The sequence below is a fragment of the Gambusia affinis genome, linkage group LG11, assembly GCF_019740435.1.
Source record: "Gambusia affinis linkage group LG11, SWU_Gaff_1.0, whole genome shotgun sequence".
NCBI classification, from domain to species: domain Eukaryota; kingdom Metazoa; phylum Chordata; class Actinopteri; order Cyprinodontiformes; family Poeciliidae; genus Gambusia; species Gambusia affinis.
Window position 1 is genome coordinate 9,497,982 of NC_057878.1, and position 144,179 is coordinate 9,642,160.

Below are 144,179 nucleotides of genomic sequence, written 5' to 3' on the forward strand. Positions count from 1 at the left end.
GCTCTCTGGGTTTTCATTGCTCATTGCCGGTTTCATCAGTTTTATCCTGTCCCATCCCTGTGCTCGTCTCATGCCTTCCCTGTAAGTTTGTGTCAGATTTTTTATTCAAACCTTCATCACCCTTGCTTGCAGTGGCTGCTTGAAGTTCAAATCATTTTATTGTTAAAAGAAACCCAGGTTCTTTTGTTTGACGTTGATTGGCTTGACTTTTAATTGCAGTATTTCTGTTTCATGGTACGTTCTTGTGCTTCTGTCCTTAATGAATTGAAGGGACGCTTACCTCATAAAGTCTGGTGAACTCCGAACTGTGCTTTTCTCTTTGAGCAAATATCAAACACCCCTACATCTTTTAGTCAAAAAGAGAATGAAACCAAGGTGACTGCTTCACATCCACTTTCTTCTGTAATCTCAAACACTTTTCAGATAATCTCCAAAAATGCTCACCAGAGGGCACTTTTACCCAAAAACATACTTTAAACTTTATAGCACAGTAACTTACTGTGAATGAAATATTTATAACAACAAAAATCAGCGTTACGAGATAACAGTTTTGGTTCAGTGCTTGTCCGAAACTCCTGTTGTCTGGTACTACAAACTGATAAGTCATTACATGTTAAGCCTCTGAGCCCTTCACAGAACAACAGGATTAATACTGACAGTAAATTGAACATGGATGGACTCTGTTTAGTAATTACGTGCCTTCTAGTTGAGCTTGATTTTTATTTAGGGGTGTCAGAATACAGAGAGATGAATACACAGCACACTTTTCAGATGTTGGTTTACAAAACATTTTTAGAAAAAAAAACGTGAATATTTATTCTGTACTTTGTGTCGCACACAATCCCGACAAGATACATCAAGGTTTGCCACAAAGTGTGTAAAAGTTCAAGGGGTAAGAATATGTTTGCAAGGCATTGTTTTCATAGCCCCGAATATCATAAATAAACTCCCACAGGGTGAATACACAGAGCTGAAGCTCACTGCCACGTCAGATGAGTAGTTCTCGTATCAGCACTGACATCTGGCGAGTGACATTTACTACTGTGTATTTGCAAGAGCTCACTTGTTCCACAGGAAAAAAAAAGATTAAAAAAACCCTGAGATTGTATCAGAGTTTGTGGCTGAACTGCTCCAAAGAGAGAAGTTAAAACGTCACCACAGGTATCAAGGGGGAAATTTATGTTCTTTCCTCTAAACATAGATGCGCAAATCAAATGATCAGTTCAAAGAATTATTTTTATCCTCTTTTTTTGTTCACTTTATTTCATGGGAAAATGAGTGCAAATGTAGTTTCACAGAGGAAACACCAGAAGGAGTGTTTCCTCTGGTCTCTGGTTATCTAAGACAGTAGATAAGGCAGCAATCTACTGTCTTAAAGATCAAGAAGCACTTTCTGTTACAGAGCGGCTTCCTGCTTATTGTTTTGTTGTTTATTAAAACCTATTTCTTCAAAAATAATTTAAGGAAAGATGGAGAGCATTAAAAGACACTTTTATCTGAATGTTAAGATTTTATCCAATGTAAACAACATAGACAGAAGGCTGTTTGAAGGGGATCAAATGTTTCTGTGCCTCTTTTAAAAGTATTTCTTTTCATAACAGATTAACTTCTATTATTAACCTTTTTATTAAACTCTTTCTAAAACTTAACAACATTTGTTTTCTGTTGTATTTGTTTATGCAAAGTCAAACTGAAATATTGTTTGAAACTGATAAAGATAAGATCATACTTAAATGTTGAGGTCTAAAAGCCTTGACGTGGAACCTGGTGTACTTTCATTTTTATCAGTACTGTATTTCCAAGAACATTCTTTGTAATGAGCATAACCCCAACATCTGGACTTTGAAACAACACCAATCAAAAATGTTTAATTTACATATTTTTGATCGGTGGTCTAGGTCTTAGAAAGAAAAAAAAAACATGGGAATAAAATGGGAAAAATAATTAAAGCATGTTTATATTTGATTAAACATATTGCTGCCTATTGTTTTGATCCTAGCAGCAGCTATTAAAACCATAATTAAGCTCTTAAGAACATTGATTCAGATTGTTTTTAAATTACTTTTATAAAATACAGAATCCAGGTGTCATTATGAGCACAAAAAAAACCCTCTGACTCTCAACTTGTCTTCCACTTTATCTAACTCCCAGTATCTTAACATGGTTACACAATCTATTTTTATGATACTGTTCCTTTACTGGGCCAACTGGACCAGTTATTATCTCCAAATGTGATTAATTGTGAGCAAGTGTGGTCCACAGCAACGCATTGTTACGTGTTTAATATCTTAACCTCTTTGTAAGCTTGCTTTTATTCTTTTTTTTTTTTTTCTGTTTGCTTTCATTCAAACGTGTCCCTTGCTGATAGTCTAGCTGCTTTGTTTGCAGTAAACACTGCATTTCACACATATAATTGCCATCTGCTTTATCGCCTTCTCTCTATCGCCTTGCCGTCTTTGGGGATTCGGTGAACCTGCTTGTTTTAAAGGAACAGCCTGAAACTATAAAAATGTATCAAAATATCCCAGGATTTAAATGGTACGACAGCTGTTTGCCGTTTTCCGACGCTGAAATATTTGGGCTCTCGGCAGAGGCGATTCAAGGTAAAACGGGGCCTCGAGAAATTTTTTTTTTTCGGCCCCCTTTGAAATTTTTTCATGCCTCATCGTTTTTGAACTTGGCCCATCTTGATTAACAGCAACTAGTCGGCCAACAATTAATTAAAATTTGCTTTCCAATGGCTCAGTTGGTTTGTATCTACAACAATTAAGATGAAGCACACATTTTGATTTTCTGTTTATATTTGATTTTAATATTACTTTTGTAAGGCTCTCTCTAACTTATCTAATTTAATTCCCACGTCGTTCAGTAGTTCAATGATGAAAACAAAACTTGAGGTCTGGTAATGTTTTCTATCTGCTGTTGATACAGTTTCATCAGTACTGCATCGCTGCTTCTGCAGCTGAGTTAAAGAGAAAAAGTTCAAATTAAAAACTATGAAAATGCATAGCTTCTTCAAACTTATACCAGAATGTGACTCTTAATGAGGTCTGAGCTATTTAACTCAGAAATACTGAACTACACCAGTGAGTTTAGTATTTAAAGAGAAAACTTAAATTCAGAATTAAATAAAAAAGAAGCATGTTCTGGTTTTTAATGAATAGTTAATATATGTCTTATCAATGGGCCAAAAAGTCAGAGATAAAATCTGAAACAAACATAAAGAGTTATTTCTCAGTAATCTTTTTTTTTATTTTTTTATTTTTTATTTTTTTTTTACTAATAGTCACTGTGGGAATGAGATGAAAAATTTCCCCAACCCACACAAGATTCTTATTCTGATTATTAATCGAAGGAACAAACCTTTTCATCAACAATGTGTTGGTTCAAATACCAGGGAAGCAATGTAAATGTATTTTTTTCCCCCGCAGTGCCTTAAGAACAAAAACCAGGTTCTATAAATGTTAAGTTCTGCTCCAAAGACTCTGTGGACATCAGAGGAAGAAATGACATATGTGACAAGGAGACAGAAGCTAATGAGCCACTAAGACAAAAAATAAATTCATTTCAGTTGTTTATTAACTCAGCAGTTGCTACCTGGAGGCACTTTGCAAAACAAGTCAAATTCATTGCAAATTATTTATTTATTTAATAACCATTAGACTCCCTCTAGAGATCAGGAGTTTAGGGAAGTATGAAAGCAAAGAAAGTACTTTCTGTTCTTCAGGCAGAAATGGAAATATATCCCAAACTCTGCTGGAAGTTCACCATGAACTTTGATTTTTTTGTCACCTGAGCAAATCACATTCCCTCCAAGTGGGTATGGCGTTAAAAAAAAAAAAGAAATGTGAATGTGTGAAAGACAACCTAATTCCCACTGTAAGTACGGAGGCGGATTTGTGATGCTGTGGGTCTGTTTCTCCTTTAACAGTCCTGGTCTTGTCCATGCAGATAAATTAATTAAAATAGGTCAATACTAAGCTTTTTTAGAAGGATAAACTAACATATGGCTAAATGAACAGAAATAATTCACCAAAAAAAACCTACATTGATTATTTCTGTCATGATATGTGGTGGTGGAATGGGGAGGTAGACGCTGTGGACCCAGGTTGTTGAGAAAATGACGGTTTAATGATGAAAAAACAAATCTCCACGCAGCACAGGTGACAAACAGCAATAGCTCTCACACCGGTTGTAACGGCTAAAATCCTGTATTTTAGGCTACTGGTTGTTGACTGTTGAAGGCGTTGGTCTTACGTGTGCTCTATTAAGAATTCCGGATGCCAGTCTTTGTTTTGATTTATAATAAAGTCGTTTATTGTTTGCATAATGTCCATCGTTGCTATTTCCATTGCAATTCACCTACATTCTGACATCGAACCTCAACCAAAACACAGTAGAAAACTGTTGCCCCTTCTTATCAACAACACCTGAACACAATCATGGTTGACCTTAAATAACCCATCCCCCATTAGACACACAGAACTCAAAATGAAATACGCCCCCTGGTGGCGATAAACACAGAAAAGGATAAATGGCTCCTACACCGGTAGCAACCGCCATTGACAGGAGACAGAATAGACGAGGACCCAAGAAGGAACAAAAGACACAGGTGGATTTCAAAACACAGAGGGTAATCAGGGAACACAGCTGGGAGCAATCAAGGTGTAAGACGGGACAACACTGAGAATCAACTGAACACAGAAACCTAAATAAACACACAGACAACCCAAATCCTCACAATTTCACCTTAATCCCAAAGTAAATCTGTTGGTTTGAGCTGAACAGCAGAGCGCATGAGAGAGGACAGAGTACGATGGATGATCTCTGTTTGTGCGGTCCAATCCTTCAGAGAAACCCAGAGCGTAATAGTGTCAGAACGTGGTCATACAAACTGATAGAAGAAAATAGTGCCAACCCTTTCCCCACCAATAATTCTGTTTATTTATTTTTTTTAATACAGAATATTTCCCCTATTAAATAAATGTTCTCCAACTAAAGATTAGATTTTTATCTTCTAAAAAACATGCAATAAATGAATTCATTTTGAGTGATTTTACACGTTTTTAAGCACTGTAAATATAAGCTCAACCAACATGTTTACATAAAAAAGAAAATACTAAGTAGTAACAGTAAAGAAGGATTCAAGGAAACAAGAATGAGACACTGATCATCTTATTTTTAGGCAGGAAAGGGTGTAATACTTCACGTCAGCCTCTAGAGGACAGTGTACAACAGGTTAAAAAGGTGATGATAAACAAAAAAAAACAAAAAAACAAGCTTCTAGTAAACACCTGTATCTACCTTTACTGACTGAATAACTACATGTGCGCGCGCGCGCACACACACACACACACACACACACACACACACACACGTATCGCGTAGTATGGGAGGAATTTACAGGAGCATTTTGTGAGGAGTGAGAGACTTAGTGAGGCAACATGACAAGTATCAAAGAGAGGAAAACATCACACAGACTGTTGTCATAACAACATATTGCAATGAACGCCAAGCACCATCTGCTCCGAGATTTTTTGAGACGCATCAAGAGGACGAGTCGATGGATAATTATTAACCGGGAATAAGAATTAGACTGAATGGTACAAGCGCTACTCTTGAAATACAGCGACGAAGTTTGTGTGCTGCGGTCTCAATTTTGAGAAGTTCGGGGGAGGCGTCTGATTTCTGATGTAGCATCGCATTGGGGTCAGATACTACAGTGGCCGCATACAGAAAACAAACAAAAACAGGAAGTCGTTCTTAACTCGCCTGGTTTATTTCACATGAACTAATAACGGGAATTGAAAGTAACTGTAGGAGCGGGGGGGAAGAAGTTATTTTATTGCTCAATGTTCTTTTGGGCCAAACGTCCTAATTTATGGCTGATAGCCGTCGAAACTCAAATTAATCACGCGCATTAATCTGCATTCAATTCTGGCGCGGGCTGACCTTGAGCGTTTCACCTGAAGTATGCGCTCTGCATCCATTAAGTCGACGCGATGTAAACCCATCTCACAGCATCAGCGTGAAGTGTCTATTACCACCGTCTTATTTCCTGTTTATATGGCAACTGCCTCAACATCCTGTTTTTAATTACTTCTCTCCGGCAGCAGATGCTTCTCGCAGCAACCTGCTGTGGATTACTCCCCTGAGAACTAATGTGCTGTGACAGACCCCACTTTTCCAATCAATAACTCGCCCTAAATCTGCCATCTCTCTGCCTGCCAAACACACTCCCACTTCTAATGGCACATCATTTTCTTTAAGGGGGTGTAATTGCGTGTTGTGGAAAAGCTGCAGCCTCTCTACCTCTGTGTGTGTGTGTGTGCTTTTCTGATTCTTCTCTGTTCCGACCACGCTCGTACTGTAAAAGGGAATGTAAAAGTGCAGAGGCTAGAGCACACAGGAAGTGATGAGGGGCTTTACACAGCGTGCAGTCTCGCCACCCCTGCACTCACATCTGACAAACGCACTCACTTCCCTGTTTTGACTGTAACAGTTGAGACATTTCGACAAAAAGAAGTCACTTTCGCTTCACAAACCTGTTGACGCGAACTTGTCAGGATGTTTGTTTGATTCACGCGGTAAGTTCAGTGGCCTCGGTCTTTCTGATTTTGTCCACATTTCGGTTGATGATGGGGCAGATTAATGGCAGATGTAGTTTATAGTACGTCCTCAATGTGTCTCCTCTTGCAGATTTAAATTACACGTGGGTTTTATGCGTACATCTATAATTCTCTCGCCTTTTTCATCACTTGTTATTTAGTATCAGGCCGTATAAATTGTGTAGTTCAATGCAAAAAAGGACCAAAGAGCGTAGAAAGAGGGCACAAAAAAGGTAAACGTTGTCTTGATCAACAAACTTTTCTGAGCCTTTGTTACTCATAGCTAAAGTGAATCTGTGTGTTTATTTGTTTTCTTTGTATTTTGGTTAATTTCTTTTCTAATTCAAATTGTGTTGTAGTTAATGGTAGTTTTTCTTACAGTATATGAAAATAATTACCAGGACTGACGGTCATGTTCCGCAAATCCAAAAAAAAAAACACCACAGAATTTTCATATTTAGGGGTGGCAACTTTCTATTTCAGTCACTGTGGGACTTTTTTGTACTTTTTTTGTTCCTCCATAAGAGAAACACTGACTAAACTCAGAGAGAAAATGTCTTATTAACTTTTTTCTTTCAAATGTGTTTTGTAGATTTGACCAATTTGATATCTAACGCCAACATAAGTAAGTTGAAATCCCTTTTCTTCTTCTTTTTCTTTGTTTCAACTGGTATTTTAGTTAATTGTCTTAGTTGATTAAGCTGAAGTCTCTGACTGAGGAAGGCCCTCTTGACATCACTCTAATTTTTAGCTGAACAAATTCTCTGTCAGATTTAACGACCACTCAACAAAGATTATTATTAACAAACATAATTATGTGAATGCACATAAATAATCTAAATACTTTCCCAGTCCAAACTGACCTGAAGCTCTAAAATCAGCGTTTTCTCATTTGAACTTGAGTTTAACTGCATGAGAAGTTCTCTGCTCTCCATTTTTTTAAACAGTGAGCTCAGTGTTTATTATTTCCAAAGGTATCAGTTCACATGAACACAAACCACAGGAAAGTTGTGATCCATCAAAAATTAAGATCTGGTTAATTAGAAATTGCAAGTGCTTTTTAAACATGCATATTATACTACACACTATTTGCTTGTTTATTAAAAAATAAACTTGCCACAACTCTGAATATTTTGTCAATGTAGACATTTTTTCCCCCTTCACTTCACAAATAATAGTGTTACAAGGCCTTTAGGGTTGAAAACAAAACCGCTCTAATTTGTATACTTCACCTGTTCTTGGCGATACAAGTCAATATCAACAATGTTAGAATTAATAGGATTTTGGGTGTGTGAGGGGGAAAAAAAAGACAATTAATGTCAACAGAATCATAAGAGAGAGAGACACATGTGAAGTACAAAAACCTTAGAAATAGCTCCATTATTGTTCTGGTTTCTAGCACAGGCAGGTGCAAAGTAGGCCACTGTGTGTCTCATAATAAGAAGTTCCTAAGCATGGCTGACGTAGTACTAAGCTATAGATTCATCTGAAACATTTGCTGTTTCTAAAATATAAAAATAAAAATTGAATGTTTATCTCAGTCTTACAGAAGAATTTCTTTGGTTAGCAGAAACAGAATCAATTCAAAGCAAGATAGATGTCTAGACTGTTCTTTAAAATTTCTCTGTTTGCCCAAAAAAGCTGCAGGTAGAGGGAGTGTACAGACTTGGTGTTTACGCCCTGTGTTTTCTGTTGCTACAAAGCCCTAATCAGGAATTTCTACTGAATAAAATACAGTCTGCTCTTAAAGGAATGGTCCAGATTTTTTGAAGCAAAGTTCTGTGTAATTATGGCCAACAACAGTTCCTTACCAGTGATGAAAAGAAATAATTTTGCCTCAACTAAATCCTGGAGAGGATGTCAAACAGCTAGTCAACAGGGTCCTTAGCTTAGCTGACAATAGGCATTATAAAGCGATTCAAGCTGAATAGAAATGCATCTGTAGCATTTAACTCTATATTGGGCATTTTTTGTTCTCTCAGCAGAACAACGCCATTACAGTGCTGCCGACTTTATTAATTTGCCCCAGCCAGCTGATAATGAGTCTACTGGGATAATTACCAAACAGCTCTTGGTGGACTTGCAACAGACTGACCAGGCGGATTGATACAGTCGCCAGTGAAATAAAACTGATGTTGTTTGGCTGAGGAGACAGCAATATGCTCTTGCAAGCATGAACCCTCAATATGCACCAACTAGTGTTTTATTTCAGAGATATGAACTGTTTCAGATTGATTTATTTTATTTTGAAAAACATTTTTAAAATGGCTACACTCTCTTTGTTTAGGTGTCAGCTTATTAATATAATCAGACCTATTTTTTACTGTTACTTATTACTTCACTAAACCCATAAAAGGTCATGGTCATTAAAACACATGGCTGATATAATTTTTTAGAATGTGTTGTTTTAACTAGCTTTCTTTAAATTTTTAGTTTTTGCATTATTTTTCTAAAATATATAAAAGATTTGTTTACATATTCATTTAAAGTTGATGCACTTGTTACAAGGTTCACAGCTATTTCCTTTTACCTCCAAATCTGTTTTTTTTAACCCAGATGTTAAAATGCAGCCGTGTTTCTGGTGAAACTCTGTGACTGAATCTTTAAATCTAAAGGTGTCTTGATGAAAATGAACACCTATATCTTCCTTTATATATATATATTTTTTTTTTTTTCAGCATGAATGTGGATCTGAACTCCTCCAACATGTCTGTGGATCCTCTGGCAATGAAGACGGAGCAGGGCCCAGTCGAGTATCGCATAGCTGGCCTGGTCTTCTACAGCTTCATCTTTGTCATAGGAGTGATAGTGAACCTCACTGCCTTGTGGGTTTTTGCCTTGACCACCAAGAAGAGAAACTCGGTCACCACCTATATGATCAACGTGGCGCTCGTGGACCTCACCTACATTTTGCTCCTGCCTTTCAGGATGGCTTACTTACATCAGGACTATTGGCCCTTTGGAGACATTTTCTGCCGGATCACAGCAGCTCTAACCATCTTCTACCCCTCCATGGCCCTGTGGCTGTTCGCTCTGATCAGCACTGACCGCTACATGGCCATTGTTCAGCCGAAACATGGCAAGGAGCTGAGAAACGTCCCAAAGGCTGTGGTGGGCTCCTTGGGGGTGTGGATCATGACTCTGGGCAGTAGCGTACCCCTACTCTTCTCTCAGGATGACCCCGATCGCATCTCCAATTACACTACCTGCATCAAGATGCAAGACATCATCTACATGCGCCGCGAGAACGCGGTCAACTTCGTTAGACTCATCTTCTTCTTCCTGGTCCCCATCTGCATAATGATTGGCTGCTATGTCGTCATTGTGGACAACCTCATCCACGGACGCACCTCCAAACTGAAGCCAAAGGTGAAGGAGAAGTCCATCCGGATCATCATCACGCTCATCGTGCAGGTGCTGGTGTGCTTCGTGCCGTTCCACATCTGTCTGGTGCTGCGCTTGTTGGGAAACGACGAAGACGGCGGCTTCAACACGTGGGCCGTCTTCACAACTTTCCTGATGAATCTGAGCACGGTCTTGGACATCATCCTGTACTACATTGTCTCCAAGCAGTTCCAGGACAGGGTGATCAGCGTGATCCTGTACAGGAACTACCTGCGTAGCGTCAGGCGAAAGAGCCGGCACACGCACACAGGAAGCGTCAAGTCGCTGAGCAACCTAACCAGCGCGATGATATGAAAGTCCGTGGCACAGATACTGTACCAACAATATGCACACTAGATGCATCACCGTGTACTGTTTATGTATAATTACCTGAAGGATCAAGAAACTGCAATTAATTTTCCCGAGTGCAATTTACACTCACAGTATGGAAGTGCTGCTGTTGTGGCGAAAACATCTGTGTTCAGAGCTGATTGACTCACCCATGAGACTTGAGTTGTTTCCATGCCTTGTTTTTTTTTTTTTTTTTAGTGTTTTTTTCTCTCTCTGCTGAAGAAAGCATATGCGGCACAGGTGTGACGTGTTCAGGTAAAAATGTAACTGTTTAGAACAAAGCATAGTTGTGCACAAGCGTCAGAAACCTCAAGAAAGCAACATGAAGAGGGTCTGAATTGTTCCACAGGAAGCAGCGGCGGGGTTGTTAAAGGTTGACGCTCGGTTGCTGCACCACATTTAACAGGTCCTTCCTCTTCAGCCTCTCGGCTCTGCAACGGCGGAGTGAGCAAATCTAAGCCATGAGTGATGCGTGATGTCACCTGTCTGCTTTGCAAATACAGCGCACGTGTTTGACTTCTGCCATTTCATGTTTGTTGAGTTGAAGATCGACCACTTGAGACAGGAGGCAATTTCAACACCCAGCACTGACAGTAAAGGTTGCTGTGAAGGTTGCTTTAAATGAACCGACCAGGTGATGGCAGCATGGCACAGCTTAGACGCTATCCACCTGCCAGAGCAACACACACACACACACACAAACACACAGTGCTTTTCAAAACTTTGGCAGAGTTGACAGCAAAATAATTTTGTCTCTGTTGCATGGCAGCAAAATATTTACCTTTCATTCATTTAGATTCATAAAAAACATTACTGCATCCGTTTTCCAGTTAACAACAGTCATAACGGCTTCCTCCACCAGGAATCTGACTAAAGCGTGTTTATGGTGCAATGTGAAAAGTATTGATTAGGTGTTAAATGATTTAGTTGCTTGGAGTGCATTTACAGTAACATGCTCGAGAGATGTCAGAGAGGCTATTTACAAGATTTACTGCAACCTTAACCTTTAAACAGAAAACCTTTTTCAGCACATGGATGTTTCAGTTTCAGATTTCTGCAGCAGGTGAGGGAGGTATTTTATTCAAAATGTCTCTTTCTCGTAAAAATACTGAAGTTGGAGCAGAATAGGGGGCAGAAGAGGCTTGCAGGCAACACCAAAATAAACATTTTAAATGTTAGGAGTTGCTGCACCAACGTCAAACATGCAAGGAGTCCATCTATGTTGATCATCCAAAATATATGCTATAAAAAAAACCCTCAGAAAAGAACAACTCTTAGTATATACTCTCTGTAGTAAAACTTGGTGATGACAACAATATATTTCTGAAATCAATAAACCTACATTCAATTCCCACTCTTCTTAATGAGGTGCCTAACAAGGCATCACCTAAACAAAAAGCATTATGAAACCCTGGTGGTCCAAATATTGATTTCTGAAATCTTCTTGAGCTACAACTCAAGTATTGTCTTGTTTTCAAAATAAAAAAATAAAAAAAATTCTGGAAACAGCATATTTCTTATTTGGACTTTTTGTCATATTCTGCAAATAAATACTCAAACTGAAGTTCGTCATTATATTTGGAATTTTTAGGGAAATGTCAGTAATTGGGAAACTGAAACATAAATTAGTTTAAAAAGACAAAAGTGTGCATGATGAAAGTTCAGAAAGTACCCCTGAACTTCATAAGCAGTAAGAACAAAATATCTGAAATAATAGTCATAAATAAATAGTCATCTGAAAGCACAGCAAAACACGTCTAAAATAAAGTTTTTGAAACAAAGCATTTAGAAAACAGCAAAACATAACTTTTTTTGTTGTTTTTTTTTTAAGTAAACACTAGAAATTGTCAGGAAACAATAGCATTTCCCAAACACTGTCAGTTAAATAGTTAACAATAAACTGAACAACACTGGATAACTTCAAACACCTTAAACACTGGCTGCAGGTCATTTTGTTCCTGTGCCTCTTCAGGGCCCCACCTTACACCCATGTGTTACCGCTGACTGAACATGTGCTTTCCATTACACATTTGTTCATTTCTTCATTTTCCTTAAGGGACAGTTCAGGGTTTTTTTTTTATGAATGTTTGTGAAAATATTCTTGTAAATCTTCCCTAACCTACAGTAAACATGTAACATGTGGCAGTAAGTTTGTAGAACAGTGAGATCAGAGGGGAAAGCTAACAGCCAGTCAGAAAAAAACAGCTTTACTAAAAGAGAAGAGGTTGTTAAATGTCTTTATCGGAGTAATAAGGTGTTGTGTCCAATGAATATAAACATTTTTTTTTAGCTTAGGATATTTTAAATAGATAAATGAGATAAAATAAGGGGTGCATCACTCTGAGAATTGCTTTTGTTTTCAATAACGTTAAAGAATAGACCTTTAAAATAAGCCTTTAAGGTATTTGTTACCGAAATTTGATTAAATTTCAAAATTGCAAACATAAGAAATGTGAAGGCACAACAGTGGGGAAAAAAAAACAAAAAACCCTCAAGCACCAGCAGTACTCAGAAGTGGCTGATCAGTGTAAAATAGTAAATACAAAATAAAAACCAAACTTCTGCTCAATCTGGTAAAAGATTCTGGTTTAATGGATGTTTTTCTGAGCGTGAACGCCGTTGTCTTTACAGTAGCTGCACCCTGTCTGCATTCTCTGGATCTCTGGAAGACATTTGGCTGACTTTTACAGTAGTCACAGGTGAAGACGAGGCCGCTCTGTCCGATATAAGGGGGATAGATTTACATTGTGTTAAATAAGAGAAGGCAGACAGCGGGATTTCCATTTCGCATGCGATATTGGCACCTGCACTCCATCATATGGTGATAGTTTTATTGGCTAGTGGACTACCGGTGGATTTATAGCTCGGGAGTCAAAGGTTGTAGGAAACATCAGAGGGTCGTCTATCTGTCCCACCTGTTAGACATGAAAGAGAGAAAAAAAACATCCACGCTGCTCAAAGCAACTGGCATTTAAAACAATTAAGTTTCCTGTCAAGTCCCTGTGATGAATTATCCGGAAGCTTTACCCGCTGTAATTCTAAATCTTCCCAACAAGTGCCTTTGTTGTAGAGAAATTAATGAAAACAAGATTGTCTTTCATAGGAGCTGATCTCACAGCGCGACAGCCAGCTGCTCTTCTTTGGGAATAAAAAAAAAAAAAAAACAGTCAGCATTAAACACAGCTCACACAAAATACTCTTTTTTTTTTCTTACCACTCGTGTGGAAAACAAATCAGGCGGCAGGCGCAGTGGCCATCTGTTTTGTTATTTGATATGTGTGAATACATGTTGTAATGACTTTGTTTGCGAATCGCTCTGCGCGGCGGAACACACGAGAGCTCTCGAAGTGCTGGAGTGTTCAAAGCTAATCATATAATTGGACACAATAGTCGATGACAAATGGAGACGCTCGGAGCCAGCCAGCTGGGGAAGTGAATATGTAATCATTGTAAAATCATATCATTTTTGCATATTTGAAGACAGCTTAATAGAGTTTGCGTGTCAGCGCGCCATCAAATGATGATCAGAGGCAGTTCTGCCGCATTTGTTTTCCCGAATCCGACTTTGTTAGGCTACTTATCTTCATCTTGATTAAAAGTGTTTTCACAAGAGTTTGCGTCTCCTGTGTTTATTTGTGCTCCGCTGTAGCCTGACTGTGGAAACAGACTTGGGACAAATGAGTCCCCTTTAGAGTTTCTGAAGACAACCTCAAGAAGAGGTAAACAGCTCCCAGTGATTACTCCTCGCCCGCGGTATTTCGTGTCTCCTATTTACACGTACAGAGCCCTGTGAAAGTATTCAAACTCATCAAGCTTTTTCCCCGCTTTTTGACAGAACGCAACATCAAAATCCACTGCATTTGAGCAAGATTTTATTCTATTGACCAACACAAGTCAGGAAGGAAATGAGACTTGTCTTTCAACTTTTTTGGCAGCAGTTCCAGCTGGATTTGTTTCTAACAGCTTTAGACATCAAGAGACTGATTTAATAGCTTAATCTCAGTCTGACTGAGAGCAACAATTTTCAAGTCGAGCCATACATTTCTTGTTGGAACTTCTTCAACACTCTCATGTTTTAGTTTAGCCACCTCTGTCAGCTTTTCTTCTAGGGTTTTCTGGTATTTATCTCCATCCATCTTCCTATCATGCTCTGACCGGCTTCACAGTCTATTCCAAAGAAAAGCATTCCCCAACATGCTGCCACCATCTGCATATTGAATTGGGCACTTCAATGTCAGGTGAGAAATTGCACTTCGGTCGTGTCTGACTAGAGCAGCTTACATGAATTGTCCAATATCTGCAAAAGGGGATGTTTTTATGTATTTCTTTTAGAAATGGCTTTTTCGGGGCGTGCTCTGGTGGCGTAGAGGTTAGCGCGCCCCACGTTTGGAGGCCCTCAGTCCTTGACGCGGCCGTCGGGGGTTTGATTCCCGGATCCGACGACATTTGCCACATGTCTTTCCCCCTCTCCTTCCCCCTTTCCTGTCAGCCTACTATGAAAAAAGGGACACTAGAGCCCACAAAAAGTCCCCCTGGTGGGGGAAAAAAAAAGGCTTTTTCCTTGTCACTGTTTTGTACCAGATTTGTGGAGCACACTAAAAGCAGTCAGGTCAACAGACTCTCCGATATGAGCTATGAATCTCTGTAGCTCTTCCAGAGTGACAATAGCCCTCTTGACTGCTTTTCGGACAAGTTGCAATCTTTCCAATTTAGAAAAATGACCAGTTCTCAGAAGGTTTGCAGTTAGAAGACTGCTCAGAGATAGGGATGCTACCTTATAACCTAACTCTGCTTTGAACCTCTCCACAACTCTCTCCCTGATCTGTCTGCGGCTCCTTGCTTTTCATGATGCTGTTTGTCCTCTAATATTCTCAAAAAAATCTCTGAGGCCTTCGCAGAACAGCTGGATTTATACTTGGACTGAATAACACACTTTTGGACTCTATTAATTAAAGGATCTCTGAAGTCCGCTTGTTGAACTGGACTTTTATTTAAAGGTATCATCTGTTATGGGCAATAAAGATCTCTAGCATGCCTCTGTTTGCTAAATAAGTAATGTCTGAATGTCTTTTATTCAGTGGCATCAGAGTAAAGAGGTTGAATACAAATGCACTTTTAAATTTTTATTTAGTAAACACTTGGAAAAACTATACCTCCTCTTCTACTTCAAAAAAGACGTCCTACTTTAAGTTTCATAACATCCTACTAAAATACTCCGACCTTTATACTTGAAATGATGCAAAAATGTGAAAATGTTCCAGCTGTATGGAGGCTTTTGCAATATGTTTTTTTAACTGATTACTTGCACCAGCATCACCCTGATTATTATCAGTCCAACGGGATGCGAAATGTCTGTAACGGCGTCGTTAAACCCTTTACATCTTTTTACACCCAAACCGGAGCTCACTGCCGTCCTGTTTGAAGCCCTGTTCCCCCCACTGTGTTCCCATACATCACACTTCATGCTGTTCCCATTAGGGACCACAAGGACATGAAAGGGAGCCTATAATGTTATATAGATACAGTACACGTCCAGCCTCGGCTGGGACCTCTCATCTACTGTATGCGCGGTGTTGGCAGCCTGCAGCTGCCTGCATTTACATCATTTAGTGTTTCTCTCCAGGGCACTTTAATACGCCCAACCTCTCCCCTGGTAAACTTTACAATAGGATGTTGAAGGATACTCCTGGACTGCCATAGGAAATGAGAGGCACATGTGTGTGAATGTAGCTTTGCAGCAGTGTGACTCCCCCTCTAAACTCCCCCCAATACACACATACACACACACGCACACACACACACCGTCTCTTGTGATGCCGAGCTTAAGGGCTCTGCAATGAGACTAATGGATTCCTTTTGTGGACAAAACTAGGTTAAGCACATGAGCTATTGTTTTTATCTGTGTTATCTGTTCACGGCGGTATCTTACAGGGGTGTTAAGTATTCCTCCACTGCGCATATTCTTCAGAGGCAGTCTCCTTCCACTCTGCGTTGTGTCTCCATTAAAAGGTGATAATCTACATCAAGGGCTTTAAATGCAGCCAAACTGACTCTGGTTGACCCCGCGTTCAGCGGAGGAGAGGAAAATAGAGGAAATGTATGGCCTCGATTACGACTGTGCCTCTTTTTCAGCAAATCCTTGTGCTGCTGATTCACACACAGCCAGCCACCATTAGTACATATAAATAATGTAAGGCCCTCCTTTCTCTCTCTCTCTGTGTGTGTGTGTGTGTGTGTGTGTGTGTTCCTCCCCAACCCTTCTCACTCAACTCTCTGCTCAACTAAGTGCCTGCATGGAAGCCTTGGCCTCCTCCTTGTCATGTTCTCCATAGATCAGATTTATTTTAAGTCTTTATAGTGGCACGTTCTCCGCAGCGTTGCGTTCGACGCACGTGGGGATGTTTTTAATTGTATCATGTGAAGTGGAGTAGGAGCTCCAGCGGGGGACCGTGTCAAGTTGTGTTAATATTTAATCCGCTCCCACTTTAGTTCCTCCATGATCCGCCGTACGGCGATGGGAGCCGGATGAGGACGCGACGTCGCAGGACGGGCGAAGATGTGATTAAAGCCAACGTGGCTAATAGAGGTGGTCTCTTTCAGGGGCGCCGTGTTGCGGAAAGCCGGTGTCTCTCTTTAGTGGTGAGGCCACACGCCGATGTGGGGGGTGGAGAATACAATGGCTGCTGACTAACTGATGCTCTTACCTCAGCTGATGTTCACGTAAACAGAGACAGAGATGCAGCGTTGCGCTTGTGTCTGGGATAAATATAAGCATACGGTTTTCAAGCCGGGGTGGAGTGTGTGTCTGCCTGTGTTTTGGAGGAAGAGAGGAAAGGAGGGGAAAAACAGGAATGGATGGAGGGACGAGGGAGGCCTTCTCGCGTCCTCTGTGTGCACGTCACGTCTGCTCTGCTGGAGCTCAATTACAGGACCGATACTCAGAGAGGAAACTTCATCATGTTGTACAGATGTCTTCACTAGAGGATAAAAACAAGAAAGGGGGGGAGGGCGGGAGGGGAGGCGACGCATGTTGTCATTTAAAGTGACACGGTTGGTGTTTGTTGGACACAAACAAAATGAGAAACAGTCGGACTGTTGGATTCCCGACAAACAGGTGAATGTAAGAGTGGAGCGGAAACCCACTTAGAAGGCTGGAGACGAGTCGCCCTGATGGGCAGAGCAAACACCTTAACCAAAGCAGAAACGCTTTACAAACAATGAAACCAAGAAAGAAAAACTGCAAAGCATTCATACAGAAAAATGCTGAAAACATCAACTCAAATCTGAGTAGTAACAGAATCTAATTTAAAACTGTGAATGTAAAAAATAAATAAATAAAAATGACGTTTGGTGAGAATGGGGAGAAAGTAAGATGAATCATTTTAAAATGGCTTGCAAAGCGTATAAAAGCAAATAGGTAACAACAGAACAAAAACAAAAAAAACTGAACAATGGATCATAACAGAAACGGTTTGTACTGTTTTAAACATCACATGAACAAACATCTTAAAATGCAGCTGATCAATGATTGAGTTCGTGGCTTTGGCACCTCGGGGGTCAGCGTGTCCCGCGAATAAGAACCATTAACCCTTCTGCTGGCTGAATTAATCTGAAACAATAACTTGTAAACAATAATACTCTTTCAGTGAGCCATTCAGTTCCATCATAGTAAACATCTTTTATAACCCAGACAGCTCTATAAAGTGCTTTAGGCATCATTGGGCACAGACCATCATTAGTCAGTTGCTGTGTGTAGCTCTGAATAAACCAGGCGGACGGTGATCTTGCGCAGACACCGGCCCGTATCTATTTTACGCTGTTTCATTTCAATCGTGACACAGGCGGCGCGCACACTCCACCAACAATGGCCGTGTTTTGCTTTAATTTGATTAGGTTTTGTCTCAGCGAATGCCAAGTCCTGTTTTGCCTCAAGAACATATCTCTTAATCACGTTCCATCCAGGCTGTGTCTTTCATCTAAATCTCACAGCCGTGGCTCACACCCAACTTTATTTCGCTGAAAGGTAGAGGGGGAAAAAAGAAAAATGCACGCACACACACGACAGCACATCCAACAAGAGGGAATACAATGACAAAAGCCTACCTCTCATCTCTGTCACATGAAATGATGTTTTGTGTTTAGCCGCGTGCGCGCGCGTCTGCGTGTATGTGTGTGTGTGTGTGTGTGTGTCTGCAGGGCTCAGATCCATGTTGTTTGGTTTGCTTCTCCATTAAGAGAGCTGTAAAGGAGAGGGAACAGATGGCTGCTGGCCCGCTCTGTCCTGCATCCTCTCACAACTGCCACACTTCCTGTGCGTCCATTAATCTTCCCTCACCAGTCCTGCAGCACAACTTTATTAAAACAACTCAGGAGAGAGGGAACAACAAGCCCGCGCAGCTGTCAGGAGCCAAAGACAGAACCATTCGTCCACAGAAGAACGGCCTCGGATTCCTGAGACGCATCTGTAAAACAGCTCGAGTGGAATCCGCCCGGCTTTCGGAGCACGCTCAGGAAGAGCAGGCTCACCGTCGTGGCGGTGAATGTTCATTTGGAAGCTGGTGCAGCCACAGACTCCGACCGTTTGCCCAAGCTTAAATACAAGAAGGATCAAGATCAATTGCGGGGAACTTAAGTGTCAGTGATCAACACAAAGTGGTCCCTAATTTTGAATATAAAGGAAAAAACGATAAATGGTTTTTAATAATATTTTTCCAAGTATAAAGTGAATTAGGCCTGTCTGTCTGGGACACATTAGAACTAAATTACATTTTCCTGGGATTCAGCATCTGTCCCTTTCTGGAGACATATGACATTTTCTGAGCTTCATATCAGGCTTTTCTCTCCAAACTGTTGGGGTTTCAGCTGTGTTAAACCTCTGTGTACATATTACAAATGCAAGCGATGTGATTAGATAAATTTGACAATATTTACAGAAAATGCTGGAGTTTCTAAGAATGTCTAAGGACTCCAATTCAATGTTGCGACTCCCACTGAAAGCTATAGCAAGAATAAAGACGCGGAGTTGTTAAAGTTTTCTCTTTTGCTGACTTCTTCCTGAATTAAAACCTTGCTGACACTACCAGCATGTCACCCTGGAAATACCGACTTCAAAGTGACCAACAATAGTGCAAAAACAATAGCACAAAAAAAAAAAAAAAGTTTTCTTCAACAGGTGTAACTGGTAAGAGTTGATGGGCAGTTGGACGGAGATCGATGCAGGACAATGATGGAAAGATTATTATTTGAGGCTGAAAAAGACTTGAAACAGGGGTCAAAGGTCACATTCCAGCAGGGAAATGTTCAGTAGAAAGGGTTAGATAATTTTTTTTGTGTCAGTGCACAGACCTGAATCCAACTGAGAATCCATGTAATAATAATAATAATAATAAATAAAATGAAATCCCTGTAATATCTTCCTTATGATACAGCCCTACTTTGGATTGGTCTATCCTATGGATGATAGAAACTGACCGAACCCTAAAACACTAAGAAGCATCGATTACTTTTTTTAGTTAACTGGCGGTAAGTCAAATTTGAATATACTTCCCTTAAAAAAACCCCAAAAAAAACAAACATCTTGGTTCTTGGATTCTGTAATCACACAAGGCCTTATTTTTCCCTTCCTCCTCGATTGTCCTCGCATGAGGAAATAAACTAGACTATTTACTCTTCCTGTTGAAATTTACATGGAGTGTTGTTCTGTCATGAGAAATACTCTTAGAACAAAGCTTTATTTGGTCCTGCACTCTGTGCCCATAACAGTCAGTGGGCAAATTGAAAAATCAATTTCAATTTAAATTATTGGAAAAAAGAACTCTACAAGCCCGAGATGAAAAAAATAAATAAAGAAAGAAAGAAAAAAGAAAAACTCCTTCTTCTAGATCCCCTTTAATTGGAAAGTCATTTCTTCAGGGTATTCTAATGGTTCTAAGAGAAGATTGCAAAAGAAAGTTGATGAGCTGGTGGAGGGGGGGGTTAATAGCGCGTGTGTTTGTGTGTGTTGCACTGACCCTTTGTGTTTTATTTGCTCTTCCACGCAGCTCTCCATCTCCTTCCCCCCCTTCCCTCATGACAGAAGAACCAAATGAAGACTAATCCAGCGGGCTCACACACACTCAGACATACACTCCCTCACGCCTGTGGTCACTCTTTTTTTTTTTTCCATCCCACTGCTATCTGTAGGGAGTGTCGGGGGCTCCTGGGTCAAACTAAATTAACCATGCAGCGCGCTCACAATTGTAAAAATGTAATTGACTTAATAGATCCAGCCCTGGTGATTTGGATGCGTGTGCTGTGAGTGATTCTGCATAAAACCGCTCAGACTACACTTGAAATGTAAAAAAAAAAAAAAAAAAAAGACTGACGTTTTGATAGAACGGGTTACGCAAATGTTTTGATTTGCTTCCAACTCCCAGTGGATTAAAAAGAAAATACAAGAAGAAGACTGCAAGGTGAGCGATGGTGAATACAGTTTGAAGTGAGCAGCCATTTTTATCCATCACAAAACTCAGTAATCATTCAGTCTAAAACAGCTAAATATTACTGTTAGTTTTTTCAAATTATTCGGTGTGATTCAAAGCAGAAGTTTTTTGGGAACAAGATCAACTTTTCTGCAAATGTAGGTAAAAAATATACCCACTTCTTCCAAATGGACTGAACTTGCGTAGCACTTTTCTGGTCCTGCTGACAACTCAAAGTGATTTTACACTATAAAACTCATTCGCCCCGCTGAAGTCACAACATTCACGCTCAGTCACCAACATGCAGATCGGAGGACAACTTGGGACGGAGTTTCTTCGTGCTGTAGGAGACATCGACATTTTGCGGGGGACTCGGCTTTCCAACCGCAAAACAATAATTCTTCACCCTGAGCCGTCCCCGTGTGTTACGACTGCGACTTGGACTGGTTTAACAAAAGCTGGTGCGTTGGATATAAACATTTAGCAATTACCCTACAATGAAAGATCCCACATTTTGTTGGTTTAGTACCTGTGAGCATCTATCATGTGAATGAGTCTGAAGAGAAGGTTAGTCCTGATTTCTTCTTTCGTTTGCAGTCAGAATTGTTGACATCTCAGGTCTATCACACCTGTTTCTGCAGATCCATGTATCACCTGTATGACTCGAACAGTTAAATCATTCTCACTGCTTTACCAGCACAGAAAAGCTATAAACAGCCATCTCACCTTATTTTTTTTTTTTTTTTACCTGGATAACAACAGTCAAAACAAATTGCATTTTAAAGCTTATTCTGTCTTTCATGAAAAGTGACAGTGGCACACCGCGGGATCTTGACTAAATCAAGGTTAGTTCCATTTTCCTCTAATGCCAAAACCGCCTCTGCCTGTTTTTTTCCCCCCCACATCAACTTGTTGACACAGAAAAACTGCGCTGAAACATTTCCATTAAAAAAACAAAACACCTGTTGAAATGGCAATCAGACACGAAAGAGGTCGATGTCATTTTGAAAAGGCCTTATGAGAGAAACAGAGATGTTAAATGGCGTTGGCCCCAAATGACACAAAAGGATGAGAGGATATGAACATTTTTTGGGACCAAAGGACTGAAAGAAGGAAAAATCACGAAAGAGAGAGAAAAAAACAAATAAAATACATTCACTCTCTGGAGAGAGAAAGAGAAAGAGGGGGGTAGAAGAAGAGAGACGAGCAAGAGCCCAGCTCCATTTCCGCCTAAGAAGCGCAGAGTTAAAAGGTGGCCCCTGTACAAATGAAACTCAATTTCACGCCACATTATCCCTCCCTGTTCTCTTTCCTGGCTTTCATTTTCATTAAGACCAGAGACAATCATAAATTAATAATTACTGCCGAATGTCTAAGCGCAGGGCACAGTCCTGGCACCTCCTCTCGCCTCTGTGGTCTTCCATGTTCATGCTTGCAAAATGTTAATTTAGGTAATGTGGCCCAGCCCTTGTCAGATAAAAGTGTTTTGTAGTATTGCTAATAGATAATGGTCTATCTGATTAGGTGACATTAGTCCTATCTTTCAGACAATCACGCAGAACCTTCCTAATGTCTCTCCAAAGACTCGGGACAAAACCCAGCAATCAAGAGCCACCAAATGCTGCTTTCAGTAAAAAAAAAAAAAAAGAAAGAAAAAGAAAAATACTCTGCTGCATATGAAGATGGGTAAGGAATTAGCTCAGCCAGGCTGTTGACATTATTCTGCTATATCCAGTTAAACCCGAGATTATTCATGCCTCTGGCAGATTTGGGTCTAAATTTGTTTTCATTCAGCCGAGAAGACAAGCACCTCTCAACGATAATAAAACAATGTTAAAGGAGTATGGATTTAAAAATAATAAAAAAAAGTTTTTATTTACATTTTAATTTTAAAAAATTACACCTTAATCCACTTCTCATCAATTATCAGAAAATACCGTTTAACATCACAGCAAACAAACACTTCTTATAAATGGTGATGCATATGTCAATATTTAGAGTCTTAAAACCCATCTTTACCAAAACCATAAGCTTTTCTAAAGACAGCGTTTTATCAAAAACTTTATGCTCACAAACAACTTTGGCCCCCTGGTGGCCTAGCTATTTACTCCCTGAGATCCCTGCAGGATGAAGTGTGGTATAGCCTTTACCTTCAGACTTGCTCCTTCACTTAAATCCCAGTTTCTATTTGTTTCATAATCCTGGGATACAAGGTGTTTTAAGAGAGAGTGTTTCTGATGAGTCAGAAGAACTACCTCCTGCCTCTTGGAGTTTTTCTCGCTCCCCCAACAAACCTCCTCCATCTTTCCCACAGAGACAGTAGTGGTTTATGATATGGGCAGCTGCTCAGGATGGCCTAAGGAATAAATAAAGGGAAGGGTGTGGCATGACCACCGGATATAAAAATATATATATATTTAAAGTTTGGTAATTGTGGGGTGAACCAATCTTCAATTCCCTTTATACATGCGCTATCAAAAGGCCCCATGAGCTGAGGGCTTGCTGCGTCAGATACAATGACAAAGTTCACACTTGCATTTAGGCTTGCACAAAATCAGTTGGAGTGGCTTGTTCAGGGCACCACTGATGCAGGAAAAGCCTCGGCGCATTAAATATTTCTCTAAATTAATTTCCCTACATTGCTAAATAGTGGCCACACGCCCACGTCATGTGACCCAGTTTAAAAAGTTTTTTGTTTTTGTTGTTGTTTTTTTTCAAGAAACCAATGAATTTTCTGTCAACAGAGATGCTACAAACATCGATATCCACTGTCAGTGCCCTCATATGTTGTTACAGCATACTGCAACCCACTTTAGGGAAAAAAAAAATAATAATAATAATAATAATATATATATATATATATATATATATATATATATATATATATATATATATATATATATATATATATATATATATATATATATATATTTTTTATATATATATAAAATTACTAATGTTTCAAACTTGAAAGATATTTTACGTTTTCTGGCTCTAAAATATGATGCAACGTGCCGTTTACACTTAAATAAACCCTTCATCTTGTCAAACAGAGTAGGAAAACAACAAATTGTGCAGCGTGTGACATGAAGCAAAACACAAGAAGGCGGAATAATCACATCTGGACATACAGTCTTTATGAGTGCGTCTCCACCCGAAGCCAAGTGAATCAAAGACATCGGTGCAAACTGTTTTTTTTTATTTATTTATTTTTTTTTTTAAAGTTCTGAATATGTAATCAGCAACGCTGCCTTTCCACACAACGGCAAAAGTGCAAAGCAACACCACATCTATAATGCACATTTGGTATTTAAAGTCTCCGTGCCTCATGGTCATATTTGTACTGAATTGAATTTATTACAAAATGTGCAGTGATATGAAACATGTAGCTGCAGGGCCTCCTTTCTCACGTGCCAACGCAGGAAAGGAAAGAGAGGAGGGAGAAAAAAAAAAGGGCTTCAGATCGAGAAATAAACAGAATATGTGAGTAATAGCCCACTTCGCACAGGCTCGTTGGAGGTGAGCGGACTAAATCTGTCGCTGCGCCGCAAAGGAAACGGAGCCATTAAATGAATAAGGTGGACGTCGTTCCTTGGTTTCTTTCACTCCAGAGTCAGCTAAAGTTTCGGGGGCCGAGCTGCAAGCGCCAACTCGGGCCCGCGCTCGACGAGAAGCGCCGCTTCCTCGTGATTGATTGCCCGCTGTGTGTCGTATTGTTCTTTCAAGGTTGATTGAAACTTTAACCTCATTTTTAATGAACAAAAAAATAGAAAGAAAAAGCTTGAAATATTTCAGGCCTTGAATTTTTACAATGCAGCACTGAATTATGCAGCAATCAGTCAATTATTCATCTCTGTGGCCGTGTTATGGCCATGCTTTAAAAAGCATGCAAAATGGGAATGGGGCAGACATTGCTGTGTCAACACATTTCACTCAGAAGTGCTTACAGCAGAAAATTCTCTCTCAATGTCGATTTCATATATTTCTTTTTTTTTCTCGTGTGTTTCTGGAGCGGTACCTGTTCTGGAATTATCCCTGTGGAAAGCAGTCGTGTCCCCGGAGTAAAACTGAGGAACTTTGTGAATAACTAATCATTAAAAAAAAAAATCTGTTGGAGGTGCCTGAAACAGTACAAGAAGTAAAACAGCTTAAGCATGACCATTGAGCGTGGTCAAAGAAGTTTATTACACGGTGGTAGATTGAAAAATGGGGCAAAGTGCATGTGATTTAAAAAAAAATATATATTTATAGAGATTTTAATTATACCTGCAATTGCATATTTAATCCACACTTAGCCAAGTGAGTGATCACTGAAATTGTTTCAGAAGTTGGGTTTTACCCTTCACCATTTTGTACTTTTTTGGGGGTTTGGGAATAGAGCATTTGTCCGTGTTTGTTGTTTTGAATCATCCATGTGTCAGTCACTACCCTCCACAGAGATGTTTCACATTCACATTGAGAACATGTGGTTTAAAGTAATTTCCTATGCTCTACATGTAGCCTGCTAAACAGAAATGTATAGTTACACATTTGTTCTAGGAGTGAATATCAAACCTGAGCGGAGCCACAACCGAGGTCTTCATTTTACTCACCTTGAGAATCTCATGCTGGCCGACGACTTCAGTAAATAATAATTTTAAAAAAGGCAAGAGGAGGTTTGTTATTACGTCACATTAAAGGACCCACCGGCTAGCTTGCAGAAACAACAAACTTAGCTATAGTATTGGAGTCACCAAGCAAAGAGATGGTGTTAAGTGAACCCCCGTATTTGCGGTTCACTCTTGGCGGATTCGCCTATTTGCTGATTTCTTTACAGAGCACATGTAAAACATCTGAAACAAAATACAGCTTGGGAAACCAAAATAGGTAGGTGCAATGCTAAGTGGCGCAGCATGAGCTGGCTTTGGAGGAGCACCTTCTTTGTTTTGTTTTGAGCTTTTTGGTTGAACCCTTAAGAGCAGGGATAATGAAGACTGTAGAGTATTAGCATTTATGTAGCGTTGTTATGTTTTCCACTATACGTATTAATGCATTTTACTGTATATTTGATGATGATTGAAACTATGGAGATGGTTGAGATCCATAATCCCCCCCGTGTCATGTAATGCCCCGTTCATCTGAAGCTTGTTTATGACAACAACACTATCTTCATCTTGATAATTTATCTGTTTGATCATCCTATTTTGAGATTGTGAGCATAAAATAATTTTTTATCTCTTCCCTAGTGTCGGGGCAACCCAAAAACTTGGATATAAAATACAGTCGTTGTGGTGTTGCTCCACTAGCAGTTTCTGTATGTCCCCTCAGGGCTGTGGACAGGAAATCACTATTATGGACTATTGCAAATACGTAGACCATTAAAACGTAATAGCAGTTCAAAGGTTTCCAAGCAAAAACTGGTAAAGCATTTTTCAGGTGTAGTTTTTTTTTTATCTGCTTTGTTATTTTCATCTCAAGCTAATTGTTAGCTTTAGGCTGAGACACACTACTGTGACTTTTTGCTAAATGCACACACTAAGAGTTGTCTATTGTGGTTAAGATATTAACAGCTTATAGTCTTTCAATCTAAACCAACTTAAACAGGAAAGTGTGAAAAAACAGTTATAAAAGACGGCACGTTGTTCAGACCTTAGACAAAACAGAGAGCGGAGGCTAAAAAGAGAGAAAGTTATCTGTAAATATCTGAAAAACACAAAAGATATTCACCTGACAATGTTGGGCCACCTTAGTCGAATTGATCCACGTGCTTCTTAGGTGAGCATCGTCATCATTATCATGATGTAGAACCTCGAAAGTCTTAGGCAACAGCATTGAACTCACATGGTTTATCATCAACATGTTAACTTTATTTGAATTTGAAGTACAATGAAAGAGATGATTCGAGAAGCTATATAAGTTATCAGTGACAACAGACTTAGACACTCCATTAAGAACAAAAAGGAACAAACACATCGTGAATGGGATACGCTTCCCTTCTTCCTCCTCCTCCTCGTCCTTCTCCATCTCCTCATCTTTTTGATTGTAACACATAAGGTCTAAATTGTTTAGCAGATAAAGGACTGACATCAGCTTATGACTAGAGAATATACACAGGTGTTGCAGCACCACAATTCAAAAGTCTTTAGGGAAAGGAAAGTATTCTTTTTTTTTCCTCATCAGGATATCCATGAAACACAAAAACAAAAATGTGTTAAACACCATGTAATAAAGTGGTATTCGCTTTTTAAAAAGTAGCGTCCTTAACTGATTGTATTCCAAGCTGGCACGTGATGATAATCAGACCAGATACTTACAGAAAAAAAGGAAAGAAAAAAAAAAAGCAACAAGGGGTGCTGATTTCAAGAGCGTCTCATGACGACAATGTACAGGAAATTCCGAGAAATATTTATCTTCTGTTACGAAGATTATAGTACTATAAACAGCAAAAGTCTTCGTTTTTGAGATTGAAACGTCGTTTATCATGGTTTTTAGAATTGTCCGGGCTTGGGCGAGTCGGCCCCGGGTTATTTGTTCAGCACAATATAGGATTTATTAAATATCATAATTCCAGGACAAACATTTACATGCCTGCATGCTTTCTCACCAGAAAATGGCAGCTATAGGAAAGGATGATGGCTCAGAGATAGAACGAAAACAAGAAAGGTTTATATAAATGGTGGTATTGTTTGCCTAATAGCTCTACTGCATACACAATACCTCTTAACGTTATATACACATACCTTACGAGTCCACTCGGGGTTCAGCAGAATGCGAGTCTTCCTATCTTTAACATTTAGCTCTTGTATATACAACGATGGTAAAAACGGAACTTGATTGTATTTTCATCTAATTTAGAAAACTTGAAAATCAAACGTCGGTCTTCTTTCTTTTTGATGACCGCGTGGACAGATTCACATTTTTTTTAATCCCCCCCTTTTCTCCACAATGTTCATGTTGTTTTTTTTTCTCCTTTTTCTTTTCCATCTTTTTAGCTTCTCGGGATTTATGTTGAAATACAAAAACAAAACTTCAGTCGAATTTTCATTTCAAAGCTTTCTCGCTGGCTGCGATACAGTATAAAAAACATCTTCAGTGCTGTGAACTTATTAGGAGTTATTACCAACAATGCACCTCGGGTACATTTTTTATTATTATTTTTTTTTTAATTATCTTTATTTAACTGTGCTCGGTTATATGTGTTTATCCTTCACGTCGGCGAACCTGTCCGCGTCAAACAACTTCAGGATTTCCTCCCGCGATGAGAAAGACTTCTTCGTTGAACAATCAGACTCCTCCAGCGTTCGGGGTGGGGGTTGAACACAGCATTTCCACCTACGAGCAGCTTGAACTCTCTTCAACTAAATCGGCCTGGGTGAGGGGCTTCCCCGAAACCTTCATGGGTTTTTCTTTCAGTCCTTTTGTTTTGTTTATTTATTTTTTTTTATAAAATCTTTCTGTCCTCCAGCTCTTCGCGGCCTTATCAGTACATCACTGCGGTTTTCAGGAACAGTCTTCCATCTGGAACAGAGAACACACACGCACGCAGACACACACACACACACACACGCCGACACACACAGAGAGAGGAGGCAAAAAGATTAGCCAACAGCTAACAATCTGCTGACGCAAATGCACTGTTCAGGACGTGATTGTTGATGAAACGCAACTTTGAAATATTGCCCCCTAGTCTTTGGATTTCAACGGCATTACTGTGAATTCATAAGCTGATTTAGAGAGAAGATAAAGGTAGCAGCCATGGCAAATGTGATTAAATATCATGTGGAGTAATGAACTTTATTGCTTTTAAATACATAAAAAAAAGTAGAAATTAGAATTAGGTTGACTTCAGTCTGGATTAGGAACACAGTGACCATTCTATTCTTAGATAACGTTTCTTATTCTTTAAACTTCGAACTTCAACATCCTTTACTGTGATCATTCTGTGACAGGCCAACACAAGGTAGTGCACACTTTGGAAGCGAAAGGAAGCGATGCATGGTTCTCAGAACATTTCAAACATAAATAGCTGAAAAGTGCGGCATGGATTTCTCTTCAACCCTTTCTGACTTTTTACTGTAGGCCAAAACGTTAAATTCTGTTCTCATCTGGCCAGGAAACCTTGTTCTACACATTTGCTGTGTCCTCTGTGGGATTTTAATTTCTATAGCTTTCTTCAACATTGACTTGTTTTCTTGACGCTCTTCCAGGCTTATGGAGTGAACAACTTTTTTTTGTGCCTACAGGTTTTCAGCATGAATCTTTGCAGCTCCTTAAAAGTTAACATGGGTTTCTCTCCTGATCTGTTGCTATTCCTTTTATTGGTTTGGGTTAATTGATTTAACATTGTTCTCTGAGATGTCCAAAGCTTTGTTTAATGTTTTGAGTCTGATTCATATTTCTTGGCTGGTTACCATGGATTTCATTTAGGGGTGTTGCTGTAAAAAGGGACTAAGTAGAACCATCTGTACACATTTTACACACTGATATGTGGACACTATTAATTTTTTCTTCCACTACGCAATTATGCACCAGTTTATTTGTCTGTCACATAAAATCTAAAAAAACAACAACAGTAGTTTACTGTATTGACACAAAATGTGGAAAACTTCAAGAAGCATGAATGCGGTCGAAACCTGCTGCATTATCAAACCGACCTAAGCTGTCTGAACACGTTTGTGGCCTTCAGCTCAGCCGCGGCGCTTCTTTTAAGCATAATCCAGCTCTTAAGTCACAACGCGACGTCTCTTGCGTGGATACTGTAAAAGGCTCCGTCATGTAATCTCTGAGCGCTGGCCACTGCCAAGCGGACAGACTCTCTTCTCACCCGCGTGTTCGCCTGAGCGAGCAGCGCTGCCTTTTTTTTCCGAGACAGTAAAAAGAGATCTGTTAGGCGCAGCTCCGAAGCCTGTCTGACGTTTATTACCTTCACATTCACCCACCCCCCTCTCACACCCACCTACCCCTTTTCTCTCTCTGCCGGAGAACGCTTACAGTTAATGCCTTTAAGAAGCGTCTCTGTGGCAAGCGGGCCTGAATTATTCAGCCATAAAGAAAGAGGCGCACAAAGACATTTAGCAGCCCTGCTTGTCGGACATGACACAAGCAGAGCAGGACATCGGGAGACGGCCTTTGACTAGCCGGTTGTAACGTCTTGATGCAGGGTAGATCCTGGCCTGGCGGCTTAGGCCAGCTTAACCTGTCATGATGGGTTTTTATGTGTTTCATACAGACAGGGGTGGGGAAACAAAAGATTGTCGTGTGTGTCTGACTGTGTACACAACTCGTAATGGGGCATGTGTACACGCTAGGGGTTGAGCCAATTAGTCGACTAGTCGACTAGTCGACTCTAGGACATCTCGCGAGTTTTTACATTTCATGTCGACTAGTCGCAGTCATGTGATTGCCGGTGCTGATCTGACAGCACAGTATACGTCACAAGACACAAGAAAAATAAGTTAATACATTAGTTTAAATGATATGTAGATGGATGCATATTTGTGGTTTTACAGTGTTTTTAAAAGGAGATGGAGTTGCAGCTGCAGTCGACTACAAAACACGAGCCGTCTAAAACTCGCCCCCTTCCCGCTAAGGATGTCACTTAGCCGGCTCGCGAATGTCTTTGTCACGACGATCTAACTAATACATTATGATGTTATGTTGCTGATTAAATAAAGATCTGTGGTAATGCCATCTAAAAGATGTGCGTTTCCTTTTGAATGTTGGTTTCCCAGCAACTTATTATTTATCATAAACTATCCCGATGTTTTGTTGTTTCACTTGTTGCTGTTCTGTGTAAATGCCGTATTTTTCCGTGAAAACGGGTAATAAAGCCTGTACGTTACTCCAAAGTTTGCGTCTTGTGTTGCTATGACATCACAACGACTAGACAACTCGACATCGACTCGACTTTTATCATGTTGACGTTGACTAGAAAATATCTTAAATCGTTCAATCTGCTGAGTCAGCAGAGCTTCCTGTCGCGCATCGGGCGGAGGAGAAGCAGGTGGTTTCGTTGAATTCAGCTGTAACCAAACGAGATCCGTTCATAACAAGTTTAGTTTGTGATGTTCCAAAAGCACCATGTAGTCAGTGTGATAATTTGACTCCTATAGTAACTATCCAGAGATCATCAGCATCAGCCGGTGTTTAGAAAAAAAAAAAGTCAGACCCGACATTGTGCAACAAACTTTTCCCCGCTGCTCACGAAGAATGATCTGTTTATTGCTCTTTTAATTCTCCATAATAGACTTAGTAAAAGCAGGAGAAGGGGAGTGTGTGTGTGTGTGTGGGGTGGGGGGGGGGGTCAATATTTGCCGTGAAAATAGCTAATAAAGCCTCCAAGTAGTTGTGAAGGGTTTTTGCGCTTACGTCACTATGACGTCACCGCGACTAGTCGACATCGACTCGACTATTATCATGATGTAGTCGACCTTAAAAAATATGTAGTCGTTCAACCCCTAGTACACGCACATACACACACACACACATGGGCTAATTACCCGGCACTGCTGTAGGTCTCCAAGGCATTGCTTCAGTACGAGCAGCAACCACCACCGAGTTTTGCGTAAACGTCGTTACGGCGTGAATGCGGCGGCATGGAGGGCGAAGCGCAAAACCAGCCTGCCTTCACAACAGTAATTCATAGGAGGGGTGTTAATGAAAACAAAGGCGATTTGATCGTTGGACGGATGATGACGTTTCATGTGTTGCCGAGAGGATGTCACATATCGGCATGTTTGACTTCCAGCAGCAGCTCAAACCTGCGAACTTGACTCGCAGGTCTTGATGCGAGCGGAAACGTTGAGACGTCGTGACGTTCTCTCTCGACTCGCGGGGCCCTCATTAAGGCGCGGCAAAACTTTCGCATTTTCACATTCGAATCGAGATGAAAAGTTCATTAAAGAGAATAAATATTTCAGTAGGTGCTAAATAAAACAAGGGGAATTTTTTGGCTTCTCTCAGCACAAAATTCCTTTGAAAGATTAATTAATACATGTAAATTATGCAAATTATGCCCATGCAAATATTTTATGAAGACAATTAAGGGATCCATTAATTACAGTCTTTTTTGCTTCAGTGACATTCATTCATTTAATTTTAATTTCACTTTAACTGTTTTGATGTTTAATCTTGCAACAAAGAACTTTATCTGGCTGCGTGCAGGGTCGTGTAAACCCCGCCGAACGCGTCGAGTGGGGAAGGTGGCGTGGCGGAGGGAGATGCGGGGGGAAGATACTGGCACGTGCGCCCGTTGCCAGGCGGCACCGGGGCGAGGCGCGGGCCCCCAGCAGCTCGCCTGCCTGCGAAAAGGGCCGCGCTCCCCTCCTTGGACCCGATTCAAAACACTGCAAAAAAGCAATTAATAAACACAGGCTGTGTTAATATCGCAGAATTAGAGAAGTGTGACAAAAGACAAATAGAAATAATTAGTTCTCTAAAATTATGCCCTCATTATTATTTTTTTTTTTCCTCCCTCCCCCTGTCTGCCTCCGTTCGCATCCTCGAATTTGGAGTCGAGAATGCACCCACACATTTCTCTGTCTGCTTCGGCGCCGGTGATAGGCTTGTTTTTCTTTCTCCCACCCCTTCCCCCCGTTCCTCGAGTTCTCTTCCTCCTCCTCTTTCTGCTTGTGTAATTTATCAACATCATTTTTTGCCATTTGAGGTTAATTATACAGCGAGGCTTGCGGAGGTAGAGGAGACATGGGTGGCAGACAAATGCTTCTCTAATTGAACAAAACACAGAAAGAAAAAAAAAAAAAACGTAACGTATTCGGTTTCATTCCACTCTTTGAGGCAGTGATCAGAGTGATTGAGAGACCCTAGAAAATTATAAGCTCTGTTGTCGGAGCCGCAACTGTTTTACAGGGTCTGAGTGCAAAAAATAAATAAATACCTTGCCGCGGCCTCAGATTGGAAAGCGGCTGCTGTTGCAGAGTAGAGAATACGACGTTTTGACGCGGTTAATTTCAAATATTGTACAAAGTCTATGGAAGAAAAACAAACAAATAAAACTGCTTGTGAACTACCTGACTGCACTGAAGATTCCTGGAAGGAACCGGGACGCCGAGAGCGTAGAAAAGGCCCAGAGAACCTTCGAGATCTGAAGACGATTTGTGTGGAAGAATGTCTCAAGAGAACCCCCGAGCAAAACATCAAGACTATTTTCTTCACACAAACGTTTTGAAGTTGTCATTACCAAAACGGGGCTTTGCTGTTTAGTCTTTAATCAATTTCAGTGACTGTGTTCAACGCGTCTTTCCTGTTTTGTTCTAGTTTGGCTTATTACACGTGATCTCATTTCAATAGACTGAAAAGAAATAGATTTAGTGACAAAAACATTGGTCTCTATTGTCCTCCTTGTATATTTAAATATTTCTTTTGTCACACAAAAGTCTTTATGAACTTATTACTTTTCCTCTGCTGCCATTTTTGCTGCATTATTTTCTCAACAGCAACCCCTTGTGTTCAAGAGAGTAACTCCAACGATTGTAATGTTGCGTTCACTGAAATCTGGGAAAGACCCAACACAGGAGTAAATTGTGTTCTAGTTGCACATTGAAAAACCAATATGCAATCGTAACACCATGCTAATTGTACAACTTGCTCGCACACATTCGTCATTGCGTGAAGACGTTCTGGATTTAACTTGTTTTGTGAGGAAAAAAAATACTTAAAGTGCCTTTATTGATCGAGCTTCTGTAAGTTTATTAAGTCAAATCAACACAAGAATATGTTGCAGTTTTTACCACTCTTGTAAAATTATCCTCTGTGAGAAGGGAAAAGGGAAGCAACATTTGCTAAATGGATGAAGGATGCAAATACAAGGAAGCATCTTACTAAAAACACTAAAGCGACGAAGGCAAAAGGTCACAAACGAAGACGAAGCTAAAGGAACTGGATATTTGGGAAGTAAACTGTCAGAAACTTCTTCGCCTTTAAGGGGGAAGGAGGGAAATACCAATTAGACGGCCTAAAAATACCCTAAATTACATGCAGTAATCATTCATCTCTAGTTTTTCATATTGGTTCAAGTAGACTAATCACACATTAAAGACTTAACTAAAATATTCTCTGCGTGCAAAGTCAGAAACTCCCCCGACCTTATTTTTCGAAGCAAATTGCATGCAGCATCTTTCCCAGGGTAAATTGGGACCTCTCTCCTCACTGATAAGGGCAGTTCTGAGCGGCGCATTAAAGCCAGACGTTTGAGCAATAATGAGGATATTCAACCTTTTCACGAGGTGTCTCGGATCTGGGTAAACACAGATAGAAGGCGGTCCGACGGAGGTTATCGCAGCGGTGGCCTTCCCTTAAACACAAACTGCACCCCCAAGGCTAACAAACAAACAAATCATTAAAAATGTACAAGGCTTGTTCATAAAACGGATTGATTTGCTCCGATTATGAGTATCAAAGGAGGGCTTGCTCTGCTTTTTTTTTTTTTTTTTTTTTTGTGACTTTATGACTCATTATAGCGTCTTGAGTAGTAAATATGTAGCTTTTTCGAGAGCGGTTGTTTGGTTTTACCGCGTTTAGACCTGCCGCCGCTAAAAGTCAAGTAAAAGAATAATATTATTCTTGGGGAAAACCGATGATCTTGACCTAGTGCTGTGGCCCAGATGGTGGTGTATGTCTGAACAGCAGGCGCAGAAACACTAATGTTCATAAACTGAAGACGTGTGCGTGTTGGGGTGTGTGTGTGTGTGTGTGTGTGCGGAGGGAGAAGGAGGGGTGGAAAAGGCAGAGAGAGTGGGGAGAAAAAAAAGAGAGCAAAATTGAGGGAGAGAGATTTATTGTCTCATCTGAGCCCCTGTACCTTGTATTGTCCTTTCAGCATCTGTTCTTCCACTGCTGCGGTCACTCTCCATCTCAGGGGTCAGAGAGTCTGCGAGAGGAGAGGGATCACCGCCGTTAAACATGCCTGACATCCACCTATCAGAGCCGTGCTTTCACAGCATCATTCATCGCAAACTAGAGAGTGAGCCTTGCAGACATGTCTCTGCTCAGTGTAACCATGTGCCTCTCCGTGTGATAATCTCCAGCGATCAAAAACTATACCTTTATATTATTTTTTGGTTCTATTACCTCTGTACTGTACGCTGCTACAGCCAGACTGATAAATCAGTCACTGAACTTTGCTTCAGCAGCCGATAATTTCTAAGTGCTCCTAAGACACGGTGGAGGTTTTTTTGAGTGTGCTCCTTGTTTTAAGCAGGCCCTTTACATTGGCACCTTTTTTAACATGACATGTTCAGAACATGAAGGTGAATCATGGTGAATATCTACGACTGTTGTCATGAAGTGTCATTCGGTAAATAAAGTTGACACTTTTAATGGACTTTTAATGCAGGTTTTAGTACAACTTTGTGTTGCCATTATTTACCAAACGACACTTTATGACAACAGTCATAGACATTCATAAAGGCACCCTCGTACTCATGACAGGTGTTATGTTTATGATAGTTTCACTCCTTAAAATTAAGTGTTACCCAGTTTTTTAATGTTGTCACCTGACTGTACTGACAACTGGTTAGTCGAAAGAGGGCATTCGAAGAATCATGATCAAAACAGTTGGTAGTTTGACAATAGCAGGAGGGACTCACTAATTAATGAAGTAAATAATAACAAAGGAAAGTAACATTTGCCTGCTGCTCTTATGTTTTGTTTGTGTACAGTGAATGTACTTAATTTAGTGCCTCGCAAAATGTTACTGCCTATTGACATTTTGGCCAGATGAAAGGTACATACTCTAATGTACATTATTGGGATTTGTGTGTCAGGTCAAAATAAAGCTGAGCATTACTGCAAAGTGGAATAACCAAAGAATCAGTGAATCATGGTAGCTTTGGAGGAGCTGTAGGGATTCACAGTTTAGTAGGGAGAAGCGGACAGGAAAAACATCTTTATCGGAACACTGTCACTGTTTCAATTTAGTTTTGAATGCAGATTTTTGTCTAGAACATGGACATACTCTCGGTTGTGTAAAATAAGGTAAGTATTAGTGATAAACCCACAAATAATCTTTCATGAAACAGTGGCGTGCAGAAAAGAAGTTCCACTGCAGTTTGTAATAATCACATATAATAGAACCAAGAAGGAGTTTTAGTCCAGTGAGGTCAAATCCAAACTTTCTGGACATAAACAATGCACGTGAGCCTGAACGCACCCTGCCTACTGTGACACATGGGGGTGGCAGCATCATCCTGCAGAGACGCTTCTCTTCAAAAGGGACGGGGAGGAGGAATGGAGCTAAAAACAGAGCCGTCCTGGAAGAAAGTCTGGACTGCCAAAGCCAAATCGGCTGCAGCAAAGGCTTTTTCACCATTATGTGCTGCTTCATGTTGTTTATCTGTCACATAAAATCCCAATAAAACACACTGAACTTTGCGGTTGTAATGTGAGAAAATGTGAATAAGTTCAAGGCGTGAGGATGTTTTCTGCAAGGCGCTGCACAAATAGCAATACATTTGCGATACATAGAAGGGGCTAAACGTGATGTTTGGTGCTTTCTGACCGTTGAGGGAGCGCATGCTGTCTGAGGGTGATGGCTGCTTCAGAGTCTGCTCCACCTGCTCTCTCCTTTTCGACTCGTACTCCAGAGCTTCTTGCAGTTTCCTCTTGGCCTTCTTCTCCTTCTTCAAACGCTTCTGGATGATTGCTAACAAAAAACAAAGATCACAGTGACAATAAATGAGCTCTGGAAGCAAATTAGGCAAAGCATTTTTTTTTTTTTTTTTTCAAATTTGATTATAAGCCAGATCTGGCTGACAAAGATAATAGCCTGATTTTTCTTTTTTTTGTCTTTTAAATTTAGCACTCAATTATAGAAAAGCGAAAATCAATTAAACTTAAATATTTCATAATATATAAAGATTTAAATGGGAAAATCGGAGCAAATACTGACTTGCTAGAGGGAATTGAAGCTAATTGAAAAATTTATTGGGATATTTTTCATGAATTTCTCTCATTAAACATAAACGATCCGGTTAGCGTACGACTCTGATGCATTTTACATGAGGGTTAGTGCGAGTCTGGATGAGATGTGTATTTTCAATTATGTTAACAGACTACGAGCAGAAAGAAAAAAAGAAGAAAAAAAAAAACTATCAGTTTCACGTGTAACCAAGGAGGCTCGGAGTGGCTTATGAGTGTCATGTCTCCTGCAACACAGAGGGTGGTGTAAGTACATTCAGGAGCTCCTGTACCTAAATGGGTACAGGAGCTTGAACCGGAACGGTTTACGCATGCCTGCCCCCACCATAGGAACAAACACAAGGCTAACAGGGAGGACGGCGTGTCGGACAGTACCTCTATTCTTCTGCTCCATGGCGAGCTGCTTCTCCAGAGTCTCCCTGAGCTCTCTCTCTCGAAACAGCTCCATCTTCAGCTCCGTCTTCTCCAGCTGCACCTGCTTCTCCTGGGCCCGAGCATTGTCAATCGCCACTTTGAGCAGGCCCTGCACCAAATAAAAAGAAAAAAAAGAAAGAAATGCGCATATGTATATTATCAGGACGAAAAGACAACTGGCGTAGGAGTGCCTGGGGATGTTTGACTCCCTTTGGTCAAAGCTGAGAAATGCAAGTGTGACAAAGGTCCCAGTGGTTGTTTTTGTAAGTGCAGCGAAAGGTTCTAACAACTACTAAATGATGGAACTGGATGCGGATGGACACAACAAGATTTTAGCTTTGTGTTGATCCATCACAAGACAGCCTGATAAAACAGACTGAAGTTTGCGTTTTTGTCGGGACAAGACGCAAAACGTTCCAGGAATACTTTCGCAAGGCGCCATACTTGAACCAATCACCGGTAAGAAAAATTGGATGGAAAGGAATAAAAAGTTTTTCTAACTGTGAAACTACTTCTGCTTTAGACTTTTTTGACTTCCTGTACAGAATTGCCTTAAACAAACTTGATTACTAAACAGATTCATTCAGCTAAATAACATTCAAATCAGGCTCCTAACAGCCTTGTTTCAGGGATACTTTGGATGTTTTGAAGTGAGGTTCTATTGAGTATTTGTACGTAGTCAGGATGATAATTCTGACTGTAAAAGAAGAGTAAGAAGAATCTCGGTTTGGAAAAAATGGGGGAAAATTCTCACAGAGAATAAAGCTAATAGCTGGTCCCAGGCCTCTTGCATTAAGTTCAATTGAAGACTTTTTAAGACCATTACGCTTCATAAATTAAGTTACCTACTAACCCATGTTAAACTTACTTAAAAGTATATGTTATCTCAACATAGCTAAGGGTTGTTTGACCTGCATGTGAGTGCAGCGCTATTACACAGTATTATTTTTTTCCAATTTGCAGTGAGGGCTAACGGCTCCCACATACTTGGGCGTACTGTGCACATTCTGTGAGCAGAGCAGACTCGAGTGCACTACCTGCGAACGTTTGAGACGTCATCGTCGAGCATACCAATTTCCTGCATTTCCCGTGACAAATTCCTCCATTTCCCACAATCCAAATGGATGCTAGCGAGCTTGATGAGCTACTTGGGCGAGTGAAGTAAACCCGAGTGTTTGGGGGACCTTAAGTCACATCCCAGGTTGAACTAAAGGCAGCTCGGAGACAACAAGGGATTTTCCTGTTGTGTTTCCAGCAAAGGAACAGCAAAATCTAGTCCTGGAGTAAATAAACAATACAGCATAAATTCCCCCGATGGCACGTAGTTACCTCACAGCATGACAGGATCTTGAGCAAAAACTACGACACAAGTAGCAAATAAATGCCAACAATTTCTCAACCTCATCGCCCCCCCCCAAAAAACCCTAAAGATTTTCTATGAAAGAAAACAAGCAATGAACACAACCAACTTAGACTTACCGTGAGACATCCGGAAATATAGAATACTTGCGAAGACCTGAAATTTAGATGATCAAATTTACGAGTGTTTATTTATACCCTAAATAAAGACAGGTCTTCGCAAGATGAATTTAAAATGAGATTTTAACAATCACTGTCAGTGAGTAGCCAGTGTAAAGTAACTATGACATAGATGTCTAGAGATGTTACCCTCGGTGCAGGTCAAATCTAAAACTTTCATGCCAGGTTCAAGTTTTTTTGTTTTTTTTTTTCACCACCAGGGGGTCTTTTGTGGGCTCTAGTGTCCCTTATTTGAAAGTATGCTGACAGGAAGGGGAAAGGAGAGGGGGGAAGACAAGCGGCAAACGTCGGCCGGGTCCGGGAATCGAACCCGCGACCGCCGTGTCGAGGACTGAAGGCCTCCAAATGTGGGTCGCGTTATCCCCTACCCCACCACAGCACGCCCACGATTTTCTAAACTTTAACGCTCACTTTTCCATCTAACAATTCTCAAGTTCCTTCCATTTCATTCTTTTTCCATAACAACAGGTCTTCAGTGACAATACCCAACTTCATCTATGCAAACTATAAACTTACTTAGAAAGAGCTATTTTGCTATCTGTTTAAAGCTTGACTCCTGAATCACATAGTTGAGTCAACCAACCCAAATTGCAAACATTTCCAGGTTTCAGTCTGTTTTTAAAGTATAAATACAAAATTTGATTATAAAATAGTTGGCGATGGTGGGATTTTAAGCATTGAGCACCAAGAAACTCGTGGATGGATGGTTGGCTGGCTGAATCCAACTGTTGGATCGTCGAATAAGGAATTGAACAATTTTCCCTAAACTTCTCCAGACCTGCAAGTATGTGATTATTCTCTGTAAGCTGCTACCATATCACTGTTACTATATGTCCGCCAACTTGAATGCTTTTTACATGCAACTTTCTGCTTAGCCTGCTACCTTCTTGTCAATGCGTTTATATATGTAGATATCGCACCCAGATATCTACATATAGAAATCCCTGCAACGATCTGCAGGAATTTTGCAAAACTTTTGTTCTCAGAGTCAGTAAAATATATATATATATAAAAAAACCTGACTCCTGGAAAAAAAAAACAGAACTCAAGAGCAAAGTTCAGTCATCCAGTTTGAACATTTTTGATGCTCGATACTGCTGTTTTGATTTTTTGCACATAGTTATGCCGTTTTTAGTGCTTAATATTAATTGCAGTTATTCTTTTTAAGTCCTCGATGTATTTTCTTTACATTTTCCTCTAGATTATATTAAACAATAGCAACAAAGCCTTTGGCGTAACATTAACATGAACCAATGAATGAAGGAAGAAAACACCGACTGCGACAAGACGATGTAAGGCTCCCCTCAGGGCCCTGACTCAGACCGGAGATGGTACCTGTATGTTGGTGAGAAGAGTCTCTATCGATGACAGGCCGTCTGGGAAGAGAAATGGCGACGGAAAACCCGGAGGCAGAGTCTGTCCGGCCAGTGACAACCTCTCGTAGCTGTCTCTCGCTGTTGGAGTGCACATGGAGTTGTCTTCTGCAACGAAAAGTGAGATCAAACATTTGCTCAGCCTGGGAACCAAAAAACCGTGGGGCACCTTTTGTCAATCCGAATGTTCCTCACCTCACAAAACGTATAGAAAAAACAAAGAAAAATTGAGATTCTTTTGTACTGTTTCCCCCTTTTTTTTGCATAAAGTATTAAATAATATCAAGCAAAAACATAAATCCAGCAGCAAGACCTATTTAAGAGATGTCATGCGGATTCCAAAAATGGAGGGAGGGTGAGGGGGACAGTGCCGGCAGTTTGACCCCAGAGACTCGGGCTTGCTTTGTGCGCGCACGCTCGGGTGCCTGTCAAACCTAAGATGACATCATCCTCCATTCATCACCGGCAGAGGGGTAGGGCCCTGCCATCTGCTGTCCAGCCTCTCCACCAGGCCTCGGTGGAGAGGAAGAGGAGCAGAGGGAGGGAGGGCGAGCAGGAGGCAGACCAGGCAAACACATGTACAGCTTGCTTAAACTAAAACAGTATGTCAGACACTGACACATTAGATCTGACACATGTTTTCGTCCGGTGAGCTTTTACTAAGCCAAGAGGATGTAAGTGCTACCATCCCGGTGAAAGACGGTTCTTATTGAACCCCCTGCATGTCTGCACTATTAATTCTTTCGAATGCTAATTGAATGCAAAGTTGGTTGGGTTAGGTTGGGTGGTGGTGGTTGGTGGGCGGAGGGGAGTTTTAGATATGGAATGAAAACCTGGCGGCTCCCGCTCTCATCCAGTATTCATATCTGTTTATGTGGCAGCCTGAATCTTGTACAAACAGCGAGCGGAGCTGAACAGCCCCCGCCGCTTCCCTCTCTCTCCCTCCTCCCATCAATATTCACCAGCGCCAGCCAAGTGCTGGGAACAGCTGGTCTTACATTAATTAGTTTAAAGTATTTATTTCACCCATCCTCAGAGCAGATTGAGCAAAAACATTGGAGATTATTTCAAGCATCTGCAAATGCCCTGGAAACATCCCGGCGCCAAAAGTCGAGTGTTCGGATTCACAGTTTAGGTTTGTAATTTGGAGAACACTTTTTTTTTCTCTTTCTCTCTCTCTCTCTCTTTCTATGTGTGTGTGTGTGCGTGTGTGTGTGTTTGTGAATGGGGAAGTTGGTAAAATACGCACCGCTGGTCCGTAGAGAGAGCAAACAACCTTTCTCCCTTTTTCAGATGGAGTTCACTACTGTTGATTAATTAGAATGGATGGTTGCCTAATGGATTAAAATTTGTTTATAATTTGACTTCATAAAAATAATGAATTGCCTACTTTTAAGAAGGCACTCCTGTGGTAATTTATTTCATCTGCAGCAGTTTTATTTTTTTGTTTTTTTTTTTTTGTTTTGTTTTTCCAGAGGTGGGCGTCGAGATTCGTGAGATGCAAAATGCGCTCTCTACCTGCACAGCGGAGCAACATGAAAGTCCCATTTTATCTCAATAAATGTAACTAATCAAAGATCAGAAGCATTGCGCCTGGCTCCGGATCAGGTTAATGCAGACGTACCGCGTGCATTATATATATATGCATGCATCACCCACCTCCAATAAAATCACCATAACAACTAGAGACGTTAGTAGACCTCAGGGAAAGGTCTGCTGTTCTGGCTTTGTAATTGATTTGTACTGTAGGCACTTTGTCCCTTATTTAGTGTTGGCATTAATCATAAATCATTGCTTTAACAAACTCCGGCTTCCCACTCAGCAGGCCTCGCCTCCCAACACAAACGTTGGATCACAGGGAATATTTGATGGCTTTGTTGCAGGGGGGGAAACAACCTGTCATGCTCTGGGAAAAGCAAACAGCGCGTTGTGTTCGACAGACTCCCAGCCACCGTACAGCACCTCTTGTCAGATAACATTTCCACCAGGAGCGATGCATAAGTACCGGCGTTTGGGAGAGGAAAGAAATACGGAGCTAATGGGTGGCTAATTTAATCAATGCAATCAAACGGAGCTTAATGAAACTAAATGTAAATTTTAACAGAACAAGATCTGGATCTGCAGTTTCCAGGCAAGTCAAATAGCGCTGCGCCTCACCCAACTCCTTACCCAACAGGCTCTCACCCAAGTCTAGGCTTTAATCATTTGCCACTATAAAGGTGTACTGAGATTTTAAAGACTTACAGTTTCAAAAATGAACATTTCACAAAATTTTCCCTACAGTTTAAGGTGATTTTCATGACTATAAAAGCTTGAGGCGCCTTAGTATGGAGCACAAAGCAGCACGCCGCTGCTTCTATTCTACATGTTGCATTGCAGGTCAGCTGGCTGACCGTCACTTTCCCCGCGTTCACAGGAAAAACAGAAGAAGCGCTTCAGAGATAATGTCATTTGATAAAAACACAGACAGTTATATTTTGGAAACTTGAGGACATAACATAACCACTCTTATTGAGATAATTGTTTTTGAAAACTATATTGGGTTAGCTACATGTGGAATATCTGTCAAGTGGCTGACTGCAGGCTACCGGAGCAGACAGCCTGACTGAATTACCAGCTAGCATTGCTAATATCAGTTTGTTACGCTCGCAGTTTTTCTTGAAAAATATCAGAAACAAAAGAAAAGTATGATATTCTCACTTGAAACTAATTCTGTTTTTTTTTCCCTTTTTAAATTTATGTTATAGTAGATAACATTTATTGCAGTTAACATTTATTGCAGTTAAAGTGGATATATTATTTTCTGTAGCAATTGGACTCGTTATTACGTTTCTCATTTAAACTCCCGACATTGCGTAAAGTTATATACTTTTGTCCAAAGCTTTTGCAAAATATCAGGCATGAATATTATAAAGTGTATGAATTTGCATATTTGTAGTTCATAGAAGAAAAGTAAAAAATAAATGTATATTTTTTAAATTTAAATAAAAAATAATCAGTTATTTGATTATCATCAGTTATTTAATACAATTACACCGTTGTATTTTATTCCCGGTCATCATGCTGTGCCGGCCCATGCCTATAGGTCCCCCTTGCTCTCCTCCCTCTGCCTGGCTCCAAACCTTGGCATGCGTTTGCATGTTTGCTTCTCAGCATCGCTCTGCAATCATTGACTTCAACTTAATTACAGCGACAGGCGTTGGGAGTGATGGGGGGGCCGATGGAGTAGAGTGGAGTGCTCTGTTTCCAGGTGATATTTCTGCGCTGGCAAGACTGCCAGCAGCAGCTGCGAAAGCCTCTGGTGCTTACCGTACGGTGAGGGTACAGATAGGGTCCCCCCATCCTCGGTTCCCTCCCCACCCCATCCTACGCCTTCTCACTATGAAATACTGCATAGAGAAAAAAAAAACACTAGCTGGTCACCCCTTGTCACAAATAACATTTCACGCACAACTGTTTCTGTGGATAATAGGAGCCACAAATAAAAATGGGACGCTGTAAATACAATGCATTCTGAATGAAATGCCATAATTTAAAACAGCAGCACCCCCCGACTCCATCCTCCACCAGCACTCTCTCCATCCTCCGCCTCCACCCTGCTCTCAATAGCTGCAGAGGGAGTCCTTGACAGTGTGGTAGCAATGATGAATCACCTATCCAGTTAATTTTCTCACTCCTCATGTGTTGTGCTACTAAAACAGGAACCCAAGAATTGACTTGACAAAGTATGAATGCGAAAAAAAATAAAATAAAATAAATCACTTGGAGGGATCTGGGCTTATCTCTAATTTACATGTTGTTAGATTTGCGTTGCAATCGGCATTTGGACCTGGCACAGAAAAAAAAAAAGAAAAAAAAAAGATGGAACCATGATAACCAGAGATAAGACATTGAAGAAAGAAAAAATCCACACTCTTAAGCCTTTGAAATGTTTGACGGAAAAAAGTCACAGGGAGTGGAGGGGAAGTGGCCTGATTCGAAAATGTGACAGACACACATTGCAATCTGTTGTAAATCTAGAAGAAACCTTGGGAAATTTAGCTGCAATCTCTGGATAAATAGCTGTAATTGACCTTGGGAGTTGAAAATGTGCCATATGTTTCTGGTTCCTGTGTTTGAAACCGGCTCCCCAAGGACTTTTACGCCGAGTGCTCACACAAATTCAGAGAGAGCTGCAGAAAATAGGAAGACAGGCAGATAGGGAAGAATGGAGGGAGTGAGAGGTAGATGGTCGAAGATGGATGGACGGGTGAGGCTTAGTCTGGGGTGGAGGAGGCTTTAACAGAATGAGTGAAAGAAGGAGAGCGTTCTGCCGGCCAGTCAGTGTGATATATTGACAGGTGACGCCTTTGTCCTTGTTCCTCCCAGCAGGGGAACCGAATGCTAAACCTGGATGTTGTCAGCAGAGCCCAACACGCGAAGCGCAGGCGTTCCGCTTTCACTGAGCAATTACATTTGATTTAACCTGCCACGGTGCGGCGGAGAAACCGGCCTCCCCTTTTCAAGCGGAGTAGTTATGACCTCTCGGACGGCCATTAGCAGCTAACGCAGCATTATTCCACCTGCACTTAAAAGCACCGGATTTGGAAAGAAATCTTGTCAAGGGAGATATCTGTCTTTGGCTACCAATGCACGGATGCAGCAGGGTGGGTGGGAGGGGGAAGTAGTTGCATGCAATTTGAGCACTTGAAAAAAACATGAGCCTGAGCTGATCTTGCAGATGATGTGTCTGCACTCTGAAGAGTCTTTTAAGAAAAATAAGGGGAAGAAAATGATTTAAGAGAAGTTATGATTTCACTGGTGATTTATTTTTTGCTGTATATATTCAGAAAATGACAATTTACTAGAGGTGGAACAAGGTCTAAACTGTATTAAAATGTTTAAGTGTTTTGTCTTTTTTTTTAAATGAAGTCTGTGGATACAGATGGGAATTTTGGAAATTGACAATCATGGAGCACCGTCTAATCAGAGTATTTTATCTAATGACAAAGGGTTTCTTTTTCTGTTAGACTACCTGGATCCACCATAAAAACCCTCCACATTATCAATGATAATGTCTTTCCTGCAGAATGCAAAGGTGGTCAGCATGAGTGAGATTTGTGCTCAGTGAAGACTTTTTGGAGCTGCATGCACCGAGTAAGACTGTGCTGAACATCCTCGCTGATGAAGGAGTTCAGAGGAACAATTCTGCAATTCTACACTGTGTACTGCTGATGGAACACAACACAAATGATTATATATCTGAAAAGTATCAAGTCTTAGAAAATATGCTTTTTCTTTACACTCAAATTAAACCTATGATCTATTTGTACAAAACTATTTAGAAAAAAAAAGACAGGTATAGCTCAAAGAGCTTTATAAAGAGATCAACTTTAACGAATGTAATTCATTCCCGAGAATTTGGATTGTATTTCTATTAAACTGTAAGAATTTTGGATAAAAACCTTGTAAATAGATACATCTTTATCTTTTAAATGTGGATTTTGGAAAAAATGCAAACGGAAAAGATGGAATAGAAAATAGGAAAAGAAATTAACGATAATTTGTAAACAGAAAAAAAAAGTACAAGTATACAGAGCCCTTCTTGTGCAACTGGGTATTGAGCGGTAAAGAGAAACAAAGGATTGTGACATGCTAATGGTTAGCAAGTCAATGAAAAATTATTACACAGATCTAATCTGCACTGTATATTTCTAAACAGACTCGGTTATATTTTAAAATGTTTGTGCGGCAGCGCGGTAGGTACTGCTTAGAAAAAAAAACATGACAAAGTGACTACAGAGAAAACGCCACAACTAGCTCAGTTAAGTTTTGACTGTCAGACAAACTTATAAGAGGCAATGTGGTTAGTTATGACTGAATTTAGCCAATTATTGAAAGCCCTGTTGACGCGCCAGTTGTTGTTTTACTATATGAATATAGTAATGGATAATGTCACTGGAGCATTTTTATCATCATTACATTTCCCTTCACTCTGTAAAAAAACAAATAAGCAATATTTGCAGGAAGAATATTGCTAATTTGCGTATTCAACGTGCTCTTGTGAACCTAGATTGTCTTGTGAGCTGAACGTATCGCGACATCCCCACTGTTTACTGTGGCATCGACTCTAGGAGCTGGCGTAGGTTGATTGGTGCGAGACAAATTTTTCTGCAGTGTGTGTGCGTGCGTGCGTGTAAAAGCGAAGCAGAGAAGATGTAAGCAAACAAAGAGCCTCAATCATATACACATTCATTACACACATGCACTGCAACACCACACTGATGTGCCCTCATCACATTTAAGCTAATTTCCTTTTCATCACGGAGAGAGGAAAATGAGTGTTTGCCCCATCCCTGCTGAGGGACAAAGTCAAGAGCCCCGGTCGGTTTGGGCTAGATTAACAGGTAACATTTGGCTCCCACTCTCTTATCACAGCATGAAAATCAAACCGCGTGTTTTTCCTCTATCGCTCCCTCCGTCTCCCCCTCCCTAATGTTCCCTTCACTTAGAGATGAAATCGCTCGCTGCACAAACCCATTTTGGAGAGAGGAGAGAAGGTGAGTGGGATAATCAGGCTGGCCACTGGGCCGTGTTTCCTAAACGCTCTCCAAAAAACATTACTGTGCACAGGCATAAAATTAGCACCGGGGACCTTAAAATGTTGACATTTAGCATGACTTTTTGGAGAGTGACACCCTCATATTTTCTTGTAGGATATCATTAAATTTCAACTGCCCTATGGCTGCGCGTTTCCATTAATAACCAATTCAGTGTGTCACCTCTCCCTTTTTCTCTCACTCTCTCGCTTGCCACCTTTTCCTTTTTTCCTTTTTTTTTTTCCCGAAGTAATGAGTCCATTGCTTTGCCTTAATAAATTGAATCGTATTCTCAAGGCCGTATGAAGATGGAGCCACAGATGGACAGGCTGCATGGAGGGAAATAACCATAAATCCTTTACTGTCAGAGAGGCGGTGTGAGGTGACAAAAGCAGACAATCACAAACAGTGATCACACCGAGGAAGGTGGGTCCTCTCCGCTACAGCTGTCTCCTGCCGGAACGGCTAAAATATGAAGCATTGCTTTAACTGATGAGCCCTGCTAATGATTACCTGCGAGAGCAATCAGAAGGTTGGGGGATAATTGTTAACAACTGCCTGCAAAGTTTATTAGCGCCTCCAAAGCAGGGTTAAGGAAAAGCTTGTGCAACAGTTAGATCGCAGTTGTGTAACAATACTGGTGTAATTTTGCATGATGACTGAATAAAATTTTGAGGAAAACAAATTCTCTAGATGTTGGTTATAACAAAAAAAAACAACAAAAAAACAACAACATTAAATTCACCTTTTGTGTATATTTAAAAAAAATAAAGGTTTTCTAATTCTCAAATGGTATTTTAAAGAGTCTACATTACGTGCAGAATTGTTTAGTTTGATTAGTCTGACGGCTTGAAAATTGAATCAAGAGATGATCAAATGTTACCCAAGAAATGTGAAATAGTCCTTTACTTTAGGACTAAGTAATCAAAATGTTGCTATATAGAAGTGTTGGTTGACCCTTGACCCTTTGAAGTTTCAGTCTTTACGGGGTACCTAAATGAGTGATCTGGCACAGGACATCTTGTATCAAATGTGTTTTAACTTGCACCCACACTGGAGTCATTTCATAATTTGCCTATATTTTTCAACAATTTCCAAACACACTCAAAGGCTGATTTGTTTCTGACCTTATGCTCTACTTAGAGCTTAAGGTAACAGCATCTATTTACAAGAAAAGCTATTCTAACCTCTACATTTGCTACTTTCTTGTGTCTTTATTAATGATTTAAATGGACCTAAAACAGACAATGGAAATGCAGTAACTTGTTTTTGTTTCTTCTAGGTCAGTCACAATGAGGCTTTTGGAGCATGCGCTACTCATTTGCTGTCCAGATAACGAAGGGATCTGACTGCAGCTGTGGGAGGACGGGGCCACCTGTGAGAGCGCCATTGTAAAACCTGCTGCTTGTTGGCGGGACAAACTAACAAGCACATAAGAGCTCAAGTAAATGCAAAAAAAGTGACCAGAAAAATTTGATAAAAAATCTTTACTAGTGACCTATATGAAAAATGGTTTCTCGAAAACCTTGAATAGTCACTAACGTCACAAAATAGTGACTAGATTCCTTGAACCCTTGAGATACAAGGAGAAGGAAAAGATCTTTAAATTGGCGACACTGGTTTTGTGTTGTCGACAAGGCAGTAACGAGACGATTCCTTAGTCTTTTGCTTGAAAATACGGGTCTCAGAAATACTTAATTGAGCAGACAGCTTCATGTCTGGATTTCATTTTATTGGCTTACACCTTCTTCTTCAGATGAAGTCACTTGCTGACCCTCTGGTGAATAGCACTTTGCGAGACAGACTTCATCTTGACAACAAACATTGTGGCGCTTTAATACTGCAAGATCTCGTGCCACGAGCCTGAAATTGATGAAGAAACTTCTGGTATTGTATTTAATGTTAGCTTGGAATAGATTGGAAGAAAAAAAAAAAAAAGAAGAGAGAATAAGGACCAGAGAATGAGGCAAGGGAGCAGAATCTGTGTTGACTCCTATTCAGGAGGAAGATATCTTGTCTTTTTATGCGGCCCATGTCATATTTATTGCATAAAGGTCAGAGTGTTCATTTGTTCAAAGTCAGCGTTTTGCCCGTCTCCTCTCCTCTCTTCTCGTGTAATAAATGCAGGGGGCTATGTCATTATCGGACCTCTGAGGATTACAGGCTTGGCTGACTGTGATGACTGCATAAAAGCATGCAGGACTTCTTTTTTTTTTTTTTTTTTGTTTCTACCAGCGCACACCTTCAGATGAGCTCTTAATGGAGCAAGAGTGGAGACAGAATGGCATTTTGCAGAGTGACGAGCGGAGTCGGAAGAAACGAGGCAGAGGGGAAGAGGGAAGGGAAGGGGAGAAAGCAGGAAGGTTCGGGTGAGAGGCCACACGGGGAGGAATCCATAAGCCTAAGCTTTCGGTCACCATCAGGAGGAGTTAAATAAACTTTTGTCTCAGGGGAGAAAAAAAAAAAAGAAAGAAAAGAAAAAGGCAAGGAGGCAGAATAGATTTCCCTAATTCACCTATCGACTAAGAGCCCAAACTGTCAAGAGGATAATACTTGGCGAAGGACATTATTGTGAGGCGCTTTGAAGGTGTTCAGATTGTCTCTGCATATTGACCCCCATTGTCCAGCTCCGCTTATCGACAGCAGAATCGTTGAGATTAAACGGGCCTCGCCTATCGATTAGCTTTTTTGCCCGAATCATTCCCATTTCAGAAGGGGATCATTTGTACTGTAAACCCCCTCACCCCACCACCACCACCACCACCACCACAGAATCCACAGCCACCCCCCCCACAGTAATCTTTCCTGACCCGCTAATCATCAAACCATTTACGTCCTCTCTCTTTGTTTCTGCGCTCCTTTGTTTAGCATTTACCAATTCATTACAGCAACTTCTCCCGCGGCTTAACTTAGACGGCGGCTGGGGAACCCTGCTTCCATCCGATAGCGGCGCGCTCTCCAGCGAGGATGATGTGCCACCGAAACGCGCGCCCGACATCACAGCGCACATGCCAATTACATATTGATAATTAAGTATTCAAACAAACAAACAGAGAGGAAATCTCTCTCTTCCCCCCCCCCATAATCATCGGGTTTTAATAGAACAAGTATGAGCTTGGTGTGCTTGGCCAGATAGCCTGCTGCTTGATCAGAGCTCTGTTGCGTTTTATTTTCTACTGGGAGGAGGGAAGTGAAGGAGGATGATGGGGGGCCAGGGGGAGATGGGTAGAGAGAAGGTGGGGGGGGGGGAGTACAGGCAGACACATTGGTGTCATTGCCTGGCATTGCAATCCTACAGGGAGAAGCTGCGCCGCGCTGTTGCTGCTGAACGAATGTCGACGAAGCCTGGCGCTAATCCAGCCTCGGATATGCTGAGCTGCTTTTTAAATGGAGATGAAAGGACAAAGGCGGAAATGGGGAAGTGTAAACTTTAAAAAGGCCCAGGCTTAAGGAGCCCCTCGCTCTGCAAACTGCCTGGCGTTAAAGCCAGTGTTGCCCCCCCCTCCCTCCCCCATGCCCTTACCCCTCCACCATCAAAAAAAAGGAGGGAAAGAAAAAACTGATGCAAATCCATTAGCAGAGTCCTGTTTTCACAGTCATAAAAATACTTAAGAGGTTTAAAACGGGGGGGCGGGGGGGCGACGTGTTAAACGTGTGGAAATCTGTTTTGATAACATTATTCGTGACAGTGGCTTTGCGCCGCGTGAATTAATAACACTTCATTTGCAGACGGAAAGGAAGCCGGCGTGGTATTTCCAGTTAAAGAGATTAATTTTTAAAGACCTAATTGACAGGCTGGGGTTAGGCAGGATAAGCAACAGACTATAAGGCTGCAGCTGCAAAGTCAAGGTGACTGCAATACTCAGAAAGAGAGGGAAAAAGAAAGGCTTTCAACAAGCAGAATAGAGAGCAGAGAGGGAGGGAGTGAAGAGAATTAGTCTTCAAGCACTTTTTTTCCTCCCTCCGCCCCTTATTCTTCCTCTCTTTATTAGGAATGATTTACTTTCTCTGTGAAAGGATATAAAAGCTCAAGTATAGTGCCGTAATTATCGCAGAGTGAAAATTTAAAGGTTTGACTCACAATGTCCTCAAGTTAGCCCGCAGACTTGCTGGGCGATAAGAGCGTCTGCGTTCGGCGCTCGGCATCCAATCGGTTGTGTTTTATGGGGCTTTGCCGAGGAAGAGCACACACACACACACACACACACACACATACAAAAAAAAGCAAGTCTGTAAACATGATGGACTGTGGAGAACTGCTATACTAGGGGGCCCCCGTGTTTACCTTGGCAAGAGCCTGGCCCTGGCAATGTCGGGGCGGCGTCGCTTAATTACTGTTTACATGTAAATATTAAATTATACAAACAAGCCCGCCGAATGTCTCCGACGAAAAAAAAAAAAAAAAAAAAAAAAAAAATACAGAAATACAAATTCAGGGTCAACCTTATCTGTCTGCAACAGTTGCCACGGCTGCGAGGAAGGGGATCGTTTTGAATCGCAAATTTGCTGCATTGTACATAATCTTCATAATTGCTAAATGCTGTTGTCCAAGGGCATTCAGGTAAATACATTGCCATCATCTGCATAATAGCAGATGCTCAGATATGTAAAAAAAAAAAAAAAAAATCTCATCTTGTGTTCTCTGGGAGAGTACAAGGAAGCGAGAAAAAAATGCAGGGAGGCGTTTTGTAAAAAAAAAAAAAAAGATTCGACCGATGATCTTGAATGTCTCCAGTCAAGACAAGAGAGTTGATCCCTTTTGATTGCGGACCTGTGTTTTCCCTGACAGTCCGGGCTGGCAGCAGAGCACCGGTGCCTGCGGTGCATCTCTGGTATGGCTGAGTAAAGCACTTGTTCATTTGCAGTGAAGGGTAACATGAAACAGGCCTCAGCCCCTCTGATGGACAAGGAGATTTCACCTTCGCCAGTGAATGATAATGCATTATTAAATTTGCCTCTCTGCTCACTAGATACACTTAGCTGACCACAGCATATTTATCTCCCCATCCGAGGCTCACGTCTTGGCAGGAGAAAGCATTCTGTCACTTTTGAGGCATTTCAAAGATTAAAAAGAACCTCTCTCTTTTCAACGTCCCTAAAAGCATCCCCCCACATTTTTTTTTCTTTTTTTCTTCAGTGAAATGTGATTAGTGGGAGATGGTGTCACGCAATGGAACATTCATGAGGGGGAGAACAAATATCCAAATGAACTCCCCGTGTCCTCGAGGAATAGCCCCTCTCTGCACCATCAGCAATCTCTCTCTCTCTCTCTCTTCCTCTCTCGCGCACGCACGGTGCCGGGGTGGGGAGGGAAATTTGATTGATCCTCTATTGAATTATTTTTTTGCACTCTTTCATTTCAACAGGACGCACTGACAAGTTGTTTGATCATAAAGCATTATTGTCTGCCAAGTCACATTTCAGGGTTGTGATGGCTAATGATCTTGCCTCCTGACTTGGGGGAAAGTCAGGTAGTCAGCATGTGTTTGAAGCTCGCAAACGCCAAGGACATCGGGGAGGACCGAGCGAAAACACGGCTACATTAAAGTCGGAAAAGATGAAGAGAAGGAGCTCCCGCCGAAACGCGTGGAACTTTTAATGATACTGTACGCAGGCGCCCGTCAATGTCAGGGAAATATTTACGCTGCAATATTGATGCAGAAAGTTTTACCTGGACCCCAAAAGTCTGGCCCCCCAACCCCTCCCGACCCTGCCTTTTTATCACTGCGACTGCATATGCAAAGAAGGAACAGAACAAAGACTACAAAGGCAGGAGATTATCTTTCTCTTTTTTGGCCTTTTTCAGCTTTTCTTTTCCAACCATATAGCCCTTTCTCTGCACGAGCCCCGTCGGTGTTCGCGAGTCCTTTAATCAGAGCTGCACTTCGTCCAACAAACTGCATTCTGGGACCATGGCGGCATTAACGCCCATCAGCTGGGCATGTACTGGCAGGGGCAAATTACTGCTGTCCACTGCGGTTGCGGCGGCGCATCATGCATCAGAGGCTAAGAGCAGGGAGGTATGAAAGAATGTGCCTCCAGGTGACATAATACGCCGCAGCTTTCCATCCAGCAGGCTTTGGAGGACATTACGGATGCATCTCCTGTTGTGTCAACAAGTGTATATAACATTTACCAGGGAAGAGCCGATATCATATTACCAATGATTCATCCGCTTTTAAAATATGGTTTACAGAATCAGCTTACATAACGTTGTCCAGTCAGGCCTCTCAGCTCGGCGCTACGGAAACACTCAAGTGCAGGCTGCAGTATGGGCTCATGTACAGCGTCCTGCACACCTATTGGTGGAGGTGTGTAAAAAAAGCGTTAAGATTAATTTATCTTTTATTGGAGCAGCATATGTCACAATATACGTCACAATAACTTTGTACACTAAAGAAAATGTGTTTTGATTCAACTTTTAAAAAATACACTACTTTGCTACTGCCAATTTTATTAGTTCTGCTCAAGGTATGAGTCTGCTTTAAGAATTATACATATCAGAATTGTGGCATGAGCAAAGCTAATAAAATTATCTGAGTAATTTTTTTTAAGTTGGTTGAAAGAAAAAACATTTTTTCAGTGTATGCTCCCACCTTGTGAAATGTTGCAGCAGCTGAGTGGTTGTATTAACAGAAGTGGTGACTAAAAATGTGGCACAATTACTACTTAATGTCTGATTAGTTTTTTCCTAACATTTCAAAACACTTTCAGGGAGAGATTACGCTACTGCAAATAAAAACAAAACAAAACAAAAAAACAAAAACTTTATTTTAAGATTTGTTCACAAGTATTTAGGAGGACTGCAAACAAGAATGCAACAAAGTGACTGAAACTTCTGCACTCCAGCATACGTACAGTGCATATGGCTTGCGTTCTGAAACACATTTTCCCAGAGGAAATCCAACGATATCCACTGTTTGATGTCCAAAGACTGAGTTTACAGCCAAAAAGGCTTCCGTACCTTTCAAATTTTCCCCTTGTTTGTCAGCTACCTGCTGTTTCACGAGACAGAGGCTTGTCGGAAGCTATCACCGCAGACTTGCTTTTTGAAGCAATTCAATTAGTCACATATGAGGCAACATTTAGCAGTCTGCTCGCCTTTTCTTTTTTCCTCTTTTTTTTTTTCTTCCTTCCTCTCACACACATAATCTTAGCTCTCTATATTTCAGTCTGAGGCAAATTTTGGACAATAAATCGGACCCAAGTTCAAAGAAAAAAAAAAAAATAAATAAAAAAAGACACCATCTGGTTACTCCACATTGGGTGACACAAGTTTAGAATCTGTCTTTTTTTTTTTTATTTATTTATTTTATTCAAAAACAAACAGCTTTGTCCTTCCTCTGCACAGACAACATGAAAAAGAAGAGACACGCTCACAGGATATGAGCGATGAGACATTATAGCGGCTGTCTCGGAGGTGTCTGGCTATTTAAATAGTCTCCATATGAGCCGAGGCTCTGCATCCTTCCTCCGCACCCACCGAACTCTCTTCTGAGAGTGCACTGTGAGAGATTAATTTAATGCTCTGCCAGGATCATAAAGATCAAACAAGTGGAGAGATATCATTAAACCACTGGAATGTTATCTCATTTATCTAAACAAACCGATGCGATGAACAAGCCTAATTAAAAAAGCTCACCATAAACAAAGCTGCGGACGGCGAGGCCTTCCATTCCCCCCCCCCTCTTTAACAATGCGGCACATTTATTTTATTAATCTAATGCATCGTGTATCATATCATTACAGTTCAATATTTCTATCATTAATTTTATTCCCTTCACTTAAAGCTTTTATTGGAATTACTTTGGTTATTAGTTGGTTCTAATGTATTGGTTACCTCTGTATCTTGCAGCTACAATCTCTCTTATCTCGCTGCATAAACCTGTGCATGTTATTCAAATTGCCTCATTTATTATGATAGCTTCCTCATGTAAATTGTGCTGACTGCTCGCCCTTGCACAGTCCTCATTAGACTAATGAAAACCTTCAAACGAAAAAACTAAACAACCTGCCAAATAAAGGTCCGGGGTTATTATGAAAATTACAACTGTTGGAGCCGGGAGAAGCTCTCTTCATTAATTCATGCTCAGCAAATTGGTAACTAATTTAGTTGCACTCCTCTGCATTAATGGGTTATTTTATAAAAATGTTTTTCCACAGCCGGAGACCTCTGGTGCGCACTCCGGAGAGCTCGGAATCCTAATCAAGTCCGGCGACATATTAGGAATTGACAATCTGAAAGATAGCGCCGTGTGTGTTTGCGAGCGGACGCGCACGGGTCAACTAGCTGGAGCTGAAGGGGTGACTTGCTGCTTTTTATTTATTTATTTTTATTTTTTTTCTAGGATTGCAAAGAAATTACAGTCATTTCATTATCAAGATACAGAGAACACACTTTGGCTTTGTTTGCGTTACTCTTTTGTTCTTCTGAAATCCCCCCCACACACACCATCTCCCCTTTTTTTTTTTTTTTTTTTTCACACTCATGCACACACAGTTAGGCGGTTTGTGACCTATAAATTCAGCTCATGATCCCGCTAATTATTACTATTCACTGCTTCACACCCCGCGTGTGAAGGTCTAACACGGATCTTCACGTCAGCCCAGCCATAGGGGAGCGTACAGTCCGATGATTTCCACAGTGGTTTTAATATCATTATCAGCTGCATCCCACCCTCCATCACGCAGAACAGCACAGCTAGTCAACAGGGAATACGGAAATCTATTATTTGCTTCAATTTGTGTTTAATCTACAATGCTTAGAAATGTTTTCTATCTGGAGGTTCTAATTGCTTTTTGACAAAATAATATTCAAAAAACAATGAAATGGAAAAAAATAAAAACACTTTTTTTTCGCCTCCAGGCTCAGTTAAATGAGTGGGTCGAGTCAATGTTAGATACGAAGACTCTAACTAGGACTGATTAAGATTAAGATTGAGCATTTTAGCAACACACATCTGCTGTGAAACAAACAAAGGTTGCTGTGTTGACAGGACCCTCAGAGCCACTTTTAGGTAAGGTGGGTGATGTATTAGGCTGTGGGCCTTTTTCTCTTTCAAAGCCATGGGAACCTTGTTAGAGAGGCTGGCGTTGTTTATTATATTTTTCTTTATAGTCCTGCTTTTTTAAGTTATTACTAATAAAAAAAAACAATAGTCTAATGCTAAAAAAAATTGTTGACAGGTGACAAACATTAGTTTCATTTTTCTGTGTTTATAACATTGAGGCAAGTTGTTTAGCAAACAAAACAAAACAAAAACAATAATGACTTCTTCATTTGGGGATTTATGTTTGTACTTTTGTGTTTGGGAAACACCAGAAGAAATTATTCTGACAATCCAAATCAGCGGAATACACTCAGCCATAGATCAAAACAATTTTAGCAATGTTCAGATAATTCAACCTGGTCTCTTTTCAAACCCTAGCGTTTTACTTGTTTGTTTTCTATAGAGAAGTTTAATAACTACTACAATCTTTCCATCAGCATTTGCTTCTCTAGTATCTAACAGCCAAAGTTGACCAATTAGATCTTATAAAACTTAAAAAGAGTCATAATAGAGACATTTTTCACTTTCACAAAATGATCTGTGTCAACTGTTAAATGGTATCCATGTTTCTTTTCATGTTTGGACCGGGAGAGGAAGAGAACCAACAACATTTTCCTTTAAGGGAGGTCCAGGCTGGGATTTTGAAAGCTGAACCTTATGTCTTCCATTATGCACACATGGCGGAGCTGTCGTGTGTAAATTGAAAGCAGTTATTTTTGTCAGTAAAAATTGAGCTTTTGGCAACAAATACCCCGAAGCTTTTGGTGTGAAACAAAGAACGGATCTGTGGTAAAGTGCCTCGTGTGTGGAGGACCTGTGATGCTGTGGGCCTGTTTCTCCTCCCAAATCCCTGCAAAACCTGTTAAGAGGACATGACATCTTGACGTCTTTGAAATACTGGGAGATAAAGCTCTCTGCCAAAATAAAACAAAAAACAAAAAAAAAACATTTCAGCTCCCACTTCTAATCCTTTGGAAAACCAATGGTGTGTGCTGAAAAGAAGGGAGTATTAAGAACTCTGGAACATCTAGGGATATTTTACATCTGTGATTTAGTCAGAAACAATTACTTCTAAATGTAAATCACAGGTGTCAAAGTGAAGGCCATGGGGGCCACATCCAGCCTGCCATGGCTTTTTATGTGGCCCTTGAGACTCCAACACCAAATTGTCATCTTTTTGTGATTCTGCGATTGTGGAAATTCGTGCAAAATCAACAGATTTTTCTTTTTCACGCTAATGCGTAATTTTCCCACAAAAATGGTCAAAAGCACTGGGTTTAAGAGAGTGCTAACTCATACCTGCATTTGGCAGTGTTTACTTTTATTTTTTACTTTTACTACAACGTAGTAAAAGTGAAAAAACTTGATGTCAAGTTAACGTCATACAGTTGCAAATTTCCATGTGAATATTTCCCAATTAACCTTGCAAAATCTGTGATTTTGATTGCAAAAAACCATGAAAGCAATCACAAAATCTGGAAGGGACTGATCAGTACTATTTAATACTAAGAAGTACTTAATATTGGGCTGCACAGTGGCGCAGTTGGTAGAGCTGTTGCCTTGCAGCAAGCAGGTCCTGGGTTCGATTCCCGGCCGGGGGTATTTCTGCATGGAGTTTGCATGTTCTCCCTGTGCATGCGTGGGTTCTCTCCGGGTTCTCCGGCTTCCTCCCACAGTCCAAAAAAACATGACTGTCAGGTTAATTGGTTTCTCTAAATTCTCCCTAGGTGTGAGTGTGTGTTGTTTGTCTTGTATGTCTTTGTGTTGCCCTGCGACAGACTGGCGACCTGTCCAGGGTGTACCCCGCCTCTCGCCCGGAACGTGGCTGGAGATAGACACCAGCAACCCTCCCGACCCCATTAGGGAAGAAGGGTGTTCAGATAATGGATGGATGGATGGAAGTTAATATTACTGTTGTCTTGCAGCAAGAAAGTCCTGGGTTCGATTCCTGACCTGGGGTCTTTCTGCATGGAGTTTGCATCTTCTCCCTGTGTATGGTGGTTCTCTCCGGGTTCTCCGGCTTCCTCCCACAGTCCAAAAACATGACTGTTAGGTAAATTGGTCTCTCTAAATTCTCCTTAGGTGTGAGTGTGCGTGTGTGCATGGTTGTTTGTCCTGTCTGTCTCTGTGCTTATCTGCGACAGACTGACAACCTGCCAAGGGTGAACCCCGCCTCTCGCCCGAAACATTCGCTGGGGATAGGCATCGACCCCACTAGGGAAAAGGGTGTACAGAAAATGGATGGATGGATGATATGGATGGAAGTACTTACTGAATGCTGTATGTATTTTAACAGTTTTTTTAATAGTTTTTATCAACACATTCTGGCTCAACCGGCACATTGAGAACATTCATGATCTTGATAAGGTCCGAAATGAAAATGAGTTTGACATCCCTTCTTCAGATCATACAATCTGACATTTGGGAACCACTAAAATAGATGGTTCCACTCACCTTTGTCAGTGTGCATCCTTTTCACTTCATGGCTCATGTCGTGGGCCAGGTCTCCCTCTTTAGGCCCAGGGGCAATGTTGGGGGACAGGCCTAGAAGGGCTTGGTTCATCGAGAGCCCGTTGTGGTGCGCTGCTGCAGAAGGAACGCCAAGAAATTACTAGGAACATCTACAGACTTTACTCTAGATTCTGAAAAAGAAAACAAAAACGCATTTGGTTATGTTGTTTGTTGCGCAAAAAGCAAACTTACGTATCCTGTCTGAGGAGCTTTCTGTGTGGGCTGGGGAGCTGGACACGCTGCTGCTGCGGTGGGATGAAGGGTGGCTGCCGGGCCTCCTGTTGTCTTCTAAGGAGGGAGCAGGGGAGGGGCTGTCCGGCACACGTTCCTGCAACCCCAGCAGCCACAAAACACACACAACCAAAATAAACATCTGATGCAGATACAGAATTACACCACGAGAATAAAAGGTTCAAAGCTTCCGGAGTCATAAACAAACAAACCAAAAAATCAATAAAATAAATACTTTTTTATTTTGAGAAAGGGTGTCATTGTTTTAAAAAATGTACCTTTATAACAGAGGTGACCATTCTGGAAGGCAGACTCTGGCCCTGGGCAGCAGCAGCCATGTTTGCAATGGTGCTGAGGTGGTTCATCTGGCTCATTGCCATGGTGACAGAGGCTGGGGGCAGGCTGACCGGGATCAGGGGGTGTGGCATCATCATGAAGGGGAGTTCCAGGCCTGAGACACATGAAGAGGAGACTGTCGGTTACTCAATGATGCATATCAAGAGTGAGATAGTCACAGGTGGGGACTATCTCACCCCACCTGTGACTAGGGGAGGGGGATCTTGTGGTGCTCTGGCAGGAAAATCTCCACCCTTGGTGGTAGTAATTAAGCTGTCAGCCCTGAGATGCTCTTAATAAGAAGTGTCCAGTAACACTAAAGCTTAACATGACCATCTGTTAGGAAATACAAGGAAAAGAGGCTGATGTCAACTGTTAAGTACGGTGAAGGACCTGTAATGCTGTGGGTCTGGTTTACTTCCAAGGACCATGTTGGAAGTAAACCAACATGGTTTACTTCCATGTTGGTTTGTCCAATTGCATTTTAAATAGCAATTGGACAAAAACTGAACAGCCTAACACTACTGTTCATCAGGAAAAATGTGGACAAGTCAAGAATGGTAGAGGATCTGTATTGATGTGGGCTTCCTTTTCTTCAAAAGGGCTTGAGAACCTTGTAAAAAAAAATGTCCAACGACTCTCAGTCTAAACATTACAGTCTATTTGAAAAGTCTGGAAAAGAACATATGTCTAATGTTGAGTAAGGCGGCGGTTCTGTGATGGTGTGGGCCAGTTTGTTCCTCTAAAAGCCGTTTAAACTCTGAGCCAATAACATCAAGGCTTAACAAGGCCATCCAATAGAAAAGAAGGGTGGAATAAGTTCAGCTAATTGCAGTACTTCTTGGAAATCATGTTAACATAAAATATATAAATATTTTACTATATGTTAAAAGTAGCTGCTGCTTCAATAATAATAAAGATAATGGGGATGAGACTTTATAAACTGTATTATTAAACTACTTGCAGTAAAGATATATTAGTTATTCTACAATGAATTAAAAAAGGGGGCACATTATGGAAATCGGCCCAATACTTACATGGGAAAAAAAAAAAATCCCTTTAAAAAAAAGGGCAATCTCTGAAGCCATTACCCAAATGACTAGTTAAATGTGCAAATGACAAACAAGTACTGTTAGTCTACAGTGTGGCAATGTCTTTAGGCCAATTATCCCCCGTACTAGAGAAACAGAAATAGACCAAAAAAGGGTGTGAGACCGTACAATGAAAGGATTTCCATTTTCTTTCATATGTGCACAAATGAATCCATTACAACGCGCAAGATATCTTACAAATGTTTTAAATTATTCATCTGCCGCCTGGCATTTGTCGCCCTAATTGGGAAAAACCGAAGACATTAGCCGCGTGAGAATGTAAAAAAATGTCTATTAAAGATACCATACGGGGGGTAAGGAGCTAGTCAAACAGTGGCCCTGTACTTGTGCTTGTGAGCGGCTTAATGAAAACAAGACGACTTTCAAAGGACAGGAGCGCAGACAGAAGGTCAAAGCTAGGTGTCTGTGCCTCCCCGCTCAACCAGCGCACCCCTCTCTCTCTCTCTCTCTCTTTCTCTCTCTCTCTCTCTCTCTTTCTGCTTCCCCTCCTCGGCTCTCCTCTGGGACTTTGAACTGAGCGGGATCAAAAGTGACTGGAAAACATTTTGGTCTCGTTCCTTCGCCACTCAGATGCTTCTCCTCAAAACTGCTTGAAAGAAAATAGAAGAAGAACAAGAAGAAAAAAAAAAACTTCATAGACACTATTGGATCTGATTGAGGCTCTCCGTTGATTTTTTTTTTTTCTATTCCTTTTTTCTCTCTTTCTTTGGCAGCCTGGTTCAAGGTAAAAAAAAGAAAGAAAAACCAACAAGAAAGACAGAAAGTAAAGCAAATCTGCATGAAAGAAAGAAAGAAAGAAAGAAAAAAAAACACGATAGCGCCAGCCACAAAACAACTCCGGTTCTTTTTTTTGTACCAAACATCAGTAGCCAAAGGGCAAGGAGATCTGTATGGCGAAGCCTCTAAAGAGAAGGACACTGGTTTGAAAAATGAAAGGACCTGAGAAGTACTCCTCTCTGTCATTCCACCTCCTTCCAAAAGAAGCATTGATTTCCATAAGAAAGATAGCACGCAGTTTCTCAGTGGCGAGTATTCCCAGACAATATAAAGCAAAAGGGGGAGATTAAAGAAAGACGGAAGCCAAGCTGCACCTCGTAGCGGCGCCTCCGCCGAAGCTCAGACTGAATCAATTACCACTCGGCAGGCTAAGCTCAATTAAAAAACACCACAGAGGGCCCTGATTGCGGGGGTACTTATTGCTGGACAACATGGTAAGGTCTCGGCTACCTATCAGGCTTTCAAGGCCACTCAAGGGCCGGAGTGAAGAGACTTATTCTGCCTTTGAGGTGGATGCATTACACCCATTCAATCAGGCACCGTGACTCGCATTAGGAAAGATTTTCGCCATATTAAAAAAAAAAGTAATGGAAAAGCCACCTAAAAATCGCACTAAGCCATTCTGTGTTTCTGTAAGAACATCCCTGGACTTATCTCCGTGTTATTCCTTGTACTCGACGGCGTATGAAATCTCACGTCCCCACCTGACTGACGGCCTTTCAGGAGAAAACACTGGACTTGTGTTCACGCCAAAGGAGGGGTATTAGTCTTGCTTTCACAGTCGGCCCGGCCCCTTTCTTGTCACCTCGTCCCAAAGTGGTGTTTCTCCCATAAAGACCTATTCAGGCCGCAGTTAGGGAATGTGCCACAGACCTAACAAGGCTCCACCAAATCCCTTTGTTTGTGGCTGAAAGGAGCCAGGTGAGGAAGAGATTATTCAGGAAATGGGCCGGTTTTTGCGAGCAGCTAAGTGTCATTCACGTGTAATTTCTTTCTCGTTTGTGATGTAAGTTCCAAACATTACACTCTGGTTTAATAAACAACATGTTTTTATTTGTCCTTTCTTTCCCATTTCAAGGAACCAACAAAGTTTGAAGGGTCGATGCCATGCAGTGGATATTATTGGCACCAGTGACAAAAGGGGCGTAACAGTTCATTCATTCAGGGAGAAAAAGCTCCGATGTTAAGAAATAATTGTTGTCCGATGGTGGAATTACTGGGACGCCTACCAATACATTTCTAAAAAAAAATAAAAAATTTAACTTAATTTTTTTTTTTTATAATTTTTGCATTATTTATCCTCATATAACCTAATTAAAGTGATCTGGAAATGTAAAAAAACAACAAAACAAAACAAAACAAAAAAAAATTGTTTTGTTGGGGATTTAAAATGCCATGAAAGCCATTTTTTTCTTTAGCTTTCTGACTACTACTAAGTTGGACATAGGCTCAAATTGATCACACAACCTTAAATAGAGAGCAAGACGTAAAGGCATCCAAAGCCCACTGTTAGGAAACTGGACAAAAGAAAAGGCATGTTGGGGTCACCATGCAAACTATTATCAGGAAATATTCTTTTCTGTCTTACCATGAAAAATGTAAACAGATTTTGCCCAACTCTACCATGAAATTGAAGCCATGTGCTCTGGTCACATGACATAGCACATCAGTAGGACTTTCCGGTAAACGGTTGAACTGGGTTTGGCACAAAGCAAACGGACAAGTACATGGAAAAGCATCGTTTTAAGTTTGGTAATGGATCTGTGATGCTATGGGTCTGTTTCTCTTCCGACGGCTCTGGGAACACGGTCATGTTGCATAGAAGCCTGAAAATTGAAATACCAGGATGCTTCCTAAAGAAATTTGAAGTCCTCCTACTCGAAGCTGAAAATGGGTCGTTATCAGGACTTACAGCAGGATGCTGACGGAAAAACATCTGGACAAATCAAGACAGAAATGATTCAACAGACACAAAATCAGCCTCAGTGACCTTAACTAAATCCTAATGAAAATCTGTTGGGTGAGCGGAAGAGAAAAGCATATGAGAGGACTCTAGACAATCTACAGATATTGAAGTCCGTATCTCCCAAACTCTTTGGTGTGAGATTATGCAACAGCAATAAAATGTGTTTATTTTAAAGCTTTTGAGGCATCTTTACCAAGGGTTTCCAACAAGTGTATTTTAGCTGTGCTGATCTCACATATGTAGAAGTTTGGACTTGATGAGTTGAATTCCTACAGCAGGTACTCGGTACTTCGCACTCGGCGCACCGCCTCACCTGGAGGGCATCAACAATACATTTGGAGTAATTTACCTGAAGTAAGCCTGAGGGAGCCCGTAAAGGTGAACTCCTATTTACCGTCATTAAAACTACAGATCGCTTAATACCAATATAAACAGCTCAGCTATTATGTTGTGGCGTGCTTTTGCGAGTTCACGCTCGGATGAGCAGAGATCCGAATCGCATTGGATGAATTAAAACAGCTCTCGGTAACAGCGTGATTAAAAAGCTGTTACATCAGGGCTTTTTCGGCAGTTCCAGTTTGCTTAACGGAATCGCACCAGAAAAAAATAAAAATGAAAAACAAGGTTCAGCGTGTGTTTTTGAATAGATTAAAGAAAAAGTGAAATTTATTTTGAGAACAACACTTGCATTGACTTTTGCTGTGGTTAATCTCTTTATGAGAACACGACCTCAACCTTTCTGGCTATAAAAACCTACAGAGGGAAATAAGGGGAAGTAGAGCTAAGCCTTTGTCATTGAAAATGGTATGAGAAAGCAAGCACCCTCCCTCCGCACCCCCACCCCGAACCTTAACTCTGCTGTGGACAGATTTCCCCTGACAAAAATTAAACTAGCTCCTACTTGGCACTTTATTATCTCTTCAACTGAATGATTTATTGTTTGTGGAGAGAAAGAAGCAAAGAGAGAGAAGGGGAAGATTACATTTCCACCTAAAGCTCAGGCTTGATCTTGTTTTTTTTTTTTCTTTTCTTTTTTTTTCTGTCCAGGAAAAAAAAAAAAAAACCTCCCGACAAACAATAATGTCAGCTGTAATTGATCGGAGGTCGCTGGCTGGGCCTGCAGTAAAAGCGCACTATTTAAGCGACAATCGGCCCTGCGCTCTTCAGACGCTGGCTAATGAAGCTGTCTGTCTGGGCTATTTACCTTCTCTTAAATGGAAGGGGAGAGATGTACTGTAAGAGACAGGGCTGGAGAGGATCTGCCTCTCGCTCCTGTGAAATAGGACCTGCACATGCCTCAGGAATGTATAATTGGTTGCCGCAGCCAAAGCCGGGGATTCGGTGCTAATTAAATGACTTGTTTAAAGCCTATCTGTCTTTGTTTGGGAGGCTCTGGGCTTCAGAACAATGCATTGTAAATGCTGTTGTCAAACAAACATTCCCAGTTATCCTTTGATTGGAATTGAACAAGACAAAGGGCTGATTTACTCAATGCTAAGCCTCTGGTTTTTCATGCTGTTGAATATAGTTTTCTCTTTTTTATTTTTTTTCCTCCTTCTGATCTGTCAAAACCAACAGGAACAATCCAGTCAAGCAGCTAAATAGACCAACTCCCTGCACAATCCAGCCTTCTGCAGCAAAACAATCTGAGTTTTTCTGCTAATTGCTCTTGTAAAATGCCCCCATGTTGCGCTTGTGTTTCTCCTACAAAGGTGAGGTGGGGTTACGGAGTCTTTGTTGTGGTGGTGTTGAAGATGCAAGTACTCAGGCACCCCCAAAAAAGAAATGAATGGCTAATGATAAAGTTCTATAGAGCTTGGGGCGGTGTAGCTGTAGATCGGTTGCTATAGTCCTGGATTTGATTCCTGACCTTGGCTTTCTATGTCTTCCCTTCTTCTGCCTCTTCTAATTTCCTGTCTGATTACTGTCAATATAGTAACCAGTGGCACAAAAATGTTTCAAATCCTTGACTGTAAGGGTGTGACAAGATGTGATATCAAAATGATGAGACATTTCTTGCTAAAGTGAAGTCTGTCTCACGATGTTCACTTGGTGACTCAGCATAACTTCGTCTGTCGAAGTCCGTGTTGCTAGACTCAATTTTTAACGTAAGTAATGAAGTTGTTGTTGAGGTGCTTTGCTGTGTTATCAGACTGACTAGTAACGACTGCTCACTGGGGTGGTTGACAACTCTCGATTTCAACAATCAATCGATAATTGTCCACAAATGTTTGTGGATTTCAACAGAAAAAGGGTCGGGATCAATACGCCCTGTCTTCTTACCCCCATCTTGTTCCCACGTGTCGCCATTTCCTCTCTTCCTACTTCCATTTTGTACCCATGCAGTCCACTTTGATTGGAATCCTATAGACAGTGTGGACAAATTTTAAAAGGTGAGAAAGAATATATACATGGAGCCTGAAAGTGCAGATGGGTTAATGTGACTTGTGTGCTAGGTTGACCACAAGTCACTCTTTTTCAGACTCAAATTTAGAACATTCCTAATATATAAACACCAAGGCAAGATGGGTTTTCCCGCTCTATTCGTTATCAACTCATTACCAACCCCAATGGTGAATTTGCCTTCAAACTCAGGAGTGTGTCGAATGGCCATTTTGTTGTACTTTTGGTAAAAATGGTAATTTAGATCACATTTTAAAATTAAGTGCATACGAGAGCCTGTTCTTGGTTCGGTAGTCACAGATTCATCTATTTTTGGATTTTTCTGAGGAACACTGACTCAATTGACTGTTGCTCCCATAAACTGAGACACGGAAGACCACTGTGCATATTAGCTCATGTTAACATATATTTGGTGTTTGAATTATTAAAATAGGAGGCGTTTCTGGTCGCAAGTATTATATGACTTCAGCTATTTATGAGTGGTTATCGTCCCTCGCCATCACGAATAAAAAGATTCAACTGTTCATTTCGCTTAATGGACTATCGTTTTGTGATTTGTGATCATTTTGTTATTATTTATTAAAAATAAATAAATAAAACCTGCCATTTTAATGCTTAAAGCACACCCAGGAATGGTATGGAGGGATCTCTGCACCCGATGAACCGACCGAACACGAGCCACCGCCTCCCTAAACGTCTTTGAACGAGCGGCGTAGAGACAACACAGGTGCCCAGAAACATACCTTCTACTACAATCATACGAGGAGTACACACACAAATGCAAACAAGGAAGAAAAAAGAAAAAGAAAAAAAAAACAAAAAACAGACACACACAGATGGCAGTTTCAGTCAAGGCTGGTGAGTCCTGTTTCTCATTAAAACACAGAGGGGGGAGAAAAAGGTATGGCGCTTTGATGTGGCCACCCACAGCCCTTCAGTGTCATTGAATGAAACTTTGAAGCTTTTTGTGTTTACACAGTTAATCTCGATAATAAAGCAAACATCTTGCCTTTGTTAAATACCTGCTCTCAGCTCGGCGCGGGCGTGCACGCAACGCCCGGCTTGAAACGGACGGCATAAAAAGAACACATCATCGGCGCAACAAAGAATGGTAAACATGAAAACACTCGAAAAACAACGGCGGCGTACGGATGATTGCAGGCCAGACATGAGAACACGTGCGAACAATATGCTTTACATTCGGAAAGCCGTGAGGATCGGAATGGACTTCGGCCTCGTCCGCGTCAACAAACGAAACGGCTTTAATGTGAAAGGATAAACAAAACAAAACAACATTTTTTTAAATAAAACAGAAAAAAAACGATGCACTGATTTCATTCAGGTGGGCGAAGATATCCTGCCAAGACACCTCGTGTAACGCGGCAGAAAGCATGATAAGAAAACATTTCTGATTTGATGAGGTAACATAATTGCTTCCCAATGCAAACCCACCAGAGTGTAACATGTGCTGGAAATTATCAAGGAGGCAGACAGAGGTGTTTGTCCTTAAAGGGTATTAAACACACACACGCACACACACACAAAAAAAAACCCAAACAAAACAAAAGAAAAAAATCCCACGGCAGGCAACTTTTATGGGATAATTTAAATCCTCTGCTCGGATGGCGCGCATTCCTTATGAAAATTGAAAGATCAATCATCTCTGTGACAGATCTGTTGTGAAAGAAGTTCTTCCTGTCTTTTGAAGAGAAAATGCTAAACATGTTTGCTCCACCAGTCATCACCCTCTCCCTCCTGTTCCCCCCCTCGCACTGCCTCTCCTCACCCACCCTCCTTGCAAACATCCCCGTTTCAGCTGTCTATTTGTCTCTTTGCTGAAAATGTTAACGAACAGAGCAATAATCAGGCCATATGCTTGCATGTGGCAAATCTCATTACAGTAAATGACCTTTACCAACCAATGCCAACATTCTTGTGCTTGATAACGCAGAGCTGGGTGGGGGGAGTTGGGTTGGGTGGCACACAATGGTGGGTTTAGTTAAACACACTCATGAGCGGGGTTGGATGTGCCCGAGAGAGCCAGGCCCTTCTGGACGCATTAGCCAAACAACGCTCGCCTTTCTAATTTGGGTTCGGAACCAGTCTCGCTTCGCATTTGTCTCGCATCGCTCTCGACGACGGCGACGACGCGCTCGGGCATCCGTGCGAGAGGCCCGACACCCGAGCACTTGCAATGAGCCTCCGAGCACGGAGAAAGTGCTGCGAAGCAGACGCGGGGAAGCAGAAGGAGAGCGGCGCTATTGCCAGCAGCTGTTACTACTGCGGGTGCAATATATTCAAGTCCAATCAATAAAGCTCCTGCAGACAGTGACACCCAAGCAGACAGAGGAATCATTTTCATCTGATACTTAGAAAAAGCTCCCCCCTTTTAAAAAGATTGCTTTCAGTCAATGACAACCAGTTGTCATTTGACTAAAGCCCCTGAAATGAAATATATTGACGAGTGCTATCAATCACGAGGCGCTCTGCCGTCATATCCTGTTAGCGGAGGGGGTCGGCTTGCACGTGGTCATCGGATGATCTGTTTTAATTAGAAAACCGGCATCGCCTCCTGCTGCGTGCTTCAGAAAAAAGAAAAGAAAAAAAATTGCAATAATGCGGATCTATTCTGAAGTGAAAAGAGTCTGCTGATTCACCAACGAGGCAATATTTGAACTAAGTTGTTTGGCATTGAAGGAAATTTCCACAAGAAACACTGAAAAACGACTTACAGTACACCTGTGAGCAGCAGTGGTGGCTCCTGCATGAACGGTGCCCTGGGCACGCCCCTCCACATGCCCCCCACTAACTGCGTTGATCTCTTCACTCATGAGAGGATTAGCAATTATTTTTTGACAAGAACGAGTTCAAATGTCCACACTATTTCAAATTAAATTCTGACTCGATATTGTTTTGTTTGTACAAAGACAGTAGTCTTTTTCTTTTTTAACTTCCCCAGTAAATGGTAGAGAATAAGCCACTTCAGGTTTGACGAAACTAAGTGTTGCAGATTTTGAACTTGAAATCGATGTGGAGACTAAGCACTTCTAAATCAAAAAGGTGAACTGCTTTGAGTCATTTAGTTGGTAATGCTTGTATACATAGTGAGCATTGGTGAACCTGCTCTTAGGCTGGTACACCAATGGTAAGAATAAAATATGTACTGATCTATTAATTACCTTTTAAATCTAATAAATTACAACATACATGGGTAGGTTACATTATGAAACTATGGAAAAGGTTTTATAAAGTTTGGTTTGCAAAAAAACAAAAAAAAAAAAAAAACAAGCTAAATATTTTACACTATGCAATAGAGATGCCAGAAAACATACAAAGTGGGGCAATATTCTTCTGCTTTATGGATCATGGAGAAAAGCAGAAGTTCCCCTGCACATAATTATTGATTAAACAACTTTATTTGGTGAATGTTCTTTCATTTTGAACTAGCTCACCCCCAGCATCTGGATTTCATAGAATTGGACTTGGTGAGGTTAAAGATGTCTGGATTCACTATAGCTGAATGGTTTAAGTATCCTAATTCAGAAAGAACGAGAAAAAGAAAAACAAGCCTTTCATTTCAGGCAGAACGGAACCGAGTATTTCCATCACACTAACGCTCTTTTGACTCTCCACCCTCATTGCTGCACAAGCGGACGTGTTTTCCAGTGTAATCACAGGAATGGAGAATGTCATTTTCTTGCTGTCATCACAGCGTCATCAGCGTTACTGTGTACGCCTGGATATCATTCCTCCACGCTAATGCGTCCCTCTTACACATAATCAGAGTCGAATGGGAACACATGATATCCAGGCTGCGATGCGGCTGCGGCCCAGGACACGTGTGGGAAAAAAAACAACAAAAAAAAACGCTCCCGTTCCATGCGGTCGCACGCCACGTACACTCCACGTTCCCTCCCGACCTGCGAAAGCCCATCATCGCTGAAAGGTTGAATGTCATTTATTACACGTATCACATTTACACCAAGTGACATTGTCTTTTCAAATTGCGTTGATCTCTTCACTTTCAAAGGTCAGCCCCTCGCCTGGCTAAATTCAACCTGACAGAGAATAGTGAGGAGGGGACAGCCGAACACATGCATCACTCCCGCATCAAAGAGCTCCAAATTAATCTTTCCAATTAACGGAGAACGAGTCCTAATGCTGATGAAGGCCGACAACTAGACTGGTCAGTTGTTTTTATTTTATTTATTTATTTATTTATATTTTTTTACATAGCTCTGCTCCTGGTGTTTGAAGCTAACCACAAGAGACAATCAAACAAATATTTCTCTGTCTCTCTTGGTACGTCTCATCCCTGCAACCCTGCCGCCACTCGAATATGACAAAACTTGATATGGATCATTACAGAAATAATGTTTAATCAATCCCCCGTCCTCTTCTTCCTCCTCCTCCTCCTCCTCCTCACCACTGCTACCACCACCATCACCCGTTATTGTAATCTATTTTTGCAGTTGTGTGGTTTGTGTGTTCTTGCAGTTACATCGGTGCGCCTCGCAATTTCCCAATCATGCATATTCAAGTGGAATACGCTGATGCTTAACAGCCGACGCAACAGGAATTAGAACGAGGACATTAGACTTCATTAAAGGGAGAAATGATTATCAGGTTTATCTTTTGAAATGTCTATTAAAACGGGTGCGCCGCTCCTTCACTTATCTGTCACCTGGCTCCCATGAGCCTGGCGCACTAATAGAGAGACGGTGAGGGCCAAAGCCCAAGAGGGAGACAGAGAGCCATCAAGCTCTTCACTCAGACTGGAAGGCTTCCTGTCTGCTCTGCCACTCTATATACAGCTCGGTGTGTCTGACTCGGTTACCCCCACTAGTCTCCATTTCCCCCAACAGCGGCAGCTTGAAAAGACCCGATTTCGTCCTGCAAAGCCGCCTGTATCGAAAGAAGAGCTGAAAAAAGTGAGACTTTGTGTGCATGAATTAGGCAAGAGCAAGTTCTGATGCGTTCAAAGACATTACTTCCAGGTTCCCCACACATTTTTCAGGTCAAAATGACATACTTTAAGACTTTAAATATAGATGTGTGGATAAATGGATGTACAGCAATCGGGACTGAGGCAATGGGAAATGTTGAAATAGTTTATTTTTTTTATTTACTCATATCAAATTCCACACTTTTCCAGACTAAGTAAGAACTCTGGGATTCTCCTTAGCCTGTGGCAACAATCTCTTCTCTCCAAGAGCTTTGTCTGACAAAAGCTCCCATAAGAGCACCAGGGAGGAAGATGGATGAAGTTGCCCCCAGACACTCATATCAGGTCAGTGTGTGTTTTATCCCCTAATGGTTAGGGTTAGGATTGATTAGGAGGGTGATACCAGATCTGAGCCTGAGGGCCGTGTGTTATGTCAGGAGGAACAGGAAGTGGCAGCCTTCCTTCCTCCCATCGTGGCCCACATTCGGCAGGAGCCCAGGCCACCAGCGCCAGAGTGAGCTAGCAGGTTTTCTTGGAGCGTGCCGCAGTTAGCTCGTCGGATATGTCCTTCCACCCTGAGACCTTTATTATTAGAAAGGACATAAACAGACTAATTAAATCGCAGCAGTGGAGCTGGGGCTGACAGCTGGCGCTAAGACTATGACCGAACAGATCCCTATCAAAGAGCAGGGAGTCTCTGTGTGCTCTGCCATTGTGTGCCTCTGTCTGTTCACAGGCTTTACTTTGACTTACATTGCTTTGGCAGCTCTACAGCGTGTTTTAAAGTATTCACACTCCTCAATATATATATATATATATATATATATATATATATATATATATATATATATTTTTTTTTTTCTCATATTGGCCTGTTACAACAAAGATCGGTGTGTCTTGGGGGAATTTTATGACACACAACCCCAAAAATAATGCATAACTGTGAAGTAGAATGAAACGGGCAATCTTGTTTTGTAGCATCCCCACAGCATCACTCTGCCACCACCACGATGCAGTGCTGGGTTCATGTGCTCAGCGAGACATGTTAGTTTTCCAATGATGACTGCATCAGACTGAAAAAGTTCAACTTTGTTCTCATCTGACCAGACCACCATGTTTTAGCTGCGTCCCATGACATTTGTGTTTGTTCTTTTTTGTCTTAAAACTCCTCCATAAAAGCCAGATTTGGGAAGCACACAACTAAAACTCTTCCTGAAATAAGATTCTCCCACCTGAACTGTGTCTCCCTGCAGCCCATCCAGAGTTAACATGGGCTTCTTGGGTACTTCTAGGAGTAATAATCTCCTTACACAACCTGTGAGTTTAGGTGGGGGACCATGTCTTGGAAGTTTTAAAATTAGGATTGTTTTACAACCTGTACTTGTTTTCAACTTTTCCAGAAATTGACTCCTGACCAGCCTGGTGAGAAACTAATTGAATTACACACAGTTTACTTACTTACTCGACTTCTGAGGGAGGACTGCAAATTATGCTACACCTTCCAATTCACAATTATACGTTATACGTTACATAAAGTTCTAACACAACACAATTATTTCCTATGGCTTCTACCTGAAAACAAAGCAAATAACTTCCTGGGATATGGATACTTTCGCAAGACACTCTAGATGTGTCCAGCTCCTAAGTGATAACAATAATCTTTTCATCCTAATTTCCTTCACACATATCCTAATGTCTTATAAAGCAGTCCAAAGCAAAGCATCCAGACTCACTTGTAAGGTTCCGAATGTTACAAATGCTTTCCAGCAGAGCGGTAAACACGCCAGTAATTAGCGCACGGCGTCCGAGCTGACTTCCGCCGGCTCCGCAACACGGTCAAGCGCAGACCCCATATAGAGAGGAGCCTAGTGATGCATTGATCTCAGAAAATTAAGGCTAACTGGCCCATATTGCGGCATCTTGATGTACCTTCTGGATGAGCCGTGTGCTCTGCCCGTATTGTTAGCACGGTAAACAGGACGGTTTTGAATCAAATGAATACACGCTGAATAATTAATGCGCCGTAAACCCTTATCGCTACCCGTGTGCACAAAACGTAAAAGCACCGATGATGAGAAAATATGGTTTTAACGAGTCAATAATGGTGAGTGCAACAAGAACGGCCTAATCAATGAGGCTGCAGCGTTTGCAAACAAGGACTTGAATTATAACGCCAATAATTGATCTCTTCCATTTCCCCCATTTCGCTGCCCCCCCCAACTCTCTTTCATTCGTGTGATGTCATTGTTTATCGACTGCTTGGTGCCAATGAGGGATGATGGGAAGTTTCAGAGTTTGTTTTTGCTCTGACTTTTGCTCCACCCTGTATTCTCTTTCCCCCCCTCCCCAGCTCTTCCCCACCTTAACACCCCCACCCCTTCTCCCCCTCCTTCCCTTTCTCCATTTGTAAATTTGCAAGCTGTAGCACCAGCTTAACCAAAAAGGATTAAGTCCCATACCCAACTGAGAACACAGATAATGCTCAGTAATTGGTAAAAAATGAAGATGAATGGGACAGCTAGATAAGGACCAATTAGCTGCTGGGAGTGTACAGCTGTGGTCTCCTCACAGAGCGCTCTCAGGGGCCAAGGCCCGCTCCTTTTGTAGCAATGCAAGCAAAAAGGCAAAAAATAAAAAATAAAAATAACACCCACGCATTGGAAACACCTAAGCATCAGGGTAGGTCTTGCAGGAAATTTGCCTGATGGCCCACAGAAACAAAAACGATCATCTCACACCTTCCAGTCAGGCAACTCTCCAGGTACTCATCAGCACCCATTCAGCTTCAGCCCACTTTCACATTTCAGAAGCTAAAAGGATCCTAAAAGTTTTGTAAAAAAAAAAAAAAAAAAAAAAAAAGTGGTTCCGGAACCGGACAGCAAAATCGGTGAAAGAAAATCAGCGACTGTTGTGTCTTCTCTTCCTGCGGTGTTGTCTTTCGGTGACTTGTTTGGTCGGCATGTTGTGGCATCATCTGGCTGATGACAGCGGAATTCCCATATCTAATTACAAACAGGATTTCAGCTCCATTAGTGCTGTGTGGCGGGGCGTCAGATGAGTGGCAGGGCAGCACCCAGTGGCCAAAGATGGATGCGGGGTGTTAGACGGAGACGTAAGTGAGACATGGCCGAGAAAGTGGCCTAAAAACGAGACGCGTCTTATCTTTCCCGTCTCCGCATTTCTCCAGGTCAAGGGAAAAAGCACTTTATTTTTTCTTGTGCACTCCGGAAAACAAAAGCAATTCCTTCCCTTGAAATTGGCAGGTGTTTGTTAGCGGGCAGCTGACAATATTTTTGCTGCCAGTAATGAAGGTTGTAGCCGGGGTCAATGCGTTGGGAGGGGACGGCGCGGGCGGTTTATCCCCCTCAAGGCCGAGCGCCACACGTGTTTTCACTCGGTCTGTGATCTGTAATTGTGGCATTTCCTGAGAGGCGCAGGAACAATCCACATTGTGCTTTGAGAGGGCTCCCTACTGCACAACTAAAGACTGCGAGGAGAAAAAAAAAAAAAATCAAAGACGGACCCCCCCCACCCCTCTAATTCCATCTCCCTTCATAATTATTTGTCGTTTCTGCTTCTTTATCCATCATTTCTTTCCCATGCACATTTTTTTTTCCATCTCTGGTTTAATATTTTGGCAGAGGGTTGAAGTTTTTTCCCCTCATAATTAATAACATTGATGCAAACAGGAATGTCTAATTGTAATGAATATTTAATGGGAGAGAGAAACATTAGCCTGTTCAATTTACATCAACACAAAGACGGCAGTGAGCAATCCAACTCCACAAACAGCACAGAGTGTCCTTCACTGGCTGGCTCTCTTTAAGTGCTTCACAATTAAAAATTTTTGTTTTTTAAATTAAAAAAAGGACTCTGCTTCAGACAAACACCAAGACAAAGCACCTGTATTTTTGCCTTTTTTTTTTTTCCTCAGTCGGTTTATGTAGCGGTTGTTCCTGATTAAACGGATCCACGTCCTGAGTGGTATTATCAGAGACGCGCACATTAACATATCAATTCCTATCTTTGGTCGTCACATGATTTGTTTAAGCAAACATGTCCGTTCCGTGTGGCTTGGAGCTGGATGATTATAATATGTCAGTCGGTCTCCTAGGAGACGCTTGTGGTCGGAGTCGGACTTTAAAACAGCGCAGGGAAATTCCCAAGTCAGCAGCACTGTGAGCAACAGTTAGACTGCTCTTAAAACAAAACTGCAGCCAAAAATACTTTCCCTTCCTACCCACACCGTGTCACTAAAGTGATCCATATATTTGGACTGCTTTTTAATAATGGTGGAGATTAACTAGATTTGTAGATTTTATGCTTTGTCGACTCTGACTGTTGACTAATTATTTTTTTTCCTAAGTAGGTCATGCTGACAACAACTATCTTTAAGGTGGAAGTTGACACCGAAGGAAGAGGTATTAAAATTAACTATTTTCTGAAGAGCCTCAAAGCTCCTAGAAAGGAAACAATTTTCCAAAAAGGCATTCAGGGGCGCCTACAAACATAAACACTCACTGATGTTTAAACTAAGGCTGCGTAAGACAAGAAGCTATATATTTACCATAGTTTGATTATAAAATAACAATAGTTTGATTAACACGCTTTATCATCGACATGTCTGCAACGTGACCTGAGCCTTAGCAGCCAGGTCAATAAGATCTATATGAGTAGTGGTCATAAAATGCAGCAAAAGTCCTTCAAAGTAGTAAAATATATTATTCATAGGTGGCGTTTTAATGCGTAGGACCTAAAATGTTACGGTCTACCAAATGTGGCACCCAAAACGTCATGGCTGCAATATTGCAGATGCTGAAATTGTGATGCCTATTAGCATTAATTATATTGTATAGATGTTCAAGAGCTAACTTTGCAAATTGAGCTAATCATGCTCAAATCTAATATAAGATGTGAAACAGTTAAAAATGTGACTAATGAAATCCGGCTTAACTGTTGAACTGTGTAACAGAGTTTGCCCTCTCTCTCCTTCACACACATGGTGACGTCGCCTCTGGTCCAACTATGAATAAAAATGACAGTTTACGAAGGCCGCACAAATCCACTTTAAAACTTAAAATTATTATATTTATGATTTAACAATCCAACACATAACAGTGTAATTTGTTTTGGATCCAAATAATTTTGAACCATATCTGGATGTGGTTCATTGCTTCACTCAGGAATGTGCAAAATACAAAAAAAAAAAAGAAAGAAAGAAAGAAAATGTATGCTACAATCTGTAAAAGAGAAAATTAGATTTTTTGTTACTTTAAAAGTTGGGTTTTATTTCAACACATAACTTATATAATCTCTTAAGCCGAAGGACTTAATGGTGTATATTATTAATGAGCCAGATAGGTCCACAACTTTGTGTCATTTTGGAAAGATTTTTACTACGTAGATTTTACTTTACATGAAAAATGTCAAATTTGTTTTTATTTATTTTAAAACACAAATTGGATTTGGAGTAGTTCAAAACTTTACTAAATCGGTAGTGTAGAGTCAGAAACAAGACTCTGATGAGTGATCATAAATCAGTTCAAACTAAGCCTGTTTTTTTTTTTTTTAAGTAAAGTTACAAAACGCTTCCATCAAACACATTAGAATCAGAGGGGGCGTAAAAAGAAGAAGAAGAAAAAAGAAGGCGGCGTGCTGCTTCCTTCGTTTCATGGCTCCACAGTGCAGAACCAGGGCCATATATCTCCAGCGTATTATCAGGATGACTCCTGCTGGCCACCCTGTCACAGGAGAGTGCTTGATATAAACAAGAGATTGCTGCGACACCCAGTAATCAATATTAGGATGGTTTCAGTACCAAACATCATTTGTCTCTCCGAACATTCCTTTGACCAAACGGAGCATTAATTCAAATCATAAATCTGAGCTGATTTAAATCCGAGGAGAGACAGAGAGGAGGGGGGTTTCAGGAGGGAAGGGGGCGCAGGGGGGAGGAGAGATGGAGTTTCTCCCCCTCTAAGTCTCCCCCCCCTCCTTCTTGTCCCTCGCCGATTTCTGACTGCCTGCCCCTAATGATTTATTTTCTACATTTCTGCGAGCGAGAGATTTGTCCATACTCACTGACAGGTCACCTTCAAACGCCAGTGGCAGACTGTTCATCACCATGCAGACGAGCATCTCATCGCTGCGAGTAAATATTAAAGGAAAAGAATCCAATTGATTGTGGATGGGCCTGAGAGGCGTCACTGCCATATATTTCACTCAGAGAGCTAATGCCGCGGCCCACACCTAGAAGCACTCCCTCCTTTTCTTTTCTATTTTTTTTTTTTTTTTTTTTACTCAGAATTATGATTCTTCCGGAGAGCCTTGTGTTGGCTGGCTGCGCGACTCAAGGTTACAATTTAAATTGTAAAAAGATAAAACAGTTTCTTATTAGCTCCATTGCCACAGCCTTGCTGTTTGGTGCTCACATTTATCTTTATTTCCGTGACCTCGGAGGCTCATATTTTCCCAATTTTTTTATTTTTTTTTCCCTCTTGCCTTTTACACACTCCATTCTCTTGGAGTGATGACCTCACGCTTCGTGCATTTTTTGCATTGTTAAATCGGCTTTGAAACACATCCTGTTTTCATCTCCCGCGCCACAATCTCCACTGTGTCAAGAGTTACTTTAGAAACGGGGCTGTTTATTACAGTAAGTGAACGGAAACCTCGATTTAGCGTCCCATGCTGCAGGGATTTCATCTGGTTTATAGTTCTGAAAAGGCCTTGTGAATCTGCCCCAGCGTACATTATCAGTCTCTTTAATTCACTAAGTGGTTGCGTGTGATATTACAGAACTCCTTCTGCTTTTTAGGGCTAATAATTAATTGAAACGGCACATTGTGAAAAACCAGAGCTCTCACAGCAATTCAATTAGATCATGTTAAAAAGCTCCTAGCCGGGGTAAACTGTGTTCACAGCTTCACTCTGCAATTAGGCCCATTTTATTTATTTATTTATTTTTTTCCTTTTGACGTTATAAACTTCAAGAGAAAACAAGACTCCCACTCGCGCCGAAGATAGAGGCTTCACTGCATGCAAACACATCGAACTCGGCAGCTTACCGTGTCACAAACAACTGGGAAAAAAACAGCGGGGGATCTGGATGAACCATGCAAGTCTTTGGTTTTAAGTTGAGCTGTATGAGTAAGGTCACTGACTGATTCTGACTGAAACCTGACCACCGAAAGAAGTTAAAGGTTCAAGTTGGAGCATAAGCAGAGATTGTATTTTTGTTTTTCATTCCATGCTTGTCAGCATATTTTAAAAAAAAAAAAGACTTTCAAAAATATTCTTACTTTTCAGGTTTTCAGTTGTTCAACGCATTATCTCTCCATTCCTGTGACGCACTTGCTGGCTTATTCAGATTTTTACTATTAAGTCTGTTCTGCTCATTGTGTTGAACTGCGATATGTATAAGATCACAGGTGGAAATGCGTTTTAATTTAAGAATCAAATGTACCACATGTTGACCAATGAAATAAAGAGATGTTGTGGGGAACCTGATAGAAGAAGTAGTTTTGAATCTAACAGGCGTTAAAGATTTATTCACATCTATTCCTATTCAAAGTCCCCAAAACATTATCTGAGTTCTGCAAACCTCAAAAAATCAAAGAAGATGCAGTTTCACGATCCATTTATTGGCTGAAAATGGCTTGAATTTCTTAGTTTTTGATGCAAATAATGAGAGGGGAGGGGGATAAAACTCAAAAGCAAAACGACTGTCAGGATTTCACCTGCTGATGAAACACAATCAATGGGAAATTGGCCAATTTGGATCAATCACTGCCAGACTGATTGGTGCATATTAAGCTGAAGTTGAGCCTCTTATTTTGGTGATGTTTTAAAGGACTATTTTGCTTCCTCTTGCATCTGAAAAACTTCGATCTGCTCCTTTCCAAGCTCTATAAAATCAAACATTTTCCAAATCTCCTCAAGATGATCAAACACAGATTTTTAAACTCATTTGCAATACCTTTATCTTGTTGGTGAAAGTGTTCAAAAACAGGAACATCAGTGGTTTGTGTCGTCTTCTAATCTGGACCAAGTTTGAAATAACTGTGGATCTAGTTTAAAACCTTGACACAAGTAGGGTGCCAGAAAGTGGAATAAAATTACTCTGTCAATACCTCAGACATCAAAACATTCAACAAGCTGAACATAAAAAAGTTTCGATGTGGTGCTTTACAATTCACCTTGTGCTTTTTCTGCAATTAAGATTTTTTATTTCATCTATTTATTTTTGCTCTAACATGAGAAAAAGGTCACAGAGTCTGAAAAACTCAAAAACTTTCCTCCATAGTTTTTTACATGTGGATTTAAAACAAATAAATTAACTTAAATTATTTCAATATTTGAAACACACACATATAGATAGATAGATAGATAGATAGATAGATAGATAGATAGATAGATAGATAGATAGATAGATAGATAGATAGATAGATAGATAGATAGATAGACAGACAGACAGACAGACAGACAGACAGACAGACAGACAGACAGACAGACAGACAGACAGACAGACAGACAGACAGACAGACAGACAGACAGACAGACAGACAGACAGATAGATAGATAGATAGATAGATAGATAGATAGATAGATAGATAGATAGATAGATAGATAGATAGATAGATAACAAAAAATGGCAAGCTGAAAAAATACTGAAATGTTATTTTTATAGTACAGTAACTCTTAGACAAGCAACAAGTGCATTATTTTCTATTTTGATAACATATATGTGGATTATTCTTTACTAAACGTCCCTATGACAACCGTAAATTGTGTACAATGTGTTTGTGTCTGTACAGCTGTATTAAAATGCTCTGCAGCATGCATCTGTCATCCATTAATGCGAGTGCAGATTTGTCTGTGACAGTGCATGTGTGCGTTTAAAGGGCATCCTCACCGACGCCGGAGCTGAGGTCTCCATTCTCTCCGTCAGCCCCGTGGTGGTTGGCGTTGCCGTGGTAGCCGCTCATCGCCTCCAGCTTGATCTTCTTGACCTTCATGGCCTCGGCGATGGCTGCGTTGGCAGCTGCCGCCGCGGCCGCTGTCAGGCCTGGAGAGAGGAGGCAGACGAGACAGAGAGCTTTACAGAGCTGCCGCACCGTCTGCGAGAGGTTACCCGCGAGACCCTTCCACGGCGAGTCCAAACGACAAAACGCGCAAAACTGACTCAAACCGTAATGAGGAGGAACGCTAAATAATTTCATGTGCGGCGCTGAACGAGCTCCTGCGAAATGCCCGCATTTGTGTTTCGTCTTGTGACAGGGGAGATCTTCCTAGCAGGCTATCATGCTGATGAGATGGATCCCTGTGTGTGTGTGTGTGTGTGTGTGTGTTTGGCGGCATATGATTTTTATGAATGCTTCCAGGACTCCAGCAGTCCTCGCCGCTGTACTGATGTATTTGTTCCCTGATAGGAACCGATGCAGTCGAGATAATGGCGCACGATGCAAGCGTTCCGTGCGTGCGGCTTGTAATACGCAACGTGTTTGCGTATAAAATACTGTTTGACACGAGAGGGAAGAGAAAGCTAGAGATGCCCAAGCAACACAGGCAATGATTCTTGTTGATGACAACTTAAGTCGCGTTCAAGTGATCTAATCAACATATTTATAGCTGACGTTCCAATAAACTCCAGCTAAGAAAAGTGTAGCAGTCACTTGGGATTTTTCTTTCTTTTTTTTTTTGTGTGTCATGATAGTTTAGTTTTAAGTGAGCAATTTTTTGTAAAGCCTTTAAAAAGACATTTAGAATGAGATCTGGTAAAAAGAGAAACGATGCCTTGCAGAATTTAGTGTAACTGTAAGAATAAGACACAGACAACACAAGTAAAGTAAATGATGGCACTTTCATTCAAAAATCCACCTTTAAAAGGCCAGACAAAGATAGCTTTTTGGGGAAAAAAAAAGATAAACCTTGAGATGAGGCATTGGAGAAGTTTCCAGTTCCTCATAGTTTCAAGAACCCCAAAAGTTTCCATCCCCTGCTTCGGTTCCTTTAATGAGATACAAGAATAAAACCCTTACATATTTCTCTAAATGTATGAAGTGTAAAAGTGACACAGTACTGCTGTGCATTGACTGTCGGCTGGCTGAAAGAAGGTCCCTTCCACTTTTTTTTCTGACATAAAGGACAAATTTAGTTCTGGTCACAAAAAAACCCCAAATAGCAACGCTGTGTAAGTATATCCTCCCCACTATCATTGGTTTTTTCAGGTAACACTTTGTTAAAGTACAATGATTAGTAGGATGTCTGTTAGGCAGCCAAATGCAGGCTAGCTAGCTAAGAGCAAAAAATATTTTACCAAAAGCTATACCTTTTTTTGGCTAACTTTTAGATGCTAGAGAAAATGATGGAGAACCAGAAGCTCAGTGTTATTATTATTTTCGATGTGTTTTACTGTCTAAGCAGCAGTTTAAACCAGTTTTTAAACTTGAACTAAAAGTAATTAAGATCATTTCATTTCCGCATTTAGTATTTGTGGTAATTTGGCAATATTTCAGTCTCTTCTCACTACTTCCCACCCTTCAATGTTTGCCGTGAAAATCAGCATTCTGGGTAAACAGTTTCTCAAGAGTTAAAGAGTTTTTCTTCTTCTCTATTTTATTTTTTTTTTTTGTGAAAACTCGACGAAAAATCCTCCCGTTCCACCGTAGCTTGAAGAACCCTGTAAACCAATTACCTCACATTGGTTTGTATGCATATCACTTGAAAAATTTCTGACAAAATGCCAAATAGCTCAGAGAATTTTGCATGCATCTGCTCACGCCAAAGGCTGCTGTTCCTCCTGAGTAGACTAAATGAATATTGACATCACACTTTAAATAATCATTCACATTTCCACCGCGATCCCCCAAATACGCTGCAGAATAGCAAATTGTGACACGGTTGTCCAACATCAATCAAAATGAACCGGCTATGATTGATATAGTGAGAGTGGGATTATAGACGCACGTATGCCTGGCACACTGCAGAGATCATAAAGCACTGGTTTGTCATTGTGGTAGTTCCGGGGTTCTGGTGTATCGAACGTGACTCAAATCTTTATTCATGAGGCTGGTTTCAAACAGCAGGGACTGATATAGTGTTAAAGCTCCTCCAGGCCCGGTGAGTCTCAGGAGAGTCCTGCAACTCTTCTTGCCAACACCGGCGAGGAAATCAAAGATGCAGAGCAAAAAAAGAAAAGAAAAAAAAAAAAAACAAGATATGTACCTATTACTGTTATAACTCATACACACAATGCCGTATATCACCTGCCCTCCTTTTACACGGGCTGTTTGTAGTTGATATGCGGGCTTGCCTTACGTTTTTGACGCAGAACAAAGCCGCGTCGGCGTTTATCATCGCTAAGCTGTCACGTCTCAGTGATGGGACTCGACGCAGCTATTAGCAATGCATTTGAGAGGAGACACGAGTACAGGGAGAGGTGGGAATCGTACACATGGCTCTAATAGATGCAAACACACAGTGGGAAAAAAAAAAAACAACAACATGCAAGCCTGGACGGCCTCTTTTCTCATCCGTAGCCCAGATGGTGAGAGTCACTCTGAGCCGCTGACATGGAGGTGCATATAATTTAAAGCCTTGTTTGCATCTTAAAATACATCAGTACCATATTGACGTACAGTATACATCATGTCAGCCTGGGCCCTCTCGTTTGCAATGGACCCTCGCTTGCTGTTCCATATGCATAAGCAAAGCAAGACGAAGGGGTTGGTGGTGGGGGTGAAGGGGGTTGGACGCCATCGCCTCATAAGAAGGTGATACTTCTTCACATAATGAATGTGGCCTCTGCCCAGCCTGAAGGTCAGCCTTCATTTGTGTATAATGGGCAAGAGTCAACTGTTTTCCAAATGAGACGTATGCAGAACAGACTGCCGAGTAAATATTGAAATCACCTCTGGGCTGTTTGTGTGATAAATTCCCCCCACAAATCAGGCGCCGCTCACGGGGAGTGCCGCAGTGGAGCTCACTGACGCTCTCTAACTTGTGAGGAGAAGAGCCACAGTTTATAGCGACACAGTCAGCCTGTCCTCCGAGGTGGACCAGATTAACTGCAGGAGCCACCATGAAATGAAGAAAAGGGAAATAGGTGCATTTAGGAGAACCAAGGGTGTGGCGACACATCCAGTTCACAAAACAATAAGACACTCACAATATTGGGCTCACAAGAACGAGATGAAATTCTGGCAATATCTTTGGGAACTAACAATTCCTCTTATTAAGTTGGTTTCTACACACAGCTATGCCAGAAAATTAGACATATCCCTTGCAGATTTAGATGTGAAATCATTTTTATTCAACCAAACGGACACATAAAACTTAGCTCTTCTCTTTAGCCATTCTGACCACTCAAAGTGAATGACGCTATACTGCCACATTCCCCCAATGGTGCTCAGAAACACAGAAACATTCAATCATCCAAGGAATTGTTTGCTTGCTTAACAGGAATAAAACTCTTTTGATAATTGCTGACCAGCTTTTTGAAGGTTTTCACTTGTGTTTCGAAGATTTACTTTTAGTGATGACATGATGTGGTAATCAGATTAAAATCAGGGCTCTGGCTGGGGGACTCTTAAACATTAACGCTGCATCAATCTGAAGAAATGGTGGTCAAATGAAAAGATTACATTGAACCTAAATTTTACAGGGTTATGGATAACCTTAAGCTTAACTGTACATTGTAAAAGCAATAAACCACTATTGTAAAGAATCTCAGATAACTGTACACTGTTAGCCTTTGCTGTATTTTCTACAGCTAAATACCGCAAAATGCCCAGTAAAACTAACATAAAACATCTTTACAATTAGTTACTGTAATTTGCATTGCATTATGGGTAAAGGACATTGTATTACAGTAACTTACTGTATGTTTTGAAGTTGCAGTAATTTACTGTTTACACATTGCAGTAGTGGTACTGTATTTATAATGTCTTGTACTGTTAGCCTTTGCTGTATTTTTTACAGCTAAATACCGCAAAATGCCCAGTAAAACTAACATAAAACATCTTTACAATTAGTTACTGTAATTTGCATTGCATTATGGGTATAGTACATAGCATTACAGTAACTTACTGTATGTTTTGAAGTTGTAATTTACTGTTTACACATTGCAGTAGTGATACTGCACTTATAATGTCTTTGCGCTGGCCTAAGAATTCTATTTGATTTCCAACGGTCATCATAGATGTTTCATCGTGGTTCCCTGTTTCTGTATTTTTACTCCTTTAGTGGTTAACATATTTTAAGGCAGAAAGAGAGGCGTGTACTTTTGTTTTTTTCACATCCTAGCTAACATTAATATGCAGTTTATCTGGCTACGTCATCAAGGGTGGCTTCGCTTCCAACGTTTTTCTGATGACGTTTGTTTTAAACTCCGAAGCTTTTTCCGTCCAAGTGCAAGTGCAGCTCTGTCGCTGTGGGCTCACACTGCTTCAGCTCTTCGCAATACAGGTAAAAAAACACTTCTTAGAAAACTGTTTGAAGCCAAAACTTAATCTGGATATGTACATTTTAGATGGAGCTAACGTAACTTATAGCATCATGCTGTAATGCTATAACTTAGCATGAGGTGAAAGATAGAAAAATATGATGGTGTTATTTTTTGAGCTGGTTCGAATTAACGTTAGCTAAGGTGCTAATTTTACCGAAGGTTTTAGCTTGACTTTTGCCGCTAAATCTTCCTCGAGCGACTAGCTTTGGGTTGAGATAAGCTCAGTGCTGAGTGTCTGTTTGCATTGTTGTTACATCCTTTGTAGAAAATTATAACGTTAACTGATAATTGACCCCCCCCCCCTTTTTTTTAATAACTAATTATCTAATTATTTTATTAGATAATAAAATAATCTAATAACTGTTCATTTGTTTAAACCATGACCTTGCAAATGTTAAGAGTGCAGATTAGCTAGGTCAACAAGGATGAATTCTAACTTGTCCTTTTTTTTTCTTTTTGTCAGATGACTTTTTTTTAACTCCCAAGCTTTTTCCCTCCAAGTGGCTGTGCAGTTTTGTCCTGCTGAGTGCTAACATAGTTTCAACTCTTGAAAAGACAAGACAACAGGTAAAAAGACAGCTCTTCAAACATATTTGAAGCCACAAAATAATCTGGAAATGTAGAGGAGCAGCTAACCAAAACTATAACTTTGAGCTTGCTACAGCTAGTTAGCCTGCTAAAGTATCATTACATCTCCAACATAGTGTACAAGAGTCTGTAAATGAGGACAAAGGTGGAAAACATTCAAGTGGTTTCTGTTATTTTTTGAGTTGGTTCAGCCACAGTGGCAGGTGGACAAAAAAGTTAATTTCCAACCCTGGTTCCATATAAGGACTGTTCACCTGTTTAAACCATGCTCTTACAAATTTAAAGTTAAGTCAGTACTAACAGGTGCAACTATGTACAGGTGTAAATTCTGCAGCATTTGTACTTCAGAATTTAGAGAATTTTGTACTCATGTGAAGAAACATCAACACACAGCTAATTATCGGTTTAGTTGTGGAATAGAGCAATGTCCTACTTCCGTCAGAGAAAAAGAAAAATTTCAAAGAAAAGAGGACTCAATCTTCATCTTGGTTGATGTAATTTTATATCGACTCTTAACATAAAACACACATCTTAAATCAGAAATGTTCAAATAATTTGTTAAAGTTATCAATTCACCCAAATCACAAACATTTCATTTTTAACCCATATTGTACTTAGCCATTCAGATACTGTATTTGTGGAATGTAATGCTTTAAAAAATTCATTTAGCCTCACAAACTGTCATTCACATCCGTTGTTTCAGAGTGGTAGCAGGATGTAGGGGTAAAGTCTAGTCTAGTCTCCGCGGTGAGGTTCTCAAAAACCTGTTGTAATCTGGGTGAACTGGCCCTTTAAATATAAATTACTACCAGTAATTCATATTTAAGAGTTTTCCTTTTATGTTTCAAAGGTATCTTCCACCAAGATGTCTGTTGAGATGGAAATGACCTTACCTACAACACCAAGGGTAATCATGCTTGGTAAGAGGAATATTTTCTATCACTATAATTTTTTGTAGCAATGTATGTAATAGTTATGGTAGTCTGTACTTTTACTCACTAGCATTAGCCTGACAAGGGTTTGTCTATTTTAGGAAATAGCTTGATGTCTGCAACCCGGTGGATGGTCAGTATGGAGGAGAAGGTATTTTTCGAACCTGAGCAACTACATGACTTTGCCAGCGTCCTTGCTGTCTTTTTTGGGTCATATTATGACTTCAATCTGGAGTATCAGGAGTCAGCATCCACCACGCTGGAGATAATACAACGGTAAGTACTCTACACCAAGCCATTTATGAATTAAATTTAATGACAGTTTGACTGATGATGAAGAACCATAGCTGATTGCTGTATTGTATGTCTTCATTTTAAAAAAAATACAATTAATATATTTTATTTCTGTTAAAAGATTCTTTGTGAGGATCAATCCAGATGTTGGTACCAAATGCACAGCCAAAGTCAGTACAAGCTGCAAGACGGGAAGTCTTGTCAAGAGGAAAGTAGTCGGTGTCAACTCCCGGATCAACACCTTCCTCAAACGACTCGCTGAATTTGAATGGAGGACTTCCAACTAGGTAAGCATTTTACCAAATGTTTATTATTTTATTGTCTTTATTGTCCACCAACAAAATGACTAAAAAGATTGTTATGACATGTTGTATTTCATCGTCTCCTTGGGGACATTTGCAGGGTCTCTATACACAGTAGAATCGTTTGAATTAGTGAAGACTGACTGACTGCTTTTGCAATAAACAATCCAAAAACCTGAAGTGAAGCCAGTCCTGCTCATTCTTTATGCAGCTTCTATTATCACTTCAGTGCAATTGATTTTTTTTTTAAACAAATTATCAACTTAATGCTGCTTTATGCCAATGATTTTATGCATTTGGACATTGTCACTTCAGCTTAATTTGTCAGCCTTCCTGTTGATTTGAAAATGTAGATAACTTCCTGACCATCTCATGACTTCCCACATTGTCTGTCTTATTCTTTACAGTTCAGCTTCCACAAGATGGATCTCACTGATTTTGTTTGACGAATGGAATAAAAGTTTTTCTGATGTAGGAAATGCATCTGATATAACAATATTTATTGATATGAATGCCTACCATATAGTACATTATCACACTTGCACTGTTTTTGTGATGTATCATGTAACAGAGCACATTTAAGCTACTGTTAACTGCTTTCTGACAATGCAGCCTCTGCTGGTTTTTGACTGTTCACCATTTGAATGATATACGTGTTCATGTTGGTGCATACCTGATGTGGTACATAAAATTTGTAGTGCCCAATTTTTTTAGTTGTTCTTTTGTTGTACAGTGTGCAACAAATAGAAAAGGTTATGTAAAGATTGTTACTGTTATTGGATCCAGATGCATTCAAGTGTCCATATTGAATGAAATACAGTTCATATTCAAATGAAGTTAAGTATATTCTATATATTTTTTAAAAGTCAGTCTTTTAATAGTTTATGGCTGGTACTTGATGCACACGTTCATGTTGCTACATACATGTGCCATAAAAATATTGACATGACCTGTAGTGTGTTCTATGGTTTTGTTGTTTTATAGCACATTATATTATATTGTGACATTGTTCTTTATGACATTGCGAATATATAAATGGATTTTATGTCAACAAATCTGCTGAAAATAAATACCTGTTTTTATTCACAGTACTTGGACTAAAATTTCTTTTATGAAATTTTTCGGTTTATAAAATATTCTTGTATTAAAAATGTAAACTTTAATTTACAGTAAAACTGACATTATGTTGTGAAACAAGTTTACAGTAGACCAGCTTTACTATAAAATACATTTACAGTTTTATGCTATAAACTACATTTACAGTAAAGCAGTTATAACTGCAAAGCACACTCACAGTAAAAATTAACTGTGAAATATCATGACAGTAAAGGTACCGTAGAATGGCAATTACAGTAACTTACTGGCAACACTGTTGCCAGTAAGTTGCCAGTAAGTTACTGTAGAATGGCAATTACAGTAACTTACTGGCAACACTGTTGCCAGTAAGTTGCCAGTAAGTTACTGTAGAATGGCAATTACAGTAACTTACTGGCAACACTGTTGCCAGTAAGTTACTGTAGAATGGCAACTACAGTAACTTACTGGCAACACTGTTGCCAGTAAGGTACTGTAGAATGGTAATTACAGTACCTTACTGGCAACAGTGTTGCCAGTAAGGTACTGTAAAATTACAAGAAAAAGTCTAACAGTCTACAGTAGTCCAGTCCAGTTTTTAAGCTCGTGTTATGGAAAAAAGGTCCTGAAAATAGTGCCTACAAATCATTACAAATACTCCCTTTTTCTGTTTTCACAAATACAATATAGGTTCTGTTATGTTATTCAATGCAGAAAAAACATTAAAAAAATTGTGGAATATTCCTGCAGTTGAACCCTAATAAAACGTACAGAAGCAATTGCCAACTTAAGTGACTGGGTATTATTGCTAGAATGCTTTCTACATGTGTAACGAGATGAGCCGCTACACGATATTTGGTTGGTTTTTAAAATCTGCAATCAGTTTTTAATATTTCAGTTCAATCCAAAATAAAAATGCTTGTCTGATTCTGAGGTGGCCCTAATGTCAAAACGCATCTTTGTGCTTTCACAAGAAGTGTAAAGGTCTCCGAGGAAGCAGAGAGTGTTTTCCAGAGTCGTTTGGTCTGAGCATTTTAGATTTCGGACTGATTTTAAAAGAAACTGTTAAATGCCCTGTTAGTTTACTGCTGATAGGTTAGCATAACGTTGTTAGCAGCTAGCGGCTAGCCAGTCAAGTTTAAATGAAGTTTTTTTTGTATAACACACTTCAGCAACATAATACAGTAGCCAAATAACTTCATTCTCATAATGCTAACAATTCATTTGTGTCTTTTCTATCTTTTTTTCTGTCAATAGCTTAGACTTCTTTCACCAGACAAAGTCAAAAGTTGACAACAACCAAATAGCGAATACATAACGCAGACTTCACTTTGATGAGAAATATTGTACTGTGAGATCCTCCTAAAGGGAGGCTGTTGATCAAACGTATAAATCAAAAGCCAAAAAATTGATTCGTACTGCTGTGAAATGAACTGGGTGATCACTTTTTCCACTTGTCATTCAGTCACAACCCTCGCCCTGCCTTTGACTGAGTGACACAATCCGTGAATGGAAATCTTTGTTTTGAGGATTGTTTCGTTTCATCAGATCGATTGTCATATCCACATAATGTGGAGGTGGGGGACGCTGGTGCCCACCAACAGGTCTATTAGCCACCAGAAGCCTGAACGTCAACAAGGCCAGTCCCGCCCGGTGCTAATCTGCATTCATTACTATGCAAACAAAACAATCCGGCATCATATATTCTTTCAAAGTCACCTTTAGATTCAGACACTTTTCTGATACCAGAGCACAGAGGAGGGAGAATCCTCCGGAGCGCAAAACAAACAGCACATCATGTAGAGAGAGCCACACCAAAAAAAAAAAGGTTTCAAACAAACAGAGAATAGCATGGCACTGTCACACGGGGAGCACAAAACAGCAAATAAGGGAGACAAGGTCTGATGGTAGCCCTTGGAGCAGCTGTCATATTAAATAATAATGAAGGATCTATTAATATGCAAAGGAAGCAGCAGCCGACTGGCTTAACGCTGTCATGCCTCTGCATATTGTCAGGATCTTCATCATTAATTAACATGCTAGCTGCCCCATACCTGCGCCAATGTCAGAACATTCTTACAACAAACACCCCAATGCCTGTGCCCTCCGCAACTAACTCGGATAATTAAATTAAAATCAGATTAACTTCATGTCGGTTCCCCCACAAAAAAAAAAGAAAAAAGGAAAGAAAAACAACTTTCTCTAACACTTGATAAAATAATAATAACCAACGCTTATCTGTTGCGTCTCCACCGTTAAAGTAAAAACAATGGAAACGGGATTTATTTATCGGGGCATAAAAAGGAATTGAGACACCCTGTGTCAACGAGCACGGCCGCCTAATTTTATGCATGGACTGGCGAAGGCGATGACAAACCGGGGACGGGAACGACGCCGCTCTTAGGTACACTAAACCACTTGAACTGTGCGATCCGCATCATGACGAATTTAGTATCAATTACAGGGTGGGCTAACCTTACGACAGGCGGCGGGACTGAAAGAGGAGGGGCAGAGACACAAAGAAGTGACAGTAAATTACCTGCTGCACGCTGGAAACTATTTTAAACCTGATCGGAGTGCCGGCGGATTATGATCCGCTCAGCAGCTCAAAGTGACATGCTAATTGTACACTGGGAACATATAAATATTAGAATATGGCTCATCTTACAACAGTAACTCCCTGTGCTCGGTAAAAAGCAATAGCAAACATTTAATAGTATTGCTTTTTAAATCAGTAAGGTACATGTACGTATACATAGTTTCATACATTCAAACACATTGTAGTGCCAGATATAACCTGAGATACAAAAGCTAGATAAATGCCGTTTTCCCACGATGCTTTCCCCTAAAAAAAGAAAAAAAAAAGCAACCCAAACCTACCTGGCTGCATGTGAAAAAGTAATGGCACCCTAAAACACCTTTGTCAGCAACAAATTGCCATCAAGTGTTTGTGATGACTGGCAGTGAGTCTTACACAAGAGAGAGGAGAAATTGGTCATTGGAGACTTATTTCAGTTGAGCCACTCTGAAAGGCAGATTATGATGATTGATCTACTTAAAGTCACGCTACAACATCTAATTGGGATTTACGTCTGGACTTGGACTAGGCCACTGCAAGCTTTCATTTTGCTATTTTTAAAATAAATTCTCTCTGTAAGTCGCTGGAGTCCTCTAGCCTCAGAAATGGCTTTGCAACCCATTTTCCAAACTGACAGATGTCCATTAGATATTTTAGCCTACTTCGTGTTGTGAGACAGGTTCTCTTAAGGTGTTTTCTTTTATTATACATGTCAAAATCAGATCTGATTAAGTAAGCCCCAAAAACGTGACCAACAAAAATGTTGTTGATTAGAGTTAATTCATAGTTCAACAGGAATGGGAGTTTAGTTTCTCACATACGGTCAGATTGGTTTGGGTAGATTTTTTTTTTCCTAAATGAATCATTGTTTAAAAACCACTTTTTTGTTAAATCTGATTTTTGTCTTGTGTCTAAATTACTTTCTTATAAGTGCATCAAAAAAGCAACAACAGGAGAAATCTGCAAGGGGGCAAATACTCTTTTTCTTCAGGACATTGTAGGTGACATTCATTTCTCTAATGGTAAATGCAGTGCTCTTGCCTTATTCAAAAGGCTGAAGCCATATCTGGGACATAAATGAATTACACTGAAGTTGCTGCTTAAGTAGAGGCCAGAGTGTGAGTGGAACCCCATCCACCCTCCCTCTTCACTCAAAAGGAGATGTCATCTCAGTGTGGTGTCAGTCCACAGCAAATAATCCGATTTGGGGGGTGAGCGGGGGGGAAATCTGCCTGTAATGCATCAGCAACTGGAAAGGCTCCAGCGTACCCGCCTCGCCGCCCCCAAACCCTGCAGGCCACGAGCGCGAGCATTCGAGGGCTCGCGGCGTGTGCGAGTCGTGTGGTTTTGCAAACATGCGAAAGTGCTTCCTAAAGTGGAAATTCAAAGAAAATGGAGCTGGTGTCAAGGACGGAGATACATATGTTACCAATATGTTGCACATCGCCTCTCGAAGATCCTGTTGACTGCAGAGACGACATATTTCCGCGGCTCCCATGTTGATACTAATCCGGTGTGATTTGAATAAGTGTCCGACGCTTGGCCACGTTTCAGAGGAAGTTAACTTCAAACAGTTTGCATGGAGTAATCTCAGCAAATTAAGCACTATTACTTGAATGGCTTTCATGAATCAAGCCATAAAGTAAAACCTTTGGCTTTATTTGAGCTATATCCAGGCGCGTGTCGATGACGATTAGCTCAAAAAGCACACCGACTGTCTGTACTGGTTTTTGATCTGGATTTCATTCTATGTGACCAGGGAAGAAATGACATTTATCTGTGAGCCAGACTGAATAATGCACATTATCTTTCTGTTGTTATGGAAGGATAATGAGCATTGGTGATCTTGAACAATCACCGATGCTTCAACCTACATTTCATTTCGATTTGTGGACGCAACCACCGAAAAGATAGGAAATAAATGTGACCCAGGACTAGAATGTAACTACACCAGCAGCCACATTTATTGGCACTATTGCCCACAATATTCAGTTTTTCTGCTCTTAATGATACAGCCATTGAGTGACAAGGAAAATGAAACATGCTTCTGGATTGGCTACTTTGCCAATGCCAGCCAGTAGGGTATCAAGCTGCTTTGCGCCTAGGTATTAGTTATCCAATGTGTGATAGGAAAACGTTACGTTCCACTGAAAGATCCATGAATAGATGAAACTGCAAATACTGAACCAACAATTGGGATTCCACTGTATTTTTTTTATAAAGGGATTTTCCCCATGGTGGATAAATATACTCATATTAAAGGTCGTTTTGTTTTCAAATGTTCTAAGAGAGATTATGTTCCTCCAGCGAAAGACAAATCTATTCTAAAGCTGTTCATATACCTTCGGGTTTCAATAAGTATAAACGGAGCAGTGATTATGACACTCTCTCATTATTGTGAGCGAAAACATTTGGACGCAAACATGATGATCAACGACTACTTAGAACCTGCTACGTGCCAGTCACTTTCTGTGAAGCTTTTTGTCTAAATGTATAGCTTTCTTTTTTTCAAAGACAAAATTTATCTTAAAAATCTGAAACTTCGTGGGAGCTTTATCTTTGATAGCATCATCAAAAACAATATAATTTTTTAAAATTAAAAATGATTAAAAAGTGCTGGGAAAATTCTGTCACACCCCAGCAGGGGAGCTTAAGGGAAGTTATGAGAAGAACCTCAGTTACTTTATCCGTGCCCCCTGAATACCTCGACTAAATGTCAAGATCACAGAGTCCCTCTGGACCTAAAGGGGAAGATATCAAAAGGCTCCTTTTGTTGCTTCATGTTCTACTAAATAACCCGTCTTTCTCATCACTGTCCGTCTGTCTGTCTCGTGGTTTTTGCCTCGGCCTTTAAGTTCGCCTTTCATTGTGCGACCACCTCACCCCGCTCTCTAAGTTCAAAGCTGCAGCCATGGCTGTGAGACTCTGCTGTATTTGAACACATGGATTAGCTGCAGCTTATTATTTGCCCTACAGATGCTTTCGCCACACCGGCGTAGACTAAGTTTCTCCTGACAAAGCTGTTATTGTGAATGCTTAATCTGTTAGTGAAAGGTTATCTGTAAATAAATCAAATCTCTGCTCCAGTGGTTTGATCTGCCACAGTTTTCTACTTGGCTAAACACGGCGTGTGCCAAACACCAAGACGGCACAGCAAAAGTTGCCTTGGACAGCACAGTATCATTAAAGACATATCAGGAAGGACAGGGAAATATGCAAATCGGAGCACTTAGAGCCACCAACATCAAAGCGCCCACAAACGAAGCCAGCCACAAATAGAACAAAAGCATTAGTTGCAATAAGACTTGGCCTCGGGGCGAAGCTAGGGCACAAACGCTTGTTGTTGATTCTTGTGGCGATAAGGCTTGCTTTAGCATCACCACTGCCTATGTACATATACCAGTGGAGTGGATTTAATCGCACTAATTAGAATGCACTCAAGGCAAAATGCAACATCTACTGGAATAATCTGAGAGAAAAGATCTCCAGTCCAATTTATTCTCCTGCTCTTGGTTTCCGGAGGGGAGGGTTGAGCGGAGGATCTGTTTTTGGTAAGACGAGTGAGCGGCTGGTGTCTGGTGGTTGGGTGCATGTGTCACTTTGGACTGGTTGCCATTTCGAGGACAAGCTGCAGGGAGGCCACTCATAGGGAGGCAGTATGTTTGCGTGCATGCGTGCGTGTGTGCGTGCGTGTGTGTGGGTGTGTGTGCGTGTGTGTGTGTGCGTAATAAAAAAAGAAAGAGAAGTCACCCAGACAGAGTGAATGAGAGCCTTAGCAACAGCAACTTACAGCTGGATATAGTGCTGGTTACCAGTGGGATGGTTTCAATAAGCTCTGGTTTCAAATCCACTAAAATTATCCATAATATTTTTCCTACAATTTAAAGTCTATCCATCCATTTTCTGTTCATCCTTGCCCCTAATGGGTCAGGAGGAGTGCTGGTTCCTATTTCCAGCTACGTTCCGGGCGAGAGGCGGGTTCACCCTGGACAGGTCGCCAGTCTGTCGCAACAATTTATAGTCATTTAAGCGAAATGAGCTTAGGTGTTCTTGCTTTAACAATGTAGCACAGAATAGCTGGAGCCTCCCCGCTGACACCGTTTGTCAGCTGGCTGAAAGGAGCTTCCGATGCTTCTTCCTCTAGTTTGAACAAAGTTGGAAATACGAAAGTGGCAAGCAGGACACTACAGGACGACCACTGAAGCAGAAAACCTGACTAATTGATCTGGGTTGATCTATGTGGAGCAGATTTTGTTTTACTTTTATATGTAGCAAGCACATTTGCTTGTTAAAACCGGGAAATTAGCATGTGCTCCTAAAATGCTGCTGCCAGAGTCCTGACCAAGATCAGGATCACACCAGTCCTTATAGTATTGGACTGGCTTCCTGTTGGTGAAAAGATAGATTTTTAAACCTTACTAATAGTCTGTAAGGTACTGAATTATAATCGGCTTAAATACAAATCAGAGTTGCTTCACTCACAAGTGAGCTATTCTGTCAAAGTTCTCAGAAGCAAAGCAAAACCAGCTTGAGCGTTTAGCATCTATGCTCCCCAGCTCTGGAAGCAACTTAATCAAAAATAAACAAAAACAAAAACAGCTCAGATGTGAAGACACTGTTGGCACTATTAAACCAGGAGTAAACTCCTTACAGTTTCATGAAGTCACATAATTTTATCAGTTAATTATAATTATTTTAGCTATTTGTCTATAACGAATGCCTAAATGCTACTGTTATTCTTTGAATGTCTTTAATGTGTTTTTCTTTCTTTTTTCTGTAAAACACTATGTTGACTCATGAGTGAATTGTGCTAAAAGCATTACAGCAGCCTTGCTTTAGGCTGCCTTAAATCACACAAAACACCACATCTACAGCTACGCAAGCTAACGCCTGAAGAGATGGTGGACAGTGGGAGCCATCCAGGCTAATGTGTTGGGTCCAGAGAGGAACTCAACCTGGCCTAAAACAAAACAGCCAGGCTATTTATCAAGCAGCAGATGCTGATTCCTTAAATAGCCTGGCACAGAAACTGCTTCAAACTAGGCCATTATTGCAGAAAAAGATAGCACAACTGGATTTATCACTGGGATTTTGGTTCCTTTCCTATCAGCTGCTTTATTTTCTAATCTTTTTAGCTTGCTTTAAAATGTTTCACCAAAAAAGAAAAAAACAACAACAAAAAACTGTCTATATTTCACTTTGGGCTTGTTCAGACAATAATATTTTTGTTCCGGGGGATCAGTCATGGAAGAATTTTATTTAATCTTTTATTTATATTTATACTAAAGACATTTGGGCCCCTCATCTCTCTGGCTTCAATTAAGGAAACAAAATAGGCCCCCGCCAGCTTTGGGCCGGGGCCACAAATGTGTTACACATCCATTCTCTGCCTTTCTTGTTTTGCTGCTATGGTGAAAAGAAAATAGCGGTGAACTTTCCCTGAACCAGACTTCCTTTAATGGCCCCGGCCGTGTGTTGACCCAGCAGAGTCGGCTGGAACCTGATACTATCCAGCTCACTACGCCCGCATGGGCAATCAGATTACACGGGGCCCAACAATACACTCCACACGAGTCCAATTTCAAGCGCTACAATGCAATAAAAGCGCAATAATTGAATTCACGTTCTCACCCCCGTTTACAGGAAACTGACACAAAGCGATGGGCAAAACAAGAGAGGGCGATAACGCATTAGACATCGGGATAGTTCTGATCTCATGGCGGGATTCTGATGACTCACTTTCGGTCGTCTTTTCTTTTTGTTTTGTTTAGTTTATTTATTTTTTTTTTTTTTCCTCCCCGACGACGGAAGTAGCGACTAAGCTCTTATTACCCAGAACGCCGTTAATGCAGTGATTATGATCTGTTATAAATCAATTGAAACCACAAAAGTAATGTTAAGCCCAAGTGAGCACACTCCCTTAGTGGATTTGGTTACACAGAAAGAAAGAGAAAAAAAAAAAATAAATAATCATCTGCTCTTCCCATCTTGGGCTATCTTCAGGAATTCAGCCCGATAATGTCCTCTGTGGCTCCGGCTTGCAGAGAAAGAGCATAATATTATTTCCCGGTGGTTATGATTGAGCCATTAACCTTTTATCTCGGTCTTTTGTTTGACGTTTCTAAAAAGGTAAGGATGGAGATATTTATTCCATTTCCGCCCAGCTGGCCAAAACAAGCGGGTGAATCATTCGTCTGGGGCGTGGGTAAACAAAGGGCCTCCTTAGGTCTCTGCCAATCAGGCCTTATAAAATATTAACCCAATGTCATTGCCCTTTTAAAAATCTCTCACCTAGAATTCCCTAATTGTTCCTTTTTCTTTATCTCTGCAGTGCAGAGAGTAAATAAATTAACAAAATAGCTTTTAACGCCCCGGGTAACCTTTTAACTGAAGGATTATCTGGGGTTTATTTTTCATTTCTCTCGCCGCGATAGCCGAGCATGCCCCATTGATTGGTTTGCTGGGGTGGTGACCAGCCATGAAAACAAGGTCTTATTGATAAAACAAAGCAGCTTCTTACCTTTTAAGTGCCAGGTCAGGCAGAATTTCGCCCCCCCCTGCCCCCTCATCCACATATCCCCATGCCTCCCTCCACACCACCACCTCCCCTCCTTGCACCTTCCAAGACCATCAGGGGCCTGAATATGCTGAGCTGATGGTTTCCTCTTCTTCTTCTTTTTTTTTTGTTGCTCCAATCAAATAGTTTAAAAATATGCACACATCTCCCAAAAGAGGTTAACTATGTTTGTTGAAAGATGAGGATAACATGTCTGTGGTGTTTTCCTGCAAATTTTAAATCCCAACAGGTATGATAAGAGCTTTGATTGAAAGGAGGAGATGAAATGCTTTAAATCTAAGAGCAGAGAAAAAAAATAATAATTAAAGAAGTTGGCAAGTAAAATTAATCACGTACAAGCTTTAATCCAAAAATAGGTTTGAACTAGAATGGCAAGGAGAGGGGGAAAATTAATAAATACAAATTTCCCAATGTGAATTTATGATGATAACATATATGTCCAATTAATTATTATCTGATTAGCATGTGCTCTTTGCTCTCTGGTTCCCAACATCATCAGCCGCAGTAAGATCAGGTATGGGAGACATATTAATAATGGTTATGCAATTCCTATTATTTCTTTTGATTAATTTATTATGATTTCTTATTTCTTTTAGTTAATTGTTATGTTTGCGATATTTTGAAAATAAAAACAGTCAGTGATGGACATACAAAAATGCCAAAATGTCTCTCAAATAGCTATATCAACACAACCTTTCCTGGTGAAAGTGTAATTACTACTTATTACTATGGATCCTGGACAGAAGAGTGATTGCTTTCCACACTGAATCAATGTTTGAGACTCTTATTTTGAAGTGAGAAAAGAAGTAGCTCTTTAGTTGTGTGCTGACTGAGCCAAATACTGAAGAAAGCTCATTGGACTGGCTGGCAGCAACTGCTTTGATTCGGGTTACTTCAATGCTCCACCTATGTAAATACTTCCAGTTTTGGTCAAACATCTGTGAATAGATGAAAACTTGAGACACCTTCTAAAAATGTTTAAAGCTACTTATTTTGTTAGTTCAAACACCAAATATGCCTTATTATGCATTAATATGCACAGTGGAAACAATGTTGGCTCTACTGCAGGAGCTAACATCCACCATCTACCTTATCGCTGCTATTGGGGCTACAGCCAATCAGTGACCAGAAAAATAAATGGAGCACTAAGACTGGCCGATTTGGAAACTCCAGCCAATACTATGTCAAGTGTATTTCAGCTTTTTATATACTTATATATATTTTTTCCCCCACCAGGGGTCTTTTGTGGGCTCTAGTGTCCCTTATATGACAGTAGGCTGACAGAAAAGGGGGAAGGAGAAGAGGGTAGACATGCGGCAAATGTCGCTGGGTCTGGGAATAGAACCCATGATGGCCGCGCCGAGGACTAAAGGCCTCCAAATGTGGGTCGCGCTATCCCCTACACCACCACAGCACGTCCCAGCTTTGTTTATACTTTACCGATGCTCTACGAAAATTGCTGCATGTCTGCAAATGCAAAACCGCATTAACAAAATCTGAGCATTTTTAGGATTATTTATGTCCATACTTAAGAAAAATACTTTACCTACATGTAAAATTGACTATAAAGTCATGTATGTGGGTGCAAAAGGGATTGTTTATGGTACAAAAAGAATGTAGGGAAGGAAAAAATGACCCTATGAACAAATAAAATGAGTGTTACAAAACCACAGAAGAAGCCTTGACCACTTTAAAATGGTGGGGAACGTTTTCACTACTCAGTATAAAAGGAAACGAACATTGCTTAACAAAACACTGTAAAACGGAAATCATTTAACTTCCAAAACAAATAATTGTAGAGCTAGAATCTCAGTCAGGTCTTTCTGATGTGATTTTGCTGCGAGATTAATAACATCAACCAGCTAGCAAAATATGACACGTTCAAGTCCCCAAATGTCTGACACCATGCGGTAGACAGGTAAAATGTAAACTGAATTTTTCTTATTATTATTATTATTATTATTATTATTTATTTGAAATGTGTTTATAAAAAAACACATTTCAGAAGTATGAAACCTTTAACTTCCTTGTAAAGCCATATATGAGCTTTTTATTTATTTTATTTTTTTGGACATTAGGATTACAGTTGACTGAAACCATTATATGTTGCATGCTCGAAGCAAAACTGAAATATTGCTCAACCATTACGGATTCCTAAAAATGGAGTTTGTCATGTAAAATCTTAATCATGTGAAAAATAAAAAAAATGCTCCTAATTATGTTTCCATCATTAGTTCCATGTATCAGGTGATACATGGAACTGTATCACCTGATACAGTTCCATGAAATGAATGTACCGATAAGCTCGAGAGTGAGAGAAGTTATGTCAAACATTATCAGCTGCTCAATGTCCTGTATGTGTGTTTTCATTGTGTTCTTTTTATCCAGATTTGCTGTGCGTCAATAATTACAAATGACATTTATTTTTATCTTTTTCTACTGATTTACAAACCAAACAACTGATCGATTATTAAAAGAATTGCCTACTTCATCATTAAAGTAATTATTGGCTGACTTACCTGTGTGACAGTTTGCAATAGCTTGACAAAACGGCATCAGGAAAGAAGAGCAGAGTATTCGTTGCCTTCACTCGAAAAGAGGGTGAAAAAAAAAGGATGATTTATATTTCCTGCTGACCTTGGCAGTCTATTCGTTGTGACGATCATAATCTCAGAGTCACAGTGTGATACATGAGAATGAATTCACTCATCCATCTTTTTCATGCATCCATCTATCCTTTCCCTGATCTTGTATCTGTATTTGCATTGAACCTATTCTTGGATTATCTCAATCAGTTTTCCCCCCTCGCACCTGTCAGACACTGCCTCGCACAGGTAGCCACAGTCCGCTTATCTGATCTAGATAGCTGGATTACAGCGAGTTGGTGAGTGGAGCCGGGAGGGGGAGAAAAGAAAAACACACTTTTATTTATTAGAGTAAGGCAACAGCTGCATCCGCCTACAAACCGGGAACCTTTGTTGCGGAACAATATATCACAGATCAAATGGTGCGAAATCAAAGGAGGGAGAGAGTTAGCATCAATCCGCCACTAAAACCCCCCCTTTTAAACTGCTGTCTGTTCTCTGATCCCTGGGTGGACTAATGTGCAGGGTTGGGATCAGCACAGCAGTCAGGAGAGAGTGGGTGCCTTCCTGGTGCCTTTGTCTGGCCTCGGCGGTGATTAGAGCCATGCTGGGTCACGCCATCGCCGTGCCTGACGGGGCGCAGGAGCCGGCTGCATCGGCTGCACGTTGGCCTTGCTAAAGGACGGCGGTCAGGGTTACTACGCGCGATGAGAAAGTGTGGATCTTTACATCTTCATCCAGATGGGTATGAAGAAGGAAAAAGAAAATTGAGGATAGAAAAATATTATTTTTTTTAGACTTTGTACTTTATTACCCCTAAATTCTATATCATATTTTATCTATTTGTTCATCAATTTGTCATTCCATCAATCTAACTTTTTCCATCCATCAATCTATTCCTGTCTAGATTCTAACAATCCATCCTTTGCATATCAGCTTCCATCCATCCATCCATCCATCCATCCATCCATCCATCCATCCATCCATCCACACACCCATCCTTCCAATGTTTGTCTGAGATCCGTTCATCTATCCATCCATCTATTTCCCCATCCATTATATGTCCAACATCCATCCATCCAGCCAATCCTACAACATTTGATTTTAGCAGGTTCAAAAATGAAAGTCTGACCAGTGCAAAAATATGTGCTATACAATTGTAGTTGATGTATTTATACCTTGACAAAAGGGGCCGGAATTTACTTCTGCATAACGGTGGAAGTGGGACTTGATAACTGTGTATGAACCCTGGATGAAACTACGTCCTGTAATCACATTCTGTTAGATATTTGAAGCCTCTCAGGTGTGAAATAGAATATTGGAGCGATCTAAAGCACGATAAAGTGCCGATTATTCCCGTGCATCATTAATGTTAAAAGCTGATTCCATAATTGTACGTCCCATAACTACAGAGTCTCAGATTGTTCAGTATCACATCAACAGACTCTGATAATGAGTAAGCAGCCTTCCTACATTGTGGCGCCTGATGAGGAAAGCCTAATTGGTTGACTTTTCCATGCCTAATGGATGATTCTCTTAATTAAAAAGATACTGTACCAAATGTTAGAAATCAGATAGCGCTTAAAGTAAATGCGCTTAATCAAATGTACGAGAATGAACAGTTCCAGGAAAGCCTAAACGAGATTGGTCGATATGATTTTCGTGCCAGTATTTATTAATTGCGAGAGCCTTTGGTTAGCAAAAAAAAAAAAAAAGAAATAAAACAGAGCGGGGTCTTATCTTCAAACTGCGAGGGGAAAATTTCATCTAAACGCTTGCGCTGATCTCTCTTTTTTTTTTTTTTTCATGAACTGCGATGCATATGAAACAAGTCTTCAAAACAAGGCTTTAAAAAACTTACCCAGTCAGGGTGCCTTTGAGGATATTTAATTAAAATCTAATCCTGCATTCATTAAGGCTCACATAAATTAAGCTGTCATTCATAAGATTTATGGATTCTCATTTGCATATTGCATACAATTCATCAATTACTCAAGTATGAAAGGAGCGCATTTCCCTTGGAGCTGCCTGCTAGCCTGCCAACATTTGAAATGAGAGAAAGAGCACAACTGTCAGGCATTCACTGCAAACTTTTCCCCACAATGTCTGTGCACTGATTAATCTCATTTCCTAGGCATCCCTTACAAGATTGTACACAGTCCAGCTGCACTTTTCAATTATTTCTCCTGTCCTCCCAACTAACTTTGAAAGCAGGACGGGCTAAACGTGCACTGGGGCTACTTTAGTCTTTATGTATATAACATGTCCTTTCTTCGCCGGGGTAATCATAAATTACAGATGGGGGGGGGGGAGAAGCAGGAGGGTGTTTTAGAGATCCTAATGGAAGAGAACTGTAGTAATTCTATTGCAAATCCCATCAGGCAAATATTCTGCATCCTATAATAGCATATTTCCTGTCACATTTAGCGAAGAATACCTCCAGCAGGCATTCTGACAGAGGGAGAAGGCAGAAGAAAAAAAAGACAAGTGGGGGCAGAGGGTGGCTGGGTGACAGTGGGCAGGAAGAAAACAAAAGAGAGGGGGAGAATCTTAGAGGTAAAAACATAAAAAAAAAAATTTAAAAAAAATACTCCCTCTTTGGACACGAAGCTATGGGAAACCCAGTGTGGAGTAAGTGCTTAAACCAAGCGGTGCGTGAACGCATCCGAGATAAAAGGTCAGGCGAAAAAACAAACAGACCACTCGCGAGGACGAATGGAATTAATTGACTCATTAATATGCATGGCTAATAAAGCCCAAAATCCTAAAACAAAAATCATTGTCAACCATTCCCTTTTAATAGCTCTTATTTTCAGCTTGAGAAGAGCCGGTCTACAGGGTGTATCAATCTTAGGAGGGGTGGGGTTCCTCCGGCAAAACAGGCTTCGGGGGGCAACCTCCGTGTTGTGCGCTCATGTCCTCCCCAGCAGACAAAGGCAGAGTTGTTCTGGTGGAGGGATTAATTGAGAATTAATCCCGCTTTCTGGCAGTGGAACAGACCGGCAGTTAGGAGTGAAAGTCATCCTGAAGGGTAGTTAATTGGTTCCCCCCATCGCAAAAGCTTTGGAGAACAGAAATCAAGCTGCAGTTTTCATTAATCCTCCCTATTGTTTTGAGAAATTGTTGTAGAGAGTGACTTCAGATGGAGTCAACAGTTAAGGCTTTTAATTTGCTTTTAATTCTGCCAGCGGGGCGACAATTAACAAACCCCAAAGAACAATAGGTTGGAAAATTATGCGTTCGATTGACTCTAAATGACTCTGGAATCAAAAACCGATAAGCAATTATTATACTGTACTCTACAAACGGTAAGTACCTCAAACACGCTTTGAACCACTAGTTGTCTCAATTCCTCTCCCTTCATCTCTCCACAGGTGCTAAAAAAACCACACCTCTTTCCTTATTTGCCACATTCCAACTGAAAACTTCAGCGTAGTTTAATGGGATTTAGATTATTAACCAGGACAAAGTAGAGAATGAATACATGGTTTTCTTTCGTTAACACATAAAAGCATAAAACATTTTTTTGTTTTCAGCCCCGTTTACTCTGAAACCTTAAATATAGTAAAATTTCAGTACAACCACTTGTCCTCAGAATTCATTTCAGCAGGAAATTATGCTTTATTTTTAATTTTCCGCTGGGATTAATGAAGTACTTTTGAACTTTGAATCCATCTCTGCGTAATTTGGGTTTGTCTCTTGAAGGTTTGCTCTTCTGTGGACTGAAACCTTTGCCCGTCGGCCTAAGCAAAATAGACACACCTCAATTAGATTAGATCGAGATCATCCGCGAACACCAACTTTCAATTAATTTCGCTTCTCAATTGAATTGGCTTTGAGTAGGACATTTGAACAAATGAATATGCGGTAATCTAAATAGGCTAGCATGAAAAGAGGAACATGTAATGAGTCAAATTTTATTCCACTCCAAATCCGATCCAATAGAATGTCGATTGTGAACCTACGCCCCAGTCTCAAATCTGTTGCAGCCTGTAGCAGCTTTTTCTTCCACCATTGCTTTGTATTTAGCTTCACCCATCTTACCATTAACAGTGAGCAGCTTCCCTGTACCTGCTGTACGGAGCATTAAAAAGTCTTGCAATGGCGATAAAATAGGTATATAATAGAATATCAGTAGTGATATAAGCCTATTTTTCATTTTTCTCTCTTTCTCACCTCGGTTTCCAACATTCTGTGACCTTTAGCATTTGGTGTTATTTGTGTTCGGTGTGATCATCTGCTGCTGTGTGACTCTGTCCAACTTTGTAAATACTACATTAGCACTTAAACTGCTAATTCGTGAAACTAGCGATATACCAGCCACTAATTACTGTACTCTATACATTCCTTTTATATATGATTGCTGCACACACATTGACATTGCAATGATGAACCATTTGTGATATTGTGCAGCTGTAGTTCTCTCTGCACGGTGCTGCCTTTTTTTGTGACTTTCTTCAGTCAGAGGCTTAATCAGAACCTCTGTAATAACCAGTTACAGACTGTTGCTGGAGAACATCCATTAAATACTTTTTTATTACTTTTTAATAGCAAATTTATTTCTCTTTCCAATTACTAAGTTTTAGAAATGCATCACCAGGATGGTGGATGTGATTAGTTTCAGGTCCAAATGGACACAAAAGACAGAAAGAGAGGATGATGTAATGATAAGACAAGGAGACACAGCGACTAACAGCAGACATGGAGGAGGAAAAGAGAGTGAAGATAGTGCAAGAAAAAGAGGAAGGAGAGACAGAGAAAAAACACACACACACACACACACAGTTCACAAACAGACTCCAAGTTCAAGCAAAACAGGAAGAGTGCAGTGATTAGCATTAATTGCACTGAGGATTGGAATCCTGTGTGAAACATTAAACAAAAATTATCTACTGTTTATTCATTTTCCGGGTTTTCCTTTTTTCAATAATTAATTGAATGTAAATACTTTGAGAAGTCCAAAATTATCTAGAGAGGAAAAGAAATGTTTACACAATCAGGGAAAATGTTCCCGTCCTCCATCTCTCTCTTCTGTGTACACAGAAAGGTTAGGGGCTCGGGCCTGTTCCTTGCCGATTCCCCAGCAGAAGCAAGTGTCGGTTCCCCCGAGTGCCGACCGCTGGGACAGTGTTTGCATATTTAGATACAAGCCACCCTGTTTATGCAGCCATCCTTACCCCCCAGTTCTTACCCCCCCACCCCTCGATCAATTTGGCCAGCTGTGCTTCCCCCCCCCAACAACATCAAGACAAACAGGACAGAGTCTGACGTGTGAGCACACTTCACAGAAAGAGAGAGAGAAAGAGAAATGAGTTCAGAGGGAGCCCCCAGCCTGCGCAGCGTTCCCAGACGGGCATTTGTACTGAGTTAAAGACAAATCAAAGCCCGACGCCTCAACGAGACGCGGAAGAATCGGATTCCGTCTGCGTGCGTCCCTGTGATCCTTCCGGAAGCATCTCAGAGAGAGGAAATAACAAGGACTCAAACACGAGTCCCCGCCCCTGAAGCGGGGGCCAGACTGAAGGTGGCAGCTACAAGCTTTAAGTGTCACGTCAGTGACTGGCACGGAGAGCAAACACGACAATCGCTCCCGACAAGCCGCTAGGCGTTTCGCAAATAACTCTGTTCGGATGAGACGAGGCGTTCTCCGAGACTTTGCGTTTCTCTTAAAAGCTAAAACTCCATTTAAGCCTGGCAGGCGAGCAAACAGGCCCACTCAGCAGATACCGGGGAAGCTGCCGGGTGTGCTTGCAGCTTGATGGTATAATTCTTAATGTAATGGCTTGACGAGACATAAATCTTGGCCAAGCATCAGCGCATCAGCTCACCTGAATTCTTTTCTCTGCCTCTCTCTCTCTCTCTCTCCCTCTCTCTCTCTCATGATGAATTGTTTGCTACATCTTGGAGACTAAAACCCTTCAACCTCTTCAAACCCGGGTTTCTAATAACGCGTAGGTGCTGGGGAGAGGTGACAGCATGATGAATATCACAACAGACAGCTCCAATATGGGACAATTTTACCAGATCGATATCTCACTGCAATATCAGAGAAAAGGAGCTGATATTAGTCTACACAGTGTATTACAGATGGGGTACATTTCTTCTCTGTGCACTCCCTGTGAACCTAGGCTATATTTCATCCGTGTCGCCGATGGTTTACACGCTCACAAATGCTGTGGAAAGTAATCACGCCGCGGCAGCCACGCCAGATGCATCTGCTTAGAATTATCCATATGTGTGATGCGCCCATCAGCCCCCTTGTTCAACACACCGATGGACTTGCAAATAAACTGTGAATCACTTTAGAGGATGTTACAGGCCATTATTTCTGGCGAGACCAAATGTTTTGTCACGTTCTAATGGAGAGATCACAGGCAGGATGTGGGACATGCGGCTCTTTAGAGGAAAGCAGGGGCTAAGAGAAAGGAAAAAAGAAAAGGCAGTCGCTCGTTTTCGAACTCTTTAATTTGCAAAAAGCTTCCGCTGCGTGAACACGGCAGATGTCGGTGCATTTGTCACTGAGCTGGTGACAGTTTTAAATCAGGTCTTGTTTGATTTAAATCAAGTTTCAGTCGCAACTTCCCGACTTTGAGCTGAAGGCCAACAGACTATGTATACTTGATCCTCAAGGTGGGGAGAGCGGATAGGTAACTATTTGTGGGGCAAGCTTTAAAAACGAAGGGAATAACAACTGCAAACAGAATTCATTTAATTTTCTCAGTTAAAAAAAATACTACAGCCTAAAAACTGTAGTCAACTTTGAGGGAATCCAATGTTTTGTTTTTGTTTTTTTTTCTTCCATAACAAGGACTGCTTTGCTGAATGTTTAATTTTGTTAAAAGATAGTCCTTCTTCTACCCTGATGCCACATCCTTGTTCAGACATATTTGGTGTAAGGAATATCTATTAATACCAAGAATGAAATAAGTCAAAAAACATTGCATTTTACCAATAGAAAATATTTTGCTACCACAACAAGCCCCTGAAAAGTCTTGCTCCCAACAAATGCGTCGTTTGGTTTTAAAGTGGATTACCATCAACAAACATTAAACAAAAACTACAAAAATATTAGATTTAAATATATTTTATTGCTCTAGTTATTGTTGTGCGAGCACATTTATCACAGGAAAAGGTTATTTTGCTTATGAGAGAGACATATTTGGAAATATTCCTGAAAGACACATCAACTAAAATAGTCATGTCATCCATTTATCTATACACTTTCAGCACTTATCCGTTTCAGGGTCATAGAGGGGCTGGTGTCTCCAGTGGGCATTGTGTGAAAGGTGGGAAACACCCCAAACAGGTCAGGAGTTCACCATAGGGTCAGTTAAATCATGTTTTACATTTTAGTCTGAAATAATTTCTATCACTAAGTCAAAAGCATGATAGTTTCCCTCCAGATTGCTCCAGATTGCCATAGCAATGGCAATCTTCCTCTCCATCTCTTTGGTTCCCATGGCATAATTACTATACCTTCACTGTGTTTACCAGGTTTTATGACTAATGCATCCCGGGACAACACCTTCTGATATAAACATGTTCCAATAAATTAGCTCCAGACTCAAAAACATTTTCAAAATCCGCAAAATTGCTGAAAAATAATTAGAAAGTGAAGGCAAGTTTTTTTTTTTTTTTTTATCAGCCCAGTCATATACACGTGATTATGTCCGCACGTGTGATTAGAGGTGTGAGTTTAATTTGCGGTGAGACTAAATTATGGTTCAGGGGACTCATCACAGTCCAAACATTTGTTGAGGCCTAGATGAAGAAATCAATCACGAGTGGTCGCTGGCAAATTAACCGACGCAACTCTCTTTGTCGGGGTCGGCGCCGAACGCCGCGGTCAGGTAACGTGCGCATGAAGAAATGGAATGAGACACCTTCTACTTCCAAGGGAGATAGATGCATACAGGAGGAGAGGGAGAGAAGGAAGGGGTGAACAAAAGAGTGAAGGAGGGGAGTGCAGAAGCTGCTAACGCTTAATATCTTCACTCTCCAGGGGGCCGGGGCGGAGGGCCCCTCTGCTGTCAGCTGCAATAGGACCAGTCTTTTTGTGAGTGCCCAAGGTTCGTTAAGGGCTATTAATGGAACACAGCCTCCCTTGTGCGGGGAACTTGTCAGTGTTTCATTAGAGACTGATAAACATATAATGCAAAAGTGTCAAGCAGAGTGTGTAAGAGAAAAGGGATTTTGGGATTGAAGTGCCACAGTCATTCCGTCGCTTTTACACTGACAATAACTCAGAGTCAATAAAAGGAGGCGGGGTGGGATGGATGGGCAGCAGACACATCGGGATCTGCTGAGTCTGTTTTCTTGCAAAAGAACATATTTAACTGGATTTTTTTCTATATATATATATATATATATATTTTTTTTTTTTTTATCAGACCTCATCTAGCTGAGATAAGACAAGATGGCATATCTTTGTTGTTCACTTCCAGCAGCAAAGCCCCCAAAAAAGTAAAAAGAAAAAGAAATGTATCATATTCAATTAAAGTTTTTTTTTTGGTTTTTTTCCCCACCACTGCTGAACAAATCTGCCCACAGCTGGGACTCTGGGTCTAGTTCACAAAGTCCTTTTGATCATGTTGCACCAGTAAGAGAGTTTGGAGGCCTATGGAGTACGGGACCAAGCTGATCTTATTATGATAATTGGGATACATCAACTTCAGATGGCACTAATGGAGTGAGATTCCACTGATCAAGAGCGCCTTTTGACTGTAGAAGTTCACTTTTTTTATTTTTTTTTTGAGAGGCAGACATTATGCAACGCTCGGGTTGCGTTCCCAGCAGGCAGCATGCAGAGTCTGCCGGCACAACCAAGAGTACGCTATTAGGCTTTGGTGTTCGGGAGCAATGTAACGCCGCGTGACGTTCGACGGCGACGAGAAGTGCTAGTCCGGTGGAGTTAAAATCTCTTTCCCAGAAGAGTGAATAATTGGTTACCCTGACCGTTAATCAGTTGATTTTCTTTCCTTTCTTTCTTCTTTTTTAACCTCCACTCTTCAACTGAGAAATATCCCAAGGTTCAATAATTAAAAACGTGTCAGGTGAAAGTCCAGCGTGCTTCCTCACACTGTAAGTTCTCACATTCCCCGCTTTGTTCATCTTATTAACCTCCTCTCAGCTCACCGCGCCTTTAAATGAAATCTTTAGCCCCTTACATGTGAAATTAAAACTGCCCTCCCTTGAGCGCTTTTAATTATTCTTCTTCAGGAGAAAACTTCCACTTTTTGTCAAGGCGGCCTTCTTTCTTTCTTTCTTTTTTTCCTTTCTTTCTCTCTTTCTTCCTTCCCAGTTGCTCTCTCCTCACTCCCACTCACTGCCCAGGTCTGTCATGCTTCACTCCTCCCTCCAGCCCGTTGCTCTCTCCCCACCTTTTTTCCCCCCTTCCCTTTTCTCTTCTTCTGCAGGTCTGTTTAATTCTCACCTTGCTCTGCCCTTGTCATCAAGTCATTGAAGCACAAAGCCAGCAGCAAGGGAGTGTTTACTCATTTCCCCACTACATTACCTCTCCTATTAATCACTGCATGGAAACTTCTGGACACTGAAGCTTCTCTGCAGCCGCTACCCCAGCTGCCCTCTCAACTAACAGGGCAGGCGTTCGCTGGTGCTCGTTGAGCACACGACTTGTTTCTTTAAGGAAGCCCCGTCAAGCTAAAGAGGTGATTTGAAAGACTTGAAACAGATTAGGACTGGTATGAGATTTTAAACATTTGATGACGTTGAGCAAAACGACCGGGGCTTCACAATATTTACCTAACATTTTCAAACAGGAATGACCCAAATGAAACAATCCTTTATGTTATACGCAGAAATGAAATACTAGCAATGCTAAACTGGTCTCAGAAATAGATTATCAAAATTGGGCTAGATGTTCATTAGGCTAGGCTGCTTTTAGTTGCTAAACACAGAAGTAATTAGATGATTTTCTGCTTCATCTCTCCTGACCAGTAAACCGTGGGTCTCAAACTCCAAGAGTCAGATTTTTCTCTCACCAGTAAATGCATCATAACTCAACACCAACAGACAGATCAAATAGCAACTCTGCTCATTGTGGAAGCTTTAACGGAAGAAAAATGTTTTCTATTTCAGTAATAGTGAGGCGTCAAAGAATGTGAGAGAACAAGGAATTCAGAAAATAACAGGAAGGCTGAATGTATTACCGCTAAATTTTGTGTTTCGTTCTTTCTCAACCTCAGTTTGATATAGATCATTTTGGAAATGTCAGATTTAGAGTCACTATCCATATGGAGAGTGCTTCATGTAGATAATTGCTTTTGCAAATGGTAGATATAGTTAAAAGTAAATGGCATAATCATGATTTCACTATGTGTTTCTCACTTACTTTGATAAGTGTGGTGGGTGGCATGAGTTTTGGGTGGTTTGTAACAGACAATGGTTTTTTTCATTTATTTTGCAAGTCTGAGTGTATTAGGAAGGATTGGGGAAGCACTGTGTTCTTTATGAAGTATACAGTGGGAGAAAACTCCTAGCACCTTCACCAGCATTATATCAATGCGACTAGAAACACCGATGGAAATTTTTTGCATTTTTGAAACTTGCATGCTTTAAATCCTTGATACACCCTGATAACTGCTAACTGGCCTGTGCATAGTTCAAAATGCTAATGTGAAATTGTAGTGCGAGAAATTACACGTTTGTTGAAAATAAATAGACATAGCACTCTTAAAAGATAAAAGTTCAGGTAAACAGGACTTGTATGACATTAAAATGCAAAGTACATTATAGGCAGACAGGATGAGCAGAGGTTAGTGCTTCTAATTAATCTAATTTAATTGCATGTAAATTGTGTTTTAAATGCAGATGAGGAAAAAAGCTGCTTTTGATGAGAAGAACACACCCTCTTGTTACTCTTCACTTGTTCTCTTTGTGAAATGGAAAAAAAGGGAAAAATTGAGAAATGTCCATCTTAGAGCAAGATATACATATATATATATATATATATATATATATATATATATATATATATATATATATATATATATATATATATATATATATATTCAATTAACATCTTATGAAATTCAATTAACACACCAAATGCTTTTCCTTTTTCTTTTCCTGCCCTAATTCCCACATTCCCCGCTGCAATGGCTGCATTCCCGGCGATTATGCTCCCCGCTTGGAGTGCGCCATAAATTCACAGGTCTGAGAAAAAAAGGCTGTAACAAGAGCTCCTTAAATATGGGAAGGAGACGTTTGAGAAGATGGATCGCCGTAGGCTAGTGGTCGAGCAGCAGTGGGCAGGGGGAACATGTTTGTGAAACACATGCCCCTCGCTGCTATACTGCTCCTAATGAGGCTATGGACATAAGCAACATTATCATTAATGATTGAATACACCCCCTCCCCTGCCCCCGTTTTTTCCGGCTTTCTTTTCCTGTATTTTATTTTACCCCTGTCCTTTTGCAATTACAGCTTTACTGGATGGCCCAAGGCGAGCGGCATGCCGCATGTGTGCAGCCTACGTATAGCAAAGAAAACGGGACCCAAAATATTTGAAATGCAAATAATTGAGTAATGTAAATAGTTTTGTGAGAGTTTACTCAGCGAACAATGGGCCCTTATGAGACTGAAGTAGAACAGAGTGAGAAGGAACAGGACTGCCGGTGTGGGGAACCGGAGCGGTGGGGGTTGGAGGGATGATCCAACACAATGTGGCCCTTCTCCTAAAGCAACTTGTTATCAGGCGCTGCGCAGAGGCCCCCCATTCAATCTGCATTTAAATACATTTCAGTCCACTCACTCATTTGCATTCATTTCTCCCATTATATCTGAAAATGGCCAAATGTCTCGGCAGCACAATGCGGCAGCCTATCACGAGCCAGGGGAAGCCCACACCTGATGCCAATTTAGCCGGCCTGGATCTATTCAGCGCCGTGTCCCGATCTGACAACTCCGGCTCATCCGCATCCAGGAGACTTTTCAATTGGATCTGCTTCTGGTGACAAAATTGTTTTGCTCATTGAAGTCCCCACCCCCCAACCCTCCACTCACTCTCGTCCCCTAAAATCTCTCCCTCTTTTCCATCTCATCGTAACTCCCTCTCTCTGTGCATTTCTGCCCGCTTGGGAGCCATGGGAAAAGGGGCGGCAAATGATTCTCAGTGGCTTCTGATTTCCACTATTTGTTCAGCATTAGGCCCACTTATCTCTGAAAGAAAAAGCAACATGTGGAGAGAAAGTGACAGGCAGAAACTCAGCCTTGCTAGCAGGCCCATTGTGCGCTGAAGATCCGCATTCAAACATGAGGGGCCCTCAAAAGTCTTTCTCCCTCCCAGTCTCTCCAACTCCCCGTCTCACTCGCTATAAAACGCACACGTACTTGTGCACAGACCTCTGTCACAGTCAATTACTGCTGCTAATCTGTCCCGCAACGGAGAGTAAATATTTCATTACTTTTTCAAATAAACAGTTGGTCTGAGCTCATGAAGTGTCATCTATCCTGTGAAAGGAGCTGTGAAGCTCACATTCAATTATACCGTAAAACCGCCGAGCGTCTGAAGTTGACGCTTTTGTGCCCAGAGCACGCTAGTAAAAATCACTGGACTTTGGTGGCAACATCTTGAGATGAAAAGCCGACTCGAGAGCGCAGCATTTGCACTACACCGCCTTTTCTTCTGTCCCAAACAAAACTCTGGGAGTGCAGACTTCTTCTCCACACAATGCTCCACAGCAGGGGTGCCCAAAGTTGGTCCTGGAGGGCCGGGATCCTGCATGTTTTAGTTCTCTCCCCAGTAGTACCAACAACCTTTTCATCATGTCACAATGTTCTTCTTAGGCCTTCTAACAAGCCATCATTGGATCCAGGTGTGTTAAACCAGGGAGAGAACTAAAACCTGCAGGATGCCGGCCCTCGAGCATTGACTTTGGGGACCCCTGATCTACAGAACCGTTTTCTTAAGCTGAGAGAGAACTACTAAGATCATTTCACTTAGCAGCAACATCTTGAGGAGAATAGCCGACTCAATAGCCCAGCATTTACACTATGCCACCTTTTCTTTGCCCCCAAAGAGAACAGGAGGGTGATCTTCTTCTCCCCATAACACCCACAAAAGGGCAAAGACGGTAACAGCTCAATAATTTGCACATTGGGAGCAACATCTTGTGATAAAAAAGCTGCCCAGAGAGCCCGGCATAAAAGTGTCCCAAACTCAATTCCAGCAAAGAGGCCTTATTTTCCCCCAAAATGCTCAAGTTTTAAAAGCTGAAAGTAGGTCTTTTTGTCTGTACTCAGAAATGACGGCAATATTTTGAAATAAAGGCCTGACTCAAGAGCCCACAATGAACACTATACAACTTTGGTTTGGCCCCAAAGAAAACTCAGGGAGCACTGTCTTCTTCTCAGCACAACGTGCTCAGTTTAAAAACTCAAAGCGTACATTTGTTGGCCAAAAGGAAGACACTAGCAGCAAAAGTTTGTCTTGAAAAACTGATTTGAAAACCCAGCATTGATGCTACACTACGTCCCCAAAGAGATTCTTGGAGCATGGTCATGTTCTCAACTCAACCCTCTCACTTTAAATGCACAACAACAGGATTTTTTGTGCTGAGAGATTTATCAGTAAAGTCAATAAACTCGGGAGTAACATCTTGGGAGGAAAATATGACTCTTGAGAGTTTATAGCGTTTGAGCTAAACTACCTATTCTTTGGTCACCAAAAAAAAAAAACACCCTCCAGGTTCTCTTGCCCTGACTACATTCCCACTGTTGTCCAGGCAGCTCAGTGCAGACACAAAACTGTTTTCTCGGTAACATGCTAACTAAGTGGTGTTGTGCGAGATTAGCAGATGAAATAATGCGAGTAGCAGGGAGGGTTGGGGCACTGGCAGGGGGCTGACAGAGAGATCCCAGAGTCTACTGCTCATTAATCACTGCAGCGTCTTTGACCTTTCATTTGCCAAGGGCGCAAGGAGAAGAGGAGGAGGAGGATGAGGAAGAGGGCTTCCCAGGAAAAGAAGGGGGGGAGAGGCTAGAGAAGAAGCACAAATGTGACCAGCCAAGAAACGGAGACACGTCGGAGTCCGGAGAAGACGCCATGACACTTTCCTAATGAAGAGTGAAATTAATCAGCTTCACGGCCTGTTGGATGAATCAGGCATTTCCTGGCCCTCAGGTGGTATCAGCTGCTCTGCTTTGCTTTGCTTTGCCAGGCCTGATAGAGACCGATAGGCCCCGCTCCCATTTACACATGTTATTAAAAGATTTACAAAGATGTCTGCCTTGCTCCCTCCCTCGCTTCACACTGGTCTGATCTTTGGGAACCAGGTGCTGGAAATGGCAGCAGGGTGCGACATTAGCATAAGGCACATTTTTGGAATCTAGATGTGTGACTCCTTTGTTACATTGCCTTGCAAAAGTTTCCCTATCGCAGGAACCTTTATCACAACTTATTAGGTTGAAAGAGCAAATGCATTTTGTTCATATCCCACGGGAAACGTCAGCAGTTAAAGATGCATAATTATAAAGTGGAACAAAAATCATACATACTCTTTAATTGCCTTAAGGAGTCACCTAAATAGCAAATACAGTGTAACTGTGAAGGCCTCAGAGGTTTGTTAGGGAACATTAGGGAACAACCAGAAACACACCAGAAAGGTCAGGAATAAAGTTGTAGAGAAGTTTTGGGCTATAAACTGATATTCATGTTCAAGAAGTTATCTAAGAATGCATTATGTCAAACCTACAAACCTATGTCCACACACCTTAAACTGATAGGCCAGGCTAGGACAGCAGCATCCAAGAGGCTCATAGTAATTCTGGAGGAGCTGCAGCTCAGGTGGGAACATGTTTTGATGGGACAATAATTGTACATTCTACAGAATTGGCCTTTATTGAAGAAAGACCCCTAAGAATTTTCCACCATGAGACTTACTTTTCTTTAACTGGGACACAGAAGATGGTGTTAAGAAGGCAAGTGGAAGTAAATATAGGGAAAATCTAGAAGAACACATGTTCAGAGTGTGTGGCGGATGTTCTGTAGGAAAGTTCTGAATAACAGAGAGGAGACAGAAACGAGCAACCTTGATGGCCAAGGGGCCAAGGCAGACAACATGAGTATCCGAGGGTATCTGCTGCTCACAAAGAAAGGAAAAAAAAAAGTTTTCTGGCTTTAACAGATTGATGGCGGATCGGCTTTAAACACTTGTGCTGATTGAGAAACTCGCTACTTTAATGAGATAATGAAGTATCAGCGTTTCGCATTGAGAGTGCTATGGAAACACTCCGGTCGATCTAATTAAGGTATAAATAAGCTTGAGAGAAAACAAATGATAACACACGCTAATCAGATGAATATGATGCCTCTTTAAAAAAAAATAAACAAATGACAGGAAAGAAGTGACACAGGAATATAAACATGGCGAGCCGTTAGGATTCTGTATATAAGTTTATTTTTAACTCAAAGTGATGTTCAAGGTTAATCTAATCAGACCAATTTCACCTCTGAAGAGCCTGCTCCAGTTTAATTGGCTATTTTTATTGCCTCGGCGAGATTTTAATTGAAACCAAAGGGGATCTAACAACAACTGTGACATGTTGATGTCTGGGGGATAGTTATAAATATGCGACAAAATATGTGCATTATTAATGTGATTTCTTAATGCATTATTGTAATGCGTCCCCCGGAAACACAGATATTTCACTTCAGCGCAACTCAATTCATCCTGAATATGTCAGCAAAATAATAAGGAAGCAATTTTCTTCGACTTCAGGCTAATTTGGAGATTTCAATCAATACAAACCCCGGATAAATCCCACGTCTCGAGCACGTTTTTTTTTTTTTTTTTTCTTTAAAGACTCGAATTTATGCGGTTTGTTCATTCGCGACGTTGATTACGGCGTTAACTCGGGTGTCATCTTATTCTGAGCTTTGCTTGCAGATTAGGCGAGTCAAGAATAGTGTTACTCCCTGCACTGGAAAAGCGATGAGACCATAAAAAAAAAAAAGGAGCCATTGATCCAAGAGAAGAGATTACATTGTGTCTGACACAGGCATGAACATTAGCATGAAACTGCTGGATCAAATTCTGCACGGCAGCAGAAGCCATTGATGATATCGATCAGAATCAAAGCTTACTACGATTATACATCAGCTGCTATTTAAAAAAAAAAAAAAAGACGAAGAGCTTCCTTTCTTCATGCAGATATTTTCTCTACTTCTTTCTGAATGGGCTCTTCAGGTTTTTTTTCCCATTTGGCAGTGCTGTGATGTTAGAGATAGAAGGTTTATTAATTGCAGGCCTGCTTCCTGCTGACAGATCCAGAGAGAGTTTAGAGGCACACAGGATTCAACTCTGCAGGAGTGTGTGTTTTTGTTTTCTCTCTCTCTCTATCCCTCTCTCTTTCTGTCTCTCTCTCTCTCTCTCCATTTTTGTCCTCCGTAGAATGACAATTACTTTTAAATGGTTCCATTAAAAGTCAGGCCTATTTTTTTTCCAGACCTAACATGACAAAGGTTAGGGTAGAAGAAAAAAATAAAAGAAAAAAGAAAAGGCTTCGGTGAAATGAAGGAACCTGAGAGGGCCCGTCGTTCCTCAGCCAGAGTGGAAAACAGCACCTACTCAAGCCTGACATCTGTATAAAAACAAAAATAATCTGCTGTCAGCAGAATGTTCAGTGACTCCTATCACCCGGGCGCTGATAAAGACTCTGGGCCGTGTAAGGACTGCGCTGTTATGCGAAGGGGCTCAGCGGATCGGAATGCATGCTAATTGCTGTCAGAAGTATGCGGCGAGCCTTCCGATTTCTGGCATTGCTCCACACCTTTGTGAAGGATATGATAGAAGGGCTCTGGCTAAACAAAGATTACTGAACACTGCACACTGGCTGTAATGCTATGTTGACCGTCACAGGCAATCAATCCAGAGGTCAGTAGTGCGTCTCTGTCCTTCCAAATAAAGAAATCAGATCACGGATATTTTGCACCTTGCAGACGTATTCTTGTCTGTTTCCACTTTCTGACTCTTTACACCATAAACCTGCTAAGTGTTTAAATAGGAGGCAACTGGATTTCTTCAGTTTAAGCTCTTAGGGTGGTCATGGGTGACTGACAATCTACATCGTTGTAGTCCTCAAAGTTAAGAGTTCTTTTTGGGGATTCTATGTGATATTCCGACAGAAAGTAGGGTGTCATTGTGAAATAAAAGTGAAAATACATCGCTTTCAAAATTCTTTTACAAATACAAATCTGAAAGAGGTGACATGCCTTTTGTACTAATCCCCTCTGAGTTGAAGCTTTGCAGAATCACTTTTTTCTGTCGTAGCTCCGAGTCTATTGGAGTACATCACTGCCAGTTGTTCACATATAGAGACTGATTATAATTGTTTGTTTATTTTTTTTTTTGCTCAATCCTCTTTGCAACATATCTCAAGCTCAGTGAGATTTGATGGAGAGTACCAAGGACCCATGGGATTCAAAAGAGCTAGGTACCACTCTGATTTGGAGTTACGCTCAACTGAAAAATCCGAGTAAGTGTAGGTTCTCCGAATGACACTACAGTGTGCCAAAGATTCTCAACTGGATTAAGATTAAAACATGAACACCACTCCATTGTAGCTCTGGCTGTATGTTTGGGGTTGTTGTCCTTCTGGGAAGCTAAACCTCAATCTCCAGCAGTCTTAAGACTTCCACAACCTCTACCCTCTTCTTTCAGGTCATTTAAAATTCCCCTGTATCCAACTCCATCCAACTTCCCATCACCTCTGACCAGCTTCCCTGTTCCAGCTGAACAACAACATCCCCACACATGCTAATTCATCTTTTTTTAAAGTTGGATCACCTGTTGTTTTTTTTCAATGTGACTGGATTTTATTTTTGTGCGTCAAAAGTAAAGAGGACTTAGTACAAATGCAGATCGTGCTTTGTAACTCATTCCACTTCACAGTTAGGTGCTACTTTGTGTTGGCCAACCACATAAAATCCCAATAAGAACACAGAGACTTGTGGTTGTGAGGTTACAGAAGGTGGGACAAAATACTCTTACAAGGCAATGTGTGGTTATTCAGTCAGAAGTGCCTCTGTTTCCTTTGAAGAAAACAAAATAAAATTACAAAATGAACACTTTCTATCTTTGGTTAGATCATGCAGTCGAAGTGATTAGAAGTGAGACTTTAACATGTCCTTTTTAAGCAAAATGCGTAGAAGGACAAATTGGAAATGGTAGCGATTAATGCAACACAGGCTGCAAAAAAAAAAAAGGCATTCATCATGTCTGGTTTAATCCAGTGTGGCTCTAAAACCTGATGCTCTAAACAGGAGCAAACCTCCCCTTTTAAATAATTGATATTTTCTGATTAAATGTGGCAGTTTGGAGATAATGAATTCTTTATAGTGTGCCTTGAGCAACTCAACAGCTTTGCCCTGCATGACAGCTTTATGAGGCCGCCTTTTTTGCCCAAATTTTGAAAGTTTAACCTATGTAGATCAATGTGCTTCCTTAAAAGAGTTTAATAAATTAAAGTGCAGGGGGGCTTTTCTTTTTTCTTTTTTTTTTTTTTTTCCTCAGCGAGCAGAAAAAGCTGATGAGACAGGTTTAGTTTAATCTCAGGCAATAGAAGTCATTAACCATTCTCCCAGGAATTAAAATATAGCTTGCCCTTTTCTTCTCTCACTTATCATTAGCATCACTTTAATCTCCCCGCATTTCACACTGCTATTTTAATCATTACTTACTGCCTTTTGACAACTGAGGAACATGGCTTCGCCCCGTTCAGGCAATATCCTGATTTTAGCTGACAAAATGTAGGACATCATTTAAAAATATCTAAATTTCCTCTTCCTTCTTTTTTGTTCTCCCACTCTTTAGACCCCCAGAATGTCTGGCTATTTATAACAAAGACGGCATAAAAGACGGTGGGGGAGACTGACTGGACGACATTCAAAATGTCATTCGGGTTTGCTGCAGGGTTAACAAAATCTGAAGCGCAGTTTATTTGTCCTAACCCTGTTTTTTTTGTTTTGTTTTTTTTTGCTAATAGATAGTGAATTTCACATATTGTCCTATGTGGGTCACGATGAGTATTGGGGTGGGGGTTATTTGCCTGCCCTTGAATCAATAAGCATTTGCAACCGAAACTATGCATCTCCAGAGTAGAATATAAATAAAGTCTCCCAATGACAATGACAGATGTAGGACAGACATTTTTTTCTGTCTCCTTTTTTTTTTTTTTTTTTACTTTTGTTTCATTAATGTTACTTGTAGCAGTAAAACTGAACAATAGGAGTGGATTTGGAGCATGATTAATCCGGCGACGAAGGGAAAAAAAAAAAGAGGTCATTGGCCTTCAACCGATGGCTCCTTATGGATCTGAAGTTTGGCATTGTGTGAAACTTCCAGTTCTGCTCTTACACGTTCATACATCAACGAGGCCCCGGAGTGCCAAAGCATTCCCACGATTCCGCTTCAAAGTTTATGCAAATAGACACATTTTTGCATCATTACATTTCATTTCACTGATTTAACAGTAATCCATCTAAAGCTAGTGTAGTTCTCCCCTAAAATACATGAAATTGAACTAATCTGCTTTTCCCTCAGTGACTCTCTTCCTTCGCTGCCTTTTTTTTTCTAAAACTGTGCCAAGATTAAAGGCATTACCAAAGAACAGAAACCTCAAGTCCTTTAGATTAGTGTTCAATTACTTAATCCTTTAATAGAATGTGAGTTTTGCCCAAAACAACAAAACCGCTCAAATACACATTATTACCGCTGTCAAAAGCAACACGCTAATTAAGTCTAACAGTTACAAGAAGGTTAGAGTGTTCAGATTCTAGTCTTTTGCAAGGGAGGGAAGAAAGATCATGTAAAGCAAGTAGTCAACTCATTACAGTTATTCAAATTAAAAAAAAGAGACTTTTATTTTCGTTCCTTTTATGGTTTATGGCTTTCAGCGAATCAAAGGATCAAAATTCAACTTCTTTAGCTAATAGAATATTCTATACACTATTAAAAGTGTGGCCATGTTGTGGCCTAAGCAACAATGAGGAAGACCATCATATTCACAGATACTCTAAGTGACATGCAAAAGGGTGGTAAGTCACCAAAGATCATCGTTTCAGGAACTGACTGTATATCTGGTGCCTTATCCAAGCATAATAAAGGAAAGTTAAGTGGAAGCAAGAGCTTTGGTATAAAATAGTGTACGAACACCAGGTTTAACAGCAGCTTTAAGAGTACAATGAAACAAGGTCCTATCAGATTTTTTTTGATACACAGTCTTGACTTCTTGCGTAAAGCCACTAATAAACCAAAGGAAACGTTAGCCCGGATCTATGCTGCATGCGGCTGTTGCGAATGATGTAACAGCATTCCTGCATTTCTCAGTATGCAAGATTTCCCAATAAAGTTAATAATAATAAGGATGAATGGTTTCAAAATGAGTTGGTTTTTTTTCGACCATTGCTCTCTCTCGCATTGTCTGCCTCCACCGACGCTCTTACTACGACTTGACGTGGTTTCAAAATAAAAATCATGTTTTGTTTGTCTTATGTGTGTATACATAGCCATTTTAACAGCTTATACATACAAATGAGCTCGTATATTGTTTAACATAACTGGAATTTTGAGAAAATGTAGTTTGTATTTGGTTAATTATTTTTGAAAATATGACTGTTGGGTGTATGTAATGAGTTTTACTCATTGAACAACATTACCGAAAGAAGTCGCTGTTTTTGATGGCGTCATAGAACATGCCTGTATTTTTCTAATGAGACAGATGAGTAGAGAACTTTTTTTTTCCATTGAGGTAAATAGAGCTGTTGTTTTGCAAGCCCCATCTCTGAGTGAATACAAATACAAAACCACCATCACCTTCCCTCCGATCTTCTTCTATGCAAACCCCCGCGCCTTTACCCAACCGCAATTTTTTATTTATTTTTTTGGAAAGAAAAAAAAAAATCAACGGCGAGCTTGCTCACTAAACGCTTGGAAGCAGTTTATGAACATCTCAACAATAAAATCCCCTCGCCTGACATCAAAAAGGCAGCTCGGTTCATTTCTGATCCCGATCCAAGTTCAAAGGCAAAGTTAAAGTGATACTTCAAAGAAGCGTGTAATCAAAGACACGCAGCTGTTAAAACAATCTTTTGTTAGCTCATTGTCTTCAGAGCAGACTCTTCACAAAATCCCCAAATGAAGGGAAGCAGAATCAAATAAGTTACATTCAGACGCTCTGAGTGGGAGGCCTCGGTGTCATGCTAGAATGAATGCAACACTAAAGATTTACTACTATTTACAGCAGCTGAAGCAGTACAATACGGCTTGGTATCCTGCCTGGGGAAAACTGAACAAAAACGGAAGTACCGTGGCCCTTTTAAATATGCCAAGGGCTTCAGGCACATTAAAATATGCCCCAGACAAAAATGAGGCATTTTGACAAATTAAGTGCCTGGTTATGAAGGCTGCATTGTTATATGTGATGCCGTATCCTTGCTCGCAAACCGCAAGGCTCCATCGCTGTCTGTAAGTAGTATAATGTCCCCTCGGTCGCTCCGCCGCGGCCTGCTGCACTGTGTCATTTGATTTCCTCCACAAGGGCAAGTTGCAGCTGTATTAACAAGTCCCTATCACTACTTGATGCGGTTGAATTTTAATGCAAAGACTATTCGAAAGGTGGGACAAAGAAAAGAGTGAGGAGGGGAAAAAAGTGAGTGAGAGAGAGAAAGAGCTTTGCCAGCCCATTGGCTTGGCTTAATTTTTTAATATGCGTTAGCACCTAGCTTTAATCCGACTCTAATGTACACCGTCAGGGGTTACTGTTGAGATAGAGAAAGGCGCTGTCAATCAAGGCTTGGCCAAATTATACCCAGACTCCATTAGGTTTAAAATAGAGCAATGAGGTCTAGCGTGAGTCAATCAAATCATTTAAGGATGGCTGTTATGGTTATTACGTTCTACTTGTTATGGAACCCGCTCTTACCTTTATTACCATCAATGGCGAGTGAAAGCGAACGGTCCCTGAAATGCACATGTTCTGTTCGCGTTACGACGGTGTTGTTAATTTTCCTGAAACTCGGTCTCAGGTTGAGCATTGTGCAAAAAAAAGAAAAAAAAAAAGTGAAATAAAAATTAATAGACGAACTGAAAGTCAATAGTTAAAAATCAAAGGGTATGATGTATTCAGAAGACTTTTTATTTTTTTTATTTTACCCTTCAGATGAAAACATGCAGACCAGGAATAAAGTGGTTGAAAAAAAAATAAAGACAGGGAAGCGACATATTGAAAAGATATCAAATCAAATGGTAAAATTTCACTCATGTCAATGTCAAACTTGGTCATGTTAAATACATTTCATTACACATTCTGAGTCTTGTTTTTTCTTAAACAAGACTCACAATACTTTTATTTGCTTAAAATAACCTTTAAGCAAATAATATGCCCACATTTCTGCATTGAAGTTGTAATCCTAAATGTTGTGTTTCCATTAGCTATAAGCAGAAAATTGTCATAAATAACAGACATAAAAACTTTAAAACTTGAATGTATGTGTCAATTTATATAATGGGTTTCATAGAATTAAATCAACTTTTCAATTACATTCATTTTTTTTATTAGATATTGTTTGTGTACATACATCACTCCTCTATAATTCATTTAGGTGTTTTAGATAGTTGGGACTCCACCACACACCTTTTGTAGCAATGAACAAGTCTCTGCCATACGTCTGGCTGCAAACTTCTTTAAGGGTTGAGATTGGTCCTTTGTTAAGGTCATTGCAGAGACGTCACTTTACTGTCTTTATCTATTCTGAAGCAAGTTTTGATGTCTGTTTGGGAACCATTTGGAGCAATTAACTGCCTCAAGGGTTTCTGAACCAGTCTTTCTGCCACAGATGAAAGGAGATTGGGTGGAATGATTAGGGATATCTCAAGAACCACCCAGGCTCTTGAGAACTTACTGTGGAGCTCAAAGCTGGTGGTGCACTAGTGCAACCGGTCACAGTGAAGCAAGTTTTACATCACTGCATGTTGAGAGGGTGAAGACTAAGAAAGAAGATCCTGATGCTAAACCTTACAGTTAAAAGGCAAATGAATTCTCAAGATAAACATATGCATACATATAATCCATCGAGATAAAAAGTCTGGCCTCTTGTCATTGTGGCCGAATAGCCACAATGATACAGTATGATGAAGTACTTTTACGTGACTGGCAAGCACAGTAGTGGTTGTATCATGCTGTGGATCGGTTTTGTGGCCAGTAGTACTTGATGGCGGAAACTCAGACACAACTGGTTGTACAAACGACCCAAAACACACATCCAAAATAGGCTAACAGGTTAGCTTCTGGAACAGCCAAAAAAATTTATTATTTAGAGAATATTGGAACGGTTTCTAAAAGTTTGAGCAGGGAAACAAAACTGTTTAAATAAACTCTGCCTATTCAGCCAAGAATAAGGGTCAAGTATACAGAAAGAATTTCACCAGAAGCTGAAAGGTGTGTGATTCAGTAGCAACTTTCTAAAAGACATTTGGGTTTGGGTGTATTTGAGTCGTTTATATGATTTTGATCCTGAGTGTATAAGAAAAAAATTATTCAAACTTATGTAATTAAATAGAATAGAATATTTTTTTTACCATATTATAAGGAAGCACTAGAAGATTAAGCGTGCTTCCACCGAGCCATCATGCACCACAAAAATAACAATAACAATATATATATATATTTTTTTTTAAATCATTCAAGATATTTGGGAATCATCAAAGGAAGCAAACTAATGTCACATGAGTGTATTAAATTTAGCAAGTGTGATACGGTGTGCTACTAACCTGTGAGTCAGCAGATCCAAATATGATTGAAGACCACCAGCGCATGTAAAGAGAGAAAAGAGAGGAAACACAAGAAAAAAAGTCAAAAAATTGTATCATATAATACAACATTTCACCGTTACATATTTAATTCATAAAACAAAAATGCCACGTTTAATTCCCAGAAATAAAAAAATAACTAAAGCTCATTGTCTGGTGCTTTCTGGGCACACGCGAGTTGGACGAATGTCGCGGCATAAATAAAACATGTTGCCGGTTCATCTGTTCCGCGAGATCTCCAAAAAGTTTTTTGAGCCAAGTGACAATATGCGTAAAATGGGAACGCTGTTGTGAAAGATTTCCATTTGGACTGTTTGTAAACATGGCATGTGCTGTGGAAGTGCCAGGTTGCTCTTAACAACCCCGCTTCCAACGAACAGAAAAGTAGGGAGGAAGACAAATTGCCAAAAATGACATTATCATCTCCGTATGTGTCGCAAGGAAAGTGGATCTGCATCAAGAAAACGGAGCGAGCCCGTGTGTGTGCGAATGTGAGGCTGTGTTTGAGCCTGTGTGCGTGTGTGTGTGTGTTAGCGGGTCTGTGCGTGTCTGACCCGCTCCATCTGGAGGATTCAAACACTTGGGGGCTGTCACACAATAGGGATACGAAAGCCCGCTGAAGGATAACAAATGACTTCATGGCAGAACAGCCATTGAAATTCTTTCAGTATGTGGCATTAAAAACAACTGAACAAATAGAGATAAGAAGGTTGGTAGGTTTTGAAATGAGATTTTTCCCCCCCTCTCCTCTCCCTTCCTCTCTCCCTCAGCTTAAAAGCTAAACAAAACAAATGGAGCTTATTACTGCAGATTACCTTACACTGGACAGATTCACCGCATGAGGCCTAGTGTAAACAACGTCTTTCTCTCCGTGTTCTAACTATGTGCCATTTATAACGGTGAGCAATCATATCCACGGTACACACACCCACGCACACACACAGATAAAGCAAAACATATCCTGGCCTGCAGTTTCAAAAATGTAATTGTTTAAGGGACTGTTTCCATGTGAGTTGCCATAGCAAACACTGATAAACCAATTACAGCCTGCTATATTGCTGCTTATTTTACCGCTGCATCAACGGCGGCTGCCACTGGAGACTGATTGTTTGCGTGAGTCAGGGGAAAAAGCTGAGCCCTTCCATCCCTCTAATGCCGTCACTCACATGGCGCCGGGACGGGAAGTCAACATCGACGACAACTAAACGCTCTTTTGGATTTCTGTTTATTAAGTTAACTTTTTTTTTTTTTATCCTTTAAATCTATCATCTATCAACCCCAGTCACATACGCCAATGTCCAGTGACAAAACTAAGAGAAAGTACCAGCTAATTCCAGCGTACACTCCTCTTGCGTAAACATTATTAGGTTTGACAGATTGGTCGAGGAGGTGTTGAGTATTAAACAACACAGCTACGCTTTAAAAGAGTTTCTTAAAAGTTTCCATATGAGAAACTGACTTCGATTGTACTGGATATTAATTAAGATCAAACTGGGCTTTATTCACAGTTAAGCCCAAAATTATTCTTACTCCCAGCAGATTTGGAGTTTACTTTTTGAACATGTTTTTTTCTGACTAGTAGTAATTGTAACGGCCCAAACAGAGTCTTGACTACAGTGTTACAGAGAAGCTGTGAAGGGAAACACCTTGACGGCAAGGAGGCTTCCTTATCTCAAGAACAAGAAGATCTAAAAAAGGATAAAAAATTTAACGTAAACATGCAAAAAGTTGGTCAATTATAAACAGTTTGACTGATTTAATTATTATGAAGAGGCATTTTTGTTTGGTACAACCTAAATAAACAAGAGAGGGGTTTTATTTTAAATACAAACAAACTTTTTGGTTTAAATAATCTAATCCAATCTGTGCCAGGAGTCCAGATAATTTCACGCTGAACTACAGGCGCATCTAAATCATTCTCATATTTGGATTACACTGAAAGGAACGGAACTTTCTGGAGCTAAATTTGGACAAAATTCAATGCTGTGTACTTGAGAATGAATTTGAGCTGGCACTGTGAAAACATTCAAAGATTAAATCAGAGGAAGCATGCAGAAACCTATTTTCTGCAACGCAGAAATGATTGCATGTGGTTCATTCTGTGTGCGAAAAGCGCAAAAGGGAGCAAGTATAAGGAATGCTTAAGTACAAGGATCTACATTCTCTAGAATGAACACACAGTGTGACTAAAAACACTAAGTCCTTATTTAAGATGTTTAAAATAGCTTCAGATGTCAACACCATTATATTCATTTAGTCTGTCCTAAATAATAATAAAACCGCATTTTACAAAATAAAGCACATTGCTTTCTCTGTTTCCCAAGTCGTTTTGTATCCTATAATAGTAATAAGCCTAAAACCAAGCCCAACTTCATATGAGCAACCTCCCGCTGGTAGATATTTATTTTGGTCATATAACCTCCCTGCTATAAAATAGATTGTAAGCGTTTTCTGGTTTATGTTTCATTAAACCATTGGCTGGCATAACATGTAGGAGGTGTACAAAAAAAATACACATGACGTGTAGAAGCAGACCCCTGACAGATGGCTCCATTTCTGTCTCACAAAAAGACAGAGACCAAAACTAAAATTTTAGTTGGCGAAGGAGATGAGCAACCGGGCTCCATCAGCAACACATTTGTTGTTGTTTTTTTGTTTTTTTTTTTCTTGCTCTACTATGTTAATTCAAACAGTGGCTATAATCTACTTTTAGACTGCCACTGTCTGTACTATACAGACAATTCTTTTTGTCTGTATAGTAGAGAGGAGGTCCCAGTGGACACAGCTCAATTTCTTTTCACTTTTGTTGAATGTTCAAAATTTCTACAGCATGTCAAGGTTTCTGAACATTATCCATGTCCAAAGCATACACTTTTAAACTGGAATTTATACAGATTTATGGGATATAAGTGCAAATAATGAACAAAAAAAAAAAGAAAGTCCAGTCAAAACTGGGCATAATTGTCCAGCACTTTGCAAACGTTTTATATTTTTATTCTGTTAGTAAAAGTTTAAAAACTCTGAGTTTTAGTGCTTGTTTGATGTATAGACCAGACCAAGTTTTCAAAGCACATACAAATCCAGCTTACTGCTCTAATAAGGTCTCTAGGTCTACAAGAAATTTAAATAAGTGTTGATCTGTTCGAAATTCATTTTATTATTTTTTTTCTATCTGCTTTTGGTTCCTATATTACCTGTTTTTTAAGTTTGTATTTTTTTTCTATTCTTTAGGATCAATCATGTATTTTTTTTTCTATACTACATTTTCAGGATTATAGTTAATAAAAACAATATTTACAAAAACAAGGTTTAAGTGAAAAGCTCTAATTAAAAATGTAATTGGCTTTTATCTGCCCAGTAAAAGCCAATCAATTTCACAAAAGTCAAGTTTATGTGTGGCAATTGAAATATAATGAATGTGAATCATTTACAAATTCTATTTATTGATACAGGATACTGATTTGTTAAATCTTTTAAACAACAAAGTGAAGATTAAAAGTTTGGAAAATTGACTGTAGCGACCAGAGATAATGATCAGGTCTGACCCTCCTTTCCTCCAGGATTTATTACAGCTCTGGGGTCAGGAAAAGGGCAGCTAAAATCTCTGCAGACACCACACATCCTGCACTCAGACTGTTTTGTCTTTTACTTTCAGGTCAGCATTAGAATAAAAAAAAAAGACAACAAAAAAAAAAACCCAGCCACCTCATAGTCAGTTTCTTCCCTCCAACTGTCTCTTCGATTTACACAAAGACACAACAGTCTGAATAGTCAGCTTCTCTGCTGTGAAGCAAGATAAGAATATTTGCACTTCTTCTTTCTTTCATATATACAATTAGGCTACAAATTGGTCTACAAATACATGTACGTTGTATATTTTTATGCCTGAGTCGTTCTGAAGTTTCTGAAAATAAATAACAAAAAATTATAAATTCTAAAAAGAAAAAAGAAAAAATCTAACATTTTTCCAAACCGAAAATATTTTTTAGCCTGTGGAAGAACTTCACTTTTCCATGCCTACCGAGCAAGCTAAGCTGCTTTGCATCGGCTTCAGTGAGAAGTTATTTTTTTCTCCATGGTGACACACTTGTTGATTGATCCCATCCTCATGATGGTTGTAAAAGTGTCAACACTGATACAAAAATACCATCAGTGGAGTATTTTCAGAATTTATTTTATTTTTTTTATTTTATTTTATTTTTTTTTTACAAATAGCAGATATCCAACATTAAAATGGTCAAGAAGAGTGTAGTGTAAAAATACCTGTTCATTTTGGGTACAAGAGGAAGCAAACACTCAGGCAGCACGCAGAAAAAAACCTGAGCCGAATTTATCAAGTGACCTAGTCGGCCTAACAATCAGGCGTTAAAGAGAACAAAAGCCCATTCCAAATAAATTCCCACTGTATTTGTGCTGGGATTTGATTTACTGGCCTGTGGGGAGGCACCATTTGGTAGCACAAGAAGAGGAGGAAAGAGGTAGGTGGTGTCTGACAGCCGAGTGTGTCTGAGTGTGTGTTTATGTGCGTGCGTGCAAAAGGGGGCTGTTCACCAGGGGACGCCGGCTGGGGGTGGAGTGGTGGCGGCGGTGGTGGTGGAGGGGGTGCTCATGTGCCAGAAGTGTTTATTGTGTCATGGTGATTTATTGAGTGAGCTTCATTTCACTGAATGTTCTCAGATATTTATTTCCCTAAAGGCCCCACAAAGATATGAACAGGCCTGCATCCACATATGTCATCATTGCCCATTTTACAGCGTCAGGAGATTTCTCTCAAAGTAAGAGAAGGTGGAGGAGGGGGGTCGGAAAGAAGAGAAAGAGGTAGAGGGGGGAAACAGCTAGTGGCGATCAGGGCACCTCTCCATCAAAGCCCTGTAAACAATGGTACCTCAGCAACACAGAGAAATGGCATTTTGGAATATGGCTGACGACTTCTCGCCGTTCATCCCGCCTCCTCTCTCTCACTCCGCTCTGCGCTGCCAAACACTTACTTACAGAGCATACATAATTTAAAACTAGACTTTGAAGGCCTACTCAGCAATGTAAAAGAACTACTTTGAGGTCCAAGTTGTTGCTGTAATGTGAATTCTGGCTCCTTAAGGAGAACTCAAGACTCCATTAAAGGCCGTTTTGAAAGTGACAGAAACCAAAACTATCGTCAAAAAGCTTATGATTCACGAGCCGTAGGAAGGCGGCGGTTCTCGCTGCGATAAAAATGGAAGTAGTGGATAGGGTGCTTGGAGAGCAGGTGAGCCCATGCTCATTCTGAGCTTCTCATAAGATGGTCAGACGGTTGAAAGCCATGTGTAAGAACTGCTATATTTTCCTTATAGTTTAAAGCAAAAAAGCCTCCTGCTTCAACTTCTGCTTGGTTTTACCTGACTGTCCCCCTCCCACTGTTCGACCAGGAACTGTTTCAGAAATGTATGATCTGGATGATTCTTATTCTGCGGGGGTAGCGAGTGGGTGAGGCGGCCAGATGGTAGGAGTCTTTGATTCTCCAGATGGCTGTTCTGTGTGGTGCTCAGTGACACTGGGCAGGCTCATTGACATGCTGCCGCCCTCCTCTCCGTCTCTTCGCCTCCTCTTCCTTCGCCTCCCTCCTCCAGCACAGACAGTGTTGCGAAGATGGATACCAGCCCCCTGGCCTTTAGCTGCAGATCCTGAGAGGATGGGACAGGCCTTTCCATTTAGCCCAACAAAGAGAAACATCAGTGTTTGGGATCATATCGACGACCCCCATTTGCCACTGTCAAATCTAAGTGCGTTCTCTATGAGAGTAAAAGTTGAGGAAGCACTGATCTAGAGCCAATTGTGGCATGTCCATCTGGGGTCTACAAGTACAAGGTAAAATCGTCGAATGTTGAATTAAACCAAGTTTGTATGAAAATAACAGAATGAAACAATAGAGGTCCCTGTTATTTCAAAGTAGATAATGGTCTAAAGAATGTAGTACTTATTAGTAATGGTACTTATTGGCCACAACATAGTGTGTAATCAGAGCAAAATTATTTCCCACAAAGGTGAAGTTTGTTCGGGCAAGTGATGTCCAAATGTTAGCGTCTATGGTGGAGAAAGTGATTCCAAAGGAAGTCTTATTTTGAAGGTGAAAAGGAAGTAGTTCTTAACTTGCCCTGCTATGTGGACACAGTAAGCTAATAAAGATGGTTACAAAAGCAGTGAGGAAGCCTTTACCACATTTAAAAGGTTGTCCGACAGCTTTTCTGGTTATCGGTAGAAGACAAAATAGTGACTGATCTTGTCGTACAAGATCCTGTGATATTAAAACTTCACAAAGTTTCTCGTTGAGATGGCTGCCGTCTCGCGAGCATTAGCCAGATGCAGTCATTATGCCTTCACCTGATGAAGTTGTAAGAGAGGATGCCCCATCTACCCAGCAATCCCAGCAATTTGGGATTCCAGTCGAAGCAACACATGCCAACAAAGTGACAGACAAGAAAAGTAATATCGAAAGCACTGCAAGCTGAAGAGGCCAGACATCACTCCAACAACCAATGGCTGAATGTGAATGCAGTCAAAATGTATCTAAATCTTATCTAAAGTTGGCATCTGACCATAGCCTCCTACCCACTCTAAACTAAAGGAATATTTCACAGTTTCAGATTAATTATCTTTAGTCCAATATTTAAAGTAATAATGAAACATAAATAAAAGGCAGTTACTGGCATCAAATTATGCAAAGGTTTTAAGAAGTGACTGTTTTTAACCCTCTAAACGTTTCTGTTGTAGTGTCTCTACGATTTAGAGATGCAATAAGAGAATAACAGAACAGTGAGTCGAGCCTTAGGTTCACCTTCAGTTCAGAAGTACTGAGCAAAGCAGTCCTGGGTTAAATCCCCATCCACTCATTGCACACCTTCCATTTCTTTGTATGTTCCTGTCTACAAAACTGTCAAAGTAAAGGCCACTAATGCCCCAAAGAACCTTTAATAAATAAGTAGACGTACAATAATAGAAGTTCTGTAATTCTTATGGAAAGGACCAGAAGTCAAACACAAGTACTCCAAAAGACTCAAAGGTTTTTTTTGTTGTTTTTTTTCGTATCAATGTTTTACAAAATTGTTGAAAAGGAAATACTCCTCAATTATTGCTTCTGTTTTAAATTATTATTTAATTTTTTTTTTATGAGCTTTTAGGTTAAGTGGTCAAGTTCACAAGTAAATACGGGCCAAATCAAAAGTTTTGAAATGACCAGCATTTTTTCCAGAGCTATCTTTTCTCCCACCTGCTGCCAGTCAGCTGGCTGACAGATGACTGATGCAGTTTTATTTTCTCCACCTGTTATATCTAGAGATGAAGTTTTGTATCATGAGCTTTTTCATTTCATGAATAACTATGTAACACTTCCATTTAGCTTTAAGGTTTTGCATGTCCAACACAGACCACAGCATCATTAACAAGTCTTTTTGTCAGTGTGTATGTTATTATATCAGACTGACTGCTGACAGAGAGAAAATTGTCATCTTGACCCTCATCATTATTTTTATAAAGGGTGGTGGGGGGGGAGGACACACCCTAGCCATACTCACAGGTGAAATTGAATCTACATTCATGCACATCTAAATTAGCCAGTTAAGCAAATCTTGGCCTAATTTGAATGGGACCAGCTAAGACGGTGTTTCTGCAAATCAGCCGAGCTCCGGCATTAAACACTCCCCACTTTTATTCCCTGACCCCTGGTGCACCTCTCCTTTCGGGGTCATATCATCATTACCATAGTGCAAGCTCAGAGACTGAGTTTCTGTGTGCCTTAATTAATGTGTGTTTATAGGTGGGGGGCTGGAGGGGTGGCACAGGAGTGAGTGCACTTAATGAAACATTGCTACAGTAGCCTCCGGGGCCCAGAAGAGACAGCTTCTCTATTGTGCTGCTGATTCGAACGGGCTGTAAACACTTAATTGATCTGAGGAGCATATTTCGCTGCACATTCCAGGGAATTCTTGTTCGGATTGGGACTGTTCATGATTACTTTTTAACTTCTCTTTCAGGGAGTCGGAAGAAAAATAAGGCTGTCTGGAGTCTGTTTATTTCTGCAAAGAGACTCTTAATTAATGATAATCTGAAGTGAAAACAAAAACGAAAAAGGGTTAAAACCATACATCTTTTAAGGCAATGTTGATGTGCTGGCACGTCGGTGTGTGCGTGTGGGTGTGGGTGTGAGGGTGATGCCACTGAAAACGATCTCTGGCTGTTGTGATGTCACGTCTGGGAGTCATGGGGGTGCGGGGGATGCAGAGGGGGGGTACTCGTGCTATAAAAAGGACTGGAGGTCCCTCTCTTGTGGCGGATTGCTTTGCTCTCGCAAAGAGTGATCCAGTGTTGGTGTGTGAGCGACTGTGTGCGGGTATGCGTGTGTGTGTGTGTGTGCGCACTGGGGCCGATGACAGGGGCCATGGCCTCCACACCCGGGGGACCGCCAATGAGAAAGAAGCATTTCCTCTAACATTCCATGGGTCACAAAAACAATTTGCCCAGAGAAAAGTGGCTAAACAGCCACAATGCAGCTCGGTGGAACAGGGGAGGAAAAGGCTAAAATTAAATTCCACGTTTGCCTTTGTCGTTCAACTTTGATGGGAGAAATACACCAATAGCTGACAATTAAGTAGACAAAGCACATCCGCATTTAGAAAAAAAACAAAACAAAAAAAAAAGACTCCCTGTGTAATTACTGAGTTTGCTCTGTGTGTACTCACACAGTTGTGCAATGGAAGAAACAAATCCATTCTTCACGCTTGGATTGCTTTGCGATTACTGTTAATGGAGAACACCGAATGGTTCCCTTCTTCATTACTCCGACACATGAAACATGTCTGCAGCCAAATATTAACAATGCGACTGACCGGTCGCCGCGTTGAAGCAGGAACTACTCATAATCTGTCCTCTTCTGTTGGCCGTTTCCTCTAACTACAAGCGCAGAACATCAACAGCCAGCTCACACACACACACACACACACACACACACACACACACACACACACACACACACACCCACGTGCACAAGAGATGATCTGCTGTCAGACCATAAAGATCGTACAAACTTCCCCTGAAACTGCAACTTTATAATTCTATTTATGTAGTTGCAATACTACTGCTGAATACTGCGATAACAATCCTGTCTGCCATTAATCCCAATCTTGGAATAACTTGAAATATAATAGCCGACAAAAGATTGCAAATAAATGATGCCATCCCAGCAGGCCATTCCGATATCGGACATCGTTAGGGGCATAGGATATTTGCCTACGTCACATTTTGACGTTTTCAGACAACAAGAAAAAACACAAATGAAATATGGGGGGGAAAAATATGCATTTAGGACTATAGCAAGTGTTCTGATAGGGTGAAAACATAGGCAATTAGGCAGGGTGACATAGCAGTGTAAGGAGATCAATAGTAGGCAGATGTCTCAATATGACTCAATACAATTGTAATGCAAAACACTGTGCAAAAAAAAAAAAAAAAAAAAAGACCTTATAGACTTAAAGTAAGATTTTCCAAACAATTAAAAATTAAATTAAAATTATGTCAAATCATTAAATACTTATTCATTAATTAATTTTAAAACCATCCAAGGCAACACAAACTTTTATATAGAAAAATAATCTCTTATTGATTATTGGAGATAATCAATGTAGGAGAATTTCTTGGCTAAATGATTTTACTCGTGCAGAATAATAAACCTGAAGTTTTGTTAGAGTGACGGGGGTCGCATCTTTGTCTTTCTCGTAAGGCTGAGAAAAGTGTTATGCCCGACTATTCAGCCACCTGACTAGAACTGCTCTGATGCGCTTCGTGCAGCTAGCAGAAACGATGGGCCCTTCACTACTTTCTCCAGCACCATGCCTGTCATCAAGTGCAACCCGGAGTTAGAGGTTCTACCAAGTGGAAGGCATAGGTGATAGGGACACACGACTGGATTGCTGCTGAGGCACGCAGACCATGTTCTCATCCTTTCTCACAACCCACATGGGCCGACTTCTGGGACGAGCACAGAGAACAGAGCGGACATTCCTCAAAATACCCCCGATCTAGGACGACTGAAAAAGAGACAATGACAAGTGGATGGTGCAGTGTTACTAGGACACTAATCTAAGGACAGGGAAAAAATAAATAAGAAGTCTTGTCATATGACCGTGAAAGACTGCTATGGGACGCAGGTTTACAGAAACTGCACGGCTATGTTGTTTTTTGTTTTTTCCTTTCAACTCACCGAAACAAAAGTTGTTTCGAGAGTGCTGCCAGCCTGTCCTCTCGTTGGCGGAGTATTAAAAATGTGTTTAGCAGCAGTCTTAAGAGGAGTTGATTGAGGGTGGAGGATTCTCCCTGAACACAGTGCTTTCCCTGGGAGAGTGAGGCCAGATAGTTAATAGGGGTCAGAGCCAGGGCTGAAGTGTAAATTGGCAGGGGTGCATCAATTAGAGGGTGGCAGAGGCTAGGATAAGGATAAGGAGAGAAGAGCTAGATAGAGCTGGAGACAAGCATATAATCTTTATCACCGCTGCAAAATGCAGCCGGAGGTCTGTAAGGCAGGGGGAAAAAAAAAAAATGAAAAGCTGCAAATCTGCACAAATTAATAAGGAAGGCTTTATGTTTGCATGTAGAATGAATTAGAATAATCGCTGTGTCAAAATAGGCACTTTGTCTAGCTTTGTATGTTGATTTGTATGTTCAAAGGCAAACAAATGGTGCATATTATTAGAAAAGAAAACATGGAATGCGATGCGGTAGCAGTGTATTATCAGGGTTTATAAAACTACCAATGCACCTATGTATGTTGTAGGTGCATGCATCTGCTCCCGCATGACTTCCTTAAGAGGATTCCTGGCGGTATTATATTTTTAAACAGCGACATCTATTGTTTAGGAGTGTAACTGCAGTGGGAGGAGCACAATTTAAACAAGGATGTAAACACAATACTGTCTCTTTTAAAAAAAAAAAATAAGTAAGTTTAAAATGGGTAAGAAAACAGTGCACCAGATTAGATATAGTTAAAATTTGCAAAAATGATTGTGAAGCATATTTTTTTCTTAATTAGTTTGTTTTTTAGCTTTCAATATTGTACCGACATGTTCGAGCTTTTTTTCTTTGAAAACATAATACTTCCTTTTATTGTTAAATCACTTGCAGTACAATAGAAATAATGATTTTCAAAACTACGGTGAGAGTTTGAAAAGGTGTTGAAAAAAGGTGGTGAACTTTGAATGCAAGCTGTAGACAATACCAAAGCAGGAAGAATATCTTTCTACTCATGTTCTAAAATGGAGATTTTTATGTTTTCAATTACAAAACAGGCAGGATTTGCTTATTAATTGAGCTCAGTGAGGAGGAGGCTAACAACTATTAGCAACATAAGCTAACCACATTGCATTTTTCTGTGGGATCCATTAAAGGAGGTTGTAAAGCGGCATATAGACATTTACATGAGATAAGAATCACAAAAAAGGCAAATAAATAGGTTTTTACATCAGCTGACTTTTATAAGGTAGCCATATTGGATTTTCAGATGAGGGTTGTGGTAAAACTGACTTTTCTACATGAAATTCTGACTTCAGAGAATCTTTCTGTAATTTCTTTTCCCCACTTTGAAACTTGCAAATTCTAATTTCATAGTAAAAAAATAATGGCATCATTTTCAAACCGTTTATTACGTTTAACTGGAGGATAGAGCAGGCCAGCAGAACACCTGGCTATTTAAAGTCTTTCAAAAAGGAAAAACAAATGACATTTTGTTGAAAGTAGAGAATCACTTCCATCACTATTTAAAGGCAACACAGTATTAAAACCCCAATTTGCAAGTAACATAGGTCATATCTGTTTAGCTGACTACATGCAGAACAGATAGCCTAACTAAATCATCATCAACATCAGTTTGTGTGTGTTACTCTTAAAGACCAAGTGGTTATCTATAAGATTGTGAACAATACAAACTAAAAAAAAAAAAATAAATACACTCAAATATTTCATGGTTTTGCTCATAATAAAATTCAAGTAAGAAATGTTAAAGAAATCCTTCTAATCAACATTTACATCAATTTAGCCGCAGCAAAAATAATCCTGTTGTGCTTTAAATAAAAGCAATAAAATCATTTTATACTATTTAGTTAAACAAAACACCTCTAGGTGTTTCTAGCAAAGCACCTAAGAGCTGTAGTGTTATCACGAGAATCTGGAAGACAATAAAAATACAACTATGTTGCTTTTTTTTAAAAAAAAACAAAAAACTAAAAGTATATTAAAGGAGAAGGAAACTACACCCGCAAGGAGATAAATGTACGACAGCATTTGTCAAAGTATACAAAAAGAAAATGTTAGCCTTTAATCCAGCTTGGTTTTTATTTAGCACAAAAGCAACAACACGGATCCACGCAGATCCTTCTTTCCATATGCAGGAGTTATTCACCAGAGATGTTTCATTATTCTGTGCTCACCTATCCAAGTGATCCAGATGATTTGAGCAGTGAGCATTGGAGCAGACGGCCACTACAGAGCTTACATTTGCAATCTTATACCGTTTAAGTGTATATTGGGAAAAAAGACAATCTCGCTTATTGAACACATTCACCCTGGAGGGCAAACTGCTACGGTAATGAACACCACACTCTCAGAGAATTACAGTGTCCTTTATCCTGCTGTAGTGGAGGATGAAAAAGGATCTGGCGGACACATACACTCAGGCACACAGAATTAGGTGGAGGGGCAGAGGGGAAGAAGGAGGAGGAAAGGAAAAAGAGAGCAAACACGCATTTCGAGACCCCGTAAAACCTGTAAACAAAATCTGTGGAGCAGATAAATTATAAAAAAAAAAAAAAACACGCCACAACGCAATTAAAGCCAAATTCAATTTGAGCACACACTGTCCATCTGTCACGGTGAAACAAAAGCCGAGAACCTCCATTATTACCAAATCCCTGCTCCCGTTAATTTGCTTTGCCGGGAGATTTTTCGTTTGAGGAAGCGAGCCGTAGTTAAATGCCAGGGCTGCTCACTCAGGGCGACGTCCTCTGAAAACAGCCTCCAGATGCTCCCAATCAGCCTTCATCAAACTGCCACCTCTTTCTCCACAATAAGAATCGCTTTTTTTTCCCCCCCCTCCCTCAATTTCTCTTTCTGATCTTAACAAGCTTTCTTTTTTTTTCTTTTTTAGTTCACTATGAACAAAAACAAGGATATCTCAGGAGGAAGGCACAAAAATCTCCCAATGGAACAATGAAAGTGAGATATTAAACAACAAAACATTTTTTTTATTGGCGTGTGCTTTTTTTTTTTTTTTTTTACCAGGGGGGGTAGTGTTATTTTTCAAATCAGAATGGCTCTTAAACAGGTGGAGGAATATCAGCTGATGGAGCCGTCGTGTGCATCTGAGATCTTTAGTCATGGTCCAGCACTTTTGGCGAATTGTGTGCTCTTCCTTGGTCGTGGTGAAACAGAAGCACTGCTCTTCTTAATCCTGTTTGGCCACTTTAAGGAGGAAAGATCAGAGATCCGTACACCCAGAATCTGAGAGCGGCGTTCAAGGGACTGAGCTCTCACTGCTTTATGCCAGAAAGAGGAAAATGATAAAAAAAAAAACTAAAAAACATCATCTTCAAAGGTGGGAGAGTGTGTCAATTTAAAATCAGAACAGTATCTGCCATCTTTATGCCTCTCAAGCTACAATGCATCTCCGCTGATTAAAGCACATCAAAGAAGGCTCTCATTCATTCCTCAGAGCAATGAGGGGAGATTTTAATTGCAAAATGTTAAACCTCACAATTAAAAGGCTTTCTACTAAGAGCTAACCCAAACATGGCCATTAAGGACGCCATACAAATTAGCCTTAACGCGAAGGAGGCTAAGGGACAGGGGACGGTGCTGAGAGGGAGTGCTGCGTAAATGATAATCTTCCATCAGAATCATCTCAAGGCACCAACAATGCTATTAGAGAGCGAGGATACAGCTGGAGATGGGATTTTCGGGATCTCTGGACAAGCCTGCTAATGAAGGGATAAACTCCACCACCCACCCACTGCTCCCCCCCGCACCCCACCCAAAAAAAAGGAGAGATTGCATTTTCTAACACCAACACATTTTGATACGGTTTCATATGCAGCTCCATCCACAATTACTGGAAACACTGGCACAAAAAATAAAAATGCATGTGGTCGCAAGACAACTTTGTGTTGTAGTCCAGCCTGGTTTGTGAGAGTAATCAGTGCTCTGACTGAAGATATAGTTAGGTATAGTACCAACTTGAAAGCAACCACTAAATTTAGTAGATGTTTATTTTTGCTATTATTGTTAAAGTATGTTCCACGCCAATGAGCGTTGTGGTTTGCACGCAGTAGATCCAATGATGGGTGGCATTTCCAGGAGTGACATTCGTTTTCCCAGGCCTTGATTTGGTGTACAATCAAGATGGATGTTAGCTCCTGCGATTGTGCCAAGATGCTCTCTCCTGTGCATGTCGAGGTATATCGGATGTTTGAATGATCAAAATAGCGTTTTTAGAGGGAGTTGCGAGTATTTGTGGAGTTTGGCTACTGGCGGAGTGTTGTGGGTCTTTACTCCTGCAGTCAGTTTTCCATCTGTCTATAGGTATAGACATATCCTAGCAGATACTGACAGCAATGTAATGCAAATACATAATTGGTACCTATGGTACTTTAAAATGGCACCACTGAAGTCTTTTGGGTTATTTTTGTATTGAAACCTTGTTTAACAGAAACCTGTGTCATACACAGTGTGACGTCGCCTCTGCTTCTAAAATTAATACCTCCAGCCTGTGGAGCAGTCCTGAGATGCCCAAGAAAGCTAAAAAGAAACCTGCTGTTAATTATAGCTCTTGGCTGCAATCAGTATGAGGAGGTCAAAGCTTTACTAAAAACAAAATTGCCTTTAAATCTCCGATTTGAGCATCTTTGATCATATCTGTACCCTGGGGAAACAGAAAGTCATTGATCACTAGTTAAATGTTCCTACAGAGGAAAAAAATAAATAAATAAATTGCTACATTTATCTTATAAAGATTATCTCTTATTACCACTATTTAAAAAATTACTCACATTGAAGGTTATAAACTTCTCAGTTTATCAGTGAGACTTTCCCACAACAACAGGAATTTATTTTTAAGGCTTCCCACATGCCTACTGCAGGTTTGCCAGTAATAGCGGAGGGTGCCGTATTCATTAACAAACAAGCACATACGGTATGAAACAATTAAAATAATTACCAGACATGAATTTACAGATGCAGACAAGCGCAAAACCACACACATTTCCACGCCGACAGACGCACACGCACACACACGCACATACCACTGAGGTGTCGGTGTGTCAGAGAGAGCTGTGGCTGCCATGATAAGAGGCTGACAATGATACTGTACAGCTATTAGGCTGGAAATAACCAGCCAACACAAACAGTTGTCAGGCGAGCCCATTGTCAGGCCGGTGGATTTACGGTGGAGCTTAAAGAATTTAGCAAAGTGCACCGACTTTGTAGATACTTTCCTGAGCCTTTTCAAAACTCGGTCTCCTTCAAAATGCCGGAGTGTTAATAAAGCAAAATAAACAGTGTGGCAAGGTGTGACACTAAGTGAGTGCATAAAGCACGCAGACATGCATGCCTTCTTGTAGCAAGCATAAATCCCACCTTTTTGTTTTTTTTTAACAACCCCTTCGAGTAACAACACTGTCTAATTAAAATTCACATTTCAGCCACAAAAAGAGAAAACAAGCCATCTTTGAACAATCCCGTCTGCCCCGCGCCCTGGTCGTGAAATTCCAGATAAACACGGCGATACTCGGAGAGCGCTGCCACATTAATTAAAAGCCCTGATAGACGCGGGCTTCCATCTAACAGACCTATCAGGAATTAAATTTGTATCAGCAGCAGAAAGAGCAGTCGAGGGGGTCCCCCAGGGGGATTAATGAAACAGACTTTCATAGCAGAGGCATCAGAGCCCCTGGGCCGAGGGGAGGGGGACGGGAAGAAAAGGGCCAGCCGCAGGATGTCATGTGTGGGACCGCCGCGTCGCTGACCTCTCATTTCATACTTTAATAAAGTCGCACCCAGGTGTCCTTGATGCCTTCCCGTTGCCTGGGGCTGCGGGAAAAGCCAAACAGGAGGCGGCCATAACATAATTCCGAAGGCCCACCCCTCCCCTGTCCGCGCTCCCCACGCAATGTAGTGTTCTATACATCCACGAGCGCGCCGGCATGCGACGCAGACGTCCGGCTTTTATCTTGATGGTACAGATTTGAGGCCTTTCTGTCGAGATGAAACAATGCTCCGGTTGGGAAACGTTCGGGCAGTTGCCTCACTGGCATATTTAGCTCGAGAAGTACACTTGTGCAATCCAAAAGTAGCAATGTTTCATCAGTCTTTCTGAACCAGACCTCAAAGCTGCTCCGTGGAGAGCAGCGTTTCTGTCGTGTCACTTTCGGCTTCAATGATTTACTATCATGTGCAGTTGGTTACAGGAAATTGGAACAGTGCTGACTTGCTTTTGAATTGTGGTCGAGACAGTTTTCTGTTGAAAAACAGAAGCATATTATCTCGACGGGGGGAGGCAGCAGATTTAGAGATGTACAGTATGCAATATGTTATCGCGACGCTGTCGGCCCAGACAGCTGCTATCTGTCATAAACTCCGGCTATTGTTGGCCACACAACGCAGCAACATGTGACCTAATCTAGATGAGCAGCCGCTGAGCAAATACTGAGTGGAATCGTGTCATTTTTAATAAAGCTGTTTTATGGACTCCAGTCAACAGAAGCCAGAGGAACAGGGTGAAACTTCCTTGTGCAAATGATACGGCAGCAGGAGTTTCATAACTTCCTCTGCTCAGACAAGCCTGTGGCAAGTCTCCTAGCAGAGAAGAGCAGAGCAGTAAAAGAGAATAACCCGGGCCTTATCGAGATTTCACAGAGGCGTTTCTTTAATTAGTTGGAATATTTCTTGCTTAGATAATGTCAGCTGATTGATAACATGTTGCCATGTGGAATGGAGAGGGGCCAACCCTGTGCCTCCTTGATACGCAGACAACGGCCGATTGAATAGATTTCACTAGTTTTGAATGCATATTTACAAAAGGTGTCGAATAACTGAGGGCAGAAACTTTCCCCGCGGTTTTATCGCCAACGTCTAACCGTTATCTCGTCGCAGTGTTTGTTAAAATCAGCCGGGGAAAGAAGGGCTATCTCTGAGACATTAATTGTGCAAACAAGCTTTCGGCACTCGGACAGCCCCCCTAACCTCCACCCCACCTCGGCCTCTCTTAACCCAAACTGGCGACGGAGCAGTGATGGAAAAATAATTAGCGTCGCCGAGGAAAAGTTTCCTCTCTTTGAGATGCTCGGTCCAACGCGCGGGGGTGCCGGCCCCAAAAACAATGTTGATCAAAGCACGTAAACATCTGGCGCAGCGAGATTCCTGCCCCTGGGACAAAAAAATATCTATTTATGTTCCCCAAGATTAGCACTAAAGATAACCTTCCCCTGCTCACAACAGAGCGCTTAGGATGAGGTAACACTAACTCGCAGTCTACCTGCGTACACCGCACCCCCTCACCCACCTGTCTCTCCTCTAATCTTTGTTTTTTCCACAGACTCACTCCCACATTTACACATTCTCAGGCTTTTGTACTCCTGTCGCCTCTCCCTAACCACCTATCTCAGCTCCCTCTCCCCCCACTCCTCCCTCCTGTGCACACCTTTTCTCTTCACGGGGCAGCAGGTGTTGAGTGCTTGTGTTTATCCCCCCTCCCTCCTACCATTCCCACTCACTGGGCTGTGCTCTTTCCCTTTCCCTCTTCTTTTTTTTTTACCCCTTTCCATTTCTGCAAGTGTCTCTCTGTCTCTTTCTCTCTCTCTGGCAGCTGCTAGGAGGAGGGAGGAGGCTATAACAGCTGCACATGAGGGTGGGTGGAAAAAAAAAAAAAGCACACTAGGAAAACAGCTCCAATCCCCTCAGGGTTGTCAGCTCCAATCCAGCCCCCCAAGAATCCCCCCTCACCACCACCAGACTTGCGCTTTTTAACCAAGCAAACTGAGGGAAAAACTGTTGCAGTCTCAAGGCCTTTTCTATCAGCTCTACCTGAGTGATGAGTCTTAGCTCTCCGATGGACTCCGTTAGGTGATTGCCGGCATGAGATCCTCACAGTATAATAATAACACAGTAGCGTCACAGTATGTACGTAATATAAAACTAAAATACATTATATTATCTAATTGTGTTTATTTAACAGCAAGAAAATCCATACTACTGTTAAAATAGCATTGATTAAGAAATCCCAGAAATTATTGCGATAAACAATAATGTTGTTGCTTTGAGGCTATCTTCAAGTGATTTAGTGGCATAATGATTAAAGTTTGGCCTTTCAAAGATCAATAAACTTTAACACTTAACACTCAAATATTCCAAGCAACCCAAAACAATTTAAAAAAAATAAAACCGACACACAACTAAACAAAAAAAAATGCAATTTATTACGAAGTCTCTGTAAACAAAATTGGCCTTTTGAAAATATTAATCATTAGAATGGACATTATCAAGCTCATTTTAATTCATCATATGATTAATTAATTTATGCTTAAACTCTCTAAATTTTCAACATTTTTCTTAAGTGGACAGAATATAATAATTTGTCTCGGTTGTGATCTTTATAGAGTCTAGCAGCAAAGATGCCCAGTGAAAAAGACAGGGTGACTCAAATAGTCCTGATCGAAACTTGGTTGATCAGAACCTCATCGATCCGATGGTTTTCCGATTGGTTCACACACTACAGCTCACACCAACAACAACTCTTTGATGTCGAAGTTATTCCTGACGGAAGAACACTATTTCTTATTTGATTTTGATTCAAAAAAGAAAAAAAAATAATTTTTTTACTCTATTCTTCCTAGAGTAACATTAATTACAAACAGCGCAGGTGGCCACTTTGCACTTAAGACATGCAAATATAGTCTTAAAACAGCATTACTGTAATAAGTGTGATAGGCTGTGTTTCACTAGTTTGAAGATCGTGGATGTCTGTGTTTTCAATAGCAAAAATATTTACAGAGATATTTTTGTTAAAGTGCAGCGGCCTTCTTTCATCCAGCAGCGGGCAGCGACAGGTGGGGGAGGTGGACAGCTGCACGTCACATTAAAAAGGATGTAAATTGTAGGAACTGTTTGACGACTGATTGTTAGTTGGTTTTGACACCGTAACTTTTTAAAACCTTGGCACTCACTGGACACCAGTAAACCAGTCCATGGATGGTGAAGAGCTAATGCTCTCAGTGGATCTCCATCTAGCAGTGTGGCTTTAGAAGTGTCCACTTAAATCCACTTCCTACCACTGAATCATTCCCCCGTTTGTAAAACATGTCACTTGCAAATGGAAATTTAGCTCCAGGTGCTTACATCTGTTCGAGGAAAACACAAAGCGTCGGAAACCACCAGGTTGCCTTTTTTTTTTTTCTTTTTTTTTCATCCTCCTCAAAGTCTGGGCTGTCTGCGTGAGTGCGTGTGTGAGCATGTGTGGGGGTGTGTGTGCGTGTGTGTGTGTGTGCGTCGTTTTCACAAACAGCATCAAAATACATGAGATCAGCTCTCAGGGCTTTGTTCGGCCCTGGCAAGGTTAGCCCAGCCTCATTCCAAATTTCCTGAGGGGGAACAGAGAGAAAAACGATTCCGCGCAGATAAATCACTCGCACAGATCAAAAGACAAATCAACGGCAAAGACGAGAAGATGCTGACTCGCGGAGAACAATGGAGACAGTGGAGACAGTCGTAAGATCAACCAGCGCCGCTCAATCAAAACCTCCGAAGCCGGGAGTCTGGGCAAGCTCTGCCTGAGCACTGGGGCTGGGAAGAGAGCAGATCTTGGTGGCGCTCCTGAGGAGTTCTGAGATTTTTATTTTTTTTTTTTTTGGGGGGGGGGGGGGTTCAGAGGCGCACAAATAGGATTGAGTTTCTGTCTCGGCAAACTCATCTTCCCAGGCTTGATTTAAGAGCAGTGCCCAGAGACTAGGAGATGCTCCTGTTTTGAAAAGAAAAATGGGAGGAGTAGGAATGAGATGGGGGGGGGCAAACTATCTGATATAAAGCAGCAGCGTGGGTGCGTGCGTGCACGTGTGTGGCTGAAATATGTGTTCAGCCAAACTCTCCAGAAGAAGTCTTGTCCCATGCAGCCCTTCACGCACCACAGCCTGCGCTCTTCCATTAACTTCTTCAGTACAAGCAATAAATAAACACAGAATCCACAACTCTTTACCATCCTCTCATCACTGCTCAGAGTGAAAGTGTCACACAGTGAGGGGGGGGGGCCTCTGGGATGCAAGACAGGAAGCAGAAGCGCCCTCGCTAATATCACCTTTTGATCAAACCACTTCAGAGATATCAGAGGACGCACTTTCCACCGACTCTACAAAAAAAAAAAAAACACAATCCGGGGGTCATGCAAAAAAAGCGCCTTGTGACTTTGCTTTAAAGTGTATTCCATAATGGAGAGGACGAAATTATGTTCAAAAACACAGCTCACCAAGCAGCACTGACAGCCACCATTTGATCCCCCCCTCCTCTGAGATTCCTGTACGATAACGCATCAATTTAGATTAAGGTGATATGAAAGAGAAATGTAAAGTAGGGCTTCAAGAGGGAGGAGCCGGTGCATTTGAGATGAATAAAGAGATATTTAAATTAACGTGTCCCGCTTCGGCATACTTACAACTGACCTAGGAAGTGTTTTCAACAGGAGAAAACTTGAAAACTAATATTTGAGACCAGATAATGTTAAAGATAACAAAGTTGAAACCAGACATTTACGTACATTGATACACTTTTTTTTTTTGCTTTGTTTATTTTCTCACTGTCTGATTAAATCAGACTAAAGGTTTCTTGATTTAGGTCAAGTTATGATTGGTTCACATTTTTGGAGTTTCATTGTAACTTTCTTCAAATTAAGACCTATTTGTCCATGAGTGCATATTCAAACTGTAACTTGGAGTAATGGCTTCTTCTTTGCTGAGTGGTCTTTCTGTCCACATTTGGACAAGACTCATTTCACTGCTCTACTGGGTGGGTTTTCCACACATTTCATGTTCATCTTTGGGACACTAAACTCTCTCCTTCCAGTATGAACAGATTAATGTGGCACCTTCAGGCATCTGGATATTCTACCCAAAGATGAACCGAGTCAACGATTCTCTTTCTGTATCCATTCTAAAGTTTTTCCATTTTTACACAAGAAAGCATTGTGTTGTCTTAAGATTTGTCTACAGTTGTGCCTCTAGTTTGCTGAAATATAGTGAACTGACCTATTAGAAGCTTACAAAGTGATGACGTCATCATCTGGGCTTTTTCACTAATTGTTTAAAGGCATAATAATATTCTGAGTCTGAAGAACATTAATGATTCTCTTGGGGTTTGTTTATTTAATTATTCTTCCATTTAAAAAAAACACAAAAAGATTTGATAATCCTAGCTAATGTAAAACCTAAAACAGCATTGTAAGTTCACATTTCTTAAATGTGAGTGAGAAAGACAGCACATGTTACTATGGTCAATATACATATCTGGTTTCAACACGAAGAGATTTGCTGAAAAAATAACACCCCAGCGTCTTGACATGAGGCTTTATTCAAATATAGAAGGTGGTGGGTAGAGAGCCTGATGAGGTCAGAGGTGTTTCCCTAATAGATTTGTGCAGAGAAGGTGAGAGCTCGATTCAGGTGTCCCAAAACTACAGAGGCTGTATCTCTCCAAACAAGTACAAGTTTAGAAGATACTTAGCGCTACTCTGGCCTAAAACGGAGGGAAAAAACAAGCCCCGCTGCCACAACAAAGACAGGAAATTCAGCATAGATTCCTACTTCTCTCTTTTCTCCTGCCTCTCTATACCTAACAATCCTGGTAATGGAGAGAGAACAGTGCCCGGAGCTGGCAGAGACACCTGCGACATATTTTCTCCCCCCCTCTCTGC

The 144,179-nt window shown here is 40.7% G+C and overlaps 2 protein-coding genes across 3 annotated transcripts; one reads left to right on the top strand and one right to left on the bottom strand.

Moving 5' to 3' along the window:
- The first annotated feature begins 6,414 nt into the window (after positions 1-6,414).
- Positions 6,415-13,955, top strand: gpr18 (G protein-coupled receptor 18). Of its 2 annotated transcripts, none has more exons than XM_044132221.1 (3): positions 6,415-6,587; positions 7,201-7,233; positions 9,287-13,955. In XM_044132221.1, exon 3 carries the CDS (start codon positions 9,288-9,290, stop codon positions 10,305-10,307), a length of 1,020 nt encoding a protein of 339 aa, XP_043988156.1. In that variant the 5' UTR covers positions 6,415-6,587; positions 7,201-7,233; position 9,287; the 3' UTR covers positions 10,308-13,955. The 2 variants fall into 2 exon arrangements, with proteins under 2 accessions (XP_043988156.1, XP_043988157.1); XM_044132222.1 differs by lacking the exon at positions 6,415-6,587 and adding an exon at positions 6,594-6,841.
- A 12,672-nt stretch (positions 13,956-26,627) lies between these two features.
- Positions 26,628-79,174, bottom strand: dachd (dachshund d). Its single transcript, XM_044132545.1, has 10 exons — positions 78,868-79,174; positions 64,889-64,969; positions 58,693-58,865; positions 58,376-58,511; positions 58,127-58,258; positions 40,007-40,152; positions 37,094-37,241; positions 36,300-36,443; positions 34,602-34,670; positions 26,628-28,300 (listed from the first exon to the last, which is right to left on the bottom strand). Exons 1-10 carry the CDS (start codon positions 79,172-79,174, stop codon positions 28,263-28,265), a joined length of 1,374 nt encoding a protein of 457 aa, XP_043988480.1. The 3' UTR covers positions 26,628-28,262.
- Positions 79,175-144,179: the final 65,005 nt, after the last annotated feature.

What these genes read in the sequence shown, in the direction of transcription:
- dachd (XM_044132545.1), bottom strand. Translation starts at nt 79,174, where the DNA reads ATGAAATTATTTAGCGTTCCTCCTCATTACGGTTTGAGTCAGTTTTGC. An exon ending in AAGCTCCTCAGACAGGATAC is followed by an intron (nt 58,259 to 58,375) that starts GTAAGTTTGCTT and finishes TTCCTTCTGCAG; the next exon opens with CAGCGCACCACAACGGGCTC. An exon ending in CTCTTCTCACCAACATACAG is followed by an intron (nt 37,242 to 40,006) that starts GTACCATCTCCG and finishes TATTTGGTGCAG; the next exon opens with GGCCTGCTCAAAGTGGCGAT.
- gpr18 (XM_044132221.1), top strand. Translation starts at nt 9,288, where the DNA reads ATGAATGTGGATCTGAACTCCTCCAACATGTCTGTGGATCCTCTGGCA.